General features: G+C 41.8%; 3 protein-coding genes across 4 annotated transcripts; 1 reads left to right on the top strand and 2 right to left on the bottom strand.

The window, feature by feature from the left end:
* Nucleotides 1-6022: 6022 nt before the first annotated feature.
* nr1h5 (nuclear receptor subfamily 1, group H, member 5) lies at nucleotides 6023-23314 on the top strand (the record flags this gene model as incomplete). Its single annotated transcript, XM_080030777.1, has 11 exons — nucleotides 6023-6045; nucleotides 8371-8511; nucleotides 17300-17713; nucleotides 17848-17988; nucleotides 18542-18666; nucleotides 19296-19394; nucleotides 19491-19587; nucleotides 20324-20440; nucleotides 20539-20628; nucleotides 20730-20843; nucleotides 23109-23314. The coding sequence occupies exons 2-11, from the start codon at nucleotides 8415-8417 to the stop codon at nucleotides 23312-23314; spliced, it is 1500 nt and encodes a 499-aa protein (XP_079886903.1). The 5' UTR covers nucleotides 6023-6045; nucleotides 8371-8414.
* Nucleotides 23315-23721: 407 nt separating this feature from the next.
* brpf3b (bromodomain and PHD finger containing, 3b) lies at nucleotides 23722-38865 on the bottom strand. 2 transcript variants are annotated; one of them, XM_080031139.1, is made up of 13 exons: nucleotides 38536-38865; nucleotides 35779-37343; nucleotides 35443-35599; nucleotides 35148-35279; nucleotides 34485-34613; nucleotides 33859-34171; nucleotides 32061-32339; nucleotides 29796-30377; nucleotides 28840-28921; nucleotides 28516-28604; nucleotides 28215-28309; nucleotides 27655-27809; nucleotides 23722-25012 (listed from the first exon to the last, which is right to left on the bottom strand). In XM_080031139.1, exons 2-13 carry the CDS (start codon nucleotides 37317-37319, stop codon nucleotides 24835-24837), a joined length of 3732 nt encoding a protein of 1243 aa, XP_079887265.1. In that variant the 5' UTR covers nucleotides 37320-37343; nucleotides 38536-38865; the 3' UTR covers nucleotides 23722-24834. The 2 variants fall into 2 exon arrangements, with proteins under 2 accessions (XP_079887265.1, XP_079887266.1); XM_080031140.1 differs by lacking the exons at nucleotides 23722-25012; nucleotides 27655-27809 and adding an exon at nucleotides 27821-27878.
* Nucleotides 38866-40635: 1770 nt separating this feature from the next.
* Nucleotides 40636-56140, bottom strand: mapk13 (mitogen-activated protein kinase 13). The gene is made up of 12 exons (XM_080031748.1): nucleotides 55925-56140; nucleotides 52534-52663; nucleotides 50923-50981; nucleotides 48056-48161; nucleotides 47511-47540; nucleotides 46730-46777; nucleotides 44947-45061; nucleotides 44278-44349; nucleotides 43712-43791; nucleotides 42581-42659; nucleotides 41533-41706; nucleotides 40636-41036 (listed from the first exon to the last, which is right to left on the bottom strand). The coding sequence occupies exons 1-12, from the start codon at nucleotides 56035-56037 to the stop codon at nucleotides 40951-40953; spliced, it is 1092 nt and encodes a 363-aa protein (XP_079887874.1). The 5' UTR covers nucleotides 56038-56140; the 3' UTR covers nucleotides 40636-40950.
* Between the last annotated feature and the right edge of the window lie 45397 nt (nucleotides 56141-101537).

Genomic DNA, 101537 nt, shown 5'->3' with positions numbered 1-101537 from the left:
TATTTCAGGTCTTTTGTTGTTTTAATACTGATGATTTTGGCATACAGCTCATGAAAACCCCAAATTCCTATCTCAAAAAATTAGCATATCATGAAAAGGTACTCTAAACAAGCTCTTAACCTAATCATCTGAATCAACTAATTAACTCTAAACACCTGCAAAAGATTCCTGAGGCTTTTAAAAACTCCCATCCTGGTTCATAACTCAAAACCGCAATCATGGGTAAGACTGCCGACCAGACTGCTGTCCAGAAGGCCATCATTGACACCCTCAAGCAAGAGGGTAGAATGAAATTTCTGAGCGAATAGGCTGTTCCCAGAGTGCTGTATCAAGGCACCTCAGTGGGAAGTCTGTGGGAAGGAAAAAGTGAGGCAGAAAACGCTGCACAACCAGAAGAGGTGACCGGACCCTGAGGAGGATTGTGGAGAAGGGCCGATTCCAGACCTTGGGGGACCTGCGGAAGCAGTGGACTGAGTCTGGAGTAGAAACATCCAGAGCCACCGTGCACAGGCGTGTGCAGGAAATGGGCTACAGGTGCCGCATTCCCCAGGTCAAGCCACTTTTGAACCAGAAACAGCGGCAGAAGCGCCTGACCTGGGCTACAGAGAAGCAGCACTGGACTGTTGCTCAGTGGTCCAAAGTGATGAAAGCAAATTTTGCATGTCATTTGGAAATCAAGGTGCCAGAGTCTGGAGGAAGACTGGGGAGAAGGAAATGCCAAAATGCCTGAAGTCCAGTGTCAAGTACCCACAGTCAGTGATGGTCTGGGGTGCCATGTCAGCTGCTGGTGTTGGTCCACTGTGTTTTATCAAAGGCAGGGTCAATGCAGCTAGCTATCAGGAGATTTTGGAGCACTTCATGCTTCCATCTGCTGAAAAGCTTTATGGAGATGAAGATTTCATTTTTCAACAAGACCTGGCACCTGCTCACAGTGCCAAAACCACTGGTAAATGGTTTACTGACCATGGTATTACTGTGCTCAATTGGCCTGCCAACTCTCCTGACCTGAACCCCATAGAGAATCTGTGGGATATTGTGAAGAGGAAGTTGAGAGACACCAGACCCAACAGTGTGGATGAGCTTAAGGCCGCTATCGAAGCATCCTGGGCCTCCATAACACCTCAGCAGTGCCACAGGCTGATTGCCTCCATGCCACGCCGCATTGAAGCAGTCATTTCTGCGAAAGGATTCCCAACCAAGTATTGAGTGCATAACTGAACATAATTATTTGAAGGTTGACTTTTTTGTATTAAAAACACTTTTCTTTTATTGGTCGGATGAAATATGCAATTTTTTTTTAGATTTTTGGTTTTTCTTTACTTTTTTGCCAAAATCATCAATATTAAAACAATGAAAGGCTTGAACTACTTCAGTTGTGTGTAATGAATCTAAAATATATGAAAGTCTAATGTTTATCAGTACATTACAGAAAATATTGAACTTTATCACAATATGCTAATTATATGAGAAGGACCTGTATATACAGTCTATGAGCTGTTGAACGGTGCTGGCCACGGAAGGGTGACAAAAATATGTGCGGCATGGTTGTGTTATTTTGGTAACCTCTCCCACTTTTAACAGTAGAAACGCAAATTATGTTAAGTTAAGTTACTTTATCAGTCAATGGTTACAATGAAATGCATCTTTCCGCATAAGGATTGTCCCACTTAATTTTCATAATGCTATTGCATGCTCCTCCTCCCCTACAGTGTGCTCTCTTCAACTACTTTCTTGTCAGCCCAGCAGAGGTCAGGGCCTGCTCTTGGCCTTGCTGTTGACCTTTGACCTTTTGAACCCCAACCCCCAGTGACTGATTGACCCTCTCCTGGGAGGCCTTGACAGCCCTGTTGTTTTTCTTCATTAGCAGATTCACACTGGCCCCTACTCCCTCATAACACCCACGCACACACACACACACACAAACACACACACACACACACAAACACACACACACACACACACACACACACACACACACACACACACACACTCCCTCACTATTAAACATAATGCAATCATACACACTTAAAAAACAGCAAGGGCCCACCCACCGAGGCAGCAAGGGCCAGTACAGGAAATATCAAGGGTTCAGTAAGTGTGTGTGTGTGTATTATTTGGGGGGGTTGTGAAACAGTGGCAGAGAGATTGTTAAGCGGGTTGGGGGAGTTAGCAGGAAGAGCCAGTGATAGGGAGCATCCATCCATCACAAGGGATTGAACAAGAAGCTGTTTATAAACACTCTAAACTGGGAATGTCTTAATGAGATGATTTCAGTCCCTCCAAGCAGGGCAATGAGGGGGCTCTTGTTTGACTTCGGACGTTGCCAGTTCATATCCCCAATGCAACCCAACATGGTGAGAAATCTTATTCATTTTGGATACAGATAAGTGCTGACACATATGGCGACAATCCTTACCTTCAAATACTATTGTTCCCAAGCTCCTGTTTGTCATGTGTTTTCATGATTGTTTTCCCAATCCTTCCTCACAGAATCATTTCTGGATTATTTCTTCTCACCACTGACAGACTGTTGTCCTTCTAGAGAACATTTACAGGAGAACGAGATCTTTGGTCATGTTCCTGCAGCTCAAACACACCATCAAGAGAAACTGTCTCATTTGAAATGTTCTGTTTACTCTGTGTGTGTGTGTGTGTGTGTGTGTGTGTGTGTGTGTGTGTGTGTGTGTGTGTGTGTGTGTGTGTGTGTGTGTGTGTGTGTGTGTGTGTGTGTGTGTGTGTGTGTGTTAGAGAGAGAGGATGGAGGCTGGGCTGGAGCCAGCATTACAAAAAAAGTGAGATAGTCGGCCAAAGCGAGAGGACGTTGGGACGTTAGCGGTGAGTACACAACCTTTTACTCTTAACTAACACAACATTAATGGAATTGTTGGTAAGGCAGCACAGTGTTGATTTATGATCTTAGACCTAAAGCTCGGCATGTCTGCATGTCCTGTCTTATAATCAGGCTTTATATACATGGGTTAGGAGAAAGGATATTTAACATCACATTTTGTAACTCTTCTGAGTGGAATTCTCTTTAAGATTCAACATTCATAATTTTGTTGCCATCTCAATGTAGCTATGAGGGCTTTGATTTGGTGAGCTCGCATAAAACGAGAAATCTAAAGACATGTAGGGCCGGTTTTGCAGACATGGATTAAGCCTAGTTCTGGACTAAATTGTACTTTCAATGGACAATCTCCATTCAAAATTCCATTTAGTCCAGGACTAGGCTTAATCCATGTCTGTGAAACTGGCCCAAAATGTTCAAGGGGAAGCCATAACAAACTTGATTCCTACTACTTGCCAGTCCTTTAAAAGCAGGATAAAAAAATAACAAATGGGTAAATTTATAAGAATCCTGTGAAATCATCCAGTAGTGTATATTTCAGTAAGGAATGGTCAGGAGTCGCCTAAGGTGTACAATGGGATTCAAACCAGCGGACTTAAGTCAACAGGTGTCATTATGACAACCAGATTTGACATTCTGAATGAAGTAGGGCAGAGGTCATTCATTTGATTACATACAGCATGCAAAACCTATAAATCAAAATGGACCAAACGTAGAAAGACAACCAGAAAAAAACTCCAGTCTCACAATAACCTCTACGGATGGGAAAAAATGCTTTCAAACCAGCACTCTTAAGTAGACATAACTACAATTTGACAACCCTACCCCCAACCCTCCCTTTTGCAACCTCACTCACATGTGCTCAAATATAAGCCATGGACTTTACTCGCGAATGCTGAGGCCACTTTATTGTAAGCGTCGGTTTCCTGCGAGGATCAGTAAACAGTCCTGGCCATTATCGAGCTGCAGCTACCATTACAGCAGCTCCCTGATAAAGAGACTGGACACCTGGCTGGGATTTATGATGTGCTGCATTTATCTCCAGGCTTATGCTGTGAGTGATTCAGGACTGATGAGTTCAGGGGGGGGTTGCCACACATACCAACGCTTGATTTCACTTGGTCTGCACCATCCATGAAAAAGTTGACCTGGTTGGCTATTTTTCTGTTGGGTTTATTTAAAGGTGGCGTCAGTGATTCTGGAGAACCAATTGTTGTCAAAATCACTTTTTGTCAAAAGTCAGTGAATATCTCCTCATGATCCGCAACCTGTTTGTATTCTTTTCGCGCTGAATAAAAAATCTGAATCTGTAAACTGGTATGTAAAGAAAGGGTATATAATAAAAGGGGGCTCACCATAGCAGCACATGCCAGTTTACAGAGCCTAGGCTGTAAATGATTTTTTTCCACCTTAAAAGTAAAATGGAAAAGCTGGACTTTCCTGTATGCCTTCTGGAATTCATCTCATCCTAACACATTCCCTTTTTTTTGTATACAGATCTTAAGGAATTTTGCTGCAGTTAGTTGTTAAAAAAACAATAGAAAACGACTTGATGGAACGTTCCAGGTCCAATAGAACTAACCATGCTCGATGTGAACGTGCCCTTTAAAGTCTTCCCCTCCTTCCACACTGGTGTCCCATGGGGTGAGCCCTCACACTGACTCAGGCCTGTGTCCAACACTGTGACACCTCCACAAGATCTACGGCGACATTTGCACACTCTCCGACATGGTCCCCTTCTTTCACTGTCCCTCCCATGACTGCTGCCTGCTTTAGTACACACTCCTTCCCCTCCTCAGGGGTCAGAGACAGTTGGGAGAAGAATGGCTAAAGGCTTGTTTTGCCACGTATGTTGGGACTTGACACATTGCTGTTAAAACAACAGAGCAGCTCTTCTTTAGCAATGGAAACAGATCAATCATGTGTAGGCATTTGTTGAGTACACTATTAAACCCAGGTACTATTATATCAAATCAGCGAATGGGCGCCAAACTAATTCTGACGGCGGCATTCATTCTAACATTTTTTCCTTTTCCATAATTTGAGCTGTTCTCCGTCAATGCTTTGAAGTCAAAATGTTGTACATCTTGGAACTTTCTAAAACAAAGGGCAACACTTTGAAGCAGGGCAAAAACAACAGATTGTTCTTGTAATATCAAGAAGATGATGACTGAGTGAAGAAAAAGCAAAGAAGCTGGTTTGAATTAGATTAAAGTGAGTGGATGTTACCTCATTGCCTCATTGGGACTTTTTTTTCTTGCAAAAGTAATCAATTTCCCATCAGCCTCAGCTGTAGTGCTCCTTAGAGGATGTCAGCATGCTAACATGATGAAATATATCAGGGGCCTATCCGAAAACTCTTTTTTGCATAGGAAATTTCCTTTCCTATCGAGATGACCCGGAAGTGCTCGGCAGATAGGTGAATCCGAATAACCAAAATGCATAGGAAAGGAGCCTCGATTCATCCTTTAACCCTCCTTTAGCATAGGTTACTCCTGACCAACCTTTGCTAAAGGAACGTAGATAGTGGTATCCCATAATCCTTTACGGCGTCAAGATTTAAAGCAACAGGCCACCGCCGGAGTTTACCGACTCTACACGAATACAAACGAGAGGTAAAACAGAAGAGAGGAGAGGAGAAGAGAAGAGAGGAAGATTTAACTCGGCTAAAACAAAATACCCCCCTCCCCTCTCCCCCATTAAGATAATAAAGAACTCATAAAAGACCAACATCATTATAGTTATTTTCGTAGCACATAATTTACACCATAAGAAAAGAAAATACCAACTTCACATTTAATGAAGTTACTGGGGGCAGTTCATTTCAACATCAACATAAGTGTAGCCTCTTTTTATTCCACATGTGAATTGGGATATGGGAGTGATTCTCACTCTGTTGGCGACAACCTGATTAAAATCAATATGAAAAGAATGCATGGATCAAACGAGCGCTTGTTGTAGTCCATTTTCGGAGAATAGTGTAGTTTCATGCTAGACTCACGTCAGCAATACTCGCCGTCGCGCAATGACGTCGGTTAGGAAAAGTGGAGTCGAATTCATTTGAAACAGCGCTGTCCTTTCCTATGTTCGATAGGAAGCACCTTTCATCTCTCCTTAACCCCGATGACGTTTAGGGGTTAAGGCATAGGAAAGGAGGCTTATAGGTTAGGAGATTGGACTTTTCGGATAGGCCCCAGGTATTGGATGGATTGCCATGACATTTCTGTTGAGATATTCATAGTCCCTGGAGGATAACTTCCACTGACTTTTGTGATCCCATGTATTTGTTCTCTAAACCACCATGAGGGTGACCTTGTTGTTTTAAGTGAAATGTCTTAAACTAGGCTGTATTTGCTGCTGATTAGCTAATGTTAGCATGTTAACACTCTAACCTAAGATTGTGAACATGGGTTTGAACATGGGAACAATGCTTAGCAAAGCGGAAAGGTAGGATTCCCTCTTGGACAGGAGTTGGTTTTGTAGATACAGGAATGACTGAAATATGAGTTGAGCTAGACATTTTCAATACTGTTGACCATGACCTTTCTGTTTGGATTTATTATCTTTCAATATAATATATTCTCAGACTGGACTCACTGCTGGTCTTCACAAAGTCTAGGAAGAACTTTCAAATGATCTTAAAACCTTGAAGATAACGTTCAATCTGTCCAAACTGCATATGCCACTTGGGGCTTAACAACCCTCAATAATACATTTTCTGTCACTTTTTTTCCTAATTTGTCATTTTTAAGATTTCACATGCCGTACTGTTCTTTGTTTTCCTTTAGTTGAATGTGTAATTATTTTGTGAAAAATGTAACATTGTAGGTTAAATTGTAAGTAGGACACTCTATTTATTTTCCCTAGACTACCATTGATTTTTTAAAGCAGTGTTTGTTATCGTGCAGTGCGATCACATGCCAACCAAATTCACCCTTTGGACATTATCTTCAAAAGGCTAGACCGAATTCCTGTCTCGTTTGTCACTGAGATCGATTGTGATGACTCCAGTGAAGGCTATACAGCGTCAGTGAGCTTGACTTGCTCTCTGCTGTAACCCTGTGCTGCTATCCACTGCTGGGCCCTGGTTCCCATAATGAACCAGTGAAAGTGATGATACACGGGGTGGGAGGACGCCGTTAATCCCCCAGTAAGCATGCTGCATGTCAAGCGCCTCTGCTTGGGAGATTTACAGGCCAGCGTTGAGGTCACTCCTCTGTCTCCTCCGGGCGATTCTGGGGGCCTCCACTCCTTTGGCCCTGCCCCGGCCTGGGTCACTGTCTGTGGGGGAGGCGTAGGTCCTCGAGCCCCTTCAATCTTAACTGCTGCTGTCCAATATTAACTCCAGCACAAACAGAACAGCGGTAAACAAAAGGCAGAGTAAACACACTCCCCGGGCTTGGAGGACAAACATGGACGGAAACACATATACAGCAGCACACACACGTATTAAGTATAGTAAAGATTTCAGTTTACTCAGAAGGCCTTGTTTCAATGCTTCCGCATTTAGTTCATTAACGGATTTAAAGGTCACATATGATGCTAATTTTCAAGTTCAAAATTGTAAATTGTGTTTCTACTAGAAACTGTTTTCATAATGCAGTGTCCCAAAAAAAACTTTATACTTCTCACAGAGCCATTGCTAAATCTCCTGTTTTCAGCCTCTGTCTGAAACGCTCCGTTTTAGAGCCTGTCTCTTTAAACCCCGCCTTCCAAAATTCCCAGTCTGCTCTGACTTGAAGTGCTTATCACAGGTTCAAGGTAATGCTAAGTAAGGTTGGTTAATGTGTTAGGGGGCGTGGCTTATCCTCTTATGACATCATAAATGAGAGAAATCTAACTGGGGTTTTTGAACAAAGGTTTTCAGAAAGGTGGAGTTGGAGAAAAAGTCCATGATTATAAACCACGAAAAAGTGCATTTTGCACAATAGGTGATAGGGATTAATGATAGGGATTATTTAATTCAACTGATCAGATTTAAATGAGAAAATCTTTCCCCTGCCAAGCCCAGCTGCGGCACTCTGGGATAAATCCATTCAGGCCAAACACACACGTTAACACACACCGTGAGTGTTGACTCTCCCTCTGCCTGCCCATAAGGGACGAGGTCTCCATCTTTCCCGCCAATCATAGTCCATCCATCCCTCCATCCCTCCATCCCTCCATCCATCCATCCACCCACCTACCCACCCTGGCCAGGTCCTGTTTGGAGCGCAGTCCAAACCCAGTCCTGTGGTTCCTGGGTGTCCCTGCTTTCCCTTTGGTCTGTCCTTCCCCCCCTTGGGGAGGTTAAGACCTCCTCCAGCACATGGTCCACCACAGACCCAGAGCCTCAGCTGCACTCTTGCTCTCTGCTTTTCTTTAAAAATAGTCTGGGATATCAGCCTGGACAGCTAAGAGACCTGCACGCATCCTGGGGATTGAGGAATGTCTCCATACTTCCCAGATCCTTCATATCTGTGTGAATCCTCTGAGTAATTGTCTGTTTATGTGTGTGTGTCTTTGCATGTGTGTGTGTGAAGATAGATCCTGTATTACTAGCTCAAGAAGAGGATCTTCTGTCCAGATGAGAGAGTGGACTGAGTTGGAGATGAACTTTTCGGCAGGAGGCTTTCTCTCCTCCTCGGATGGTTATTGCTCCACGGAGCAGCTCCAGTACTACGGTGAGTCCACGTCTGACACGGCTGTCACTTCTTTCTCCTCTGATGCCTCTTCTATTTTTTCCCTCCACACTTGCTCAGCCTTTTAATTTCTTTTCTCTGTCTCTTTCTACATCTATATTTTTTACTTCAATTTTCTAAAATAAGTTGTCTGACATAAGAACGCATAAAAAATTAGATAATACACTTAAGACTTAATACACCTGAACTACATTTATTTGCAGAGCACTGTCAGTTAATGGTTATGAATCATTGGGTCAACTGGCAGGTAGAAATTTCTTAACTACAATGGAAAGGAGACACAGCTGGTATACTTGTTTTCTAAAGGGTTGGTTCGCCCTGGTCACCATGCAAACTATCTGCATTGTTAGATACCAATACCACCATAGTTAAGAGAAAGATCAAATATATATGTACAGGTAAACTGGTATGTATTTTTTTAATTTGGGGGAAAATTACGCAAAAATCTAAAAGAAGTCTTCTGTGTAGGCCTAACAAACTGCTTCTCAGACTAATGTTTCAATAAACTTCTGTTGACCATTTTCAATTTAGAGAGACTGAGAGAAATTTCAGAGGTACTACCATACCTTCAACATAGTTACGTCAGATGATTAATTTATTAATTCATTCATTCTTATGGTGACTTTACAAATGAAAGTTGAAATGAGTAATAAAATGCACCATTGCGTAACTGAGCACAGTCTGGGGATTTTCTGATACAGCTTCACTTGCTCTGGTTTGATTGGTAGCCTATGGTGGCTAATGTTAGCTTTTATTAACAAACTTTAATATATTACATTATTGAGTCAGATTGCCGATGTTGTGACTCTTTTCTACAATTCTTCTTATGTATGTATCATTAAATTTACACAGTATCCCTTAATAGTCTAACGTTTAGCTTAGTAAATTGTTGAACAAAGGTTACGAAGGCTTGCTTTAGTGCGTAACTTATGTCACCCCCATGAGGAATTCTGAGTCATTATAACATGACAGGTCATACATGAGGTAAAGCCTTTGGTGATGGCGCATGGATTTTATACTTTCTGCTGTACGTCCAGGTTTTTTCTTAGCAGTAGAATCAACAACTAAAACATTTCTTGGGCTCTTCTTGGGATTTTTCTGAGTTCCTGCACCAGTGTCGGGGGGTGACACCAGTTTCTTAACGCTGCCATACTGAGAAATAGAGATAGAGTTCTGTTGAGCAGATAGGCTTAATCAACTTTGTGGAAACTTTTTTGGCGATGGCTCGAGTGTAACCGACATTCATTTATATGACAAAGTTACGCACCATAGCTTTAAGTAAGTGGGTCATTTCTACATACAATGCTTACATGAGGATGCTATTGTGCTATGTGTGCTCATTCATCCTCACAGTTGATGAATGAATGTTAGGAACTTTAGAAAGAACTCTGTGACATAAAGAAAATAGTTGGTGAGGAGGTTCAGCCGGCTCGCAGCACGCAGGGAGATTGAGCGTGCATCCGAGGATCTATTTATACGTCGCGTATCATCAACAAATCCCCCCCTGTTGTCTCCCCTCCTGGCCTTAGGAGCAGGGGGGTGGGGGGGAGTTGCGGGGGGTTAGTTTGCTGGTGTTGTTTGGCTCCGTGGTGTGCGTGGGATGGAAGGGGAGGCTGAGGAGTGTTTAGACAGCGTTCCAATGGTTTACAAACAGTGCGCATCACTGCTCTGTCACACGCTGAGAAAGCTAAAGACCCCCCCAAACCGGCCAAGCCATTGCCGCCACAGTCTGGTAGAGACGGAAAACATCTGGAGAGAAGCAGGAAAGAGGAGACAAAAGCAAGGAGCAAGGAGGGGTTAATAAGTGATGGCTCCGTTGACGCAGGCATCTACTCAGTGGGAGCAGGGATGTCAGCTAAACACTTCAGTCTTCCTCATCTACTGTCATTCGTCATTAGAAACTTCAAAAAGCACTTTGATGACTCCTGCATCCACACCATTCACTATTCATATTTTACTTTAGTATTAGGGGAGAGCGGCCTGAGTTGTGCCACTTTTTACTCAAAGTGATTTTAAAGTGAGGCCTTGACAGTAAAGTATCCAACTTAAATATGTACATAGGGGAGAGTGGCCTAAGTTGTGCATTTTGGAAGTTGTGCCACCCCTTGTTTCTAGAAAACCGTGGAAGAAATTGGAAATGTGACCACATATTTAAGAAGAGCCATCCATTTGACTCATCCTGTAAAGAAGGGAGACACAGGGAATAAGATATAAGCACATTTAAGCTAAAAAAACTGTATTTTGCCTTTCAAAGTAAAATTTCCATGATCAAGGTTTTTTGATTATTGTGTCTGAACAATTATAGACACGTTTGAAAACATTTGGCACATGTTTTAGTGCTTTGGTATGCTACACTTTGAGTCTATATAGTTAGCACGATGTCAGGCCTAAATTGCTGCATCATGCCTATTATCCAAAATTCTGGGATGGGGTGATTTGTGCCATAGGGCCTAGGTGAGTTATAAGTAAGTAAGTAAGTAAGTAAGTAAGTAAAATGTATTTATAAAAGCACATTTATGACAGTTTGCACTGTCCAAAGTGCTGTACATAGTGCATTCAGTAGATAAACAATGAAGGTAAAATAACAATAACCAAAATAAAAGACGTAAAGCCCATACATCCACATAAACACAGATAGTAGTGCAGAGGTAAGATAGTTAATGGGGAGGAAACACCAGGGTGTACATATGGGTTTTGAGCCTTGATTTAAATGCAGAAATGTAGGGGGAATCACATTTGTCAGGTGGCAGTTGGTTCCACAAGCACGGAGCAACTAGTGCGAAGTACATTTCTGAGAGTTGTGCCAGTGGCATGGCTGTATACGCTGGTCACCAAAAGAAAGTGATTGTCTACAGTAGCTCAGAAGAGAGTGACATCTCAATCCCACTTAAAGGCACTACGAGTAAGATGGCACGTTGGCGTCCCCTTTGGACAAAAGCGGTAGTATTTTTACGACGCCCGCTGTCGCAAATGCTCGTGCCAGGCGCGTGAGCGTGGACTGAGAAGGGCGCAATATAGTGCATGTTCGTGTGTTGAAAGTGTGAGGACTCTTTTCGGCTCCGTGAGAGTGGTTTTGACACTGCATCAACTAATGCCAGTCAGTACACACACCTGCTTGCAATGAGCTGATTCAGCAGCGTCACCTAACTACTCTCTCTCTCACGGAGCTGTGTCCTCACAGAAAGCGAATGAATGAGAGACGGCAGTTAGTAGACTATGGATCACGATGAGGTAATGTGTTTGTGTTGTTGATGTAAATAATGACTATTTCAGATAATGGTTATCTGATGATGGTGAAGCAAAGCAAACTTTGTGTTAGTACCAACCGCTCATTCATTTAGCAGTCTAGTTTCGCTCTCGTGAAATTGTATACACGTTGCTTGGCAACGTCCTCCCGCCCGCCTATCACTCACTCTCCCTTTTCGCTTTTCTTCATTGCATTCTCTTTTTTTTCTTTGATGGTTCAGCCCCGTTATCAGTCATTTATGACGACAAATAACTGTCTCAAACAAGGCTCCCGCTCCCCTTCCCTCACCTGGAGGGATAGGCTTCTCAAATCGCGTTGCAGCGCCACACTGAAATCTGCAACCAATACGGATATGTGACCATAGAGCCTGCACGAGCGAACCGAAAATCGGACTGGGTGTGCGACCAGACCAAAAGCAGTAATAAAAACTATATAAAAACGTCTTTCTTTGCACTGATGGTCTCGTTTGCTGTTAAAGGTAATTTATGATTATCAGAGGAAACATGAGGTTGTTTAAAAGATATTTAAATGTTACTCGTATCCGCTTTAACGACACCACTGATGAGTTCAGATGGCCAGAAAGATGATGATGGTGACTTTGTCATTGTGAGCTTTGCAGGCAAAACCACCTAGATCTGCTTGGCTTTGTTTAAGAAAATTGTCCTTCAATCTTTGTCAACTATTTACTTTATTTACTTTAAATACACCTTAAATAAGTGATTGTCTAATGGATTTGTCTTGCATTACAGTTTATGAGATATATATCAATGGCACAATTCACCCCATGGTATTCTCTCCAACCGCACAACTTACACCACACCGGGGGCAAGTTGTGCAACAAGACAACTTTTTTTCCGAAAGCTATATTTCTTCCACAGTTTATTCCAGATCCAAAGTTTTTATTGCCAGGGATGCACAACACCCTGAAATATATGTACATATTTGAGTTGGACACTTTACTTTCAAGGCCTTACATTAAAGTCACTTTGAGTGAAAAGTTGCACAACTTAGGCCACTCTCCCCTATACGTATTTCAGGGTGTTGTGCATACGCGGCAACAATAACTTTGGATCTGAAATAAACTGTTTAAGAAATATAGCTTTCGGAAAAAAAGTTGTCTTGTGGCACAACTTGCCCCCGGTGTGGTGTTAAGTTGTGCCACAAGAGAGAATACCATGGGGTAAATTGTGCCATTGATATATATCTCATAAACTGTAATGCAAGACAAATCCATTAGACAATCACTTATTTAAGGTTTATTTAAAGTAAATAAAGTAAATCTTTTACAAAGATTGAAGGACAATTTTCTTAAACAAGGCCTAGCAGATCTAGGTGGTTTTACCTGCAAAGCTCACAACGACAAAGTCACCATCATCATCTCTCTGGCCATCAGAACTCTCATCAGTTGTTAAGTGGAATGGAGATGTCAGTCTCTTCTGAGCTACTGTAGACAATCACTTTCTTTTGGTGACCAGCGTATACAGCCATGCCAATGGCGAAACTCTCCGCCCTTGTAGAACCAACTGCCACCTGGCATATGCGATTCCCTCTCCATTTCTGCCTTTAAATCATGGCTCAAAACCCATCTGTACACCCTGGTTTTTCCTCCCCATTATCTATCTTACCTCTGCACTACTATCTGTGTTTATGTGGATGTCTGGGCTTTATGTCTTTTATTTTGGTTATTGTTATTTTACCTTCATTGTTTACCTACTGAATGCACTATGTTCAGCACTTTGGACAGTGCAAACTGTTATAAATGTGCTTTTATAAATACATTTTACTTACTTACTTATAACTCACCCCAGGCCCTCTGGCACAAATCACCCCAACCCTAGTCTCGCAAAGCCAGACCAAACTACAGCAAGTAGTAGGGTCTGGAAGCACTCTGTTTAGAGCCGTCTATTCGGGTGGGAAAACCGGGGGAAACTGGGCTAGCCTGTTTGTATTTGTTTAAACCAATCACAATCATCTAGGGCGGGGCTAACCCCGGGAAGCAGCAGCGGTGTCCTGCAAAATAGTGCCGGGGGGGGGACTTATTTTGATGGAACGTCTTCACGTCCAGAGACTGTCAGAGAAATGGCTAAACCCGCAAACGCCACACAAAAACTATTAAAGACAAAAGGAATATACATAGTGTGTTGCTTTCTAACCAGCATGTCAAGACACCATACACTTTAGCCCCCGAGGAGCTCACGGGATAACTTAACCGGAGTTAACTAGCCACCCACGTAGTGTTATCTCTGGTAACATTATCATCGGCGGTTGAGAGGACGGCTACGGCGGTCGAGTAGAATTTTTAGCATTCGAGAACTTATGTCACCACCTCCTATCGCTGTAGTCAGAGCCGTAGTCCGTCTGTTTACAGGCAGAACAGGGTTTTGACGTTGTGAGCGCTACACCAACTGCAGCAAGTAGCCGTAAGAGTTGCTAGGTGATAGTGGAAGCCGTTGGAATCTTTCCCCGTCGCTAAAACACCGCTGCATAGTCCCTAATTCACCAAAGAAAGGGAACGGCAGATCTTAATCTAGCTGGTTATAAGGTCCGGTGCTCAATTCAAACCCCCACGCTTCATTTTCCAGAGTTTATGAGGGTATTTCTGCCCGGGGGTAGTTGTACAATGAAGTTGGACAGCTAGGCTAAGCTAGGATGCATCCCGGACCGCCGCCGCCAATATTATTATCCCGAAGTATCGCCACACTTTATTTCTGTCTACAGTAATGTGACTTCTCACACCCTGTGTGTGTGTGTGTGTGAGAGAGAGCGCTGCACATAAGCACACGGGTTGACTGTGAGCGAATTGTTTCCGAATTTGAGGGGGATCACAATAGGGGAAAGCCAGCAACCGGAAAAGGAGGGGGCTGCATCAGGGCTGCGTAGCTTTTCGACGCAAGCGAATAGACGCTGGCGGAAGTGGTCATGCCAGACTACCCCAACCCCAGAATTTTGGATAATAATCATGATGCAGCTGTTTAGGGCTGACATCGTGCTAACTATATAGACACAAAGTGTAGCATTATAAAGCACTAAACAATTTGTCAAATGTTTTCAAACTTGTCTATAATTGTTCAGACACAATAATCAAAACACCTTGATCATGGAAATTTTACTTTGAAAGGCAATAAACTGTTTTTTGAGCTTATATCTTATTCCATGTTTCTCCCTTCTTTACAGGATGAGTTTAATGGATGGCTCTTCTTAAATATGTGGTCACATTTCCAATTTCTTCTATAGTTTTCTAGAAACAAGGGGTGGCACAACTTCCCCACCAGCACAACTTAGGCCACTCTCCCCTACTATGTAAACATATAGTCAATGATCCGACTCCTTTGTGATTTTCTCTACATATGACAACTATTGCGGGATCCCTTACTTTGTCAACTCTCCCTGAGATTTCTCAATTTGTTTATCCAGATAAAGGGGTTTTTACTGGGATTTTTTTCTCAGCCGAGCTAAGGGTCTAAGGGCAGAGTGTGTCATACTGTATGGAATGTGAAGCCCACTGAGGCAAATGGATATTTGTGATATTGGGCTATTCAAATAAAACTAATTTGATTTGACATAAGCCGCCAGTCTGCAAGTAGCCAAATGCTGGAGACGGATGATCAGTGAAGTAGTCCCAATGGCAAAGTATTGAGAGTACCAGCCCTCAGCAGGCAGACAGTAAAAGGACCCCCTCCTAGCTTACAGAGTGGAGCTACTGTGCTGTCCAAAATCAAACTCATTTGGAGGAAAAGTTCAACACTTTAGGAAATACACTTATTCCATAAACTATATGGGAAAATGTACACCACTCTCAAATTATAATCCGAACACAGTTGAGTAGCTTTTCCCACAGTCTTTTCTAAGCTAACTTGCCACTTCATATTCAGCGTAAAGAAGAATTTAAGAGTGTTATCCATTTTCTCATCTATCTTCCTATGAGGAACTTTTAAATGTTAATGAAACAGTATCATTTTTCATCTGATGATCATAAATGACCGGTAACAGCAGACAACACCATCAGCCAAAACAAAATTATTTTTATATAGTTATTATTAATGCCTTTGCTCAGGTTTGAATCCCCATGAACTCAGACAAATCGATTTACAGCAGGCAGACCGAACATCCTGTGTTTATAAACGGTACTAAATCAAGTCTACTTTTCTCCACCATAATCAATCTAATCTCAACTCTGCAGATCAGTCTGGACTTTCTCCAATCTCCGTGGGGAGGAATTTGGTCAAAAAATGAACTGGGCCAATCGGGGCCAGCGTTCTGGCCTGCTTTCCCGTCTGTTAGTGGAAGGCAGCCCCCTGATTGGTTCATTTAGTTATCAATCTAGCCTCCAGTCAGACCGGGCCCTCCCCACTTTCTGTCCATTAGTGGAAGGGAGCCTTTTATTGATTCATGTAGTCATTGATGTCAATATGGATCGGATATTGCTCAGAGGTCCAACTTCATGCACCAGTTTCACTCTTTAAATTTCCATAGCATTCCCGGTCGTACTGGTCCAGCTGTACTTTAAGAGGCTGCCAGTGGTCACACATGTTTTCTCCAAGGACACAGGACTTGCAAAACACAAGCGGATGGAGCGCACTAAAAAAAAAAAAAAAAAAAAACGTTTTCGGTCCGTCACAACACTGAACGGCCATTACAGACTGAAGGAAGCAATCCAGAGAAAGTGGATCAAAAAATCCTAAATGGCACTGGGAGCCCTCAGCTGCATCCTGTTGCAGCAGTCTGAAACAAGTTCACAAGGTCTCAACTCTCAGCTTTTTATTGTATCCCCCAAGAACCATAAAGGCCGGTGAAATCACATGTCACGTCAGACCACATTCCTCTGACGCTCATTGACTTTGTAACAGCGTCAAAGTGTCGCTTGAAATGTTCCTTTCGCGTTCTCTGAGCTCTCGTCCTGCTTCATAATGTTCTTGCTGGAAAATCAGTCTGTTTTTAGGGTGTGTGTTGTATATGGAGCTGACCAGATGCTGGACATGATCAATGAGTGCATTCACTGTGATATATCCTGGTAATGACTGGGGTTTTGGTTATATGTTGTAAAGCAGATGTAAACAAATGTTTCCGATAGATCAGGATAATGTGGCATGTAAACTTCGATGTCAGATTTGTACGGAAGCCCCTAAAGGACATGGAATCATACATTTGATTTCTTCTGTTTTCCTGTGATGATGAGTTGATTTGAGTTGTCTCGTGATCAAGAGTTAATCACCCCATTAGGACAAACTTTGTTTCCTCTTATTGTCACTATCTTGTCATTATAGACCAACGTGTTATCTCATGATAAGGAGTTCCTTATCTCATTATCATGGGCCAACAGGAAACACAATGTATGATTCCATATCTGTTAAGGCTTCCGTAGTGTTGGCAATAAAGATTTGATAACAAAAAAAAGACAGCACCATTAAGGGATCCACTTTCCTTCAGGAAGTGTCAGTTTTCCATGAAGTTTTCTAAGAAACTCATGTTCCCTTTTCATCTTTAAATAACTGGACTTCCATCCCCCCCCCCCCTCTATAATAGACATGCTGGCTGACCCTCTGGGCTACCCCCTGCAGGACCCTGACCTACAGCTGCTCCCTTACAGCCAGCAGCAGCAGCAGCAGCAGTACAGCAGCCCGGCCAACCTGCCCTTCTCCCTCTATGGCTCTCCTCCCTCCTCCACCTCCTCTCCCTCCTCCTCCTCTCCAAACTCACAGCCCTGCCATCCACAGTACCACTACGGCCCTTATTACCCAGAGGCCCCCTGCGACCCCAGCCCCGAGCCCCACTGCGGGGGCCTGGTGCCGGGGCTGGGAGCGGTCGGGCTGCCCCTGGGGCGGAGGACGCGGGTTGGGTCAGGAGGCAAGAGCAGGGGTCAGGACGAGCTGTGTGTGGTGTGTGGAGATAAGGCTTCGGGGTATCACTACAACGCTCTCACCTGCGAGGGATGTAAAGGTATTTCTCACTACCCCATTTTGTTTGTCATCTTTTATTTATTTATTTATTTATTTCGTTTTCTTAATTTGTATTAGATTGTTTTCCATCATGACCTGGTCCTTCGTTCCCCCTTCTTTACCTGAATGCTGCAGGTTTCTTCAGGCGTAGTGTGACTAAGAAGGCTGTGTATCACTGCAAGAGCGGCGGTGGCTGTGAGATGGACATGTACATGAGGAGAAAGTGCCAGGACTGTAGACTGAGGAAGTGCCGCGCAGTGGGAATGCTGGCCGAGTGTAAGTTAGTCAAACTAAAAAATATTAAGGCACCTGTCTGCACTAGAGTTAAAACTCTTATGTTTAGAGGTAAACTGCCTACATTTGAGCCTATTAATTATCTTTTGAAGGGATAACGCATCCTTCATAAGTAATGTAACATAAGGGTTTAAGTTCTACATACAAAGAATTCGAAAAAGTAAAATTGGTGCCAGCTTATTACGTTTTTCAGACAGTTTAAACACCTGCCCAGTTTAATGTTTGTATCAACATTATGATCGACTTGTTTCTTATCTGTATGACAGAGAATTAGTGGGCACAACTAATTTTTTTGAATTCTTAGTTCGTATAACTCAACATTTGAAGGGTTTTATTTGACCTCAAAACTAAAAAAAAACATCTAGTGAGACAATCGCCTTGAAATGATGAGTTTTCATCACTTTTAAAATGTTGACAGTGTCTTCTGTACTTAGACTACAATGAAATAAATGTTAAACACCACGTAACTGGTTGAAGAGAGTAATCAACACCTCTTAAAACCATTGATTGGGCTGACTTGACGTTATGTTCTCAGGCCTTCTGACGGAGGTGCAGTGCCAGTCCAAACGACTGAGGAAAGGAGGTAAAGGCAGAGTACAGGAGGAAGAGGAGAACACAGAGAGCAGAAGGGTCAGCTCCACCAGCAGGCTACCTGGGCAGGTACAGTACTACACAGCAGGACTGGCTGTTAGTGAGTGGACCCAGGGATGAAATATCTACTCTTAGAAAACATCCACTGGCTGGATTGCCTTGAAAATATGTACAGATATTCATGGCCCGCAGAGTATTAATCTTACTGACTTTGGTGACCCCCTGACTTTACCTACTGCTATTTAGCTAATGTTAGCATGATGACACATCATAACTAAAATGATGCACATGGTAAGAAATATTCCTGCTTAGTGTCCGCAGGTTGTTGTTTAGTTTGAATGTTGGGTTGAGGATACTGCAGTTATATGTTTAAATCATTAAACGTTTTGGTTGGCCTGTTGGTTATATCACTTGCTATTAGTTGATGGATTTGCATCGTCTTTTTTTTCACCATATTGAATTATTTTGGTATACAATTTAAAAAAACGTGCTCTACAAAAAGTTTGGATTGTATGTTTATTTTAGACTAACAACATGTTGTTCTGTTGGGTGTTCGGATGGTCTGATCACTGTGTTTTGGCTGGTTAATTGGATAATTGATTAGCTGTGTGTAGCTAATTCAACAAATCTGTATGAGACACGTGAAGTGATATCATAATCTTGATCCTGGTTTTAACTGGTTGTGTTCTCTGCACCAGGCTGTGTCGAGCAGTTTCAGCCGAGAGCAGAAGTACCTTGTGGACAGGATGGTGGAGGCCCATCGCCTGTACAGAGCACAGGACAGCAGCCACTGCAGGGTAGGTCACAGGGTAGACACACTGGTTGTACTAACAAAAACACAGCTACATTTTTCATGTTGCCATTCTGTTTTTTGGTTGTCTCTTTCTGCTCAGTCGTTTGACTGGCTGTGTACAGAAGAAGGAGAGGGCTTGTCTGACATGGTATCACCTCACCTGCAGAGACTGCTTCAGTTTGCCAGAACAGTTCCAGGTAAGATGGACGGGACCTACACAACATATTATCAGCTTCCTGCTGTGTTCACTTGAGAAGGAAATAATCTATTGATAAAGGGAATTTTTTTCTTAAATTTCAAGGAAAAATGTAAAGGTCAATTATTAAAAAAAAATGCACTTTTTCATGCTTCTTTACATATTAATATAGGTCCCCTGTGTGACTAGAGACTCCAAACGTATGAGAAAAAATAACCCTCCCTCTTCTTCTCCAACACCTGAACTGGCAGTTAGATTCATATTGTATATGTGGTTAGATTCATATTGCAACCTGACACTATGTATGGTTACAGTGACCTTGAATCAGTTCATCTTTGAGTCAGAGTTGACATTTAAGCGAACCTTGAAGAAAATCCATCAAAGCGTTTGTGAGATGTTGCCTTCACAATACGAGGGCTCACATTGACCTTGACCTTTGACCTCCGAATTCAAATCAGTTCATCCTCAAGTCAGAGTGGACATTTGTGCAGACTCGGAGCGTTCCTTTACCCTCACAAGAATGGCCTGTGTGGATGGAAGGAAAAAAATGGCGCGGAGGCATAAAGACTACAAGATGAATCACTGATGGAAACACTTATGTTATAAATAGAGAGAAATATAGTATGGCCTAGATATACATAATGGCCAGATATGGCATAACCCATCATCACAGCAATTTGTGTGAGAGAAATTGTGTCACTGTATTTAAAGTAATTCACACAATGTTGCCCTGGCAGGTTTCGAGCTCCTGGATTTTTCAGACCAGAGTTCTCTCCTGTCTGTCTCTTCTCTGGAGGTCATGTTCCTGCTGTCAGCTCAGCAGTTCTCCCACAACCCAACAAGCCCCAGCCCAGGTCAGTAAAGCAGCACCCACTATGCTATGACTCATTTGAAGCATGTTCAGTGTATAATATATATAATATACACAATACATATTTTCCTCTATTCTCAGCCCTGCAGCTTTTCAGTATGTCAACACACAACTGGCTGAGAAATGTAGAGTCAAAAGAAAACATTCACAGTAGGGTCTCGGCAAACTCAGGTGAAAACATTTACTATTGTATTTTTCAGAAGATCTTACAGGCTGTGAATAGATTTTTTTTTTTTTTAAGTTTACTATTTCCTATTGTCTGGCGTGAACAGGAAACAGTGAGGATCTCTTTGGGCCGGTGTTAAACTTCTTCCACAGCATGGCCACGCTGCGTGTGACGGAGGCTGAATACACACTGCTCACTGCTACGGCGCTGCTCTGCTCAGGTCAGAACAACCTCTCTGTGTGTCCTTTAGTGTTTTGGATGTTTGCTCAGAAATAATAATTTTCAGCCGAGCTAAATCGAGACATGCAAATCCACTGTCCAGCTGTTAAATTGTCATTCAAAAGGGGCCTGCCGTAGCTGGGTCATTCCGCCAATTGGGTGACATTTCTGTCCCCAAGCCTTCAAAGGGTTAAATATAACATACTAATACTGTATTAAGCAATGTCTCTTCTACATTGAGCTAATTGTGAATTTAAAATATGTATTCCATAACACTGATAAAAACTACAGTTTACACTGAAAAATTGCATTTTTAACCTGTCCCCACTCTCTAACACAACACTTTAGTATGAAATATAATGAAAAAAATCCTTCAGAAATCTTAATATTTTTGCACTGCTGTGTGATTCAATGTTCAATATATGCTTCAATGCAAATGTTCTCATCAGAAATCCATAATATTTTAGTTAAAATACACATTTTAGTCGTGTCCCCAGGTTTACATTCGGTGGCGTGCACAGGTAGACCTGAAGTGGTGCTGAAGCACCTGCCCTTTCCCCTGGCTCAATCAAGTGCCCTTTTGAAAAAGAAAAAAAAAATCTGAAAGTGCGTTTTTTTTCATTTTTTTTTTCAAGTTTTGTTGGGCACTTGCAAGTACATCTGCTTGAGCTGAGACATTATATAGAATTTTTCTTTCACACCTTAGTTAAAAACAGTCTGCATTCAATTGAAGTAGTTAAAATCCCTGGCCTAGCCTGAGTATGAACTTAAACATTCAAACATACCATACAGTACATACCGTGTGGAAATATGGGGAAACAAGTACAAAACAAATACAAAGACAGACTTAAAAAAATACTGAAAAAGAAGACGCTAAACGAGTATAAAAGTGAGGCATGAATGGCACTGTGAATATGAATTGTCGATTTATTTTATTTTGTGTCATAACTTGTATAAAAGGAAATAAATTATAGCAATAATAAGTACAATAATTATAGAAATAATACTTGAAAAATAATGAAATAAGATCCTAAGGGACCATCGAAAAACAAATGAATAAAACATAACGTAAAAAGGGTAGGTGCAATAAGCAAAGGCTTCAACCTACAGTAGTGAATGTGTAACCAAGGTCCACTGTTGGATTGGAATGCAACTGACATGCACGCAGACGCACAAACGCACGCACGCACACACACACCCACACGCACACACACACACACACATACGTTAAATAATGACACAATTCTGTATCTTCTCTGCCATCCATTTGAACCACTATTGGAATAAAAGCCTCTCGACCATATTTAAACAGAGCTGGCTTTCAGTGCAAAAAGTGGTTTCCAGCACTTTGGCCTTTTGTCAAAAGGAATTGCACCTCATTTGGACATCTGAGGCACTTGACATATAACAAGAAAGACATATAAGAGTCGGTCCTGTTACCGGAACACATTTAACGCTCTAAAATCCTTGCAACATTACAATAAGCCCTTGCTAAACTGGAATATGAGCACTGTAGCTCTTCTGATAGGTCATGGGAAGACCAAAAGTAGGTTCCCCCTTTTATTTTCAGTATATTGGATGATATTGTAACAGTAGTTGACGGGGTACATCTTAAAGTTCAGTCCTATTACCTAAATTATTTCTTTAATTGTATTTGTTTATTTTTAAAATAATACTTTTTAATAAATCACCAGAATGTGCTGAGTGTACTCATGCTACTAGAATGGACCCTATGTATCTATATTTGCATGTTTATGCCAATTATATGTTAAAAACTCAGTCCTATTACTTTCAGTCCTGTTACTTTAATACATTTATATATATCATAAACCTAGTTAAAAATTCAATACAATTTCCTGAGATTGACCAATATATGTTTTGAATGGTTAAATATATGTGTTATGAGATTCAGCTTTGAAAAAATAAAAAATCTGAAGTTTAATTTGGAAGAGTTGCAACAGGCAAATGTCACCTTTTTGGTGGAATGGGCCAGCTAGCAACATGCTGGTTGACAGAGCCTAGGCTGAGTATTAACACCCAATTTTTTTTTTATCAGCGCATATACGGACAGCTAGTGGATAATGAGGAGATATTCAATGTTCTTGACAAGCATTCTCAAAGAATCGCTGTCTCCATCTTTAAAATGGCTCTGCTGCTTTCATGCTCTTTGGGTGTTTTAAAAGTCATCAAGTGTAAGAAACACACGTCATCCATGTTAAACTGTGAACCCCATCTCTCTCTCTCTCTCTGTGTCCCTATCTTGCAGACCGTGCGTCCCTCCAGGCAGCCCACTGTGTAGAGAAGATGCAGGAGCTGATCCTGGAGCTGCTGTCCAGGCTGTGTGGGGCCCAGGCTGGGGGAGTAGTGAGGAGGGGGGCCCAGAGGTTTGGCCGCCTGCTGGGCAGACTGACAGAGCTACGGACCCTCCGTCACAACTACCTCCTCCTGATCAGACAGCAGCCTGCACTCTGACTGACAGGACATACAGTCACTAGCAGAGAGGAGGAGCGCCATGGTTGAATTGAAGGACGTCATGGTCCAGTGGGAGCTGAGAAGTTGTACAAAAACATTTTGGAATTGCAAGGTTTTCCAGATAATGATCAAACTGTGTTGGTCTACGTTGTTGAAATGTATATTGTTTGTCCTGAGGTCATAATTGGACTTAAGCTTCTAAAGGGACTGAAATGTGTTTGTGGACTGCTGGAGTATTTGAGCAATTAGTGCTTCCAGACAGTTTGAGAGAATAGTCTGCATCCTTGCGTGTATAATATGTGAATACAATCCAAGTGATTATTATTAAATAAGATCCGAATAGCGAACTGACCTTTGGTTTTAAATATAGAAAACACAAAACCACCATAAGGTATCTCAAAGGGTTTTTTAATAGAGCATTTATTTCCTAAAATGAGAAAATATCGGTTCAGACAAAATATTTGGTGAGCAGGTAAAATATGCATGTAGTACAAGCTTATAAAAGGTGTATTTTTCCATCTGATAAAGTGGGGCTCTTGACAATAAATACAGTCTGCTGGGGGTCATCAGTTAATGTTGGTGCATGGCTGAGTAAATTCATCGTCAAATTCATCTGTTAAAATGTTCGCTGCATGTTTTTAAAAACTTCACTCCATTTGTTTTAAATAAGATTTCATTTTCAACTTTAACCAATATATCTTTCTTTCTATAGCTCTGTCTTCCATAAATAAATTATTTCTCTCTGTATCAAAAAGAGAATTCAAATATAAAGAACAATGGCTCATTGTGTTGTATGCTCCAAATTTACACGCACACACACACACACAAACAAACAAACACAGGCACGCGCACACTCACACACAGCACAATGAATTTACATCAACGACAGGCTAAAAGTACACTGCAGCAAGTCAGGAATTATTTCATTTTCCACAAATACACACAGCCTCACGTTTGGCCCTTGTGGGTTGATTGAAATACGCATTTCTTAAAAACGGCGACATTAAATTAAATCCGGTTTGATAATACACATACATATGTACACAAAGTGTGCCTTCTTAATATACAAGTGTCTCTGTAAAAGATTAAAATGTAAAAAGCTATTGTATAAAAGATGGCAGTGATCCATTCATAAGTCTTCTGCGTTTCATATAAATATGTCAAATCTCTTTTGATTCCTTGGCAGTAGCATTATACAAAATAGAGAGAGAGAGAGGGAATTCTTTACATTTGATCCAGACACACAGCTTCGACACATCTGGGTGGAGTCAGCACACACCTCCATAGAGCGCTGTACTGAGGACTTAAAGGTAACTTCATTGGCTCACATCTGGAGCGCCACATCCACAAACAATGACACAAAGGCAAACACCACTGCTGTGTGTCACACACTAGTGGTTTGGTTGAGAACTACAGTCCAGGACTACCACAGGAACCTCTTCAGACCAGCGTGTTCCTGGGCCCCACCCTGCTGCTTTAAGACCAGAGAGATACAATGCATAGTGGCTCGGTGGGGCCCTCTACAGGTAGCTGGAGGCCACAAAGCCGTGGCTGACTCTGCTCTGGTGAATCAAGGCGCGGTCGTAGGCCACCTGGACAGACTTGCGGATGCTGGTTTTACGGCCCTCCATTATGCGCAGCTTGTCCGCCGTGTCGTCCACACCGAGGTTTGTCAACTTGTCACGAGGGAGCCACTGCCTGCAGGAGCAACAACACACATTACACTGTTAGAATCTCTGAGAGGGGGGATGATGACCACTTTCACTGCACATACAGTGGCTTGCAAAAGTATTCATACCCCTTGAAATGTTCCACATTTTGTCACGTTACAACCACATACGTACATTTATTTTATTGGGATTTCATGTGATACACCAACACAAAGCGGCGCATCATTGTGAAGTGGAATGAAAATGAAACGTGGTTTTACATTTTTTTTTATAAATAAACTGAAAAGTGTGGCGTGCAAAAGTGTTCAGCCCCCTGAGTCAATGCTTTGTAGAACCACCTATCGCTGCTATTACAGCTGCAAATCTATTTGGGTATGTCTCTACCAGCTTTGCACATCTACAGACTGACATTTTTGCTCATTCTTCTTTGCAAAATAGCTCAAGGTTCAGATTCAGCATGAGATTGGATGGAGAGCGTCTGTCAACAGCAATTTTCAAGTCTTTCTCAATATTCTCAATTGTTTTTAGGTCTGGACTTTGACTGGGCCATTCTAACACATGCCTATGCTTTGATTTAAACCATTCCATAGTAGATCTGGCTGTATGTTTAGGGTGGTTGTCCTTCTGGAAGGTGAACCTCCACCAAGTGTCAAGTCTTTTGCAGACTCTAACAGGTTTTCTGTCCTGTATTTGGCTCCATCCATCTTCCCATCAACTCTAACCAGCTTCCCTGTACCTGCTGAAGAAAAGCATCCCCATAGCATGATGCTGCCACCACCATGTTTCACGGTGGGGATGGTGTGTTCAGGGTGATGTTGTGCAGTGTTAGTTTTCCACCACACATTGCATTTTGCATTAAGGCCAAAAACTTCAAGTTTGGTCACTTCTGAACAGAGCACCTTCCTCCAGCCCTTGCCAAAAGCCATGCATAGTCAGATGAGACCAAACGTGAAGTTTTTGGCCTGAATGCAAAATGCAATGTGTGGCGGAAACTAACACTACAAACCACCCTATACACACCATCACCACAGAGAAACATGGTGGTGGCAGCATCATGCTATGGGGATTATTTTCTTCAGCAGGTACAGGGAAGCTGGTTAGAGTTGATGGGAAGATGGATGGAGCCAAATACAGGGCAGAAAAACCTGTTAGAGTCTGCAAAGACTGGGGCAGAGGTTCACCTTCCAGAGGGACAACTACCCTAAAACACAGCCAGATCTACTATGGAATGGTTTAAATTAGGGCTGTCAAATTAACGCGTTAATTTCGATTAATTAATCACAGAAAAATTAACGCGATTAAAAAAATTAACGCAGATTCAACGCACTTCTATATTGCCCTTTGACCCGGTGCAAAAGAGGTGAGACGATAGCGGAGCTGCACCTGTAGCTTGCGCACACGGCCCGCACGGGATTAAAGAGTGAAGAAAGAAGCATAGAGAGGGACGTTTTATGGGAAGCTCCGGGCAAATAAGCATGAAGGTATAGGAATACGCCTTATGTTATTCTCCGCAGTGTCTGTGCATTGATTTAGTGGGTGCCTAATTAACAATGTAGGTTCAAAACTCTCAATCTTCCTCCGTGTCTCAATTTTGTTTGCTAGCTGCGATCGTCTCCAGCAAACGGACACCCGCCCCCTCTCACTCTTCCTAGCATATGCCTGTCTTTTTTCCTCCTTTGTGTGTGTGTGTGTGTCAATATTTTTGGCTATGAGTAGGATGATGTTGAATGAGTCGGCATAGGCTATGCGCACCTGTGTGGCAGTGCAGCGCTGTCTGTTGTGGGAGATAGACAGTCGTCATTTAGCCTGCTTGTTTTTTTGTGTTTTTTTTCCGGTGCTAGTAGTTCAGAGAGAGAGAGAGGAACGGTAGCCTATACAGTTGGTTATAAACAGTCATACAAGTGTCATATAAGTATGCGATTAATTTAAATGAATTAATCACAGAGCCTGTAATTAATTAGATACATTTTTTTTAATCGCTTGACAGCCCTAGTTTAAATCAAAGCATTGTCATGTGTTAGAATGGCCCAGTCAAAGTCCAGACCTCAATACAATTTAGAATATTGAGAAAGACTTTCTCAAGAGAAAAATTGCTGTTGACAGACGCTCTCCATCCAATCTGATGCTGAATCTGAACCTTGAGCTATTTTGCAAAGAAGAATGGACAAAATATATCAGTCTGTAGATGTGCAAAGCTGGTAGAGAAACACTCCAAAAGATTTGCAGCTGTAATAGCAGCGATAGGTGGTTCTACAAAGCATTGACTCAGGGGGCTGAATACTTTTGCACGCCACACTTTTCAGTTTTTCTATTTATAAAAAAAACACATTTAATTTTCATTCCACTTCACAATGATGCGCCACTTTGTGTTGGTGTATCACATACAATTCCAATAAACTAAATGTACGTGTGTGGTTGTAACGTGACAAAATGTGGAACATTTCAAAGGGTATGAATACTTTTGCAAGCCACTGTACATATATATTTTTTTTACATGTAATGTTTTTTTCAAATTAAAAAAGGTAGTGTAAATTATTTTGTCTTTGTTTAGGGCAGCAGCTTGGCCTTACAGCTAGGACCCGCCTTGAGTGAACTATTGACCCAGCTGAAGTGCATTGAACTAATATGGCTCTGTAGCATGACATATGAGCGTGAGTGTTTGGCCCTCACCATGTGCGCTTGTTGTCAAAGAAGAGCACCAGGTAGAGCCTCTCGTTCATCTCCTCCTGCCTGCTCTCTCCCAGCTGCAGCACTTCTTTGGGGGGGACGGGGATGGGCACTCCGTTATGCAGCAGGCCCCCCTCTGGGATCTCTGGGTCAATGATCTGGAACCACCACACAGTCACAATGTAAGCCTCTTTCTAGCACTGCACTCACACCGTTCTATGGAGACACTATGGAGAATGTGTGTTCTTCAAAATCAGTGAACATGACCTCACAATATGCTATCTGTCGCACCTAGGCTCTGTTAACTGCTATGTAAACAAATGGTATGTAAACAAAGGGGGTAGCTAGCCACATGCCCGTTACCAGAGCATAGGCTGTTTAGTAACACCAGATTTTCTTTTCCAGCACATATACAGTATAGAAAGGAAGCGGATCATGAGGAGATATTCATGGATAACAAGCGTTCTCCAGAATGTCTGACTCCACCTTTAAAGATCTTCTTCCCCTGTTGACATCTCATAATAGATGGTGCTTCTGTAACATTATGTGGATGAAGGGCTTACCAGAGCAGGGTAGGAGGGGTATCCTCGACACTTGGCCCACACCAGTTCTAGAGGCTCCAGCTCTGTGTCCTCCTCAGACGTTTGGCCACCGTTACCTGCAGAACAGCAGCAGACAGTCACATGATTAAGAAGAAGAAGAAGAAAACAACAACCACTCGTTTACATATACACTAAGGTTATATGAAGAAGAAATCCTCAAATGTTTATGAAACGCAAAAAGAGAGAGGTCAAAAACAATGAAATGTCATGGTCCACAGCAGAAAAGCTTTAAATTCACATGAACAGAAGTAAAAAAGCATACCAGTGTAATCAGAGTCTCCATTGATGATCTCCAGGAGGGGAACTTTGGAAAGAGCTGGTTTCCCCAGGCTTCGTTTGGGTGGTGAGCAGCTGTAAGATGGCACGTTGGATGGTTTAAGTAGTGTCATTTATCATTTCTTTAACCAAACAACCACTGAAGAAAACACACACACACACACACACACACACACACACACACACACACACACACACACACACACACACACACACACACACACACACACACACACACACACACACACACACACACACACACACACACACACACACACACACACACACACACACACACACACACTCTTACATTTCTTTGTGGAGGACTGGACAAGGGCTGTACTCAGAGTCGGACCCGCCGTCTTTGTGTTTGTTGAAGCCGTTGGTCAGTCCTGAAAACAATGGAGAGAAATGTCAGCATCACACAGATACTATGGGCTGGGGTGGTAGGGACAGAGGACATTACGCAATCATTTGTTCTGTTGATCCGGTAAACACAGTTAGGCAAAGGCAAGTTCCTAATAATGTGATAAAGTAGAAGACTTTGGTCACAACAAAGGTAAAGAACTGGAGTGATTAGTGGGTGATAACTAGTGCTGCACTATTAATCTAATAGCCACGTGAGCTTGTGCAATAACATAACCGCACAGATGGCTGTGATTGTGATTTAATGTACATAAATGTGTGCTTCTCACCATCTGCTACATGTCCGTACTATGTGTGCACTGAAAAGAGATCTGGTACCATTAACCTATTAAGTCCTGACTCCTGATGCAACGTATGCGTGTTTCTACCTTTAAGACCTGCTGAGACGTTCAAGTGTTTTTACTAGGGCTTTCAAAGTTAACGTGTTAATATTGCACTAACGCAAACTCCTTTTAACGGCGGTCATTTTTTTAACGGGCGATTAAGGCACACACGTATAACCATCGTTTTATGACACTTTTATGACTGATGAAATGCAACGTGATTCGCTAAAAAACAAGTGGATAATTGCAGTGAGAAAAAAAAATCGGCAAAATAAACTGCAAATAAAGTTGAGGGACGACCATACAGGGAGCGACAAATAGGCTGAATACAGCGTTAATCTGGGAGGTTATTTTGAACCAATGCTCAGGTTTTAGAAGGTGTTCTTTTAGGTGGCCTTAGGCCTAAATGGGTTAATTAGTAGCTAATAACAAACATCTGTGTGAATGTCCTGCTGTAGTGGAAGATCTGAAACTTGGAATGAAGAAGGATGTCAGTAACTTTAGTAAAGCTTCTCACCACTTTCCAGTGTATGCTTGGGTGTCTTCTCCAGCTCAGGGATGCATTTGTCATTGTGGTTGGGGGGTCCCGGGCTCTTCCGTGGGGTTTTGGATGGAGTTGATAGCGGTGTGGTGGATGGGGTGCTGGCTTCAGAGTTGGGCGCTGTGTTACTTGTATTGTTGTCCTGTGGCCCTCTCCCATTCAGAATAGGACTTTCTCTCTCTCTGAAGAGCTTGGCACCGTTCTTGGCCTTCTTGAACAACACCGAGGTCCTTCGTCCTACTCCCATAGTGGTGGGTGGTGGTGGGGGGGTGCTGAGCTCCGGCAGCCCGTTGGCCACCGCCTGACCTCCGCTGATGTGCAAAATGGGAGGCGGGGACGCCGGCCTCTCCTGTGCTTTAGTGCAATTTGTGTTGTGTGTGGCGCATTGTGGGAGGTCGACGTCCAGCTTTAGGCGTTTGCGGTGGGAGTAGGTGGGGGACTGATGCTGTCCTGTGATTGGCCGCAGGGTGGGGGGCTCCAGAGGCGTGTCCCCCTGTCGAGGAGGAGGGGCAGGACCCGTAGGCTCCAGTGTCGGGGGCGAAGTGGCTTTCAGCTCTTCTGCAAGATGAGGAGGAGAAAAAAATAAATTGGAAATCAATTTGACTCAGCGTTTATTTGAAAATGGCTGCCCATTTAGTATGTAGTGTGATGTGGCGGTGTAGTATTCACTGAAAAAATGGTATCCACCTCGTAATGATTTTACATTTCATTCCAACAGCCTAACCACAGCCCAAAGGGAGTAAAGACATTCTGTAGATATGGAGCACCTTATCAAGTGAGTAAGAAATCTTTGCTCTCACAACTGTTAGTGTACACCATCAACATGGGAACATGTAGGGATGGGTATTCTGAATTCGCTCCAGGGCAAAATTTAGAAAGACCGTAGTATCGATAAGCTCTGACGTTATTTGTTCTGCTTAACGGTATTGTAAAACTTAAGGCATTCGTCTATGGTGGATTTTCACTATTAATCCTACCAATCCTCCTGAACAGATATCTCTGTGTTAAGAGCCTGTTGTCCTGTGTAGGGGGCACACACTGCCTGTCTGTCCCTCTCTCAAACACGCCAGCTAAACTACAATTGCTAAAATTGATGCAAAGGGAAATGCTTGTTGCAATAAGTACGATAAATAATTTGCCTGTAAAAAGGGGGTAACACGAGCAATCTTTCTTAACATCCATCAAAATGACATAATATTCAGATGGATAGATGCATCGTTTTGACAGCCTAGCTCGCAACTCTCCCGTTTCCTCATCAAACTCATGTTAAGTATTGCTAGCGTTATGCTAGCAGGAGCCCACACAGAGTAATAACTGACAGATACCATTAGTCAGCTGTATATTAAGCTATGAATTCTCTCTGGAATGGTGAAAAATAATAAAAAAATAATCACCCAAACTGAGGTTCAGAAACACTCAGAGTAAAGTGTAGGCTTATCACTTTACCAGCAATTATGCTACTAAAGCTTTTAATTTGAAAAGCTGTATGTTCTACTTAATCATATCTATTCATCAATCTATCATATCTTAATCTATACCATCGTTCAAAAAATATCTTCTATAATCCTATTTGATTTATGACATACTAACATAAAACTGTGCTGCTGATTCAGATTTCAAAAATGTTTATTATATACAGTACAAGAAAATAAAGCAGTTCATCATTCCGTTTCATTGTTTTACTCTTTGAAGCTAACAATAAAAACTGATAACTACTACCTAGTAGCGTTTAAGTACCGGATCGATACGTGAATATCAGTAAAGTAGTTCATATCTCAACGATACCCATCCCCAGTAACATGGCAGTATTTAATGACTCAACTGACACAAATCACTGGCGTTTGCTGCCCGCCTCCAGTTTTTTGTCCAGGACTAGCCTGCAGTCAGAAGTGGGATGATATGGCATGACTGTACAGTACGTGGCCAATGGGAGAAGTGGTGAGTCCATGAGAGTGATGTATAGAAGAGGGTGCAGACATAGAGTGCACTGGGAGAGAGGAGTTTGTGAGGCAGCCGTGGCTAAAGGAGACTCTGTGGGCCCCTACTTACTAGACTGGAGACAGTGGGGTGGTTGGGGTTGGTGCGTGGGGGAGACCCTGGCTCAATTACCTGAGGACAATGTTCCGTTAGCTCATGTTCACAACTGGTCTCATTGTAAAAAAAAAAAAAAAAAGAGGCTTAAAAAAAAGCGTCATACACTGGCAATATCATAGAGTTGAAATATCATTTCTTATCACCCACCTTTGTCTGAAGACGAGAGGCCATTGTCTGCTTTGATGATGTCCTCCTCTTCCTCCTCTTCGTCGTCAGTCTTCAGGTGTCCGTTGAGCAGGCTGTGGCGTGGGTGCTGGCCCTGTCTGTAGCGGATGGTGTTGATCTCGCGGCGCAGCAGGCGCATGCGTCGGGTGCGGGCTCCGCTGCAGCGCATGGAGGTGACAAAGTCCAGCTTCTCCAGCAGCTCCTTCAGCTGCTCCTCCACCGTCATGTGGAGCCGGTTGTCTGGGTCCAAAACACTGTCAACTGAGCACACACAAGAAGGACGGAGTTAGGGTGATGGTGAGGGGAGGGTCTACTTGCAAGGTTAATACTGTTATTTCATAATTAAACTGGATTACCTAAACCACTACAAGATTAGTTGGGTTTCACATTTAGTGATCATGAACCAACTAACTACTCAATACTGTCAAATGTATCTTTATATGTTTTTAAAAGGCACGAATGGTTGATCTGGGACCAATGTGATAGTGCCTGACATATATATTTAACCACCAGATAGCACAGTTTGATCTCACAGAGATGCAGGACTATTTGTCCATTTGTATTTATTTTTTAAGAAGGTAGTTGAAGAGACTATGAAGATAACTTTTAAATTATTATAAACCAGTTTAATTGTCCCTCTGATGATAAAAAATGACCTGTAATGACCTCTAAAAGCGAAAAGAATGCTATTTTTACTATTAATGCCTTTGCTAGTGTCCGATTCCCCGCAGACTTAGATAAATAGATTTACAGCAGTCAGAATGGAAAAGCCTGTGTTTCCCAAATGGCACTAAGTCAACGTTTACTTCTGCTTCTCGCCAACACTTCATTTAAGAAGATAACATTGAACTAATCATGATAAAGTTGTCACCTCCAAATACTCATTCTAACTGAACAGCACTTGAACACATCACAATGTAACTCAATATAATCTACATTCAAAACCAAAGAAATTAACAAAATCACCGCATGGCATTTACCTATAAAGTCTCTTAAGCTGCATTCTTATATTTAAGACGCTAACACACAATGAGGCAACATGAGCATTTTTGGGGACCAACTCATTTGTGTTGGCCATCTTTTTTTTCTAATGATCCCTTCTGAGAAGAGGATGTCATGTGACACATAGCGAGTATGAGTGTTTTTAAATAGCTTTGTCCTTTTTCGACAGGATCTTTATATGAACAGTTAGGCCTTCATCATTAACAGGACTTCTGTCATCACTTTAATAGCATCTTCAAACACAGGCATTGGTGCTGTTTCTGCTGGACATAGACTCACACTCTGAAGGCATTTATTATAACCATGCATTGCACATCACACAGCAGATTTTTACATGGTGTTAATTAAAGGAATACCGTCGCTATTTTTAAATGAGCTGGGATATGGTATTACCGCCCAGCTCCAATATCTAATCACATTTTTAATTGAATCTTGGCTGAACTAAATTTATATCCTGTCTAATTAAATTAACTTTGCAGTGTTTGATGTTTTTTATTAGAATAAATACATTACTTAGTTGTACTGGACCATTAAATCACATGAGTTTCTTGAGATTCATTTTCAATTATATATTAATTAAAATAACCCAAATGGCTTCATCTATCATGGAAATTACACAGATAAACCTATATTGATGAAATATGACCATATATATATATGGTTTATACAGCAGGTTAAAAAGGTAGAACCAGTGATTCTGGAGAATGCTTGTTGTCAATATCAGTGAATATCTCTAGCATACATTGTCACTGTTGAATAGCACCCATGTAGAACTCACCATCCTCCCAGGTGCAGCAGTTGAAGTCTCGTTTCTGTGGTGACTCTGGGTGGAGCATGCCGGAGTCGTGGTCCAGGCCCGTGTTGGTGGCTTGTCGCTGGGCATGGCGCAGCACGGCTCCCCCTAAGTCTCTGAGACGCAGCGCTGCCCGGTGGAACACTGTGTCCTTGCTGTTGTACAGGAGGCAGTTAGACACCATCAGGTTGAAGTCTGTCTCCAGGTCAGCCACTGAGCGGTATGCATGACGCTCCAGTTTAGAAGCCATGGTGGTAAAGTCCATGGGCTGGCTCACAAACTCCAAGTAGTCTGGGACCTAACAACAGGACAGAAGTACAGACGTTGATGAGGAAAATGGACACAAGTAAGACAGGCAGGTATTTGGCTCAATTTTGGTTGAATTCATTAAAGAAAAAAAAAAATGACTGCCAACGTAAGATTTTGTCCGACAAGACGTTTAAAGTGATTCAAACAGCTGGTAATCACATATTCCTAAAAGGGTCTTTACATTATCTATACACATATAAGAGAAAGAAATTGAGTCAGAAAGGACAACCCCTTTGCAACTCTATATAAAGTGTGTGCATGCATGATGTGGCCCGTAGAGCTGTAACAGTGACATGTCTGACCTCCTTGATGTCCACTGGCTGAGTAAAGATCTGAGCGCTGTCCTTCTCCTGGAGTTGTTCCAGAGTGGAGCGCAGCAGAGTCAACATGGGAGTCAACCGCATCTCCAGAGCCGCCTGTTGAACTTTAACCTGGTGGGGAAGGGGGGGGGGGGAGAGAGGGCACAGGGTATGACAGGGGAATGCATGTGGAAAGTTAGAACAATCAAGAATTCAGACACATGTTTTGGACAGACTTCTGAAAGCTAAAGAGAAGCAATATGAAGTGATAGCATGTAATGTAAAACTAACCAGGCCAATTGATTTCTACGTAAAAAAACTGATCAAATGTAAATGTTTCTTAAAAGATGGCCACAGAAAAGTAGTATATTCATTTTAAATCCTCAAGTGGTCAGATTTCAATGCTGGCTGTCCAGTACATAATCTCAATCATTTTGATGGCCTGTACTTTTCCCTGTAACGCAGCTCTATACGTTATATCAATAGGACAGGCAAACAAAGTGTGACATATCAAAACTACATTGGCAAACACCATACACTTTTCATTCCAAAATTTGAGCTTTGAAATACTGTTTCTGTACATTGGACATTATGCTTTGAAAGGGCAAATTGTGAAAAAACAACCCTGAATATAAAACGGTTAGTAGACTCATCAATGTGCGTTACCTGCTCTCGTTTGAGTTTCTCTCTCTTGCGGATGAGCTCCACCAGGAGTCGGGCCTTTTCCAGATCATGTCTCAGCTTCTGCCAATACCTCAGTGCTTCTCTGGCAGCAGAAACCTTCTCATCCACTTCAGGCTACAAACAAATCAATACATTTTAGAGATTGCTTAGTAGTACAACGATAAATGAATACATTGATGAATACTCTCACAAACACTGTAATCTTCTAAGTAAAACATGAGTCACAAACCAAAACTACATGGCCCTCCTTGGCTGTAGTTTTGTGTCCTGTCCTGACCTGTTCAGTAGTCCTTTGGGGCTGGATGCTAGTGTGCAAACGTCGGACCAGTGGCACACCGTTCCTATGCTGACGCTTCAGTAACCAGTAGCTATGCAGCCTCTGCATGAACTGATTCTTCCTCTGGAAGAGGATTCCTTTGCAGATGATAGTCAGCCTGTATAACGGACATAGATGCAGATTGGTCATACTGTCAACATGATGGACATCATACTTACATCTCAACCAAAATTCTGCTTTTTTAAATGTTCTTTCTTGGTTTTGAGCAAATTGGTCTTCACTAGGTGTATTGGAAAATCAATGATTCATTTAATTCAAAATAAACTAAGATCTAACCTGCTTATGGGTATCTGAGGGACTATCACTTGTGGTGAGGCAGATTGTTGTGTTGGTGACTCTGCCCCCTTCTTCCCTTTCTTTTTATCCGTCTTGGCGTTCTCGTCAGTCTTCCTGCCTTTCTTGGGTGTAACCGGCCCCTCTGTGTAGGCACTGCGTCCTCTACTGGCCCGCGCCCTGCTGCCCACCACTCTCCCTTCACCCTCCTCATCAGACACACTCTCCTTCCCTGGAGGGGAATGCACTTCACAGAAGGCTGTTTTCTTAACGGAGAAGGTGGTGCCATGTACGTTTGTCTCTCTCACAGGATCTATCTTCATAAACAGTCCTGCGCGCTGAGCACACGTGACGTGGAACGCGGTGTAGCAGTTGGCCTTGTGGCACTGTATAGACGCACCGCTGCCCTTCTTCTTGCACAGGTAGCAGGTGAGTTTCCAGCGCGCTCCAGGAATGTTACTGACCCCTTCCACTGGTTCTAGAAACACTGTGTTAGCAAAGCAGACTTCAGGGATCCAGATGGCGCAGACCACGTGCGCCCAGCGACTGTCACTGGTTTGCTTGAATGCTCCGCCGCGGTTGGGACAGAGGACACAGTCCATGGGCTTCTGAGGGGACTGGAGGCAGCAGCGGCACAGCCACTGGCCCTCGGGGATGTAGGGCACACCGTAACACTCCTGGTGCACGGCCAGGTTGCAGGAGTCACAGAACAGGATGACGTTGCTGTTGAGACACTCGTCGTCCAGGCACACGCAGCAGAAGGCGTCGTCGTCTGCAGTGTTGGGACAGGGCGCTCTGCTGCGGGCCTCCCTGTACGCCTCCTCCTCCAGCCGGTCCACCAGCAGCTCAAAGGTGTCCTGGGTCACAGCAGAGTAGCCCTCTGTGGTGCGCCCAGTGTTCACCATCTCCAGCCAGGCATTGTCCTCCTCGTCCATGTCATATTCTGCTTCGGCTTCCAGCTCCTCCGCCGAGCGCTCAATGTAACGGTAATACGCAGGGGGCAGAGGAGTCGCCTCTGGAGCTTTAAAAGTTTCTAGAATATGAAACTTGGGTTCAGGGAGGGTCATGTGGTGATTGTGTAACGATGATGATAACTTTTCGGGTGCTTGTGGATGAGTAGTGGGACAGTGGTTCTTTGAAGGTGGTTTAGACTTGACAGGAGGACATTTGGAGTCTTTCCTGCGGCCCCGCGGTGTGACGGTTTTGCGGACTGTTTGGGCACTGCTGGTGGGAGAGGGTGACTGCTCACTGTTCTCCTTATTGCTGTTACACTCGCTAATGTCCTGAGCTTTCATCTCATCTTCAGTGATGACCTCCAGGGGCTCCAGGATGGAGATACGGTGAAGCCTGCCGTCCAGTTCCACCTCCACCACCTTCTGGGCCTGAGAGTAAGAGAGTGTGTCTCTGCTGGGAGAGGCTTTGAGGCTGTATGGGGACGGAGAGCGCTGACGGGCCCCCCCGCGCCTGCCAACCGTCCCATTGGACTTCTTGACATGTGCACCGCCGCCAGCAGCCACCTGGCCTCTTCGACGTGGCTTCCTCATAGGCCACCTGTCACACTTTCCCTCCTGTTGGTTTAAAGGGAAATAAAATAATACAATTAAAATTGTGTTGTGAAAGTGAATACAAATTCAATAAACAACATTTCTTTTTTACTACTGTAGTAGGCGTCAGTGGCTCAGGTGGTAGAGCGGGTCGGACAATGGTCAGAGGGTTGGCGATCCGATAAAAAAACGCTTTGAGTGTGAGAAAAGCGCTATATAAATCCAATCCATTATCATTATCATTGAAATTAATTTAATTATTCTACAGATGAATATCAATGCACCATATAAAGCCCTAAATCATGGTGTGCATTTATACATTTCATCAACAGTTATGATATTTCATTGTTCTTGTTTGTTTCTCTTATCGTAATTAAATGTTGAGAAATGCCTTTATCTTAACTAGATGTATTATCCACTGCTTCAACAATTTCCATTATCCCAGGCTTGTGATCATTAATATTTTGAAAAACAAATCTTAAAAGGCCATAAAATAGAGGCTTTACATGCTTTAAACATTTTTACATATTAAGTCATTGAAAATGATCGTTGCATTCAATACCACCTGTAGTGTAAAACAACCCTTCACACACATCAACATACACACCTCCATCCAAGTTGCTAAATTCACAATACATTGACAGCTGACTGGCAGCCAAGGTCATAATTCAACTTCGCTGTCAATACTAACAAGGCCACTAAAGAATGAAAAAAAAGATATGTAGATTATTCTCGATCTCATAAACTCCTGGCAACTACTTTCAGCGCTAGCCACAACACAACGCAGGGGAACATCCAATGAGCTTTCAGTAGAAATTGACCGACGAGGCCGTGAGCCAATCAGCTTTACGAACACAGGGGTCTCAACAGATCAGTGTCCTTATTTCAGGAGTAAAATGTCAGCCATATTTACAGTGTCAAACACAGTTAAAAGCTCTTCTCCTGTTTTAACTTTTAATTATACTTTGTTGACACAGTGATTTGTCTACTCATATCGGGACGAGAAAGAAAGCATTATTCCGGTACTTTGACATAAATGTACGGAGACAAATAGTTAAAGAAAATCAGCTTGCCAACTTTAACAGATGGGGAAAACCGACGTTAGCTGCCTTGTTATTTTTTAACGTTGACAAGAAGCAGGACAAGTTAAACCGTTGCTAGCAAAAATGGAGTTCAAAGTTTTGAGACACTAAAAGAAACACATAAGCCGTCTTACCTATTATGGCAACTGACTGACAAGTAGCTCGACAGCTGTCGGTGTAAAGCTGCTTCTTCAGCAATGGTTGCCTAGCCAGCCGCCTTACTTGCTGTAGTCTCGAAGCTAGCCCCTACCGTTAGCCAGCTACAGTTTGCCGCTACAGCCGGTCTATTTCGATATTTTATAACGCTCCCGTTTCTTCACAGCACGGCGTTGGGGAGGCAAACCTTAAAACCCAAAGGTTTACCAATAATAGTGGTATATTTGTTATTAATAATCGGAGAAACATATTACTGTCGACCCAATTTAGTCAGAAGGAGAAATACTAGCCTCCTTCGGCTAGCTGGCTAGTTATTTGGGGTCTACAGAGTGTGTGCTAGGTCGAAATTAGCCAAGGTACAACATAAGACTTCCGGATACGTCATTCAAAATAAAATCCCTGTTGGCTTCTACTGTTTGTTTTATTTTATTTAGCCTACCACTAATATAGCCTAAATTAAACAAATACTTACTTTAACATTACACCAAGCTGTTTATTCATGATAACATGTTACTTTCACGGTATTCAATGGCAAGAAGTCTCCAGAAATCGAAAGTTCACCATATGTGCAATGTAGGCCTAGTTGCACTGTGCAAATAATGCGAATCAATTTAATATATTCTAATGAAGAATTAATATTAAGTGCTTTTAAATCTTGCTTTGTTACAAAGTCGTCTGGCTATTTTCAGCTGTAAAATAGGGCAAGTGTCCAACCATAGTGCGTAGGCCTATATTGTTTTCTGATTTGTCATTGAAATTATGTATTTCTGGAATTAATAATTTCTAGACTCAAATTTCTTATTCTCATTTCTTTCTATGGGAAATTCTAAGATTAAAATCAAACTCTAAGTCATATATCTGCACAAAATGTGTTTAACATGCTTTTATTTTCCTTGGAATGGCTCATTTCCGCTTTAATGATCATAACAGTAGAGTGATACAAAATAGCCCGCCCCTTTGACGCATGGACATATAAAGAAATGGACACCGTATTGAAACATGGCGCCCATTCATTCCTATGAAGCTGCTCATTGGCGCAGAGAAGCAACAAGGAAGCTGCCATACTGCTTTCATGTGAGCCTGGCACACCCCTAAAGCATGACGCGCAGGGTACGTTTCATTCTCGAGCAGTGTAACGTTATAATATGTCCGTGCATTAAGCTAAGCGGGACGGGCACAGTTGCATTGTTTATCGACCATGGAAGTATAAATTACTACTCCCCGATGATTCTCTGTATGTAATCTTTAAATTACACCCCGTCGTTGTAAAGTAATATAGTGATACACGAAGATTCCTCCCGCCATCGGAGGCCGGGCCGGCCGAAGCAACGGTTGTTTCACTACGGCTCCTTTTAGCGGCTACACGCCTAACGGCTAAAACTGAAAATAAAACGGCTATAAAACGCTTTCAGTGGCGTTTTGAAAAGCGAAAACTTTCATCCTATTAGTACATGGTCTAAAGAAAAGCATGAGCCTTTGATTGATATCCATAAAAATTTAGCGGAGATACATTCTTGTTTGACGAAATTGTATTGGGAATGAATGGGGCTGAGCTCATGTGATCGCCATTTTGATTTACGGACCCGTCCCAGACAGTCTAATGCGTGTTATACCAGGCGTGGCCACCTGTCCATGCTGGCTGCTCGGAAAAGGCACAATCCTGGGGGCCTGCTTTGACGCCACCAGGCTATGATTTTCGCGCGCAAGCTATTTAACAGGCCGGTGACAGATCACAGCCTGTGCTGAGCTAAGCATGGCTTGATGAATGTTTTTCATAAATGTGTAGTTACGAGTCAAAACCAGCCCTTTCAAAATGCACCATGAACTATACCTGGACAATTTTCTCTGGAGTGAAAGCAATTATTTTGAGAGCCTCTACCCCAATGTCGTTGCACTTTGTGCATGAATGACAATAAAGAGATTCTGATTCTGATCTCTAATTCTGAAAATGTAGGTACACAAAACGCCTGCCACACACACACACAAACACACAGGTGTAGTCTGTCCTGCGGGCACCAAGATTTACTCGTCACCTTAATAAAAACAAAACTACGAAGGCCTACACATTTTGTCTTATTATTTAATTGAAAACAGTATTACAGCAACTCTTACAGTAAATCCATTGACATTTTGTCACAATACATTTGCAAGACAACTCACTGATAGGGAATGTGTAACACAGAGAGCTTCCACACATAGGAAACAATTGCGCACTATAAAAAAAAAAAAAAAAAAAAAAGTTGTGACAGCTTTAAAAATAATCACTCTTCTAAACACTGAACTCAAGATCTAAACATATCAGTGGGAAAAGAAATAGAGTGAATCCAGGGAGGGCACCGTTGGCTATATGCAGTGTATTTTGTGGCAGCAGTAGTTACAAGACATTCATCGGGTCACGGAGTCATAGTCAGCGTGTTTTTCCTCTTGGAGTCTCGCCGTGGGAACGGCACAAAGCTATTCACCTCTTTGAAACATAACCCTGTGGGCAAAAGAGGAAAGCCATTTGTTATCAGCATGTCCACCAATCCAATCATAATTCAAACAGAAAGCCATTAAAAGGCATACTGCATGGCATTTTAACATTAATTATTAATTTATATGAAGGCCTGCAACAGAATGCTGGTGTAGTCATGAATCATCAGGTAAACACTTCAAAAAATTTGCTCTTCGGTAAAAAAGCATGATAATAACACTGTTTAACCTAAAATACAGGCTTCTTATTTCTGTTCATATATTTCTTATGTAAAATAACATACCCAAAAAATGTCTTTCAACACTCTGTAAGAAGGCGTCTTTGTAAAATGAATGAACAAAAATTAGAAGATAACAATAACTGATACATAAGAACACATAAATCCTGCGAGATCTGAAAATGACATGTACGTAGTGTATAGGCCTAACATTGCAGATCCACACATTGGAACGTGAGGCCTTTTGTTCTTTTGATTGTGTCTGCTTATTGTTTTGTGACTTACTCTTCCACTCATCCAGGGTCAATGTGGCGTTGTCGTGGCTGTCGTCGTATGGCTTGGGCTCGGGGAAGTCGTCTGGATCCCTCAGGCTGTCAAAGTACGGATGCTCCAGGGCTAGAGCCGCAGTGGGCCGAGTGTCTCCATCCAGCACCAGCATCTTCTCCAGCAGGTCGATGCCTGCAGACAGTCAGGGGCACAGCATATAAAGCCACAGTTTGGATTAGACAACATAATGCATGTTTACAGTTTACATGTTTGCTGCAACCTTTACAGAAAACGAAAGATTACATAATGTGTTTAAAGGTAACACATTATGCCAATTTTCAGGGTCAACATTGTAATTTGTTTTCATGGTGTCGTGTCCATAACACCCTTTGTATTTCTCACAGTGCCATTGCTGAATCTCCTCTTTTCAGCCTCTGTCTAAAACGCTCCATTTCAGAGGCTGTCTCCTCAAGTAACGCCTTCCAAAAAACCCAGTCTGCTCTGATTGGCCCTGAATCTAACTGCCGGTTTAAATCTAACTGCCAGTTAGATCCAGGGGGTATCTGGGGATGTGCTTATCACAGGTGGTGGTGGAGGTGGATACAAAGTGAGAGGGTGGTTTTATCACATACATTGGGGGACCCATATTAATGTTGAAAAACCATGAAAAAGCGCATTTTGTGCATAATAGTTGACCTTCAAGTCCAAAAGGAAACATTGTACCATTTTGGTTTGTGCCTACAGTACATGATGTAACAATTTAATCCGATTCAAAAAGATACAGAAAAGATTTTTCTTTTTTTTGCTGCTGCCAGACACATAAAATGTAGCACTCAGAGAATGTCTCTTCTCCGTGACCTACCTGACACTGCTTGTGAGGAACAGTGAGTGGGAAAGCTTTTAGGAGGCATTATGGTGTTACATCATTCACAGAGAGAACGTAACTAAATGAACATTATTGACAATTTAAAAAGATGAGTACAGAGTGTTTCATAATGTAAAAATGACTCATTGTGAAACAGTCAGGCATTCAAATTTTTTTATTAAAATTTGTGATTAAACTCACCCTTGTCACTGGCTCTGGGGAACAACGTTGAGAAGTCTTTTCTGGGATAGCGTGGAAGGTTTTTGATATACGTTTTGGCCTGTTTTTAGTGACACAAGATAAATAAAATGAAGCATTGAATTAATGTGACACGTTTGCATATCAAAACAGCTCATACTGTATTGTAGCTATTACATCTTGCATATTGACGTACAATATTTTGGATATGAATTAGTCAAATGAATCAAATGATATGCTTAAAGAGGACCTATTATACTACTTTTCTGGTCTTAATTTCTTGTTTTACACTGCTATAGAGCAACCTGACACGAATCACATCACAAAAAACTATGTAGATTTTCGGGAAGCTCTTTCTCTTATTTTGGCGATCCAGCACGTCCTGTCAACACTTGAGTGTGTGTGCTTCGGCAATCTCCGCTCCCTCCGCCTGTGCATCGGCCATCTCCGCTACCCTCCCCCCCTCCTGCAAACCCCACTCCGTTGTGATTGGTTACCTTCCTTCCGGAACACTTTCAGTGGCGGGAAGCGCGAGCATGGACCTATAAGGGCGCGAGGCAGACGCGAGGCAGACGCGAACAGGGAAGTGACAGCATTACCATACATGGAAACATCCGCGTGGTGAAGTCACAAAGTTTTATGCGACGTCACGAATTATGAAAGGGTAGACCGCTTTGAACACGTGACTTCTCGACTGGCTAGAATAGTGTTTAGTGCTCGGCACAGACACCCCAGACGGTCAGCAGGGAATACGTCGAAATGCATGTAAGTCATTATTTGATAATTTAGTATGGTTAAGCATGACTATGAATCATCATAACGTTTATAGGTCATAAAAGTCAAAAAGCATCATAGGTCCTCTTTAACATAACTCTTTGACAGGGCACCATAACTTGTGTAACAATACTTAATATTATATATCAATTGATTATTTGCTATATTAGCTTACGTGTAATTCAATCACCTTACTCTTGATTTTCCATTATTGCACTACAGGTACACTCTTCACTTAGTTGGATGTAATGTACAGTATAGTGCAACGTCTGAGGGCTGTTAGTGGGACAAATCAGACCACAGTTTTAAGAGATGCATGCCTAGTCATGCCTCACACATATACTGTCACATTGAGCCTACCTCTGGACTGTCCAGCTTCTGTATGAACTCTGGTCCAGGTACTCCAGTCACCTTCATGATCTGAGTCAGCTGGTCCATGTCTGGTAGTGAAGAGAGTCAAGGAACGTTGAAGCGTGGATGTCCCCGTGGTTCAATATAAGCAAGCCTCCACTCAGAAGCAGTGGAAAGGTTAAGGTTTCCATCCAAGCAGGTCCATTAAACTTAATAATAAAACAGAACTGAAAAGCCCCCTCGATGAAAGAGTGACAGATTCATTTGCTAGTTGGCACTATAAATAAAACAATCTCAAAAGCTATTATAAAACATGCAGAAAGGGTGTGTTGTATAGTGCAGCAGTAGCTATATTAATTTCCTTTTGTCTTCTATTCTGCACCAGATTTACACCCGTAGCACCCGTCGTCAAATAAAAACTGTCACTGTTTAATCAAGTGGAGTTCAATTACATTTATTATTACAGTGATGTAATAAGTGATTCTAAAACTTGATTGAAATCATACAGTACATTTTGTGACACAGGCTTGATAAGTTAAAAGTTCAGTGAACGGACAAGGCTGATGGAAGGATACAGTCTTTCCCTTTGAAAAGGGTTTTTCCGTTGATCATTTCTGCCATGATACAGCCCACGGACCAGATGTCCACTAGAATAAACAGCAAAGGAAAAAGAAAAAGGACATTAGCGAGAACCAAAACAGAATACTCAAAAGTTAAGTTTAGTGCAGTAGAAATGAGGAAGGTGGCATTTATATGGCAAAGCATAGTTCCTATTCATGAAGGGAGAGGGCTGGTGCTATTGTGCTGTTTATACCGGGGGAATTCTTAATAAGTAATACAATCATACAATGGCTGTATACCTGCCAGAGTTGCTTGCTGTGCTAAAAAATGAAATGAGAAAAAAACCCTAGCTTCTACAGAGGGTTGGAAAGTGGGCTTCACTGCAGTGACAGCTCTGTCATTGGGTCTATCAGGCTGCTGTCAGAGCCCTCTGTGTCAAATGCTGACACATTATGGGATAAAGAAAATGTAATGTCAGAATGAAACCCACGCTAGTTCAAACGCCTTTCATGCAAAGATGACAGGATTTCTGAAAACTGCTGACTCATAATGTACCATAAAAAAAAATGGAGTTTGGATGGTTTCAAACGACAAACAACCGACAGTTAAAAGTTTGAACAAAGCCAACTCAGTGCAAAGACACCATCAAGTAAAGAAAGTGTAAGGGGCTGGGATTGTCTTGCCAGTCTGGGAGTAGTGCATCCAGTTGAGAATGACCTCAGGGGCCCGGTACCAGCGTGTCACCACGTAGCCTGTCATCTCTGCGTCGGTACTGCGCGCCAGACCAAAGTCCAGGATCTGCATCGGGTAGCAAAGACACTCATCACAATCTGGAACAGTCAACACGGCATATCACAAGGCATCTGTTAAAGTGAGCTTGTTGTTTGATATGGTGATTCAATTTTAACATGCAAGTCCAAGTGTGGGGGCACTCTATGAACATGTGGACTAATATGGTCCAGATATCTTCAGAATTTTATAACATTATCTTATAACAAATACATTATTGGTTTCTACAACTTATACTCATCATGGAACTGTGCTAGTTGATAACTTATATGGCTTTCATAATTGTTTGAATAAATATACGAATTAATTGTCAATATTTAATAAATTGGCAATATCTAAAATATAGCTTATAAATTTGCATGTTGGATAAAGCCAGAGTTAAAATCTATATTTCGGTTTTATAACATATTAGTGTGTGTCCAATGTTTTTACACTTTTTTATATTTTCTAAACCAAAATATACTATGTACAGATCTTGAAAATGCATCATAAATGAGAAAATGACCAACATATGAACAAAAATGGCTATAATAATCTTCTAAATTGTGCTATGAATGGAAAGTGTAGTTGATGTAAATGCTTTGGATGTTAAAAGTTTTGGTTCAGAGTATTGAAAAAGACTAATTTTAAGATAATGGCCATAAGGATGGCAGTATAGGGGAAAAATACAGATGCAAACAAACAAGGTTAAGTGCAATAAACACCTAAATGTGCATGTCGGACCATATTCATACTAGAATGAAAAAAGACATGTTATGGAAGCAAAATGGTCAAAAAATGTGCTTGAAAAAACGTAAAACAAAAAGAGAAAAAAAACGTTTTGGCCTGCAGTGTCTCCCCTTTTAAACTATTAACTGTAAGTAAATATGGATGGAGCAGCTGTTCGGGAGGGGATAGCAAACCTTGCATCCAGTATTGCATCTATCAAAGGAGACATCACAGTTATCAAAGGAAAAGTCGCTGGAATCGATGGCATGAAAGGAGACATCGCTGATATCAAAGGAAACATCCAAAAAATGGCTACAGTGGATGGAGAGGATATCGATGTGTAATTAAATTCATCGGGAAAATGGAAAGCATGTCAGTTGTGCAAGGTCAATGGATAAGGAGAATGATAATTTGACTGTGTATTGGACTGCAGCTTAACAGACAAAAAAAAAAAAAAAAAAAAAAATGCAAAATTGTGTTTTCTTCCTTTTTGTTTTCTTCCTTTTCATTTTCATTTTCATTTTCATTTTCATTTTCATTTTCATTTTCATTTTCATTTTCATTTTCATTTTCATTTTCATTTTTCATTTTTATTTTCATTTTTTATTTTTTTATTTCTTTAAAACATTTTTTTATTTATTTTTTATTTTTTTCTGTGATCAGTAAATGTGTATCTGATTCTGAATCTGATGAAATTGGGGGCGGGACTCGATAAGCCTTAGGCTTCTTCCGTCACCCTTCGGACAACACAAATTAAGATGTATGATGTGAAAGAGATAATTGTGTATTGTGTGGAATTGTCCGAAAGAATAATAATAAATAAATAATAAATAAATAAATCCTTAATACATACTGTATATTCTATTCCATTCTTCTTTACCTGCTGAATCCTACTACTCTAAAGTTTCTGAGGCCCTATCATAGAACGTGAGCCATGTTTATTATAGTGTAATCCTTCAAAGTACAAACCTTTAGTTCACAGTCTTGGTTAACAGCCAAGTTTCCAGGCTTAAGATCCTGTAAAAAGAAAAATGTGATGAGGCATGGTTACTTATTACACGGAGTGGTTAAAAGTCAATTGCATCGTCTGTCATTGATTGTGTAGTATCAAAGATTTAGTGCCTGTAGTTCCCTTTGCCAATGGCTTGGCTTTTTTGCCTCAGTGCAGGGATACTGTGAGGATTTTAAACAGGGATTCAATGGTGAGACATATAATGTGTCATTTTGTGTTGCACTGTTAGTCAGTGTTGATAACACCTTAACTGCCTTGACGAATTGTTAGTAATAGCAGGGTAACACTTTAACAGAGGACATTGTGCTCTTCTCGGCCATGTTTTTAACACACACACACACACATACACACACACACATGCGCGCGCGCAAACACACACCCACACACACCCATTAGTTTTGGCAAAGGTGGGGATGGGTGTGACCTTACATCTCTAGACACGCAGCTAAACATCAGAGACTAGTCCAACTCATCCTACCAGTTGGGGCAGGGTTTCAGCCCACTCAATGACTATGACGAAGTGAATTAACATGTCTGTATGTGTGTGCTTATCAGAGCCAGAATTATGTGCAGTGCTTTGTAAATATAAATGACAACTTCTTAAAAGCAGGACGCAAATGTAAATGTATCATAGACCAAAACATTACCAAAAATACACCAAAAACACACACAGGCCTTGCACATGCTCGAGTATGCGCGAACACAGACACAGACACACAACATTTGACTTGTACTTACCCTGTGAATGATTCCAGCCTTGTGAATGTACTGCATGTACAGGGAGAGACAGAACAGGAGACAGACATTTTAATTAGTCACACCCAAAATGTATGTTTTGTAAATGACGGTTAATTATGTATGCATGCTTGCACTATATGAGCTGATTTGACAACTCTTGTTGTAATGAAAAATAAACAGCTTGAATAAAATAAAAAAAATCACACAACATATATCAATATATACATAGAAATATAGTTTTATAATTGCATTTCTTTCCATTTTTTAAATATCTTCATTTTAATATCTCTCTATTAATCTATGATCATATAAAACCATAATATGTATGTGTTATAATGACATACAGTATTTAAGGCACAAAAGGTTGACTCTCGGCTCCACTCTGTATACAGTATGTACATGTAATGAAAATGCAGACAGTTCTGTGTAATTATTGTAGCGTGCATCAAAACTGTGTTATTCAGTGAGGTTTTAATAAGTCATAATGGCACTTCAATACTATGCTTGGTAAGTTTGTGAAGGTATTGTTTCATTTCTCGGCTCACCCTGAGTCCACACAGCATCTGGTAGACCAGAAACTGCACTTTGTCCTCTGAGAGGTGACCTCGCACCTTGGACAGGTCGGTAAACATGTAGGGCATCACCAGGTAGCTGAGACAGACAGACAGACAGACAGACAGACAGACAGACAGACAGACAGACAGACAGACAGACAGACAGACAGACAGACAGACAGACAGACAGACAGACAGGGAGAGAGATGAGTGAGCACAACAACCAATGGAAAGAGATTGATAGTATGATAACCTCCATTAAGTGGCAACGTCGTAAAAGCTTTAGTCGAGATCCCAACTAATGCACTAGACGAGGCGGTCTTTTACTGTCCGCTGTCATGTCCCCACACCCTGCTAATGATGTAATCCAGCTCTTTTCATGACTTTCATTAAATGGCTTAGGGTGCCAGGTTGTATGTTTATGTAACACTGATGTTTATACAGACTTCAATGCATTCTTCCTCTTTACAGGTTCCTCCTAATTTTATGGAAAAGGTAAAAGTTCAATGTATTGATCTTACCAGCACATTAAAGCTCACCCTTCATTCCAATACCAATACTTCCTGCTATTAAGTATGGTAGAAAAAAAGATTAAGGATGTCCCAATTCACATTTAGTATGCTTGAAAAAATACCCAGATGTCTACTAGGCTACATCCGGCCGTGATTTTTAGTGTTGAAAACAGCGTTCTGTTCGGGCGATTCTGACCCACAATCCAGTGCGCCCCGGAAGTGACGTCACATCGGCGTAGCCTTCGTATGAAAATAACCGGGGATGCGACGGATAATAAAGCAATAGGAAAGATCAAGGCGCAATGTTATGATGAGATAAAAAAGTAAAAGTATGTTCCAATTGTAGCATACTGCATTCTAACTAGATTATTGGTATTGTCAGATGTAGTATGTAGAATGGAAAAAAAGAAAGAGTATGCGATTTGGGAAGCAGGGTTAGCCATGATAAAATAATCAACACATAAAAATGTAATAAAACCTCTGTGAAAAGCACAATGGCAGTCTGTTCCTAAGCCAATAAAGCCATGCATTTATATTTACATGTTTTTAATATTAATATTACTATTATTTTATTTGAAAGACATTATGGTCAAATAAATATTTTGCACAGGTAGTTCCGGCTCAATGTCAACTTGCTCACACTACTGTTCAAAAGTTTGGAGTAGCCCGACACAAAAGCTTGATTGTGTACAGTCTTATGGGTGAGAGGACTTGGTATTTCTGAACACCTCTGAGCAATTCAGTATATCATATTAAATACGAATACAATCATTCAGTCATTGGTAAAGGAACGAGGAAGCTTAGCATCAAAATCTGTGCAGATTACAGGAACAGGTTCTGGTTTCAATATCAGATGCACTGATGTTTACAACAAGCTGGAATAAACAGGAGTGTTGTTTGAGCAAAGCTAATATTCAAACTTCAAAATATAAAAAAAACAGAAGGTTGGTCCAGGGTTATTACTATTGTAACTAGTTCAGGAAATATCAGTTCATCAAATATGAAATGATAAATCAAATCAATCTAACCACTCATTTAACTCACACAACCCAAGAAAATAAATTACTTAGAGAGCCCAATTTCACTGTTTAGCTTCAATAATGATCGAGGGTCAATTATGCTTTTCTTGACTGGAAAACAAATTCAAAATGTAAGGGTGTTTGGAGGGACGTGCTTGAAACAGTATTCTCTCCTGTCATTCAACGATGTGGAGGCATCGACTAAATGGAGGTTTGAATTATTGAACTGTTCTTTTGGAACCAAAACTATTGCTCATAACTCATTAAAATCCTGCTTCATTTGTAGGTTTTGGCCTATGTATTAAATATGAATTACTCTGTCACTCAGTGAATTCTTGACAGAAAACATCTGTGTAAAGGTAAGTGGATCCGCCTGACAACAGCTACAGACAAGGGCTTCGGTATGACAATGGCTCATTTTAAGGGGAAAAGGCATACAATGATCTTCTGGTTATCCGCATGCTTTGTGCCAAATGTTTGGGGAAGTCCCTTTCCTGTTTGAGAAGGAACATTGGTTTTTCAGAGTTTGGTGTGGAAAAACCTGATTGCCCTGCACAAAGCCCTGACCTGAAATCCATCCAACAATATTTTGTATGAATGTAGTATTGTGAGCCAGGCCTCGTCTAGCAACATGATTGACCGACCTCACTAAGGACAGGAGCAAATACCTGCAGCCAGAGTCTCATGGAAAGCCTCTGCAGAACAGTGGAGGCTTTGACAGCAGGAAATTAAAGATGGAGTTAGCTTCTCTGGAGAATGCTCGTTGTCAAAATAGATTTTTGTCAAAAAGCAGTGAATATCTCCTGACGAAACGCTAGCTGGCCGTACTGTGTGTGTGCTCTGAAAACAAATCCTAGTGATAAAACACAGCATGGAGCTAGCTATAGTGGGCTATAGTTGTTTCATACCAATTAAAGAGCATAGGCTGTGTATTACCACCAGATTATTTTTTCAGCACGCGTGAGAAGATATTCACAGATTTTGACTAAAACTGATTTTGACGACAAGCATTCTCCATAATTGCTGTCTCCACCATTAAATAGTAAAATGTTATGGAGGCATGGTGCATATCAGACCACAATGTGTCTAAATGGTGACTGTAACCTGACATGCTCCTGTCAGAAATATGAGGTGGCTCATTACTGTGTAGAGCGACCTGGTTTAACACCCTACACACAGAACACACCTTGTTGCAGGAGGCTATGCTGTCATGCAGGTGAATAGTAAAATTGCAAATCATCAGAGGCGCCCTCTCTCTCTCTCTCTCTCTCTCTCTCTCTCTGCCTGAGGGCTCTGCTAATAAGCTGTATGAAAAAAAAATACTCACAAGTCCTGCATTTCATCCAGGCTGCAGGCAGACGAAAACACATCTATAAGTCCTATCACCTAGTTGGAATGAGACAGCAAGGTGAGGAAAACAGAGACATGGGTGTTACTGCTAAGTATTTACAGCGTGTGTTCATTTGTAAAATAATTATGTTATTTGATCCTTTAAAGCGAGACACTGCAGGCATTGGTAGTTTATGAGATTTTTGTCTATGTTGCTTCCATAACATGTGTTCTTTCATACTAGTATAAATCAAAGGTCCAAAATGTACTTCGAGTTGTTCATTGACTAAACTTGGTCTGATTGTATTTGTTTTTCTTCTATACAATCATCTTTAACGGCCATTATCTCAACTTTATTTTTTTTCAATACTCTGAACCAAATATCTCAACTTCTAAAGCACTTATGTCAACAACACGTTGCGTAATCATTCGAAACACTATTCCAAAGGTTATGTCAGAAGGATTTGTTCATATGTTTTGAATTAGATTATTTCTACATTATCTTCTTAAAAACATGACGAAAAGGCATTTTTAAGACCTGCACATAGTATTTTTTGATTAACAAAATGAAAAAAAGGATGTATCCAAAATATATTCTGTAAAAATGTTGGACACTAATATGTCTTAAAAATAAATGAAGATTTTAACTTTCATCTTTGGGATTTGTATGATCACCGTTGGAACAGCAGCATGTGCTCATGGGCAGGTGTTTACAATCAGGCTTACTTACCTTACGGCCTCTGCACACATCCTACCTCTACTGCGCGTCTACCTCGCGTCTGCGTCTGACTTTTTGTCACTGACCGTGTAATCAACCTAGAGCGGCCACACATCCAACCTCAGACGCACTGCTGATGCGCGTCGGAGGCACGTCTGCAGCGACGCTCCCCTTTACCTCAGGAGGCTCGCCTATTTTTTTCTGAGAGCAGCGCGTCTTTCTCGGGTCTCTCTGCTTTCACTGATAGAGAAATACTCTGCTGCGAGTCATATTGACTTCATACCGGCAGCTTTCGCTGTAGTTTCACCATTTCCTGGTGTGTCCCTTTCAAAATAAAACTTCCAACAAGCGAAAATGTGGATCTATGAAAACACTATGTAGAAAGATAGGGCTTTTAGAAGCAGCGCTGCAGCAGCAGCAGCTGAGACGTTCCATGTGTGTCCGAGAAAAGTCCGAGAGACGCAGCAGTAAGGTAAGGCGACGCGCTCCAGAGGTAGACGCAGGATGTGTGCAGAGGCCGTTACTCCAGGACTTCATAGTCTCAGACAAACTAAGCCAAACTTAAGCCATATCCATGACAGTGACTTAAACGTCCCAGTTTAACTAGTCCACATTAAGGCCTACTCCTGGCTTAATCTAGGCCCTGTCTGTGAAACCGGCCCTTTATCTACAAGCAAAACATGTTGCCCTATTAACCTACAGTGTTTTTTTTCTTTCTTCATATAATAAACTCTTGAACCCCATAGATATTTTAATACAGCCCTCCCAACAAGTTGAGAAAAAAACATTAAATTGTTATAGGCCACAAAGCACAGGCATATCAAAAGCACAGTCTGTGTGAGAGGAACTAGTAAATGTCCGGGGCTTTTACGATCTACAGTATATACTCACATTTTCATGCTTCATGTGTTTGAGCAGCCGCAGCTCTCGGTACGCCCGCTTGGCAAAGATCTCTGACTGGAAAGGTCGATGCAGCTTCTTGATGGCCACCTTCTCTTTATTCTTCTCATTTATTGTAGAGCTGTGGGGACACAACCAAAATGATACTGCAAGTAAAAAAAAAACGTTGCACTCTTGAGTCTGCAAAGTGTGTTCTAGTTTCACTACCATTCCCCTTGTTTGAAGTAGAGATAGACAGTGCGGTCTATTTTAAGAAGAAGTTCTGCATGAAATCCTAATGCAACAGAAGCATGGAGTTACTGTACTGTAGGAGTCATACGCGCTAACTGAGTGTGTGTGTGTTGGGGGGGGGGGGGGGGGGTGGGTGTGTGGTTCATCAACTGTAGAGTATCGACACGAAAATGTTTTTTGGCAAGTGGTGATGTGTGTTTGTGTGTGTCTGCAGTGATCCGCGGGGCAATACATCGTAGGAGGAAGAAGGCTTGTTGTGTTTTGGGCTATTTGGGGAGACACATCCACCCGCCAACACACATTACACAATTCTCTGGTGTATAAAGCTGGGAACATAGCTGATGCACCAATGCAAGATATCACAATTAATTTCACACACACAGTGGCTAAACCATGACAATCTTCAATAAATACCTCCTATATGCAGGAGTACGTAATAATTATGTATCTATTCTTACTTTCACTTTATAAGTTTGCGATTTGATGGGGTCATAAGACATGGGCATATTGGCGGTGAACTGATGTCCGTTTATTAGATGGAGCTTCTTTTAAAAGGTCAGACAGACAGACACTCAATCGCTTAAAACACCGGAAACCATAGTTAGCACACTGGCAGCATGGGCAACAGGGTCCTGTACTCCATCAACTTATATGTTAATAAGGAAAGGTCAATGATTTTACACACATATATTAGACTAACTGAGTTTTTAAGACTGATTCTAACAATCTTTATAAGAAGCCTAGAGCGGCCGTGCTTGGAATACATTTTTTTTTAATGCAGTTATTATCTTGTGTGAGAACAGGTTAATCAACCCCGCGATCAAACGAAAGGTGGTTTTCTTCAGATCAAGAGATAATGGCCATAAGAGGAAAACACCTTGTGTGATTGGGATTGATATCGGGCTACATTACATTACATTACATATGAAAATAATGCCCCTTTTCTTGATATCTTGATTTAATTAATGAACCCATTATTGAGAGATAAAGGCGTTTAAAAAAATACTGCAATCCGGATAATTCTCGGCTTCTATCATTTTGGTAGTAAATATTGTTATTGTGTATTATAAAATAAATATATAACATGAATTTGGTATCCAACAGAATTTGTATGTGAAGAGAAGGCTTTAAAACAACAAATTAGGCTAGCCTATAATATGAAATGGTTTTTAAGAAAATGTAATTGGACAAGTCAATTATTGAATGAAACATAAAGAAAGTCTAGGTTGGTGGCTGTGTGTACGCTCAGTGTTGATACACAGCCTAGGCTCTGTCCATGGGTCTGTAAACAAAGGGTATGTAAACAAATGGGTCCTCCGTAGCTAGCAACATGCCTGTTTACAGAGCATAGGCTGAGTATTAACACTGGATTATTGTTTCCAGCGAACACAAAGAGTATGAGCAGGTTGTGCATTTAGCAGATCGTGAGGAGATATTCACTGATTTTGACAAACAACCGTTCTCCAGAATCCCTGACTCTACCATAATCTTAATCGTATAAAATCTTGTTTATGGCCCTGAATGCATTTGTATTATGTTGTTCTGAAATGTATCTGCATCACACATCCATTTGTACCAGCTTGTAGCCTACACACTGATGTGATTTAGGCTATCTGGAAAGCTGGACTGGCAACAAGATACCTGCAAGTCAATAACTTGATTGATGTTGGGTGTGTCCAACGTAGCCTACTTACTGTATTTGCTTAAGCAAACAGGTGAACGTCACATTATGAAGTTGTGCGTCCCTTAAGGTGTGATGACTTAACACCATGTGTGTCTCTAAAAAAATATTTAAATTCTGTACAATGCATGTCACTAAATGTAATTAAACAATAATAATACAATATGCCATATATTTACATATAGGCCCACACACAGATAGTCTATCTTATCTTAGAAAGATCTGTTTCAATTGCTTCCACAATGTCTTACTGTATTCTTTTATGTAACTGCATGTAGTATGAGGGGGGCCATCTTTTATAGTGACATTTAAAACAGCCAGAGCCGGCCCAAGCCTTCAGGGGGCCCTAAGCGAAATATGATTAGGGGGCCCCTCTCCAATGTTAGTGCTGCTGAAACTATAGATCTTTGTTAAATATCATTCACACACCCAGTGTTTTCTGCGAGTGCCTCCACTGTGCAGCTGTGCGAAAATGTTAGACAGGGGGGTCCGGGGGTATGCCCCCCCGGGAGATTTTTTTAACCTTTTTAAAGTGAAATGCATGAATCTGAATAATAATGAATTAGAAGCTATTGAAGAAGGACACGTGGATTTTCCATACAAATATTAATATAAAATTAAATATTATGCAGGGTCCTCTGGGATGGGCTTGGTGCTCTTTTTCTTTATGGGACATATTTCTCTGTAATATAATGAATGCATTTAAATTCAGTGAGAGGAACGAAGCAGAAGAACTCTGTTGTCCAGCTACTGTATCTTTTTTTCCACAGACGAGGCTGAAATAGGCTATAGACTATACACAGTGCATGGGCAACTGAGGGCAGCCCCATTTCCAATTGTTTTTAAATAAACTCAATACACACTGTGCATGGATGTGAACGTGACATGATCAGATAATTTCGGATTACCTCCCAGATGAACTGATTACATTTTTAGGCTATTAATTATCTAGACCAAAACATTTTATTATTTTTTTGTATGTTAACTCACATTTGCATAATATGATGTTAATATCAAACACACAAAAAAAAAAAAAAAAAATTTTTTTTTTTTTTTTTTTTGAGGGGCCCCCCCTGGCGGTCGGGGGCCCTAAGCGACCGCTTAGTTCGCTTATGCCTCGGGCCGGCTCTGAAAACAGCTACATCTCTTATCACTGTACAGACGTCGTTTGTTGATGGGTAATGCCTACCTACGTGTTATGAAATATATAGTCTCCGTGCTTGTATGCTGCTAAGGTGTTTCGTTATACGGTGTCCGGTGTTGTAACCAGGTTGTAACTTGTTCCTTAATACGGTGCTGTCATCATCAGTGTTGGCGGCTGGAGTGAGACCCAGGCCCGCGTAGTACTGCAGCCAGTGGAGCCAACGGGCTCAGACTAAACAACACCATTGACACACACACACACAGTGCAGTCAGTCTCAAATACAACACGCACTTCATTCAGCGTTCACTACATGACAAATCACTCACCACACGCAGCCGTACGCCCCGGTGCCTATCTGTTTGAGCCGTGTGTATTTCTCCGGGACCTCCCACATCGTGCTGTTTATCTCTGTACGGGTGAAATGAGCCCGAGCCTCCATGGCGAAGAGGAGAAGGCAACGCTAAGGGAAGAGAAAGAAAAACTTCTTCTCCTTTAGCCTGCGTCTGTCACTTGTTCAAGAGGTTCAGCAAAACACTTCTCAAGTAGCAGGGAAAATACCCTACACCTTGACTTCCGCTTCGGGCTTTTCAAAATAAAATATGTTTGCCACTAACTGGACGTGGAAACAAGCAGATAGTACAATCATAGATGCATAGTGTTAGATACTGTAGGCATATTCGTCTACTTTAAGTAGGCCTCACTATGATTTGTATTGTCACTTTTTTACCTCCATTAATGTAGGTCTACATAAATAATGAGAATAGGCTTAGCCTATGAAGGCCTATGAAGGCTATAGAACACACCTAATTCATCTACCTTTCACGTTACATGAGTTTATAGTTTCTGTCCTAAATAGCCTAACTGGTTTATAAAAGCGTTATAATTTATTGTGATATTGTTGTTATGTTCAGTTTTACATGCACTTGCTTTTGCCTTTTATAGTCCGCCTACGGCCGGGGTTTAATGTCATATTTCTTGTTAATAACATTTTAGAGGCTATGAAGTAGGCTTGTTTTTTTTTTGTTAGTTTGTATTTTGCTTATGTTGTTGTACATCCCTATCGAGGCATTTTTTGTGAGTGAATTTGGGCTTAAAATATGCTACATTTGTATTGATTTTGATTGCTAAATGTATTCAGAAAACCAGGATTTCAGTTTGAAATGTTTTTGAGTAGGACTATGACATGACTTACATGTTAAAAAGCTACATACAGTATGTTTTCATTATTAATGAAATTAAACTTTATTTTGAAGACAAAACCACAGGATGTCCAATGTTAAACTTGACTGTCTGTTCAGCTTGACTCATAACCACAGGGCACTGCTGGCAGAAAGAAAGCCTTACAACAGTTACTCTACAGTAGCCCAGATAACACGCTAGGTAGCCTGGTGGACTTCTTAACATGTATCCCCATGTAGTTTTCCCTTAGCAGAAAAATACATGTCACCATACAAAGCCTCATCTAGCGTGTGGAAAACAATCCACACACTGTATGCAAATCATGTGATCCTCAATGGGAAAGATTGGACGGCTTGCTTGCTGAAACATGTCAATATGACTGGATCTGCTCCCACCCACACATAGTAGGAGTAGTACTAATGAATACCCGTCTGTGCATTGCCAGAAGATTCTGAATCATGGCAGCCTGCAGGAGGACATTCACACCTACATGCATGGACAAAAACATGTAAATGAAGCCCCCAGATTTAGCCCATGTATACATACTGTAGATTTGTTAGGCTATCAGACGAATAATTGATCCACAACCACTCTTTTTCATTTTAAAATACAGAATCATTCTTTATGCTGAAGTGCGTTGACATAATCAAGCATTACAGAAACAAATTATGCTGTCCTATAGCTGAACTCAGATGTTTGCAAAAGAGCAGTTCTCCCTGAGAGCTTAAAAAGCCGTAATATCACAACGTAAATATACTGTGTAATTGAGATGCATGACCTTGGGCTGCTCTGTTTGCAGTCTTATGAAAGACTGGCCTTGTACATATCTAAGGGTTATTTTCGATCTGAATGGGCATCCTGTTACAGTTAACTGGATATCCTCAACCATTTCCACTGAACCTTTGTAGAGCTGTGGATACATCAGTGTGATAATAGGTTTCCATGTTGACTCAGTTTCAGCAGTATTTATTTTAGTTTGTCTATAAAGTTCTCCATTAATCACATTGTAATTCTATCAGTAGGGTGAAATTGTGAGGTTGATTACGTGGTTATATTAAAAATGACTTTGTATTATCTCTATCATGTTACCGTCATGTCGGTCCCCATTTTATCTGCGAGGGGTGTCATTAATTTTATTCATTAGGAAAAATGTAAGAATTATAATTGAATTCTTTCTGTCAAAACTTAAATGTCCACATTAAACCTCAATTGTGTCTTATTCAGCAGTATAAAAGTGTAATGCCTGGATTTGTGTCAACGTCAGCTCTCGTATTCTGCATTTAATGTTAAAAAAGGGGATGAGTTGACAGATTTTTAAGTGTGCAATAAGTGCCATTCTTTTTATTGCTGGATGGCACAAAATGCCCATAATATATCTTTGGGGGGGTTGAAAGGGTTATGGATCGATACCAATGACTCAGCTGTTACTTGCCCGCTGCAGAACTTTCTGACATTTCAAACTCACTTTCTCTATCCTGTAGGCTAGTGTGTTGTGGAGAGGAAAAACATCTGCAACCTAACCCAGTCTCTGTTTAGTTAAATGATAAGCAAAGTTTAGCCTTTATGTGGACACTGTATAATGTTTCAATTATCCTATTTGTCGCAAGAAGATACCCAAAAGTTGACTCAAAGTGCGATAGTCACTCACCTTGTTGGCCACACTCACACACAGTTTCAGTCAAACTTCTGCTAAAAGAGCGGTGATAAGACAATGATGTCACTGATATCATGATCTGAAGACCTTTCCACCTTCTCACCATGCACTTGTACTTGACACAAGTTGAGCTGCTGTTGAACCTAAACCCTGTATCACCAAACTCTGACAGAGAAAAAGCATCTGGCAATGGAATCTGGTTGAAGAACTTAAGCAGTGAAGATAATCAACAGTAGCCTATCTAATTTTTTTTTGACAAACATGAACGTGACTATAACATAACAACATGCAAAATAGTACAAAAATAGTACAACATGCAACATAGTACAAAAGGATGAGAAATACACGACGAGAGAGAGGAGAGCTACGTGACTTTTTCTTGGTTCAATATTCGAGGGGAAGGTATGAAATGTATTGCGATGAAGGTCTCTCTCTCTCCTATCCATATGTATCTATATGGTTGTAGTTGTTTTTTGGTGGATCATGTTCCATGTTTCTAGCTTTTTTTTTTATAAATGAGATAGTACAGAGTTGAAATGGGGAGACAGAGAGAGAGAGGGGGGATGACCTGCAGTAAAGGTCCACGGGCCGGATTGAAGGAGCTTGAGGAATATCTTCATCAAGAGAGAGAATGATGAAGAGACACTGACCATGGTAATGACAGTGATCATAATGATGTAATCAATATAATGATGATGATTACAACAACATCAAGCCTGGCTCTTCTCTCATCCAGTGGTTTTCTAGCGCCTGAGTTTCTCTTTTCAGAGGAGCAGCTTCAGACAGCTGGAACATCTGGCTTCCGCGATGACATGCTGGGAGAGATGCTGCCAGGTCATTCGTACTTAAGCACACAGCACTGAATTTGTTTGTTCGCCTACTTTCTGGTTTTTCGTGAGTTGTTATTGTTTATTGTTTGTTCTTGTACTCTTTTGCTGTAATTTCTCTCATTGATTGATTATGTTGTGGTGATGCGTTTAAAGGGATACTTCACCTGTACGGAACCGGCGTTCTACCATTATAAAATCACTATTATAATGTAATGAATACATTTTTCTTCCGTCAGTCTTTCCTCCGTCTTCCCTTGGCCCAGCTGTCCTGTTAATCCTAACCCTACATTTTACCATGTGTGATGTCACACATGGGAAAGTGTAGGGTTAGACAGTGATACCGTAAAACACCTTCATATTCCCACCGGTGAAGTAGGTCTTTAAGTTATATATCTAATCAACCTAGAGGAAATTAGCTACAGGCTTACATGTCTTAATATTGATTTTCATCAATATGCACTGTCCCTATTTTAAATAAATCAATCTTAAAAGGTCCAAGATGGTATGGTGACAGACAGTGACACCGTGTGGAAAGTGTAGGATCTGGTTGGTGGATGTATTCTTCCTTGTTACCAGGCCTTTGCATTGGGCAGAGCTGGCAGTGTCCCAGGTAGCCCCCTCCATGTGGGTCTTTCTACAGTATATCTGGAGGCCTCCATTGCACTTTCCAACCTTATGGGGCTGGCCTTTATGTCTGGCAGGGCTTTGGTAACCATAAGGGCATGGCCTTTGTGTCTGGCAATGCTAGCAATGCCCAAGGTTGTATCTCCAGCTTAGTAATTACATTCACTGTCTGTCCTGCAGAAGATAATACTGTAAATTAATATAAACGTGTCCTCTCTCTAACCCTCTGTTTACTTATAGTTCCAACTGCCAAGAGCACAATTGTCCAAGCTGTGTGCCTCTCTCTTTTTCTCTCTCTCTTTGTCTTTTGTTCTCTCTCTCTCACCCTGTTTTTCTCCCCCACTCCCTCACTTTTCAGTACAGATGTTCCTCTGAGATGGACCATCAGCCCTCCTGGGACCTCCCTCTCTCCCCTGGCTGTCGGTGCCTCATTTCGGGAACAGGATCCTGGTCCCTACAGGAGACCCAGCCTCTCCTGTTGTCTCTCTCTCTCTCCTTGTGTGTGAACAGTTCCCTTGTGTGTCTGTCTGTCTGTGTGTGAATCCTGCCCTTGAGTTGAGTCTCTTGTGTGTGTGTGTGTGTGTGTGTGTGTTCTCTGTCCTCTCTCCAGGTCTCCATGGTACGGAGGAGATCCTGTGGGATCTTCTGTAGCTTCTGTATGGAGCCAGCCTGGGTGACATCGATAGCACGAAAAGCACTGTGTATGCCAAAACATCTAGTGTGCATTGAAAAAGACCATTGTGAAGTGTTGCTGTGTCAGCTGTCGCAAGGTAGTAGCTTGGCTGAATTGTCCACACCTCTGTTATGATTCAGTATGACATATATTATAGTTTGCTGACTAAATATAAAATCACATAAGGCCGCTATGTTTGTCCATTCTGTGCTCCTGTAGAAATATGGCGGGGCAACATGTTGGCGAACACCACTCCAATGTAGATATAAAAAGGCTCATTTTTAGGTAATTAAAAAAGCTTCATTATTATTTATGTGTATTTATTATATTTATCATCATTATACAGTAATTAAATCATACTTACAAATATGATCTTCCATTTCTAACAAGTCTGTCTATAGAAAGTTTTTAATACATTCCGGCAGCCACATTGTCCCATAATCCACTCGTACGGACTTTTGTGATATACTATATATACACATTTGATTGGTAAAATTCACCCCTACATGCACCATGGGATACTCTGCATATTACTACATCATTCTATGTAATCCCAATACATATACCTTTCCAGAATTGAGAAGTCCCATTTTGACAGACGGACAGACAATATTGATCATAAGTCCATTTGCTCTTTGCGTTTTCCCCCCTCTCTGTTTTGTGAATCTTGCCAGGTCATTTCCAAAAATAGCTTTCATCCTCTGCTTGAACAGTGAAGTCTGTCACTCTGTCTGGGTAAATGTCAGCCAAAGGCCAACATTTCAGAGGTATTTTCAAAAGGCTTTTGAGACCCCAAACACAAAGGCCTTTGATTAACTGCTAGCGAGCGAAATACACCAGTTTCTGGCAGAAAAGGTATAGCAAATGTTTAAGTTTTAAGGTGTTTAGAGTTGAAGGAATTTACCAGCATTTTGTGATACAACAGTCGTTTAAAGGATATCAATTTGACTTTCATATGAGCCTTATTTGTTAAAACAATATTCAAAGATATTCATGTCTAGGAGTTAACTTAAAGCTATAGAGGGTAATTTAATTAACACAACAATAAAACATTTAGTGGCCGCTTATTGGGATTTTTCTGTGTCAGGGGGTGACACAAGTTTGTAAAGACTGCCATACTGAAAAACACAGAGAGAGTTTTTTCGAGCTTAATCAAATTTGTGTCAACTCAATGGTTGGAATGTCACCACCATTCATTCATATGAAAAAGTCATGCTCAACAGCTTTAAGCAAAATGGATTCAGTGAAATGATCATCTGCATTTTATGGATCACCTGCAGAGTGATTGAAATAAATATTTTACATAATAAAAGCTACAAAATGCAACTACAGTCACATTCATCTGTGTGGATTTGTGTTATGCTTACACAATGAAAAGATGATCCCATTTTGAAAAAGAAAAAAAACAGCATCAAATGTTCCCTTAAGCCTGCTAAGCTCGCCACATATGCTTGGAGCAATAAGCTTGTTTTGAAATGGCACTCTTTACAAGATCTGGCATACTGAAAGCATCAGCTGCTTCTGATCCTATACACATGTCTCAGTTCGGTTCAAGCTCAGCCTGGCACAGTGTATAAAAGCCTGTGGAAATTGGAAAATATTTGAATGTAGCCCACAAGATGGAGCTAATGTCTAGTTCAGGGGCCACAGAATGAGCTGAATGGTGCATCTGAATGGTGCTTACAGGCCCCTTTTATCACATCATTGACCAGTGCAGCTTAGTTGAGGCATAGCTGTCTGTACCGGTTGAATTAGTGAATGTGTTAACTGCAATTTAAAATGGAATGATATTAAAGTAATACCTTTTAACTATAGCTCCAGGTATTTTCTAAGCTGTAGAATCAACAACTGACACATTTTGTGGGCGCTTCCTGAGCTCCTGCGCCAGTGTCAGGGGGGTGACACAAGTTTGTAAACGCTGCCACACTGACAAATACAAAGATGGTATAGTTTTGTGGAGCCTATGAGGCTCAAGTTTGTATCAACTGGTTTTGGCGATGGCTTGAATGTAACCGGCATTCATGAATATGAAAAAGTTACACACTATAGCTTTAAAGACGCCGGATCGGAAATATAATAAAATGAAATGCACCACTTCATGCGTGTGTGAGGAATATTCCTGGGTTAGTATCTTCCCAGGGACTTACAGTGGAGAACAGTAAACGTGAAAGCTTTTATAGTTTGATTCATTACCCCAGCTTTAATCATTGGCAGTGGAGAGACAAAGGCACAGAATGAGATAGTAGTAGATGACACATTTATTTATGCGAACATGCCACACAGTATTACCCGTAGAGACAAAAAGCCTCCGAGCGGTACATTGCATCAGCTTTTCCCCTCACATAACGTGAATGGGTAGACAGTGAAACAACATGGCATGTCCTCTATTCTTTTTTGTGCTTGTGATGCAGATACAATGGGGGTGACTGGTGGCGCATATATGTGACTCAAGACAAAGCCAGACGCATACATACACACACACACACACACACACACCATACATGAAAGCACACACACAGTGACAGTCATACACAGGCACAGACACACACACACCACACACCCCACACACACACACACACACACACCAACACAAACACACAAACACACACACACACACACCCCAACAAACACACACACACACACACACACACACACACACACACACACTAAGCCTGTGTCTGTACCATAGCCAATCATTTGTGCTTCAACCCATCTGCCAAAATCCTCTCAAGCTAAATCTGACTTGACATTTTACAACCCTGAATCAGCAGGGAAAGTAGGCTAACGCATACGTAGATAAATAGTGCTATACAGGGCCGTGCATAGGCATTCTATGGGCTGGGGCTAACACCATCACCATGTACACACGTTGTCACACTGCTGTTATCAATAATCACATACTTTGTTCATAACATGGAAGTTGTTTATATTGTACTGAAACACATTTCAAGAGTATACCACAGATAAAACATATCTGCTTCGGAAATGATTTGCATATTTTTAAGTTGCCTTGGATGACAGGGAAAACTTTTTAATGTAAATTAGACTATTTGATTGCAAGCTTTGATTGCAAGTACAGTGTAAAGATGTTAATAATGATGAAATTACAGCCAAGTCCTACTTCATTTTTTTTAACATGGATAATATACGTATAGAGGCAGTGTTATTTTGGCTGGTTTCATAATTAAAACCGTGCCAACATGAGTGATATCATTTACTGAATTAGGGTGTGATTGGAGGTATGCGTGCTTTCCATGACTGAGTCAGGACCAGTTGCAAAGTTCATTTGAGAGGGCGGGGCATGCAGAGTACTTCTTAAATTGACAAGACTTATTTTTCGTGTATACAACTTTACATTTCTGTCTTTATATTTGATAGAATAAAAAATATATAGTCATTTTAACTTTGGGGGAGACGTTGCTGCAGCAGAAGTCCCCATTGTACTGGTGCAGAGGGGGCCAGCAAAATAAATACTTTCTCTCCACGTATATAAATGCTTACCTCCCTCAAAATCCATAATTACCCCATACCCACTTAAAAAATACTGAACTATCCCTTTAAGGGCAATTTTGGACTCAAGAGCAGGGGCTCAAGTCCCCCCTTAGGGTCATATCTTTGGGCATGTGCTTGCTGCTAGAGAGACATAGGGAGTAACGGAGAGAGAGAGAGAGAGAGAGAGAGAGAGAGAGAGAGAGAGAGAGAGAGAGAGAGAGAGAGAGAGAGAGAGAGAGAGAGGGAAGGCTGCTTGTTTCACAAAAGGCCACTGGTAGAGGAAGACATCTATTTGCCCCCCAGGTGCCAACCGGAGCACATGATGGCATTAACCTAATGAGTCTTTACATAGTAATTAAAGGTTCCCCACTGAATGATACTGTGTCGTTCTGTACCGCGAGGAGAATTAATTATTAGTATCAATCAATGATGCTATCCGTGGGTGTTACTCGGTTAAGGAGGGAGACGGGGCAGACAGTGGCATTTAGCTGTGATTAATGAAGTGACCTTCCCTACAGCCCTGGCTACCATCGGGAAAAATCTATTCCATTTCAAAGTGACCTCCGGGTGGGGGCCGCAAGGAACACCCATTCACTAAGCATCCAAATGCAACTAAACAGACACACATACACATGCACACCGATAACACACACACACACACACACACACACACACACACACACACCATGACCTTCACCATTAGGACTGGGCGGTCGAGACATGCAAAAACTTGAAAGAGTAAAGTCCGAAGAAGTCACAAAAGAGGTTCCTCAAAGTACCTCTCATATTCAGTTCATTCTGATGTAGGAATGAAAATTGTCCTCATAGAAGCTGAGTTTAGTGAACTGATGTTATTCCTCAAAGCTGTGGTAGCCCACCATCCACCCACATGCAAATGTGACTGTGGCAGCAGTGGTCATGATAATGATATTAATGGGTGCCCAAAGACTTGCTAGAAAAATTTCCATATTTTGTCCCATGGGCCACAGTTGGTAGAGCATGGCATTAACATTTTTATATTGGTAGCATTCCCACTAGAACACGACAAGCCAAGCATGTAGGTTATATTCATTTCTACACGGCGCAGAACAGGAGAGAACTACGCTGTTTTCCACATGGGAAGGTTCACAAGTATGTCATGGAATTTATTAGTAAAAGGGAATATACAGCACAATTAAATGACTGGAGTTATTTATATATTAACTGTAAATACAGACACATGGAATATTCAGGAATGTGCTTACATGATGTTTTTTTTATCATGGACAATACTAATTATTTTTTATTCTATTTTAATCGATTCCCACATACAGTATGTAACATATCATTTTACATGATGTTAATGCTGTATATGTAGAGTGCTCTCGTTTTGATTTCTGGCACAAAGCTAGAAATTGCGAGAGATAATGAGGTTTGAATTAGACTTTTACTGCCTCAGTGCATTTAAGTTTGGCTACAAAAGCTTTGACATAAGATGGTAGTTTAAGAGACACTGAGAAAACAGCAGATGGGATAAGTAGCTGTGTTAAGTGACCCAGTAGAACTACAGCTAATACCACTATGGCATGGGTGGATAAAGACATGTGTTTAAACCTGTTGAACAATATGTAACCCTAATCCAATAGCCCCAAACCCAGGCAAAAGTAAAGTAATGGATCTAGTTCTTTCATTTCCCTTCAAGTTTTCCCACATTTGTTATCATACATTTGTGGTCATTTTAATGTGTAACAGTAGGAAAGTGTGTGTGCTTATATAATCAAAGATGGCTACTTTCCATGGAGCTGCGTTAGTTTCAGGGTCCTTGTATTGTACAGGACTACAGGGACTGTGACTTACTGTATAATCAAACTCACTTGATCTCAAACCCTTCCACTGTATTATTTGTGAAAATCCTTAAAATGTAGCTATTTAAATACAGTTTTTAAGACATGCGAACTCACAACTGCTTTTATGGATTATTTTAGCCGTTTGGAGGCAGCCTGAAAACAAGCTCCACACTAAACATCTGACATATCACCTCATTTTGTTTTTATGACATGAAGTGCAGGCGTGCAATTGCCTATTTGAAATCCAGCATACACGATCAACATTAGCATTCGTTTTGCGTTTCTGGGCACCTGATGAATGTACGTCCAATATTTACGCTGACTTTAGCTCTGTCTCAGGTCATCACAAACTCCTGAGGGAAATATCTGTCCGCTAATAAAAAAAATTTGACTTCTGCAACTGGAATGAAAAGGACGTTGATGGGAGCACAGTTGCAGAGCTTTAAGAGGTCAAGATACAGTAGCTCAGTGCAACCCAGTCTGTTTTTTAATTCACTGTTGGTTCAACACTACACGTGACTCATTTCACATTACACTTTGTCATCTAAACCCTCTTTGATACAAAACATATGGATTTGTGCCACTAGAAGTCCAACTTAGTGTGGCACCTACTTTCTTGGGTTGTCCGTCCTTTCATCAGTACATACGTCTGTCCGTGCGGGCCATTCTTGTGAGCGCAAACTCACGTGAATGCTTTGAGGAATTTCCTTCACATTTAGCACGTCCACTCTAACACGAGGATGAACTGGTTAGAATGTGGAGCTCATAGGTCAAAGGTTACAGTGACCTCATGCCTAGAAAAACTGTATATCTCAAGAACACTTTGAGAGATTTTTGTTCAATTCAACCTCAGGCTTGGTGAACTCTTTACTCTCAGGAATGTTTTGAAGCATTGTCAATAAACTTTGCACAAATGTCGACAGACTCAAAGATGAACTGATTAGATTTTGGTGGTGAAAGGTCTCTGTCTGCGACCATACATATTGTGAGGTTTGTAACATATTGTAACATCCTAGGAGCTCTACCTTCTTTAAAGCATTGCCGTACAGCAATTGTATGCCTTGCGGAGGCATGAAAGTTCTTTAATTGACCTGCAAGCAGCATGTTAAAGTGTTGCTGTTAAGTTTGGACTTGGCCATGCAGACAGCTGTCACCATGGATCAAACATCAATCATGGTCAATGCTGAGATCATGAGCATTTTACAATCCCAAAAGCGTTGTCCTATTCAAACAGCCACCTGGCTCTCTCTCCCTCTGACCCTGCTCTTGTCAGGTTTACACAAAAATGGCAGGCAAGAACCCAATGGCACGACAGCAAGCAGTTTCAGGTGTAGCAACAAAGTTTAATAAGAGTCAAACCAGGTGGTAGCGTAGCAAACAAGTCCAATAGGGGCAGGCAAAAGGGTAATCCAGAATCCAAAGGGTGGGTCAAAAACACGAACAGGCAGGCAGGTATACAGACAGGTAGCAGGTTAGAAAACGGACGCTGAAGAGCTATGTGACACAAAGACAATCTGGCAGGGAACTGAGGGAATGAACCGGTATATATACTGTGGGGCTAATAGCTGATGGGGAGCAGGTGAGTGTGGTTAGGCCAGGTGGAAGTAATCAGCAGGGAGTGCAGAGCAGGGGGGAGTGGCCGGGTCTGAAATGACAAGAGAGTTAATATGGGAACAGACAAGTGACAAAAAACTAAATTGTGGCTGAAGTAGTGACAGCTCTAGGTTCAGACTGAATCCTCTACTAATGAGGACCGAGGAAACATCACATTAGTTAGAATAACTCTCCCAGCCTTGCAGATGTTGCGTTTTTTGTTTTCGTCACAGATGAACATTTGGTAACAGATGGGTAATACACGCACAGGCACGCAAACAATGCCAGCAAGGCTTACACACACTGGTGCTCATCTAAACAGCCATTACCATCTTGTATGAGGCTGGTGGTGTGTGCTGCCCAGACCATGACAGCTCCTCATACAATAACAGGAAGTCCCTATGGTGCCACTTTATACCAAAGCCTGGGAGAAAAAGCAAGTCATTGTGCCATGTTTCATCTGAGCCACTCATTAATGACGCTCGTTGGCCAAAAACTGACAGACACCAGCTTTACCACTGTCGGTCTGCTGGCTGCCTGTGTAGCCTGTGGCCAACTCTTATAGTAATAAATGGCATGCAATTTCTGGATAGCAATAATGGGCTTACAGGAGGCTGTTGCCGGGGTGACCATCAGCATAATATAACCCTACCAGTCCTTATAAAGTATTCAGGACATTGACTTTTCATTCACGAGTGTGAGACGGAGGAAGTATAGGGGACCATAATGAGCATTAGCCTCGGCTATTATATTCACTTTTCTTTGGAGGACGCTGACCCAAATGGTGTCAGAGGTTAGGGGGACCCATGGCAGTGAGAGGATATAATTAAGGTTGTTGTTCCTGTCTGCCAAAATGTGTCTCTGTCTATATATATTGAATGGGGCTCAAATGGTGATTTTATTGCACATGGTGTTATTCAACTACTCTAAGGAGAAAAAATGCAGCCGCATGCTGATCAATAACATTTTACAATCAGGCCCAAATTGCCTCGGTATAGCCAATGAAGTGCAGTTTAAATGGAGTATTAGATTGTCGTCTTCACTTAGCTCCCGTCAGGAGAGCAGCATGCCCGGATGCGAGACAAACAGTTATCTGGATATAATCTGCTGCCATCGACAGCTTTCCAAGGAGGCGTAATGAAGGAGCAGCACGGGTTGCAGTTTTTTAAGCGGTGAGTCAGAAAAGACAGAAAATCTCTAGTGTTGCAAAGTTTCAGAACACACGCCGATCTTAAACACTTCCAACAGAATAATTCTTGCTTTGCTCAGACAGCAGGCATGTAAGGCTAAATATACATATGTTATAAAAGTATGAGCAGAATGTAACTCTTTATCTTAAAGCTACAGTGCCTTAGCCTGGAAATCCAGACCCTGATATCTTGAACGATAGAGGGTCTGGCCACGATCAATAGTAATTTCCAACTCAAGGGGCGGCTCCTACTCGTGCATTTCAAATGCCACTGCACGCAATTGGATAGCACTACAACCAATCAGAGCGATGCACAAGGTGACGTAAGCCCCGTTCGTTTAGCGAACAGCTGTTAAACTGTTAAATTAAACGTTTGCCGTTGTCGGTCGGCAAAACAGAACATTCCACTTACTTGCTAATGAAAGATTTGAGTGCCGTCTTCCAAATCGTAAAGGGTCGAGGCCAAAGCAGTCTCAAACTCACACAACATATCCGCAGCCATCTTTGATGTTTACTATCACGGCTTCGACGTCGCATGCACGTCACTGTCGTCATCCGGTTACGTCCTCCCCAGAGTACCATATAAAGGGCTCTGGCGCGCCCATATTAGATAGAACCAATTGAAACGTGGTCTTCTTGATAAAGCTTCAACGGAGCGTGGCCAGACCAACAGGCGCAGCAAATTTAATTTGCCAGCGCCTAGTGGCAGGTCTGGGAATGCCAGGCTAACAGTGCCTAACTTTTTTATACAAATGAATGTTGGTTGTATTCAAGCCATCGCCAAAAAAGTTGACCCAAAGTTGTATTAAGCCTATCAGCGCCACAAAACTCTCTGTATTTCTCAGTATGGCAGTGTTTTACAAACTGGTGTCACGCACCAGCACTGACGCAGGAGCTCAAGAAGTGCCCAAGAAATGTTTCAGTTGTTGCTTCTTCTGCTAAGAAAAAAACTGGACGTACAGCAGAAGGTATAAAATCATTGCGCTTACCTCATGTAGATGCGCCAACAGAAAATTACTCAGAATTTCTCATGGGGGCACGCACCTGACTTTACGCACTAAAGCTTAAACGGTGCTCCTAGGAACTTTCAGTTTTTGTTCATTCTTGCACCCCCCTTTTGGACAAAAGCGGTAGTGCTTTTACTATGGCAGCTGTAGTTCCTGGGTGAGCCTACCCATGACAAAGGCATTAAGAAAAACTATCTAAAAATAGCATTATTTGCAGTGATGGTGTCCTTTGCTGTGGCATGTCATTTCTGATCATCAGAGGAAAAATTAGACTGTTTCAGAAATATTTAAAAGTTCCTCGTAGCACCTTCAAGGTTCATTTCCAGTTTATTCCAACTTTGGCATTTCTTATATACCCATAATTTCTATTGATGGGTTATGATCACTTTGTGCACACCAAAGTAGTTTGAACGTAGGATGGGACAAGGAGCACCAGCAGACAGATAATAATGACCAGTTGCAAACGAGACTTAGCCTAGAATACCTAAACCACTTTGTTTGAAAATCGTACTGTTACCGACAGTTACAGAAATGATATCCTTAAAGACCTACTTCACCGGTGGGAATATGAAGGTGTATTGAACTCTGAGATCCTATGTAGTATGAATTTGCAAACATTTTAGAAATCGGTTCATCCTAGCCTGAGAAAAGGCAGAAAGAGTGTTTTATGGTCTCACTGTCTAACCCTACATTTTCCCATGTGTGACATCACATCCCGTAATTTGGTCACTCATTTTTTAAATAAAGTTTACTTGTAGGTTTGTGCATGCAGACTAAGCTCTCCTCCCTTCTCCACAAGTAAGCAGGATTTCCTCCCGCTGGTCAAATTGCATTTATCACAAGAGGCACCATCGCTGACAGAACAGGATCCTATCTGCCATGTTGTGTGTCAACAGGATTGTTCTTTACATGCTTTGCTCTGCTATCTATTAATGCTGTTTTTTCTACAGTCTAAAAAAACAGAGAGCAGGGCTGGAGCAACACATAGCACATAGCCGCAGATAATCATCGATGAGAAATATGTTTTTACATACATAAAAAAAAGCGAGGTAGTAAGCACATCAGTGACTATACCCAATTAATAAAGATGAATATATATAAAGAAAAAGAGCATAAGAACTAATGTTATATATTTTACCAAAAGTATTCTGGGTAGGATATTGTCCAAATATGTGTTTTTGTTTGTTTCATGGGCCTTGTCCTGCCATATGAGACTGTACTGTAAATGTACAATCTAATTTAAAAAATCAACACCATAAATTATAGTTATGGAGATTGTTACAGCTGTGTCGACCACAAACAAGGTGCTCGTTATTTTTTTGAAAAGTCTGTATTCTACTTTAGTTTTGAGTCAAGCAAGCAGCTGGGAAACACAGCAGAAGAGTAATTAGGGGGCCAAGCCCGAGTAGGGCTGGGACCGCGTTTTGCAGAGCAACGCGGTTCCCAAGCCCTGCGGGGCAGGGAACCCTATTGTTCTTGTAGGGATTATTATTATTCCTATTCCTTACGTAAAAGTGGTGCTGCAGCCCAAACCGTAAAGGGTTTGGACATGCCACTTGCATCACTAGTTCAGACCCCCGGTCTCTCAGCATACAAAAAAATTCAGACATGCCGGCCACTAGGTGGCGCTACAACAAAGGAAAAGGCGTTTTGGGCTATAACATCCGCACCGAAAGTCCCACAGTGAAAAACTTCACATCCACAGATGCCCACAAGTCAGCTGCATCTTTTGAGATAGGCCACGCCCATTTGCGATAGGATACATTTTTTGCTACATCGCAAAAACTGTGTCAGTCACCAAAACATACTCCTCCAACAGTTTTCGCCCGATTTGGACGAAACCAAAAGCATTATGCTCTACCAACTCCCACGAGCAAAAGTGGGTCAAATAATTTTTCTACGACCATCGGAAGACCAAACGGTAGCGCTTTAAAGATTCGCGAAAATTCCTTAAAAAAAAAAAAAAAGCGGATTTACTTGAAACTCAAGGGAGACTATCATGGGGCATACCTGAGCCTATGGCAAAAATATGGGCAATAAATTCCTATGTGGGCCGGACTTATTAAAAAAAAGAGTTTTTCAAATTTTTTGCCTGTTTTCGCCATTTTCTAAGTCTTTAGGCGGGAAAATGGGAAAATTCAAAAAAGTGTCTTTACAATGGAGAGGTTGACAATTTGATTTTGCTCATAACTCCCCAACCAAACATCGCACATTGAAAAATTCAACATCCACTTGTTCGGTACATTGAGCTGCATCTTTCCATCAAACACAGTTTTGCGAATGTCATCCATAGGGGGCACCAAAACCACAAAAAGCAAAGAAAACGCGTTTGGGGCTATAACTCCCACACCGAACATCGCACATTCAAAAACTTTACATCCCCGGATTCCGTGAAGCGAGGGGCCGGCGCCGCAGACGACGACGCCCGATCCCGAGTCGCGTGGGAGGCTTGGCCCCCGTTCACAACTGCTCGCAGTTCTAGTTATGATTGTGTTGGTGTGTGTGTTAGTGTGTGTGTGTGTGTGTGTATGAGTGAGTGAAAAAGTGTGTGTGTGTGTGTGTGTGTGTGTGTGTGTGTTAAATCCACATGCACATATGGTTCATATGATGGTTTTGCATCATTCCCAATATGAAAGAAATAACTACTGCATAGTTGACTGTTTGTGATTGAGTCTCAGACTGTGAAGAGAGGGTGCTCTGTCAGTGATTGATGGATGCATCATTACAGATACACATACAGTAAGTGACACCATTTGCGGAGGAGATGACAGCCCGTGTGTTCTTGGTTGAGAGTTGATTTGGTCTGTTAACATCACCGTCAGTTATTCTTTGGAAATGTGGGAAAAATAATAACAAGCAGACGAGGCAGGTCAAAGAAACAAAGAGAAAATGACCAGAAAAATGCCTCCCAGGACATTTTAAAACATCATAGATTGATGATACAAATAACTGTAAAGCATAGTGGTGAATTGTTTTCCACCCAGCCGTTTGCATGGCGATGGAGCCCATTAGCTCTCATTATGTGCGTTGATTGAGTTTGCCAACGATAAAGGCTCTTTTTTCTCTCCTAAATTGAAACTTGATTAGGGAGAAAACCAATGACTTGTAACATATTTTTTTTATACCCAAAATTCTTCATTTGTCATCCGAGTAAGTGGTGTTACAAATATATGAGAGGCATCGTAAAACATTTCCCACAACCGGAAACTGTCTCTACGTGAGTGACAAATATATAACAGGGTTCATCATCATTCACCAAGTGTTAAAAAAACCAAATCCCTATGCCTATAATCAGTGTAGAAACTGTAAATGGTGACAGGGGGCAGCCTGTGTTCAAGAGCCATATGTCAAAGTGTGTTAGCGTCCAGGCTAAAACGTGTTACTTACGCCTGTCCTGGCTGCCCTGGCTGTCTGTCAGACCAGCCGCGAGGTGACAGTGATGTGTCCTGTCTGTCTAGTTCACTGGCCCAGAAGACCTGTCACCTGTCAACACACACACACACGCACAAACACACACACACACACACACACACACACACGCACACACACACACACACACACAAACGCACACACACACACACATGGACGTACGCATACACAAACACTCACAAACACACACACACACACACACACTCACCTTTTCCCGTCTCCCCCGTCAATTACAGCAGGACACAGCATGACAACGTGATTCAGTAAAATTCTTTGTGTTGAAAATGTATGTTATAATGCAGACTGAAAGCTCACCTGTGTGTCAGGCGGGTTCTGCCCTCTGCCTCCTCCCCACTGAGCTAACAGCTCCAAAAAGGCAAGATATGGCAGGAGCTACATAATGAACAGTTAGAAGCTAACACAGGAGTCAGATGGAACTGGAAATCCGAGCTGGTTTCTGTCAAAAAAATGAAAAAAGGCAGCATTCTATTTGACTTGAATATATGGTTTTGGGTTGTCTGTCCGGATTATTCTTGTGAGCTCAATATCTCATGAACACTAAGAGGGATTTACTTCAAACTTTGAACAAATGTAGACTTTAATTCAAGGATGCACGGAATAGATTCTTGGGTTCATAGGCCAAAGGCAAAGGTCACTGTGACCTCGTTAATGCAATATCTCAAGAATGTTTTGAGGGATTTTGGTCAAATTTATCACACACTCAAACTTTGATTAGAGTGACCGATTACCTTTTTGAGGTCAAAGGTTAAGGTCACGACCCCGTGTATCATGAATGCAATATCTCAAGAACGCCAGGAGGGATTTTCTTCAAAAACTGTGCAATGATCAACTCTGACTCAACCATTGCGTGGTTAGATTTAGTAGGTTAAAGGTCACCGTGACCTTCTTTAAAGCATTGCCTAGGCCACCCTGGACTCTTACTGTTCGGCAATTGTATGCCTTGTGGAGGCAACCATTTCTAGTTCCACTATTAAGTAGTTTAATTATCATGTTTGCCAACCTTTCATGAACCTTTCTTTTGTGGCTTGCTTGTACTCGTTCACTATGTCAGTTGAAAGATGCTTTGTTTACTCCCTTATCTTACCCAATTCACTTTATAATGCGTTTAGCTATCTGCAACAACCTTGTGTGGCAACCATTGAGGAGGCTTCATCTTATCTTATCTCTCCTTTTCTTCACCATCTGAGCCCTCCTGTCCTCTGTCCTTCGCATTGCCCTGCTCCAAACCTCAGCCTTCAACCCTGCAGCACATCCTTGGTGTAATCTCTCTATCATCTCTCTCTCTCTCTCTCCATCAGCTCTCTCTCTCTCTCACACACACATACACACAGTCCTCCTCTTACTCCCTTCCTCTCCTGTCCAGTGGCCCTTGTCTAAGTTTGTATTTGTGTGTCTCTCTCTCGGAGGCCCAGTGTGTTAGCGCCAGATGACCTGAAGCCACCCATGAGCAGTGGTCCATGGCTAAAGCGATAAGGCAGTGGACCCCCCTCCACTTGCCTCTCCTCTCATATCACCTTTCATTTAGTTGCTTCTCCTCCCCTTAGCCTCCTTATCTTATGTCTTTTGGATATTTCAGACCAAAAGCAACTTTCATACGCCAAAATGGGTCATGTGCACTTGTAACATACAGTAGGTTTCCCTTATCTGATGAGGGGTATATATAAAAAATAAAATAAAAATAAATACAACATGATTTACGTTTCAAAAATGCTTTTTGCAGAAATGTATTTAGCTATTAAGCATTAGATTCACATTATAAATATTGCTGCAATTTGCAATTTTTGTTTACACTCAGATAGCTCCCGTTCTATTTTAGAAGCTGCACTGTTGAGTCACACAGATTTTCTTGAACCCTTTTGACTCATCTGAATACATGACACACAGCGAGAGAGGAAAAAAATAACTCTCTCCAGCATTGACGTAGTTAATTGATAATGCCCATGGGAGTCAATGGGGGACAATCTAAACATTTGTCTCTAAACCTAATTCACCTGTTTGCAAATGATTTGGGGAGGACATGACCCCATCGACTTGCGGCCCTGTGTGTTGGCTTTGAGAAACCCCAGAGAGTTTTTGATTCACCACATCTGGCCACATCGCTCTGTGTAGGGATGCATCACTGCAAAACCCTTTTGGTAATTAGAAAGACCGTCCTTCATGTCAAATCAAAAACATGACGGATGGCTATTTATAATCTTATGATTGTGTCTGGGTGGGTGTGTGGTGTGGTGTGGTGTGGTGTGTGTGTGTGTGTGTGTGTGTGTGTGTGTATGTGTGTGTGTATGTTGGTAGCATGCAATTGAAAAAAAATAAAATCTGATTAATGAACCTCGTCTCGGCCTCCCCTTGGCTGTCCAAATGTAAACAGAGGACTCAACCGTTTTGCTTGCGGTGTAATTACTCAGCGGTGACAGGTCCTTTCTCTCTCTCTCTCTCTCTCTGTCTCTCTCTGTCTCCCTTTGCTCGTCTTGTCAACAGGACAGATACGCGCCGTGCTGTCAACAAGCCTGATAGCCAGCCCTGGCATAAAAGGTTAAGATTTACATAAAATATGGCTATCTTCTGCTTACACACCCACATACACACACGCACACGCACACGCACACACACACACACACACGCACACGCACACGCACACACACACACACACACATCAGGGCAGCTTTCCCACTATTGTGTTGTTTTACATTTTATTTTTTTCTTCATTCTGCACTCTCTATCTCCATTATTTCTAATGCAGACATGTCGCTGTGATTGACGCGCACATGCACCTGGCGAAGGGCTCACGCATGATTGAGTGCTCACAAACACACACAAACATAGTCATAAACATTTCTCTTTGTTGTGCAGGTATAGACGGCAAACAACGCTCATCCGTCACAAGGGAAGGCGACGCAGTTTCTGGCTTCACGCTGTCCTACATAACGCCGTACGCAATATATATGTATGCCTTATTGTTTTATTGTGCAAACGCCACTGTCATTACATTATCCCCCTAGTCAACAGCCCGGGAAGAAAGCGCCTTCCCTTGAAAAAGACATAATGGATGGATGGATGGATGGAGCAATTCAAAGGTTCATTTTCATAAGAATCCAAGGTGCTATTTGTTTCCCTGGATAGGGTAGAATATGCATGTATTCTGGGCTACATATTATATCCACAGAATCTCCCTTGTTCAATGCAGGAGCTCAATAATGACTTTGAAAAATGAACAAAAGGGGGGACAAACATTTGTTACAGTGAAAACAGTTAGGGAGAAAAATATCCATAAATGTGAATGGAGCATGGTTCAGGTCAACGAGTCTAAGTCTAAATGGACTCCACTCATAAAGCGCTTTTCCCTGGTTTTTCACAGATCCAAAGCGCTTTACATTGTTTTGTACACATTCACCCAATCACACACTGATAGCAGCAGCTACCACACAGGGTGCAAGCTAACTATGGGGAGCAATTTAGGGTTCAGTGTCTCTTTGCCCAGGGACACATTGACATGTGCCGGGGAGACGGGGATTGATCCACCGACCCTGAACCCAGTGGATGACCGCCCTACCTGCTTTGCCACAGCCGCCCAGGGGAGTATTTGGAGATGACTGGTCAACTTGTGTGATTACAATGTCAACTTCTGCATGTGTGCACACAAGCGAGTTCATTTTCAAATCAAGGCAAACTTGCCCTTGAAATACTGTGATAAGCTGAGTATATGTGCACCTTATCATTTGGAGTAACGCCCACGCTGCATACAGTGAGTCACATATGAATAAAGCATAAATGTGAAGCATGCTGGTGGGGTTGAGAGTTACTTTAGTGCCACTGGTTCCTCTGTTTACTTTAATTAGAGGCTTGAGGCCAGTCCAGTCGATCCTATCAGAGGCATCAGAACGGGTACATTAGTAAATAATGCTTATTTGATTTTCATTGAGTCCAACTCGTTGTGTCCTCTTTGCCCTCTGTCCCCTATTATACAATTCTATTGCTTCTTTTTTAAGCCTTTATTCCATATTCAGATTTCAATATGTTGCTGTTATGTATTATAAGTGCTTCTGTAAAGCACTTATAATACATAAGTATAAAGTTGGGGACAGCTAAATTAAGGAATTGACCAAGTATGTATACTAAACAGTCATAGGCAACAGTTAGATTAATCCAGAAATGCTCTGTGGGCCTTCATTCAAAGAGTTGGAACAGTCATGATACTGCAAAACCTTTCTTAATAAACATACATACAGTAACTGCAACAAAACTCATAAAGAGAGAGTTGGGGTGGAGGAGAGAGCTGCATTTGTAACCTGTGTTGGCAAGAGCTTATCAGCAGAGCCATAGTGAGAAGTGTCAGTTTGTAATGTGCTGTACAGTACGACACACCTGCATTTATACTGTATGATTTGGTTGTTGAAAGCCACAGAGCTGTGAATGAGCCAATGATTTTGAAGCATTCAAGGAGAGCATCTATATACCTACTGTTTGTTTCCAGCAGCAGAATGCTTTTAGTGGAAAAGCTCTTAATTAGCCAATGAAACAATACTTATAACTAAGCAGACAGACAGTACGAATCGCAGTATAAAGACAGTGAACGTTGGACTGACATTCCTCAGGTGGCCAGAAACATGACTTCAAATGAATGCTAATGTTGCTATCACGTTTGCAATCTTTACACATGTGCAGTTGCTTCAATGAGGTCAAAAAACGGACACGTGGGAAGGCATTTTCAGGTGAAAGTACAACATAGGCAGTAGCAAATGCAGAGTAAATAAAAAAAAATTATGATGTCTGAATTTGGTTTTGCTACCTTTTCAAGGGTACTATATTATGTACCTATTATAAATCTGTTTAAAACTCACCTGTCTGTGTGTTAATGGTTGGTGTTTGTTGGAATTGTTCATTCATCATTTTATCTCTCCTGATATTTTAGATGTTGTATGCCTTGAGTTGTTTTGACAGTAAAGCCCTTTGTAAGTTTGCTCTGCTGCATAAATAACATTATTATAATCATCATAACGTGTTCACAGATGTGTAAACAGCATTTGAATCCTGCGGCCATAGTTACCATAGCAACTAACATTGTCACATATATGTAAATGTAGTAGGCCTAGGCTATAGCAAAACCTGCTACATTTGTTTTGAGAATATATAAAGGAGTCGAAGAATAAAGTTGGCATAACATGGTAACTCAACTTGACAAGTAGCCTACCAGAAATGTGACTTAGTACTCAAGTAAATATACATATTGAGTTAGATTTGACTGTCATGCAATGGAGTTTCTTTGGGGGCTCGATCCTAAAACTCTGCCATACGCTCACCCCTGCTCTCCGCTGCCTTCCAAAAAAATACCCAGAAACCCTGTATGGCTCTGAAGCAGAAGAGAGAGATACAGAGAGAGACAGAAAGAGAGAGAGAGAGAGAGAGAGAGAGAGAGAGAGGAAGCTGGCATTAGTCGACTTTCCATCCTCACTGAGATTTCTTTCCAACTGATGCGCCACCCACTGAATGCCAAACAGTTCCTTTATTATCTCTGCATTTACATGATTTTTTTTAAGCCTTGTTCCTCCATCATTGGCTCTCTCCTCCGCCTCCCGGCTCTCCTCCCTTTCCCTTCTCCGCCTCCCCATTCTGCTCTATCAAAGTGCTGTATCATTACGCCGGGGATAATCCTCATCTCCTCGCCCCTCCCTCCTACTTCAATTCTCCAGCCTGGAATTCTTCTCTTTTTCAGGGTGTTCAGAGTGTGGGGGCAAGGGAGGAGTTGGAGGCAAAGGCAGCCTCGTGCCTGCAGATAGGACCCAAGGGGGGTTTGAACCCCTGCCCTAGTACCCCAAAGTGCCCTTAATGGAAAAATACAAAAAATATATATAATATATATAGGCTTATAGTATCCACTATAAATATTCCTTATCAATTTAGGAAGTACTCCGCATGTCCCACCTCCTCAAATTAACTTTGCAACTTGTCCTAACTTTTCATGGAAAGCAAACATCCCTCTCTAGCCCCACTGTCTTTTTATGTTAAATATTAAAGGGATACGTAGTTCAGTATTTTTGAAGTGCGGTTGTATGAGATTCTTATGCATAGTTAGTGTGTTACCTTATGGAGATGGCGATCGGTGCAATCATTTGAAGGAGTTAGGGAAAGAAGTGCAAAAATAAACAGCTGCTGGACAGTGCGGTGCAGCTTACCATTCCACAAATCAGCAGTGGAAAAAAAATCCTTATTTTAGCATTTTTCGGCTGGCCCTTTCCGCGACAGTGCAAATCAGACTTCTGCCCCAAACTCCTCAAAATTACTGCGCTGTCCACCATCTTCATAGGGTATAGACTAACTATGCATAAGTACCTCATACAACCCCACTTCAAAAGTTCTGAACTATCCAAAGAACTTAATATCCTCATTATCAACCTCCAAAGTCTGCACTTGCAAGTAATAGAACTATTCAAATGTTCATTAAAACCTTGTCCCTGTCATGCAAGGCAACTCGTGGCATAGTGTGTTTCAGTAGAACATAAAGTTCCAAGTTACGAACAAAGTCTGTGATTTATTGATGACAGCGGTGTGACTACTTTAGGGTGTGAATGGTGCATGTTGGTGGGGTTAGTGCCCAAGCCCCCTTTCCCCCCCAAATGTCTGTGGACGGCCCTGGGGTTGGGTTGTCTATTTCGGTTGCTTCTGCAAAATGATGATGAAACCATATGGAGGCCTAAGCTGGTGGTGTGGTGGTGCTGTTGGGGGTTTGCAGCGAGGGGAATAGGGAGGTGGGGAGGGTGGGGGGGGGGGGGAGCTATACCGCGGCGTAAATGACTTCTTAGCAGTGCAGCGAGATGTGAAGGACAGACTGACGTGAGACGGTGTGCCGAGCAAACTAATGAGCTACACATTTCACACAGAGAGAGAAAAGGAAAGACTAGAGGGAGCGGAGGAGGGAGGGAGGGGACGATGATAAAGGGAGGAGGAGAGGGAGGGAGAGAGATGGAGAGAATACGAGAAGTGGTGAAGCTGTATCCGTTAGCAAAGTTGGGGGGGGGGGGGGTGCAGAAAGAGAGGGGCAGGAGTGAGTGAGAGTGACAAAATATAAGGAAAATGGGGGGAGGGGGGGGGTGAATAGTGACATGAAAAATGACCTTTCTATCTCTCTTCTCTCATTTATCCTTGCCATGACAATGAACAATAAAGTGAGCTTCCATGAGATATTGCATGCTGGGTACAGACTCAATCTCACAGCAAAGATTTCTTTTTATTTGACCATGTTTGATGCCAAACAATTCCAAAGGGCTGTACTATATTAGTTTGGAGCAGATATATGTCTCCAGAAATCCCCAAATATAAAACATAATCCACATTGGTCAGACTGCAGGCTGAATGAGCTGAGTTCAGGAAAGAGCCAGATAACTACATAAAGCAACTACAGTGTTTGCTTAAAGGTGGAGTCAGCACAAACATCACTTTTTGACAAAATCAGGGAACATCTCTTCACCATCTGCTACCTGTCCACATGTGAGTGCGCTGAAAAGCATCCGATGTTAATACCCAGCCTAGACTCTGTTAATGGGTATGTTAACAAAGAGTATGTAATCAAAGGAACTAACAACATACCAATTTACAGAGCCTAGGCCCAGATTTTCTTATTAACAATAAGGACAGGTAGCCGATCTTGAGGAGATATGCACTGATGTTGACAAAAGCGATTTTGACAAAAAGCGGTCTCCAGAATCGCTGACTGCACCATGGGTTTCATTTTGTTTCCTGATGAGAAAACAGCATATGGTGACCGCATGCTGGGCCAGTAGGTGCACAGAGTGAGTCCAATCATTAATAGATTTTTTAATAAACACCAACCCCAACACCCCATCCCCGGCAACAGTTTTCAAGGTGACACAAGTAGCACAATGCTACAGCAGTAGGCCTACGTGGTATATTTGGCCCTCAGGACAAACCTTCCAGTTTTCCTCCCTCCCCCTTGGCTTCATGTAGTGTGACTCTTTCACTACCTGTTGTGATGAGTGTTGGCAGAGGCACTGCTGCTACACGCAGGCTGCCATCCAACTGGTCTGAGTCACATCCAGCGTTTTGTTCTGATCCATCCCGCCCACCACTCCACTAGTCCCTGAATGCATCACAACTTAAAGCTTAGTGTTAGTCACCATTAGACAAAGAAAATACAGGGCCATGCCTTATGGAGATAACAGTAGTACCTTTGCCCTGAAAACATGGGGGAGGTGTATATGCTGTAATCCTCTAATAAACAGTTAGAGGGGAACAAAATACGTGTGCTGCAGTGTGAAATATTCAATCTTATCTTCTAAATTCCTTTATTCTTCTCACAAACTGCTCCAAACAACCGTCCCAGTTTGCACACCGTTCCTGTCCCACAGATGACCTTCTGTACTTCTCATACTTGTGCAAGCTTATAGTTTTCCAGTGCAAAGATGGATTATAACTAATATCTTATCTGATCCCAGAACAGTTTTTTTTTCTTTTTTTTCTTGCCTTGTTGAAATTTGTTGAAGTCAATGCCAAGCAAGATCTCAGCTTAGGAGTGAACTATGGAGCCATAAGAAATAAATTGTGTAATGAAGTGTAAAGTAGAGTAAAATGTATTGCATTCAAATGTAAAATTGGAAGCATTAATAATACGTTGGGAAGGATGACAGAGCACACAGGGATGTCCCCCGGGTTGACCAATACACTGCTTCATTCAGCAGTTGGTCCAAATATCCTGCGGTTGGAATAAGATCAGGCTCACATTCATAAGCAGTGGAGCGGCTCTTGATTTTTAATCATTATGACATCACACGTTCTCTGATTTGCGGAGCTTGTTAATGTTTGGAATATAATTATGTCTCATATAACAATGTCTTTGACTTCTTAAACATACACATTTAAATTGTCAATGTAATGAAATGTTATAAAGACATATTTGATCTTCCATGTTTCCGCAGGACTGTGTTAGCATACAGTAGGTGTTTCTGCAGTGTGATTGGTTCATCCTTAACCAGAGGTTAAAAAGGGCTAACGTGTGAATAATCAGCTTTTTTCTCTCTGTCTGCCTCCAGTTATCTCACTTTCCCCCTCTTCCGAACTATGCTGATATATTATGCTATTTAAGTCTTCCTCTTTCAGTGGAGATAAGAGTTCATTCCCACTGACTCTTCTGCTTCTCTCATTATTGTAAAAGTCCTTCTTTTCATGCCAAGCGGCAGCAAAAGGGGCAAATTGCTTGTCCTGCTAATACGTTATTAGAGGGCTACTGGTGCACACGTATACTCCTTCAAAACTCAGTCGGATTGACTCATTCTCTCCATCAATCACAAGCACCCCCCTCGGCTCGCCCTATCTGGTGACCACTTGTGCTAAAAATGGACCATATGCACACACATGGACACACTAATGTCCCAGTGAAAACACGCTGAAAATTGAAATTGTACATTTTCTTTAGCTCACTCGAAATGAGTGTGGTCAGTAAATATAATAATAAACAGTTTTGATATTTTCCCCATTGATAATACTGTGCTTTACTTTACTCTGTCAATCAAAACCTATACCATTCTTTTTGATTTTCAAAAAAAAGGTAGAACTCGTAATAATTATACCTGTTAAAGCTATCATCCTGTCTGAGTAACTGTAAAATGATCTTGGTGGTGTGGATCAGTGCACGTGACCTTCCCTCTGCCTTCATTTCAACCAATTACATGTCCATTGTGTTGGAAAGTTGAGAATATTTGCAGAGGTCGACCTTCTAGCAAGCAGTGGGCGTGTGAACCTGAAATCAGATCCACTCCGCATGCAACACCATTGGAAACACTGCAGTACATGTTAACTTAACCGTACCATTTCATCACTCCTGCCCAGCTCCCTGAAGTTTCTGGTGGCACATTTTGCTGCTGTATTCTGGCAGCTGCATTGGGGCGGGGGCCGTGACCTTCGCGTCTTGTTGAGCTGGAGAGAGAGAGATGGGTCACTTTGCAAGCCGTGTGTGTACGAGCCATACACTGGGGATATCACCCACTCAGTATGCATTTACTGCGAGTGCTTACTGAGTGGATATCCCCCAGTGTGAAACATGCCAAGGTATTAATATGACTAATAAGATTGTGCTTAATGCAGAGAGAAGGGTGAATATGTTGAAAGATGTCACAACAGAGCAGAGAATACTGATAGTTTTGACAAAATGTGACTTTTAGGGAATTTTTTTAAAGTGTGACTCGCGCTTCTATGCAACTTTGTTGTAGCCTAGGTAGCTATTATTTCTATGTGCTTGTGCTCACAGTTTGTTCTCTCTGCTCTAGAATCATTAGATTCCAACCTTCCTTCCTTCCTTCCTTCCTTCCTTCCTTCCTTCCTTCCTTCCTTCCTTCCTTCCGTCCTTCCTTCCTTCCTTCCTTCCTCCCTGCTTGCCATCCAGCCTCCTTGCTCCTGCTCCACTCCAGCAATTTCACTGTGTTCTACATTTGGGTCCAAATTGATTGTAACAATATGCCTTTTGGTTCATTCAAAGTTGTCTTGTTTAAATGTTCCATAGAAAACCTAAGAGGCTGTGTGCTGCTCTTTGTTGGCAGGTAGTCTTCATCCTTGAAGTCTTTTCTTGTGTACAACCAAAACATGATGTGTTTTACACCGTTGGGGCAACTACTGTTCTCACAGCAGTGGGTGTTTCTCTGCCGTCTCAGAACACATCATTGAAACTGTAGAAGTTTGGTTACACAATGACAAGAGGTGTTATTAGTTAAGGAAGTCTGTCTGTTAAGTTATTGGCAAAGTAACGTGATTACATTTTAAATACTCAGCACTAAGTAATAGACCGACTCCATTGATAGTCCAACAGGAGACCAACCTGATTTTGTGTGAGTTTTCCTTTAAAGCGAGCTTGACATTCGTTTCTCTCCTGCAGATCAGTCTGGCCTTTCTCCAATCTCAGTGGGGAAGAGCCTGTCAAGCAATGCCCTGGCCAATCTGGACTCACATTGTGGCCTAACGTTTGTCCCTTATATAGTGGAAGGCTGCTTCTGATTCACAAAGTTGTCAGTCTAGAGACCCGTGAGACCCGCCATATCTCACAAGCGTATTTGCCGATCAATGCTGACGTAAACGACTACAAGAACCAATCAGGGGCTGCCTTCCACTAACGGACAGAGAGTGGGGAGGGCCCGGTCGGACTGAAGGCTAGTTTGACGACTTCATGAACCAATCAGGTGCTGCCTTCCACTAACGGACGGAGCTGGGTTCCTCCTCCAAGGCGACTGGAGAACATTTAGACTGATCTGCGGGAGAAAAATAAATGTCAAGCTTGTTGGCTGGATCAGGCTGGTCTCGCTAGGCTAGTCCAACAGTGCACACACACACAGGTACTATTTTTTTTGGCGCTCACACTTGAACACCTTGAATCCCTACACCTTTGAATACTTCATTTAAACACAAACCCTAAACAATAGGAAGAAGAGGAGGACCTGCCATGCCTGCCGTGAGCTTTAATCAGAGCGTTGACAGGAGGAGGTGATGCAGCTCGTCTAATTGACTGCGGCTTCCAGTGCGCCCGGCATTGATCTGACGGAGAACATTGTCTGTCTCTTAACTTACCCTCCTTTCTTCCATCTGTCTGTCCTCTGTTCCTCTTGCTTCGTTTCCTTTTCCTCTCCCTTTCATCCAGTGCCCCTCCCTCCTTTCTCTGGCTAATCACTCCTTCTTCTCTCTCTCTCCCTTGCTGCCGTTCTTTCTTCTTTTCCTCATCAGCATATTCTTCCACTATACAGGGGGGGGGGGGATCTGAGCCAAGCCTTTAAGAGAGATGGAAGATGATGAATGAGTGAGGCGAACCAGATCTCTTTCTTTCTTTCTTTCTTTCTTTCTTTCTTTCTTTCTTTCTTTCTTTCTTTCTTTCTTTCTTTCTTTCTTTCTTTCTTTCTTTCTTTCTTTCTTTCTTTCTTTCTTTCTTTCTTCTTGTCTTGACTTTGTTTTCTTTGATCCACTTTTGAAGCTAATGAGAACATGCCTTCGGGAGGGGGGGGCGGGGTGGTGGTGTGCTTTTGAATGATTAAGGCCAAAAGCTACTTCCTTGGCCATCGGACATCAATACAACAAAGCCAGTCGGACACAAACTGGAACTGAGATTGATAAAAAGAAAGAAAGAAAAACAGAAAAAAAACATTCTTCTCAGAAGTCGATTAAGAACCCACTGTCGCAGGAAAAACCATTGGGAAGGCCGTCGCCATCTTGTTAGAGCCTCCACCCTTCAGTCTTCTTAACGTCCCCATGATAATGATGTTATTCTGCTTGTATCTTTATTGGGTTGAAAGGGGTGGTGGAGGAAGAAGGTCTGTGAGGCATGTGACATGTTTTTTTTGCCTTTGAAGAAACACAGAAGAGGCCTTTTGTGGAATCCCCCCCAGGACCTCCAGAAGATGGACTCCCTTTGGTCTCAATTATACCAGCCCTCTGCTGTGTGCCACAGTGTTCCATCTCTACAGTCTCTATCTCTCTCTCCCCACGACATCCCGAGGTCTCTTGTTAGGACCGTAGGACATCCTCTGTCCTTCACCTCTTGATCCAGGCCAGATCAAACACCAGCTGCTCTTTGATGATAGAAGATACAGTGGGTAGTGCTAAGGGACCCAGGGCTTCAGAAGAATACCCTCCGGTTTATCACTTAAACAACCCTTAAAAAAACCTGTAGCAGCAGGGCCCGCAGTTATATGCTGTTGACAGTTCTTTGCAGGAGGCACCGTAAATAATGGCTGTCTAGCAGTGGTGATGCAAAACGTGGGTGTACATTTTGTTGGCTGTTGCGCTTCCAGTGGTGTTTGAGCAAGTGCTCTGCTGGGATACAAGTGTGATGGTGAAACCAACACAGTTTAGGATTCATAATGAGTGACAGAGGTTTGGGCCAACCACGGTCCTTTGTTTAATAGTGGCGGGGACGCGTTTTTTTCAGATAGAAATGTTTAGCTTCGAAGACATTTCTTCCCGCATTCTGGCCACTTTTAAAGAATGAAAATAGCTAAGAACTGAGTTTACCTTACAGCAGTTGGAGTAAACTTCAGGCTAATGCTGCAGTCCCGAAAAATCCTGTCTATAATTCTATGAGTGGACATGCACTCAAATGATCGATCACAACATCAGTATAGCTGCAACTTAATTTATATTGTCAATTCATGCATACATTTTATTTGTATTTGTTACATGACAGGCTGATGTTATAATCCAGATGGGTGTTATAATCCAGATGGGTCTTCTCCTGTGTTCTGAGTCCCAGGCTGTTCTCGCTGGTTCTGATTTTCCTATGCTTTGACCCCCAGACACAAGCTGGCTCTAAGGGTCCTGTGTTCTGACCCCCAGACTGTGTTCTAATCTAACTGGTTCTATCTTTCATTTGAATCTTATTAAAACCTTTTGAATTATAATATGTTGTATTTGATTTTGTTCATAGTTACTTTCAAGTGTTTAGAAAATGTGCTTTGCTTAAACCCCATCATTCTTTTACTAGTCCGACATTAGTTCTGGAATGTGTGGCTAGCTTTCAGGATTCTAACTGTTACAATATGTGTTGTTATGGTAGTTTCAGAGTGGAAAAAGTGGATCAGTTTACCCCCAGCTGGTTCACTTTACCCCCTTGATTTTTCTGGTCTGTCTCAGTTTACCCCACAGCTGGGGTAAAGTGAGCCACATGAATTTTTTTTTTAAAACAATCATATTTTCACTGCCCTTTGTCTTGAAAAAAATCTGCTAATGCCCATTTCTATGAAACATCCTGAATAAATGGGAAATGTGTAAATTTGAGTGATAAATCATTTTAGCTCCCTTAGAGGAGAGCAAATGTAAAAAGTGGCTCAGATTACCCCGTTCTCCCCTATTGACTTTAGTGACCCCCGTGGTTTTAGGTGAAAACTGGAACAGACAATCAAGGTACCCAAAAGATTAATCTGCGTGACTTTGGCAATCCGTTTCATCTAGCAGTTCAAAATGTTTCATATATCAAAATCTACTAGATGTTAGAGATTTGTGGTCGGCAGATGCAATACCCGAATGCCTCTTCCCTAGCACTATCGGCAGGTTGGCTGTCTTGAGTGAAATGTATGGAGGAATTACAATAAAATCCAAGACACCCATTCGCTTGACGGCATCATTTGGTGTAAAAAATATAATAAAACAGAGAACCGTTTTACCTTATAACTGGAGAAGTGGAACTAGCAAAAGTTTTGCAGTTTTGCTTAAAGCTATGCTATAAAGTTGGTCAATTATCCAATTGTGGATGATGTATTTTCTGTTCAATGAATAAACTTTTCAGCTCTAGTTCAAAAGGGAGACTAAAACATCGAAAATGTCCTAAACAGACAGTTTAGTAATTGGTTTCACCTCCTCTGTTCCCCTTTCATTGGTTCTTTGGGACCCCCCATTAAATAGTACTTACAAATTGCAATAGGTGTCGAGCTGAATCAGATTTAATTATGTAGCCAATTACAACGCCTCAATGGGCTTACGGGGACACACATTTTTTTGTTTGTTTTGTTTTGTTTGTGGCTCGAGTAGCTATATACAAAAAAGCATAAAAAGAAGTAATATTTGATACACCATACCAGACTGTTAAAAAACTCACCATTATTTATCCAAATTATTATATATTAAACCCACTGACAAATTGAGGAAAAGATTAGAATGAGCAGTGGGGCTTTCTAGCACAACATATTGGGAGATTTATGAGTATTATCATCTTCCCCTCAGACCTTTTCATCACTTCGGATGCTTACCTTCTGAAACCCGACTCATACAGCTCTGGACGGTGATATAAAATGATTACGGACATTTACGGTGCCCACATTTATACACAGAAGAGACACAGATACCTGAAGGTCAAGTGGAAGAGGGGGGGAAGTCAATTTCAAAGGACCTTTTGTCAAGTCCTTATTGAAATTCATCAATAAAAGCGGGCCGCCCTAAGCCTTTTCAGAAATAAAATTGTCATGCTAATTCATTTTGATTGCCACATTGGAACGGCTAAACAAAATGAATGGCGGGGGCCAGATGAGCGCACCCAAGCGTAACTCTGGATATTTCATACTGAATTACCCTTGATCGACTCGCCCAACGGATCTCGGTGCAAATTCCGATCAAATGCCCACATGTGTGGAATTCCAATCACCGCTTTGCTAACTCATTGATTTGCATGCCAAAGAAGTACACATACAAAAAAGCCAATGAAAAGCTAGCGCTGCTGACTGGGCCCTTTTCTTTTTTCAAATCGAAGAACGAAGAGAATTTATATTTCCATCCCTGGCGTGCATCCTCCTAATAGTAAATGAAGAAAATGATTCAGCTATTTATGGACCCCGGTGATGAATATTCCCCCTCATTTGCAAGACTTGATAACACTTGCAGACAGTAATATGTTTCATAAACAAGCCCTCTTTTAGGCCTTTCACACCGCCGCAAAATCGGAGCTAGTTCTGGGCTTGTTCGGAGTTAGAGCCAGTGTTTTGGTTTCACACCGCCAGAGAGCCTGCTCCGGGCCGTAAAAACCGGGGGAACTCATACCCCAGGATTGAGCAGGGTTTGATAAGAACTGCTTGCGCGAACGGTTGGGGGAGGGATTATCCTGACCAACCAGAGCAACTCAAACCTCATGCCCGCCATATTTAAAAACACCGCTACTACGAGACGTAAACATAACATAATTACCGAACGTAGCGATCAAATTGACCGGCGAGAATACGCTGTATGGGTCCTGTTTGCTTAAGAAAGCAAAGCGAGAGCCAACAAGTGTAAAAATAAGACGTATTCGCCGCTGTTGTTGTGCTTAAAGCTAGCGGTAGCTTTAGCGTTAGCCACAAGAGCAGCGGCGTCGGGTGACGTACACACACGTTTACAGTGACGTCATGACGTTGCTCTCTTGCCGGCTCCATGGCTGTCTCCGGTCGATGTGAAACCAACCGGTTCATAACTGGGATAAGGCTGTAACCAGTTTTGAACTGACCCCAACACCAGCCTGGAACTGACTCTTGGTTCATTTTGGTGTGAAAGGCCTATTTGTAGCATGAGAAGCAGGACTCTAGTGGATGGGGGGTTAGGGGGGGGAGGTAACAACTTTCCAATCAGCCATCTGGACATGGGCCCCCAGAGGACAAGAAGAAAAACATGTTGATCTGTCTGCTTCTCTTCCTCATCTATCTATCTATCTATCTATCTATCTATCTATCTATCTATCTATCTATCTATCTATCTATCTATCTATCTATCTATCTATCTATCTATCTATCTATCTATCTATCTATCTATCTATCTATCTATCTATCTATCTATCTATCTATCTATCTATCTATCTATCTATCTATCTATCTATCTATCTATCTATCTATCTATCTATCTATCTATCTATCTATCTAAAAAGCACTGTGAGCCAGGAGGGACCTGGCACCTAGGCTTGATATACTGTAGTACCCCCCACCAAAGATATCACGCCCTCCTACCCACCCAGTTTCATTCAAAGCTGTTACTGTATGAACAGTGACTCCCGGCCGAGTATCTCTGTCAAATGTGAGTACATACATGAGACCGTCAAGGCTTTAGCCACAATGTGGACGTAGCTTTGGACTCAGTGCTGCAACCCATCACATTACAAGTCATTTTTTCACCACACGGCTTTTGGTGTACACCCTTTCTGAGTCTCACCATGTCTCAGTCGCTAGTCTCTGGTGTCCCTGTCTGTCTTAGTGTGTGTGTGTGTGTGTGTGTGTGTGTGTGTGTGTGTGTGTGTGTGTGTGTGTGTGTGTGTGTGTGTGTGTGTGTGTGTGTGTGTGTGTGTGTGTGTGTGTGTGTGTGTGTGTGTGTGTGTGTGTGTGTGTGTGTGTGTGTGGTTGAGCTGCAGGCATCAGTGGTTCCTGGGGGTATTGATTGGGTTCAGCTTGATGCTGTCAGACTGTTGGGAGACATGTGATTCACAGTCGAGATCATCTTTGCCCCTGATCTACTCAGCCTCCAACCACACACACACTCACATACATACAAGGCAGCAAGTGAAGGCACACACAGTACATGCATACATACACACACAAACTAATGCACAAATTCAAGTACTCACACTTTAACGGGCGCCATGCACATGCTTGAGTATGCGCGCACACGCACACGCACATGCACGCACGCACGCACGCACGCACGCACGCACGCACGCACACACACACATTAGATCATGCACTGATGCACAAATGCAAATACTCACACTTAAACAGGCCCGACGCGCGCACACACACACACACACACACACACACACACATACACTTACACTCACACTCACCCTCGGGAGTCCCTCCTGACACCCTCAATCTGTCACAGCTAAAATCCTGAGGACCTTGTCTTGGAGTCAGGAGAGCTGGGACAGTACACTGAGCTCAGCAGAGTTTGAGCTGATCAAGTCTGGCAATGACAGACTGCCTGCAATGACGGACATTTTCCAGTTCGCTTTTCCATATTTCACAGTTGAGGATATCTTGTTTCTTTGGTTGGAGGCATGAAAGAGGGAGTTTGTTCTAGTGGGCAAATATGGTTAATCACCCGTCAAGTCGCCAGTCTGATAGATGGACTGCTTGGGGTTACTCAGCTGTATTTACTGACAATTGTTTTTGATACTAATTGAATTCCAATTTGATCACAGAAAATACAGGAAATTATTGTCACACGTTATCACAGTAGGTCAACACTGTGAGCTAGTAGCTATTTTTAAGATAAAGTTAAATGATGGGCTTTAATCGCTGATGATCATGAAGCTAAAGAAAGGCAGAATATGATCGCCCATCGTAGTATATTCAGAAAAGCATCCATTTGTGATATTTATGAATGAAAAGCCAAAATGAGAATGGTGTCGTAATGTCTATCCGTAGTTTTAAATACCGACCTCTCTCTGCTGTGCGTGGCACTCAATTTAAAGCCAATTTGTTCTTACTGAAGACAAAAATTTGATAAAGAACAGGTCATAGATATGAAGTTTAATTTCTTATGAGAAAAATGGCTGGCCACTGAAGCAAACGTAATTCAAACAGGAGAGAATAGTGTATCCTTTGGGAATTATATTCGGCTGTATTTGATGCCCTATTCCAGTGAGTATTTAGCAGCTGCTTGGTGTATGAAAAAAGTAGTTTTGTGGACAGCAATGGAGCTCAAGAGGAATAAACAGTGGCATGGCTTTGGCCACACGGACAACACTGTTTTTAGGATCAATTCATTGTTGAGTAATGACAAAATAATAAACATGGAATATTACCATCCTTATCTTCTAAGTTTGTTTACCCCGCACTTCTTAGGCAATAATGAATGTGCTGTCATTTCAGTGCTGTCTATTTCCTTGTTCATTATACACATATTGTATTGTATTGCATTTGAAAGAAATACATTTGATTGAATGATGTCCTTGAATAGAGTATACTGTGTTTCTGTTGGCATCTAATGAGTCCTTTGCACTTGACTTTGAGCCTGTTACATCTCTATGGTGTTGCCCTATAATGCAATCTACATTTGTCCTTTTCCTTATGCGACCGACTACCCAGAATCCACTGTGACATCTAGATATTCCCTTTTGTGTGGATACCAAGGACAAGCAGCTGCAATTGAGTCCAAAGACAACAGGCGTTCAAATGAACAACTTGGTCTTGGCCTGTTAATTGTCTGCATGCAGGGCTGGGGACTCAGCTAGGCAGATGTGGCAGGAAGCAATCGTGGGATGAATTGACCCCAGTGTTAAACTGTGCCACTCAACTCTTTAAAATTCAATAAGCAAGTCAGAAGGGCCTGCGAAGGGATCCATACCATCATCAGAGTGAATTTCCTGCTGTGTACATGGGTCAATGACAAATTGTGACTTCCGACGTTGCCTTTTTGAGGATGCTCTAAAGAGGCCGCCTGACACTTTTTTTTTTTTAGGATATTTTTTTTGGCATTTTTATGCTTTATTGATAGTGTAGAGACAGAGTTGAAATGGGGCAGAGAGGGGAGTGACATGCAGAGAACGACCGCAGGCTGGAATCGAACCCGGGTCCGCTGCTGGCCGAGGCCCATGGGGGGGACGTCCTACCAACTGAGCTAAGGGCGCCCCAAGGCCGCCTGACACTTAAAGGGACAATGCACCATTACAAAGTCATGATGTTAAAGGCCAGGACACACCAGTCCGACTCGTTCCGACTACCCAAAAAATGGAGTCGCCGTTTCAGGAAGCTCCAGTCTTCCCGTCGCGGCCAAAAAACACACCGAGACGACTGCTTATTTTCCGTACGCTCTGCGCTTGCGCGGGACGTAATGTCTCCATAACAGCAGGCGGCGCTAATCTGTATTGTGGCCCGAAAAAATACGAAAGCTGGAAATGATGGGACAGCTCTCTAGAGCATAAACATAGATAGAAATACGTATTTATATTTATGGACCATAAGAGCACAATTTTTAGCAGAGAGTGTCGAGCATGGTGTCGAGCAGTCAACAAGAGTTGATGCATGTGAGTACTCTAAAAACGAAACGAACAAACACATTAAAATGATGGCTAGCTGTTGTTAGCTGTTTGTGCTACCCGCCTCACTTCCGGCCGCCGATTGAACAATCGGCTCAAAACAAGGCCGACGACCTCTACGTCGGCCGACGTCACGGCACACACCAAACACATTCGTGTCCCGACCCCCTACCGACACTACGACGGCGATTATCTGGCCGCTGTGTCCTGGCCTTTAGTCAGTGAAGTTTACCATGTTCATCATCTTAAACTGGCATGTTAGAAATCATTTGCTATTCAGCACTAAACACAAAGTATAGCTGACATTGTTGTGAATGTCATTAGTTTATTTGGTCATGAACCAAAGCATTACACAAATAATACTTTTGACTTGTAATGGCACCAGAGGGAAATTGACAGAAGGATCATCAAGGTGATTACAATTTACAGTTAAATAGCTACGAGGAACCTTTTAGTTTTTGTTGATTCTAGTGCCCTAAAGATCTTTGCTAGAGCGGCATATTATCATTAATAATGGTCATTTTTAATTATAACCAATTCTGGAAACACATGTTCCAGTCCACAGGAGTTCCTGGGAAATCGTACCCAAGCAAAGGCATATATAGTAACTATCTAAAATAGCATTATTTTCACTGATGGTCACATTTGGTGTCACTTGTCATTTAGAACCATAAGTGGAAAAATGTAATAGTTCCATAATCATTTTAAAGTTCCTCGTAAGGGATTAAACTTAAATCGGACATGAACGTGTGTACCAAATTGAATCCATCCTATAGTTATCAGAGAATCTCACTCAAATGGTGGAACTTTAGTGGAGACTCAGTGGATCACCAAAGTGTAGATATTTCCCAACTTCAACGGAATCCAAGATGAGATATTTCAGTTTGGACGTTAGTGAGGCCATCCACTGACTTTGACATTGCCATCCATAGGGCCATGCAAACGGCAACAAGAGCATTAAACATCAAGAAGAGGATGCTGATTTAAGCTGGTACAGGATAAAGCAGGATCAAGCCTTTCTTCTGATATAGCATACATACGGTTACACTTTACATGCTAGCATAATGATTAAATGCTTGCACTTAGGTATCGACTTAACTGTTAGAAATATAACTTCTTCTGAGTGATGAGCATTATTACCTAGCATGTGACAGTGGCGCATGGATCTTCAGAACCCATGTGAATGACTGCCATTACCCTGACCGATACCTGCAATATTTCACCTCAGTATACCGTGTCCTATTAGTGTAGGAAAACAGCAAATGCATTGGTTAAATTTGGCTCTGGCCCCCCCCCCCTCTCTCTCTCTCTTTCTCTCTCTCTCTCTCTCACTCCCTCTCTCTCTCTCTCTCTCTCTCTCTCTCTCTCTCTTTCTCTCTCTCTCTCTCACTCCCTCTCTCTCTCTCCTGGACTCACTAAATGAGCCGAGTGAAGGATGTGCTCTTCTGCATAAACGCTCGCAGCCAAATAGAGTTTATTAAGACCCATAAAAAAACAACATTAAAATTCACAACCAAAGGGAGCGTCGCATGACCCCTGGAGAATGATAAATTAGCTTGTGTTGCTCCAGCAAAACGAGCATTTTATACCTTTCGACCACCCCCCACCCCCTCATCCCTCCTCCCCTCTCCCCGCTATCCCTGGAGTCTATTCCACTTCAGGATGGAAGCACTGGTAAGGGGCCATGGACTGAGAGGCTTAGGAGAAAATTTTCAGATGATGCCGATATAATTATTTTTGCTGCACTGTACACAATTTCACCTAAGCAAGTCTGGAGTTTGACATTGAAGTGTCTGTTGAAATAATGGAGAGCAAGGGGCCAAGACAATAAAAAGAGAGAAATCTCTGTAGAAATCTATTGGTCGATATATGTAAGCTGCTCAGGGCTCCCTCCATTGATACATTTGATTGTATTGTACTTTTGACTTACCACGTGTGAAGTGTTTTCTGAAGCCGGTGTTGCTCTGCTTATTCTGGGCGGGTTGTACTTTTTGAGTGCAGCCACCTCCTCTTTATGGCTGAGGGAAGGTTCATCAGATTTCATGTGACATGGCATTTCAATTTCCCAGCAAAACCAAACATCCAGGCAGCATTTGAGAAAATATGAAAAAGACGAATAAAGTAGAACCGTTCACAATGTAAAAACGTATCAGTTATACACATTGAAAAAAGATGGGGGTGCTAAAGGTTAAGCAATTGTATTCAACAGCTATAGGCCCATGCTCTTCTCTTTCCATGTATAAATCTGTTGCCGTGCAAGTGTCTGTGTGTTTAATTACGATTCGCTTGCTAACCCGACGTCCCTCGCGAGTCATCACCGCGACTCATTAGCGCTATGCTAAGCTAATGGATCAGTAAATTGATTTTTACGCGGGCATAAATGCTAATTGCGGCCGCCGTTCAACGACAACGCTGTGTTAAGCAAGTTGGTCTGAGCCTCATGGGTGGGTTTGTGTGTCATTAGAGCCGGCTAGGGATCTATGGTGAGTGAAGGGGGACTCGAAACAGAAATACAACGGTGAAGGCCTAACAGTGCTTAAACACTTGTCCATCCTGCACCTCAAGGTTTTAATTGAAGAGGGGAAATGATGTCCCACAAGTATGGACATAATTATTTATTTTTAAAACAGAGAAACGGCTTGAAAGACCAGAACCGATCAAGTGTCACATGTTGTTTTGTTGCACGATGGTTGTGTTACTATCCGGGATTACACAAAGTGAAGCTTCTTGAAAAATACTTGAGATGTTGTAATCATTTCCTCATACGGAATATGTGACTTTTAGCCCATATGCCTTTTACAATCCATCAGTAATTGAAGGTCTGTCCATCTACAGCTCAAATTAACACACATGCCCGCACGCACGCATGCACGCACGCACGCACGCACGCACGCACACACACACACACACACACACACACACACACACACACAAGCATGCACACACAGACATTTATCAATCACTGCACATCTGAAACATACACACTAAGATGTTATAACATGCATAATGCATCCTATTCAATTAGCCTTTGTACACTTTCTACCAAAGGCCATGGAAATGATTCTAATGATGAGGTGAAGAACCACAACGGCTCATTCTCAAATCCCATCAATGTGGTTATAGCCTGCAATAAAAGCTTCATGACGGCTCATTGTTCCCTGTTGGTAAAAGTAGGGCTTTTGTGAACATACTGCACTGTATTGTAGATGGCAGGGGGAAAGGATATCACCTTCGTAACCATTTGTTGATTCTGACAGAGGAACACATTCAAACCCCCTGACACACAGACACACAGACATCTAAAATGGAAGGAAGCAGCAGCAGCGGCATGCAGGCACCTCGCTGAAAGCACATATCTGACTGAGTGGGAGTTGAGTGGGATGACAGGCTAGGCAGAAAATACAGCAGCCACACATCTCAGAGTTTCTACAACCAAATGGAACACAGAACACTCTTGGTGATACTGTACATTGAGGTATTACTTTTTCTTATATATCTTAGAGCTTATGTAACCTATTTTTTTTCTCTCTGCATCATTACTTTTTTAGTGGTGTTGTTGTTTTTATTTCCTAATTATTTCTTACAGGTTTTCCTGGAAAGAACTGGGCATCGAATGCAGGAACAATGTTCTGAGCCAATTGTTAATATGTAGCCTACTGTTAATATCATTTGCGGTATGTAGGAAAATGTATGATCCACAATGCAATTATGAAAAATAAAGCACTCAAAACTGTGTGTATGTACTATATTTTCATACCCTGACTTCGTTTATTATTTTTCTATAACAGCACACAACACTGTGTGTGTTTATGAACCCCCACATGAAAGCCTGTGGCAACTTTTATACAGTGCTGCTGATGAAATGCATTATGCAGTAATCTACATTACAATACATCATATACATGGGCTTCATAGAGAGTGCTTCCCAGTTTCATTTTAGCCTTCACAAGAAAGCTTTGTTCCTTTTCATTGTTGCAGTTTGTCTCCTTACTGTTGCTTTGTCATGTTTGGAAAAATAATTGGCCCGAAGTTTTGTACTTTTCACCCAAAGCCCTTTAAAACAAACAGTGTGAAACAAAAGCACAACATATGTATTATACGTAGACATTTAAGGACCACAAAAAGCTTTTATAGTATTTATAGATGCTTTCTTAGCTTGGGGCGTTAGATAGTCCCTCAAACCTAGTGGCTTTAGGGCTAGAACCTGTAGTGGAAGATAAGCGCTGGTTTAAACGTCTTCCTACCTCTGTCAGATATGGACAGTCAGATATTTGTTGGTTCCGTTCTCATTTATGGCGCTTTTCCATTGCATAGTACTAGCTCTACTCTACTACTCACCTTTGGTACCAGGTCCTTTTCTGGAGGTGGTTTTCATTACAAGATACTAGGCCTACCTATGTTAGTGGCTAACGTTAGCTTATGTGTTGCTACTAAGTCTTCATCAGGGCAATCATTTGCTCAATTTGTTTTTGGTAACGTTAGGTACTCAGAGAAATGTGCAGTGTCATAGCCATGCAGTCTATGGTCATATCAGGCTGTCTAATTGTTTTATTTTCCGAGAATGTGACTGCAACAGCTAATGTCTGTTGTGCGGGATAGGGCACTGATGACTCTCTGACCAATCAGTGGTCTGCACGGTAGCACATCAGTGTTTAGTACCAGGTCCCTGGAACCTTGATTGGGTAGGCACCAAAAAGTACCAGGGACTTTTTCATAATGAAAACCAAAAAAGGGGAGTAGAGTAGAGTATGTACCTTGTAGTGGAGTAGCACTGCAGCTGATGTTCCTGCTCTGACAGAGACTCAAATCAAAGGGACAATCTATTTACGACGAGTGCGAACCAAAGAAGAGATGAATAAAGGCAGTGTGAAATCAAAGGAATGGGATCAGGTGGAAATTGGTATTTTCTCACAACACAGACCACTGTTGACCTGGTAAACACACACACAAACACACGCATGCGCACACACACACAAACACACACACATACATGCACGAGCACACGTACACACACACATACACAAGCACACCTACATACACACACACACACACACACACACACACACACACACAAAATACACACCCCACAGCCCCGTGGGAGTGGACACTCTCTTTATATCCTCAAATGCATACATTAAGATGGAGATGTACAGTTTTTCGTACAAAGAAATAAAAAAAAAATTAAATAAAAAAACTGGGTGAAAACACATTAACAGGGACACCGGTACAAAATAATGCAATCTGTTGCAATCACTCTGCAAAACAACACTTCCTCTGTGAAGATTTTGATCCTGCATCAGAGAGGCATCAATTTATATTGCAGTAGCTTGTTCTGTTGTGGTGTTTGTCTAATGCTCTATTTTATTCTGTGTTGTTCAAATGTCATATTGGCGTAAGTTATTGTGTCCACCTCATGTACTGTAATTCTCTCAGAAGAATGATGCGTCTTGTGCTCCTCCATTTCTTTATCTCCTCATGGAATGAGACCCACAGATCATAAAATACAATAGTTGTATATGTATACAGTATATATATATATACATCATTTCAAATATATCAAGCATCTGAAATCAGCAAATAACACACTTCTTCCAGCTGGCCAAAACACTTCATATCAAAATATATCCAATTTTAGACACGTATTTCTGAATACATTTAATCACACATGAATTGGTTTAATTACAGAGTTTAACTTTTGTGACATACTGTAGATTTGTCCCCAGTCGCAAACATATTTCTCTCAATATAAATACCTCCATGTGCTCAAGGAAAGAAAAGGCAAGGCAAACCCAGGATACATCGGCCAAGACAAACGCTTCCTTTGCCACATGTTGAGCTCTGGTCTGGGCGTGTCCCAAAAATATACAAGAGTATGAATAATGCATTGTATATGACTTATTTCACAGTGTATCTCTGGATGTGCACGCACGCACGCACGCACACACATGCACACACACACACACACACACACACACACACACACACACACACACACACACACACACACACACACACACACACACACACACACACACACACACACACACACACACACACACACACACATAAAGTATGGACCAATTAAATGGACCAGGAGGTTTCACATCTGCCTCAATGCTCCCGGTGGTGCTGTGTACAAGATGTGTGATATTCATTGACAAAAACTACTCTTCTAGTCTATGTTGGAACCACATAAAAAAAAACATAAGTTATAAGCTTAGTTGTCCAAAATGGTGTCTTCTTCTTTGACAGTCCAACAGACGTTCATGCCCTTTTTCACATCCTCTGTCCGGCGTGTGTATGCACAGATTTTGTAGGCTATAGACGGCCTAGTAAAGTTTCACCCAATGAGAGAAAGGTGTCGTAAGGCCAAAGTCCAATGGATAATATGGCCTCGCTCAACCTCTATAACGCCAATACCCTTTAACAGCGAGATGTCATCAAAGAAACTTGGCTGGGATAAAAACCACAGCTTCATATTGAGGGATTGTAAAGAAGATTAAGGGGGCTGACTTTTGAAAGATCTTCTGACAAGTCCTAATCAAGCCTCAAAGTCCTCTGCAAAAACCCCCATGGCAGATAACATTGACAAAAAAAAAGGTGAATGTACTTGATGATATCATGGTAACTCTTCTTCACAGGGATTTCGTTCTCAGGTGTGTGTCCGTGGATGAAGCTGCAGTGAAGGTCCATGGTGCTCCTCAGAGTTCATCTCAGAGTTCTGACAGCGTGTCTTTCACTGTGGTGACTGGAGAAGGTTGTTTCAATTTTATTTTCAATGTTTTTTTTCTTTTTTTTTTTTTTACTGAAGGTCAAGCCAAGTTTAAAAGGTTGGGAGCCTGGTTGGTGGATGGACTCAATGTTCCTCAGTTGCTTCTGTAGCATGGATGTCCGTGAAACCTGCCGAAGACAAAGACAAGAAAATGATGAAAGTCAGAAGGCAGAGCTGTTTCATGAGCTCTTTCCAGTGTTAACGGAATTTTATTTCCATAATGAGTGTATAACATTTATCGCTAAAACATCCATGCTGTTTGCTGTAAACTTTGTTCCAGTAACTGTAAGAGACCCAAGGGTTTGGCTACACACAGATATGCAACATGCACATTCTCACATGGATAAAGGTCCATAAGAAACACTGAAATACCTTGAAAGAAACCTCCCTAAAACTCCCAACACATATTTGTCTGGGGGCAACAACACCTGCTTTGATAACACACACACAAACCAAATGTAACAACGCATACACTTCTTGGGGATATAAGCTTGTGTTCTTCTGTTCATTCTTTGCTCAATCTGGTACCACTTGTGATGCTTATTGATTCCTTGCTTTGCTGGCAAGTAAAAACCTACCAGACTTTGAAACTGCCTGACTCAGATGTCTTTATTGAAACTCTTGGGTTTTAGTAAATTAGCCATTTGAATTTCACTGACACTCAGACACGTTGGTCAGACATAGTCTTAGGGTGTATTCACACATGCCGTGTTTAGTTCGGTTGAAACAAACTCAGATGCACGTCCGCCTTCGGTGCACATCTTTCAGACATGTGTGAATACAGCAATCGCACTCGGGGGCGGACCAAACAAACGCTCCGAGACCTAGCTGAAGAGGTGGTCTCGATGCGCTTCCATACGCACTCTGCTGCAGTTCGTTTGTGGTGTGAATTTGTCCGGACTCGATCCGACCCAATTGCAGGAAGCACTGTGCCTTTTCTTTTTGAATAAATCGCCTTCAGCTTCACATTATGGGAAAGTGTTGTTGTCACCACTGTTAGGAAGATTAGTTGTGGTTTGACTGGGAGCCCCGAGTGAATATTACATTTGATAGGCAGGACGCGTAAACATGATGTGTTCAGCGATCAGATGAAGGAGAGGGGAGCGTCTCCCGCACAGTGACAACAGGTTCACGCTGCGCTTTGCATGAAGTGAATGTTTTTATTTTGCTTCCCATGTTACGGGACCGTCAATACTATCCCCGTGTCAGTTTGGAGCTGAGCCGCGCCGAACTCACACCCAGCTGACACACGGCTAAATCAGCTGAGTGTCAGCTTGAGCCTATTCCTCACGGGCCGCGCGTCCAGCAGCAAATACAGTAAATATTATGTTTCACATCGTAGGCTACAAGCCACACATTGACACAGGCCTACATATTATAACCATATGAAACAACCATAATTTTATGTTTATTTTATTTTATTTATAGGCTAGATGTAGGCCTTTTTATGTATTTATTTATTATTTTTAACCCCATATTGTATCAGTTATATATTTCGCAGTTTTCACTTCGTGCTTCCTGCTTCTCTCCACCCCAGAATGTCTGTCCAATGAATGAATGACCTCAGATCATGTGTGGTTTTACTTCTTAATGCTGGTTCACTTGCAAAAGGGGCAAATATGAAAGTGGACCACACCAAACAAAAAAAATCTAAACTCTATTTGGTCTGGACCAAAGCAAGTGAACTAGCGGACTTTCCCAGTGTGAATACACCCTTAAAGAGTCTTTTGAATGTCAAAGTCACTATATTAGAAGTATTTTTGATTTGTGTACGGTACCTTACTGTTACAAAGCAGGGTGCTTTGACTATTTGTGGATTTCATTCTCCTTTTAAATAGGCATGGACCCATATCACAGGAGCACCTGTTGTCTGTTACATGACTGCAAGATCCAAGACTCACGTCCTCTTACAAATAAAATATATTTTTAATATACCACAAATCATGGCACGAGCTACTTATATTCTGTATATCCTCAACAGATTAAGAGTAGATTGAATTATTATTACTGTATATAAAACCAGAGTAATAATCAAACCAGTACCATTACAGTACCAGTGTTTTCAGTTTTCTTCCGTCAGCACTAGCAAAACACTTTACATTCAGCTTATTCAAAATTGGCTCAAATGAACTTTATTTATCTTCTTTTACTATCTTTATTAAGTGGTTTTTATGAAGTTGTGCTT

The sequence above is a fragment of the Ammodytes marinus genome, assembly GCF_949987685.1.
Source record: "Ammodytes marinus genome assembly, chromosome: 7".
Taxonomy (NCBI): Eukaryota; Metazoa; Chordata; class Actinopteri; order Uranoscopiformes; family Ammodytidae; genus Ammodytes; species Ammodytes marinus.
This window is presented reverse-complemented; position numbering and strand designations above follow the sequence as displayed.

Excerpts from the sequence above, each read along its gene's own strand:
- brpf3b (XM_080031139.1), bottom strand. The coding sequence starts at position 37,319 with ATGAGGAAGCCACGTCGAAGAGGCCAGGTGGCTGCTGGCGGCGGTGCA. Across the intron at positions 35,600-35,778 it reads CCTCAGATACCCATAAGCAG|GCTGACTATCATCTGCAAAG; the intron begins GTTAGATCTTAG and ends TCCGTTATACAG. Across the intron at positions 35,280-35,442 it reads CCCAAAGGACTACTGAACAG|CCTGAAGTGGATGAGAAGGT; the intron begins GTCAGGACAGGA and ends ATTTGTTTGTAG.
- mapk13 (XM_080031748.1), bottom strand. The coding sequence starts at position 56,037 with ATGGAGGCTCGGGCTCATTTCACCCGTACAGAGATAAACAGCACGATG. Across the intron at positions 50,982-52,533 it reads AACACATGAAGCATGAAAAT|GTGATAGGACTTATAGATGT; the intron begins GTGAGTATATAC and ends CATTCCAACTAG. Across the intron at positions 41,037-41,532 it reads GACCCTGGATGAGTGGAAGA|GGTTATGTTTCAAAGAGGTG; the intron begins GTAAGTCACAAA and ends TTTTGCCCACAG.